Here is a 144,179-nt window from a genome sequence, read left to right as displayed (position 1 = left end):
CAATCTGCTTGTCAAGTAAATGTTTTGGTTTGTGCAGGGGAAAGGCTTGAAGAAGAAATGCTGCTACTGTAGTTAGTATAGGTGCATACAATCATATATGACTGGCTCTTTAATTGCAATGTGTTTGTTTAGGGTTGGATTCAGATGCACTGAAGCTGATTTTATATTTTCATATTTTGATTAGGAAAGTAACCTGAGCTTATATTTTCATGTGCTGTCAGTTCATTATTTTCTTTTTCTGATTAACTGGATTATTCAAAGCTCCGTTTGATTTCATATGAGTGTTAAAATAATCTATTGTATAAATTTAAATATTCGACTAGTGTTTTACTCATTTGTCTGTTCTTTTGCATTTCACACAGAATTCAAGTAGCATGGTAACTTTGTTTTTTCTGGGAATAATATTTCTAAAGGAGCTGTTGACATAGAATTGAAGCAGATTTTGGTGAAAACCCAAACAATACAAATATAAAAATAAAAGAAAACAAAATAGTCTGAAAAAAGTAGGTGTAATAACAGTAAAATGAAAGGAGGAGAAAGCGCTGAACTACTGAAATGTGTTTAATGCTTTATATAAAAGGCTTTATTGGTGCTGCAGCTTAAACACGCCTCTCATATGGAGAATGAATTCACCTGCATTGCTCAGATGTGATTTTCTCACAGACTTCAACGGAGTGTGGAAGTCTTGATGGTTCTGTGGGTCTCGTCTATCAAATCGGAGCTTTATTTTGTATTTTCTATTGGATTGGAGTCAGGTGATTGGTTGGGCCATTCTACAGCTTGATTTTCTTTCTCTGAAAGCATTTGAGACTTATCTGTGTTTTGGATCATTGCCTTGCTGAAATGTCCACCCTGGTGTCATCTTCATCCTCCTGCTAATGTAGATGCTCTACTAAAGTAGCTGATATTCATTTACACTGAGAAAGGGCCTTGCCAATAGCCGCATTTCCACTATCGGGCCAGTGCGAGCCAGGGCTTTAATCGGGCCAAGCCGGGCCAATAGCCCGGGAGGTTGAGAAATGAGGCCGAAATCATGTCGCGTTTCCACTGTCGGGCTAGTCGCTCGCAGCGCGTCACGCAAACACCGCCCCCAGAACGTCCCCCGAATCAAATGTCACACAACCTGTCACACAACCCGCCCACTTCAGCGGGAACAAAAAACTCAAATTATAACCACAAACACAACCTGGCATCACTACGAGAGCTGGAAGATGGAGAACACCGAAGCGATTGCTTTTTTACTGTTTGTGGTCTGTTGGTGTAAGGCCAGACAGCGATCCCTGGATAAGGACATTAGAGTTCGGCGCCATTTACTTCGAACACAGATTTTGGCTGCAAGGCGAGTGAGTTGATCAAGCGCAATAGCAAAACAAATGTAAGGGAAGAAAGCATCTTGTCTCCTCTTTACCTGACAGGAAAACTCCGCCTTTGTACGTAACCCCGCCCCGAAGCCCCAGTTGGCCCTCCTTGGCCCAAGGTATTCGGCGGGCCGAAAAAGGCCGGACGCTGGCCCCAAGGAAGCCCCGCTTTGGCCCGATTACGCCCCGGAAGTGATAGTGGAAACGCGACTGGCCTTGGCTCGCTCACTTTAGGCGCGATAGTGGAAACGCGGCTAATGACTTCAGTTTCATATCTCAGATGATTCTCAGTGAGATTAAATAAATCAAGTCTAGTGTTTATTAAGTTATTGATCCACTCAATAAAAAGCTGAGTAATGGATTGCTGTCCATTTTTAGGTCATTTATAAGGTTACTAATAATTTTCTTGTCTTAAAAGCGTCATATATTGCCAGGATGTAATACAAATAGTTCAAAATACTTTTGCTAATGAAATGGACTTCTCTTTTACAACAATTTATTTGGGAATTATTGCAGCCAACCTAATAGGAAAGGACAAGCATTTAATGAAAATACTTTCAGCAAACAGCAAGACTCGAAAATGGTTACGACTCGAACCCCCTTACAAAATCTGAAGGGTTGGATATTGTATCTAATGTTCAAAATATGGAGAGGATGACTGTCATTAAAACTACAAATGAAAAAATACATGCAATATTGGGAGTAATGGGTTCTACTTCTGCCTTTACACTGTGACATGTAAGGAAATATATGACCAGTCAACTGTTCATTTAAGTTCCAATGTTATTGTATTGTATTTGTTATTATTTTTCTTTCTTAAAAAGAAATAAAAATAAAGCATTATACCAAAAGTGCCATATGCTACATTGATTCAATAAATTAAATCGCTCTCTGATACACTCTCAGAAATAAAGGTACGAGAGCTGTCCCTGGGATGGAACCTTTTCAAAAGGTACACATTTGTACCTGAAGGGTCTATATTGGTACCTCAAAAGTATATATTTGTTCCTGAAAATTTGAAGAGGAACACCTTTTGTATTTTTTAGTTACCAATATGTACCCTTGATGTATTAATATGGACCTTTTAGGTACAAATTTGTACCTTTCGAAAAGCTACCACTTAGTGACAGGTCACGTACCTTTATTTCTGAGTGTGTATGAAAACCTTTATTCAGAAAGAATGCATTAAATTGATAAGAAATATTAGTATAAAACAGTGTTTGTTTCAAGTGTTAGTCCTTTGAGCTGTCCATTTATTAGATAATACAGCCTGATCTCACGAGAAAACGTAAGTATTTTACGTTTTGTCAGTTTAGTGGCTAATTCGTACAAATTCGGACAAGTTCAGTTGTACGGAATTGTACGATTTTAAAAAGGAGGCGTGGCACCTAACCCCGCCCCTAAACCCAACCGTCATTGGGGGATGAACAAATCGTAATAAATTGTACGAATTAAATCGGATGAAATCGTACGAATTAGCCACTAAATCAAAAAGTTACGAATTGCCGTGAGATTGCGTTGGATAATCCCAGAAAGTAAAATGTGTCCCGATTTCCATAAAAACGTGTACCGTTTGTCAAGTCTTCATATTAGAACTAGAATTAGAGGTTGATAAATTCAGCACTTCAATGCAGGAATAAATGATATTTCAAAATAAATTCACATAACAAATGATTATTTTCAATGGTAAAAACATTTCAGTTTTCCAGTTTTTACTGTGTTTTTAATTCAATATAAGCAGCCTTTATGAGCATGATTTGTGCAGCGTTCATATGCTTCTGAAAAACCTGGAGAAGTCATGCGATTTCAACAAGGAATTTTCCAGGCCTGAAAACAAACCCAAAATGTTTCAGAAAAGTCATGGAAATTACTTGAACAAGTGTCTGTGTTCTTGAATATATCTGAGATGATAATATTGGGGAAATTGTAAATACAATTGTGCACTCTATTCCTTTACGTGATGTTCTCTGTGTGTCTATAAAAACAACTCCCAGTTTCAGCTTCTCTTAATCACTCTTGCTGTAGTTCAGGAAACCTTTTTAGAGTCGTGTCCAGAAACAATCCCTAACTACAGAGGGAAGAGACTGGGCTAATTTGTACTACAATCCACAAGCCAACATTTATATAATTTTTACACTGACAGCAAGATACTTTCTAAAAATATTTTACAGATATAAGAATAAATGTAACTTACATAGATTATCATATTTTTTTATATGCTGTTATAACGTTGAAGGTGCATTTTTTTTTCTTACCACGTGTACTACGTGAAATATTAGGTCATGAATTTACCTGAAAGTTTTGGAAAAGTCCTGCAATTTTAGTAGTAAAAATATGTATGGGTTGGTGTATGACCCAAAGTCATCAGATCTGACACACAGGTCCTGGACTGATGTTTATCAGCAGATGTGAACATTTGAGCCAGACACCTTATCATTCATCTTTAATAAAGGCACTTAAACTGAAGGTCCTCTCTGCAAATGCTTGAGCAACCTTCCAGTAACCTTCTGAGCTCCTGCTGTTTACTGACTTGTGTTATTATCTCTGACCTGTAGGAGCCGCTATGAAAACTGCATGCTGGGAAGCTAAAGCTCCAAACACCAACATGAACTTAAGGAATAAAGAGGCTGACCTGAAATCAGATGGACTTCAGACAGAGAAAGCCATGCAGAATCTGACTCATTGAAGATCAGTGAGTGTCTCTTCATTGACGAGGTAAACATATTTATTACGCATCCCTGTTTAGACTAATCATAAAAGTGATTAGCTGTGAGAATGAGTCCAGCAACAGGGTAAATAATAAGGGAAAACAGAAGGATTTAAAATGCATTCAGTAGGTTTGTTTGTTGTTGCTCCTGGAGTATTTGAAGCACAAGCTGTAAAGCAGGGGTCTCGAACTCAATTTACCTGGGGGCCGGTGGAGGCGGAGTCTGCGTGACGCTGAGCCGCATCAGGTTTTCCACAATAAATCATTAATTATAAATTTTTTATTTGTTTATATTTTCATCTTATTTTGTGTTTAAAAAATAAAAATAAAGAGATTTGAGAAGATTGGAATTATTTTAACACAAAATAAGATGAAAAAATAACCAAATAAGAAAATAAATCAATCAGTATTAAATAATAATAATAATAATAATAATAATAATTAGATTCGCTGTTATCCGCCGTGCTGTTGTTACTGGAAAAAGTTTGAGTTTGAGACCCCTGCTGTAAAGTCTTCACTAGTGATGGGAGAAACTAAGCTTTTCAAATATTCATTCATTTTCCTCCAGCCACAGCAGAACGAACTGCCAACTATTCCAGCATATGTTTTAGAGAGCAAATGCCCTTCCAGCAATCCAGTTCTGGGAAATACCCATACACACTCATTCACACACACACTCATACACTACGGCCAATTAACTTTATTCAATTCACCTATAGCACATGTGTGGTTGAGGGTGGAACAATATTGGACAAATCTTACATCACGATATTTTGTTTTACTCAGATCTATATTGTGAAATGAATATAATTTCATATTTGGAAAGATTTCAATTATTTAGTTTGACTGTAATTCATTCCTTTTTATGCAGATCAACGAACAATCACATATAAATACAATGGAGCAAAACTAAAAGTGAAATAGGCAGTGCTTTATAGTCATTTCTGAGGAGTCTAACGGTATTTGAATACAAAAATCTAACAATCAAACAAAATAACACTGTCACCATTGTATAAATAATTTAAAACAATAATATAAAAATAATCTCTTTATATTTTAATCTTTAAAAAAAAATCAAATCCAGCAGTGTGACTGTTGCAGATACACACATTGCGATATGGATGCTCAGATGATATATTGTGCAGCCCAAGTTTGGACTGTGTGGGAAACCAGAGCACCCGGCGGAAACTCACGCCAACATGGGGAGAACATGCAAACTCCACACAGAAATGCCAACTGGCCCAGCCAGGACTCGAACCAGCGACCTTCTTGCTGTGAGGCCACAGTGCTAACCACTGAGCTACCATGCTGCCAACCTTCGCAACAGTTTAACCAATCGTTTTGCAAAACAATTCACTGTTTAAAAGCATCCAAAACACCACTCATAAGCCCATCTGACACATACAGACATTTGAGAGATCATGTGTGTACGTTGAAAATATTGATAAATTCATGTTGCATTTGAACCAACGACGAGATGATCCCAAGGTTTTAACCAGGCCGAATCCTGAGCAGCTACTGTGATGGTCATGGAAGAGTGGAGAACATGAGACTGATTCCTGTGACGCTCCAGAGAGAGATGAGTCTTCGCTGAGGCCAGCTTCCAGCCTTCGCCACTGAGACTGCAGCTCTGCACAAGACATTTGGCCAGCGGAGAAATTAAAATGGTCGTGCCCAACTGAGTCTGGTTTCTCTCAAGGTTTTTTTTTCTTCACTTCCGCCATTAGTGAAGTTTTTTTTCCCTCTCCGCTGTCGCCACTGGCTTGCATGGTTCGGGATCTATAGAGCTGCGCATCGTTGGATTTGCTCTTCAGTGTTTGGACTCTCAGTAGTGATTATTAAACCACACTGAACTGAGCTAAACTGAACTGAACTTAAACACTACAAACTGAACTACACTGTTCCTATTTACTGTGACCTTTTATGTGAAGCAGCTTTGACACAATCTACATTGTATAAGCGCTATACAAATAAAGGGGAATTGAATTTAATTGCATTTTTGAATCTACTGATGAAGTTGTACCTTTAGTTTTCTGGATATTTACTGGTATTACTGTGTGAAAGTGACTGTAGGAACACCTGCTGGTCAAATCCTAACACATACTCATGCTAAACATGCGTTAAAATAGTTTTTTAAACACACTTCATTCATTAAATTGAAAATATAAAACCTATCAAATACACAGTTTATCATTCAAAATCATTAAATATGAAGTGTCTGCATAATGTGTTCTTTATTAAATTTCAAGACTTATATTGTTTGTTCCATGCTAAAAAGAACAACAAGAGACTATTAAGGAATAATATTCCTTTTTCTTTTATAAATGTCTGATTAAAACCGCTACAAATTCGTAAAAATATTAAACCTGTTCATTGATTTGCTATGTGATTCATGTGGATGTTATGGTATCACCAGTTTATGGGTATTACACAGATCGCCCTCCAGTGGAGAATCATTGAACTTTCTGAATGCTTTGAAACCGTAATGATGTAACGAAGCACCGTTTACTGAAATCATGTGCCCTTGCCTCATGCCAATTTGATATGCAACCCAAACCGCTGATTTGAAATAAATATTAGTCAACTTTTCAAAGCTTCATGAAGCTTTGCCACTTCTGGACAGCTAATTTGCATTTAAAAAGACACATAAAACTGTATTTTTTGCTTTCTTTTTTAGCGTGCTGTAATGATTGATCTGTGGTATTTTAAGTTAAAACACATTTCTTTTTGGACATCTGAGACTCATCTTGTAAAAATAAAAAGCATAATATGACCACTTTAAAATGCACAGCACAAGCCATCTACTTTTATTGCGAAAAAGAGAGAAATGGACTATTTTGAGCTGTGATGTTAATGGCGTCAGACAAGGGAAAAATATAAATGGATTATATAATTGCATTTCAGTCATTTTAAGAGCCTCTAAAATTCTCTCCAAAGTGCACTGGTAAAACGATGACTGTGATAAACTTGAATATTTATGTCACTTACATGAAAAAAATCTAAATATTTTAAATGTGTGTGTGTGTGTGTGTGTGTGTGTGTGTGTGTGTGTGTGTGTGTGTATATATGTATGTATACATATATATATATATATATATATATATATATATATATATATATATATATATATATATATATATATATATATATATATATGTATATATGTATGTATATATGTATGTATATATGTATGTATATATATATATATATATATATATATATATATATATATATATATATGTATATATATATATGTATATGTGTGTATATATATGTGTGTATATATATATATATGTATGTATATATATATATATGTATATATATATATATGTATATATATATATGTATATATATATATGTATATATATATATATATATATATACATATATATATATATATATATATATATATATATATATATATATATATATATATATATATATATATATATATATATATATATATGTATATATATATATATATATATATATATATATATATATGTATATATATATATATATATATGTATATATGTATATATGTATATATATATATATATATATATATATATATATATATATATAATTTAAATAAAAATGTATTTATATTTAAATATTTAGTTGTTTTTATAGTAGGGTTAAGTGGCTTTTTTTTGCATATAGCTTAAATCATAGCAGAGGTGTTTCTCAGAGCTTCATATGTATGAGATAAACAAGTCTGCATGCCTTGGTCATCAAAACCAAAATGCACATTGATTTGATTTATTTTCAAGCAGAAATATACATAATTCTTTAACAAATATAAATTTCAACATGGTCGAAATGGAGCGGGATGACGCAATTGTGATTTACATTTTTATGTTTTGTGAAAACTATTAGACTGAGCATAAAACATTAATGTTTATGACACTCAAATTACCCTGCTTAGTTACTTCTAGTAGTGTTGGATTGTTAACTCTCAGTGTGATTAAACATTCATAAGTGTTAATTACAATGGACAGAGGTACTACTTAACACTAGCTGAGTAAAATAATCAACACTGAGGTAGAGTAAAACCCTGAACACTAATAGCAGTGTTCATTTAATGAGAATAGTGTTGAAATGAACTCTCACAGAGTTGAATTAACACTGAGTTTTACTGTGCTTCAGTTTTTATTAGGTGGCTTTAAAAATATCTTAAAGGGGATCATGTTTAAACAAAGTAGTGTGAGAACAACGTGTGAATGTAGCCAATCTCTAACAGGGCTCGAAATTAACCTTTTTTTCTCAGGAGCACCGGTGCTCCGAACGTAGAAAATGTAGGCGCACCAGACAAAATTTAGTCGCACCCACCAAAAATTATAAGCACCGTTGCTACAGGTTTTATATTAACATATTTATTGCATTTGAAATCATCACTATCAAATAATCAAAACTAGCAAATAAACAAAAATCTGCCTCCGCTCACCGGCCCTGCACGCACTGCTTGACAAGAAAGAGATAAACTGAATTAACAATAATAACTGTGCTGTTCTCACAGGTGCTGTCTGATATTGCACAGATGATATTGACATTTACCTTATTTGCATACGTCATCGTAATAGCAATACCGGTATTTTCATGAGCTGCAATATTAGTTTCATCTCAGTGAATGCAAGCTCTTTAGCGATGGTGAACGTGGTGTCAGTCGCAAGATTGACAGCATCTTGACGATCAAATGAAGGGTTAATTAGAATCTCTTGCTTAATGTGTAGATGTGGCGAACACTGTTACCTGAAGACTCTGTCCCACCGGCTTTACAGTGAATGCTTTTGTCATTTTCATAGCGGACTTTAACCACTGGAAGTCGTTTATCCACTCTTGGAAAAGTGTAAATGCTGGATTGACATTCAGCACATGATCACTAATCAGATGAGCCATTATTTGTAACTTTAAGTGGTTTCTAAAACTAAATCTGTCAGTGTTGTTTTCAGTCTCTTGTATCCAGACCTTTACGTTTTCGCGGCTGTAGCTCCCTGTCATCGGAGTGATTGATAGCTGATATTAACCAATCCATTGGCGTTCTGTTCTAGCACAGTGGGCCAATAAGTAGAGCTTGAAGGCGGGACAAGCATTGCGGGCTTTGGTTACTGCAGCAAGTTGACATGTCAACTGTTACCTGAGAGCTGCGTTTGGTATTTTTAGGTGCAAAGACGCATAATGCGTGAATGTCTTCTAAATCTGTGCATGCCGTGAAAATTTTGCTTTGAAAACCAGTCACACGGCATCAATTTTAATGAGTGGTGCGAAGAGCTGAAAACATTTACATACTTAAGCTTAAAGCCTTCTCAACGCCGCGTTTCTGTTGCACGGAACGAAACTGCTCCAGCTAAACAAAGTTATGCCACCTGTGCGCTAGTTTGAAGTTCCGAGCTTATACACCAAGGCTAATACGCATGTACGCTGGATTAACTATGCCTGTCACATATTGCATCTTTTCCGCACGCAAGTTCGTTGTTTCTAATGTAAGAATATATGCCAATATGCATGCGCAAGCGGAGCGATGCACTCGCACCTTCCAGACACACCGCGTTGAAAACATTTCACACCGTAAAGGTGATAGTAGTGCGTGACTTTCAGTGAAATGTAAACAAAAGATATGTTAGATGAATTATTACAAATGATTAAAATGATCATGTATGTATGAACGCAGATGATCACAACAGTTCATTTAAATACTTGCCTAATACAAAGCTTAAATTGACATTAGCTGTGATAACCGTGAAACCATGATTATTCTTTAGACTATATAATCGTATAACCAATCATATTAATGTGTCTGGATGTAGAAGAAGCCTACTTTAGCAATGTATTGCTTTTGTTGTGCTCTGAAACACAACATTGGAAAATTTGTAAAAAAAAAAAAAAAAAAAAAGCCACTGTTATGTAGTTTCAAAATACAATATATTAACAATTTAATGTAGAAAAAGCCAACGTGGGTGTCTTAAGGAGCAAAAATACGGAAATCAGCAGCTTCACCTAAAGCTTCAATGTGGATGTGTGATCTGATTTTATATTTGAAATTAGAGAAAATTAAGTATTTAATGAAGGGATCAGTCCAAAAATTTTATGAGACATGGCAACCTATGATTACATGTTTTAGGAAAAGGAAGACTCTCTCCTTTAACTGATTTATATAAATAAATCTGTGCAAACAGGTTTAACTATGATCACCAATATGGTTTAGTTTGATATTTATGTAAAAGACTACTATAAATGTAACAGAATATTGATTTGTATTATCATGTACTGTAGGTAATTAATAAGTTTATTTATTAATTTTTAATAATTTACTATTATTATTATTTTATTGTTTTATTATTTTTATTTATTTATTTACTATTATTAACAATATTTTCAATTTTGCTATACTTTTATTTATTCCTGTTGTATTTTAATTTTATTTGTTTGCTAATGTATTTTGGCGGCAATGTTCAAAAATGGGGGGAAAGTTACAACTTAAAATGTACAAAATGTTTTGTTAAAGCTTGAGAAAATCATCACAAATAAATGTTTAAAAAAAAAAAAAAAAGGAGCAAAAATACAACATATGGGCTCTTATATTGCTGTTGTGTCATCACTTATATAGCAAGTCATGTCTCTCCGGCCCCTCATTTGGGATGCTTTTCATGAACTGACCCCCAGGACAAACTAATTGAATAGCCCTGCTCTAAGGAACTCGGAGACTTATTTTACATCATGTAAAAAGTGGCATAATCAGTCCCCCTTAAACTTACCCTTATAAAATCTACGGAAACTCTGATGCAATTGAAATTAATGAAGTCCATGTGAGCTGACAAACTGCTCTAAATGCCAACTTCCTTGATTGCTCAGGGTCTTTAAAGTGATCTACAGGTGATTATGGAGGCTTTATGATGGTGTTAGATGGAAAATCCCGCTTCAATCTCCGCTTCTGAAGAGAGAAAGGAAAAGAACAAATCCTTGTTTACCCTCAGAATCCAGTCAGTCACTGACCATTGCAACCTCATTCCTGCCGAACAGCAGAGCTCACGTTAGAGGTCAAACGGTTCACACTGAATGACGTTACATCACTGTGGAATTTTCAATCTTCTCTGATAGAATGCAGATTCCGAAACAGAACACGGAACTCGCTTTGAAACCTGTTCTGGAGCTTTGTTTTCCATGATAATCGAAAACAAAAAGAGTCGTATAATGGAATGGCTTAATATATATTGATTTTATAACGTTGTGGAAAGGTTGTTTGCTAATAAGAACTGAATTGGTTTCTTTCTCGGCGTCTGACCTCCGCCAGGCAATCACAAACGGCCATGTGGATCTGTGGAGAAATTTACTGAGTTCCTTCACACACACACACAGTTTATCAGAGCAAATGCAAAAGCAGTGAGAGAGAAAATAATTTCATCTCAGCGGTTCCGAGACAAGGCGTTCTGTGAATTCATCAGGGGTAAAATATGATCAGTTTAACAGCGGCGGAAGAGATGATTCACTGTACGAGCACAGAACACACTTGAACAACAGATGGACCAAAAACAGAGAGAAAAGACTGAGTATATTTATATTCATACACTGTAAAAATGATCCTGGCTGCCTTTAAATTTAATCAGTTTAACCTTCATTTTAGCTTAAATTACATTAAATGGCATGCATAAAATTACTTAGAAACATGATTCATTTTGTTTAAAGGGATGGTTCAGCAAAATAGGGACGATCAGGTTTGTTTGCCCTCGAGTCTGAGTCGTTTGATATTAATTATCTGTTGATACCGAAACCCGATCCAATACTTCTATAATACATAAAAAAAGAATAAAGAAGAGTGAAGAAACAGATTCAAGATGTTCCTCATTTTTGTTTAATTCACCTTATTTTAACATTCAACAACTGTTCAGAAACAGAGCTCTTCTGTGAGGTAGCTTGTACAAATCAAGTAATGATCAACATCAGTTCTTTACTTTAGGACTTTGGTGCAACAGTAAATCGTATATATAAATATAAACAGCTCCTCAACTTAAAATACCCGACAGGCAATCCCAAGTTTACATAGCTCACAGTTTGCTCTATGGCGATGTTGTCGACATCAACTTTATAATAGAGTCCTGATCAGGAGGTAGTGTCTGATTCCGATCGAGTCTGAAACCGCGTGATTGGGCCTAATTTCTGATCACGTGATCAGATCTGGACATCCCTAGCAAAAAATAAAAAAAATTACCATTTGATGACCCTCACGTGGTTCCAAAATTTTATACGTTTCTTTATTCTGTTAAACAAAAATATATTTTTTACAGAATGGTACAAACTAATAATCATTGCCATCGATATTGTTTTTTCATAAAACAACAAAAAAACTCAAAGGTTTGAAACAAGTGTTTATTTATATATATATATATTTATGCATAGAATTTTTTTTATATTGTCATTACTGATCAATTTAATTTGTACAGTGTAAAAACATGACCTTAGTCATGAAAGAGTGTATTTGCACAAGTTTGCAGTATCTTCAGTATTATGTTGTAGAATATACACTCATCGGCCACTTTATTAGGTTTACCTGTTCAACTGCTCGTTAATGCAAATTTCTAATCAGCCAATCACATGGCTGCAACTCAATGCATTTAGGCATGTAGACATGGTCAAGACGATCTGCTGCAGTTCAAAGCGAGCATCAGAATGGGGAACGTGGCATGGTTGTTGGTGCTAGACAGGCTTGTCTGAGTATTTCAGAAACTGCTGATCTACTGGGATTTTTACGCACAACCATCTCTAGGGTTTACAGAGAATGGTCTGAAAAAGAGAGAATATCCAGTGAGCGGCAGTTCTGTGGGCGCAAATGCCTTGTTGTTGCCAGAGGTCAGAGGAGAATGGCCAGACTGGTTCCAGCTGATAGAAAGGCAACAGTAACTCAAATAAGCACTCGTTACAACCGAGGTCTGCAGAAGAGCATCTCTGAACGCACAACACGTCCAACCTTGAGGCAGATGGGCTACAGCAGCAGAAGACCACAGCTGGTGCCAGTCCTGTCAGGTAAGAACAGGAAACTGAGGCTACAATTCACACAGGCTCACCAAAACTGGACAATAGAAGATTGGAGAAACGTTGCCTGGTCTGATGAGTCTCCATTTCTGCTGCCATTCGGATGCTCGGGTCAGAATTTGGCCTCAACAACATGAAAGCGTGAATCCATCCTGCCTTGTATCAACGGTTCAGGCTGGTGGTGGTGATGTAATGGTGTGGGGGATATTTTCTTGGCACACTTTGGGTCCATTAGTACCAATTGAGCATAGTGTCAACACCACAGCCTACCTGAGTATTGTTGCTAACCATGTCCATCCCTTTATGACCACAGTGTCTCCATCTTCTGATGGCTACTTCCAGCAGGATAACGCACCATGTCATAAAGCGTGAATCATCTCAGACTGGTTTCCTGAACATGGCAATGAGTTCACTGTACTCAAATGGCCTCCACAGTCACCAGAGCTCAATCCAATAGAGCACCTTTAGGATGTGGTGGAACGGGAGATTGGCATCATGGATGTGCAACCGACAAATCTGCAGCAACTGTGTGATGCTATCATGTCAATATGGAGCAAAATCTCAGAGGAATATTTCCAGTACCTTGTATATGCAACAAAAGATTAAGGCAGTTCTGAAGACAAAATTAGGTACAACTGGTGTTAGTAAGGGGTGTACCTAATAAAGTGGCCAGTGAGTGCAGTTTAAAAAGTTCAACGATAAATTAAACAACATTTAGTAACAGAATCACATCATCTCCATTTAAGCCTTTTGCGTTTTCTGTGCTAAACCTTCATTTCACCTCATAATCCAGTATTAAACGTCCCTCCTTCATACGCTTTCTGATGTTCAGTTTTGTCCCGTAATTAAAGGTTTGTCCCCTCAGATGTGTAATTTGTGTTTGCTGTAATTAAGAGCATCTCTGACGAACACCTCCGATTTAATGTGTCGGCTCAAACGGGCCTTCAAAGCGCACTTCACACGCGCTCTCATTTACATATTAATGACATTTTCATGCTACGTTTCACTTGCCGCGGTGTCAGAGACGGCGAGCTGAAGAAAAGGCCGACGCATAATAACAAGCTGTAAAAATGGCGAACGGAGCTGTGAACAAAATCATAATTGCACGCGGGTGAATTGCGTCGCCCAAAGCGCCTGTTGAGCTGTGAACGAGCTGCAGATGTAGAGCAACAATACAAACAATAACAGAAAATAACGCAGATAAAACGCGCGCTACAGTCGACCGGTATACATATGAATGAGCGGCTGTCGGTGTGTTTCTGATAACAGTAATCCGCAAAACACAGAGTTTCCTGCTGTGTGATTAAACACTAATAGTGAGGGAAGGAGTAAAGAAATGAAAGAGCTGAATGCAAAGCAGAAAACAAATCACTCTACTGTATTTGTTGTGCATTGTTTTAAATAAACCTTCTAAATGCGTGAGTTAGACCTATTTTAGGGAAATAGCTATTCAGACAGTTGCATGCAAAATTATTAGCTCTCCTGTGACATGTACATTATTTTTCTAATATCTCCCAAGTTATGTTTAAAAGAGCACGGAAATATTTAGCAGTATTTCTTATATATTTTTTTTTCAGGGGAAAGTCTTAATTCTTTTATTTTGGCCGTAATAGCTAAAAAAATGAATGTCAAATATTATTAGCCCCTATATATTTTTTTATGATTGTCTACAGAACAAACCACTATTGTCCAATAACTTAATTAAACAACCCAGGCTCATTCTGAGAACGTAGTTTAGAGGACATTTCTGGAGACTGCGAAATACGTCCCGGGAGGTACGTATTTTTGCAGTTTTTGTTTTCGCGAATCCGCGAGAGGCCGCTGTGCGCACTTTCTCCCGCGCCGTCCTCGCTTAAACCCGCTAGAGGCCGCTGTCGAACGACCTTCCGCCTGTCTGCCTGGATGACAGAATGATTGACCCTGCGACCGGCCAATCGGCTGACCCACCCTCCTCCGTCATTAAACCCAACCAACGACGATTCACAAAAGCTGTCCATAAAAAGAAAAGCCCTCGTCTGATTTTTACCACGTTTTCGGATTTTGACCACATTCTCACCCTGTGACGAACTGGTTCGCTTTATTTTTTGGATTTTGTTTTCTTACCTGATTTCTGGAACCGCTCTTCCCCGGACTCAAACCCGGTCATCGTCGTGGTCAGGGCCTTTCTGCGCCTCGAGTCCGCCAAAGTACACGAAGAGCTAACCGGACAAACTGGTTGCAGCGGGAAAGCCCTCCACACGGAGGCAAGCGGCCGGCCGGCAAGCGCCGAAAGGAACGGCGTCACACCGCCCCGCAGCGTTCGCTTAAAAAAATGAAATGCAGCCGGATGTACCCCCGGCTACGTATTACGCGGTCTCCAGAAATGTCCACGAGACTACGTTTTCAGAATGAGCCTGGGTTGTAATTAAAGATGCAGTAAGTTTGACACCCAGTGGTTGGACTAGGTATTGCATGCCTTGTTCAAAACACATATGCGCTTGTTGCCAGATTGACGATATCAACAGATGTGCCTTACTATCGAGCCCAAAGGCTGATTTAAGTCATGTTCTAAATAAAATGCAATGGCACATGATAGCAGGAATATTTTCCATAGAGTTTTTGTCCCAACCAACACCAGACATTTATAATTTACAAACGGCTTCTATATCTTGCAGCTGAACAACCAACACAATCTCACGGCAATTCCTAACTTTTTGATTTAGTGGCTAATTCGTATGAATTTGTATACGATCTAATTCGTACATTTTCGTACGATTTGCTCATCCCCAATGACGGTTGGGTTTAGGGGTGGGGTTAGGTGCCACGCCTACTTTTTAAAATTATATAATTTCGTATGAATAAACTCGTACGAATTAGCCACTAAACTGACAAAATGTAAAATACTTACGTTTTCTCGTGAGATCAGGCTGGAACAACAGGATAAACTGACAATGATCACCTCAGGTACACCTCATGTGCTTTATTCAGTGCTAAATGCTAATAATGTGAGTTTGAACGCCATTTTACATGACATTTATTGCCATATACTGAAAGCAGCAGCAGCAGATAGTTCACCTCAGATCTAAAATTGAACTTCAGAACTGAGACTCAGTGCAAACCAACACTTATCAGTGATTCAGCATCTACATTTAATAATGTTAAAGTGGTTTAATATGTATTAATTAGATTATAAACATTATCATGTCGCCGAAGTGCAGTGAGTGCACTATTCTGTGCTTCTGAATTTCTGTATTTAAATTTCTGTCATGTTTCGTCTGGTGTAAACAGCCAAATTGCTCATCACTGCGTATCTCGTCATGTAGCGTGTTGTTAAACATGGTTACAATGTAACCTGCTCACGTAATGTTTACATTCGTAATATATTTATATTATTTTCTAATTAATAACCTCATGTGGAACTCTGAATCTGCGTCTCATTTCGAAGTCTGCTACTGTCCACCGGAGGTTGTATTTCAGTCGCATGCTTTCAGAGCCTTCCTGACTGAATGAATGAAATGCTGTTTTCCACCAAGGCAACCCGGGATGCTGAAATATAATTGGCTAATCTGGCATTGGGCGGGTTATAAAAACAAAACAAGGACAGACGCTCTGGCACGTAACACACATTATCAAAGCAGAATATCTGACTTCAGCATTGTTTTCCATATAAACAATGTTCACTGAGCATGTTTCTGAAATATTTGCAAACATATTATAGTATTTTTATGCTTTAGAAGAGTCAAAAATTCATACAACACCTTCAACATAACTTGCTTAGTTAACATTATTAACCTTCACTAAAGTTTTCTGTATTTTGTAATTTATATTTTAATTTTTGCCCATTTATTTATGTCTTTGAATTGCATTATGGGATCTTTCTTCCAACAATCTTTAACCTTCAAAGTGAAAGTGACTTTTATGAACATTTTAAAGTGCTATATTGTCTGGGTTGGTGTTGAATATTATCACGTCACAAAACCCTTGTAATAAACTGCAGTACATGTTATTTTACAGACTTGTTGCTCTATATATTATTTCTTATAGATTATATTAGTTCAAACTACTAATGTCAATAAAAGTCACTTTGTTAAACTTGAGTTGAATTTTCAACATTAAAAGTCGACAGAGCTGAGATCAACATCCCATAATGCAATTCACAACCACAAATAAACAGGTGAATACTTGTAAATCACAAAATACAGAAACTGTTCATTACAGATATTATTTACAGTCTACAATATGGTATTGAAGTATGCAATTTCAGATGCAGCCTCTGTTTTTCAATTTACTTCTGAAAAAAGCAACAAGATTTTTCTCACTATGTTCTCAGATGCGGCGATATCATTGATGACAACAGAAAACAAATGCTCAGCTTGAGCACAAAAGCGCTTTGGTGGATGCGCAGCCTAAAAGCTATTGTAAACTGCTTTAATTCCAGCTAAACTAAAAGAAATCGAGACTTTCACCAGAAGAAAGCAATAATATAAATACTGTGAAAATTCACTTGCTCTGGTAAACATTGCTTGGGAAATAGATTTATTCATTCATCTACCTTTGGCTTAGTCCCTGATTTATCAGGGGTCACCACAGTGGAATGAACCACCAACTATTCCAGTATATGTCTTACACAACAGATGCCATTCCAGCCGCAACCCAATAATTGGAAACACACCCATATCACCTTGCAGCCCATGACCGGTTACTCGATGAAGCTAAGCAGGGCTGAGCTTGGTCAGTACATGGATGAGAGACCACATGGGAAAACTAGGTTGCTGTTGGAAGTGGTGTTAGTGAGACCAGCAGGGGGCGCTCAACCTGGAGTCTGTGTGAGTTCTAACGCCCCAGTATATTGATGGGGACACTATACTGTCAGTGAGTGCAGTCTTTTGGATGAGACGTTAAACCGAGGTCCTGACTTATTAAAAATCCCATGGCAACACTGGTGTCCTGGCCAAATTCCCTCAGTTGGCCCTTATTGATCATGGCCTCCCAATCATCGTCATCCACCAAATTACCTTATAACTGTCTCTCCACTCCCCCTATAGCTGGTGTATGGTGAGCGCACTGGCGTCGTTGTCCTGTGGCTGCTGTCACTTCATCCAAGTGGATGCTGCACACTGGTGGTGGTGTGGAGAGACCCCCTTCATGATTGTGAAGCGCTTTGGATGTATGGCCATACACGATAAATGCACTATATACATACACATAACACATTACCTACATTACTCCAGCCAGGGGCGCCGCTGGCCACCACAGGCCCTCTGACCATCTCTGACTAGAGCAGAAGGTAGTGTGTTGGTAGACTAAATTGAAGAGCCAGGGGATGGGGGATGTGTTGGTAGCCGAAATTGAAGAGCCAGGTGGGGGTTGGAAGTTGTGGTCGTGGGCCCCTAATAATATCTCAAAGTGCATGGGCCCTTAGAATCATCCTAAGACCCCCGTCCCCTCCTAACGGTGCTCCTGCTTCCAGCCACAACCCAGCACTGGGAAACCCCCATACACTCTCACAGTCACTCACATACACTACGGCCAATTTAGTTCATCAATTCACCTATAGTACGAGTGACTGTGACTGAAACCAGAGCAAGGAAACCCACGCCAACACTGGGAGAACATGCAAACTCCACACAGAAACGCCAACTGACCCAGCCGGGACTCAAACCAGCAACATTTTACTGAGGCCACATTGCTAAACACTGAGCCACCGTGCCACCCATACAAATTTCACAGCAGCGCTAATAATTTTGCCTTGTATGTCTGTTTTGCATTGCAACTCACTGACTGAAACAAACCTGTAATCTTTTTTTTTTCACCATTTTCTTCTGTGAAAGTAAAAAGATCGAGTTTTCCTGATGACTTTTGTTTTTGCAGCGGTTAATCAGTCTCTGGTTCTCGGCCCTCATGCGGATTCTCCCGATCTGCCAATCTCTCCAACCTGTTTATCAATACTTAACCGAGAAGAGACGCCGCCGTCATTTCACAGGTCAATTCACTCTAATTATGGCGCGGCGATTTAATCTGCTTTTAAACAGCCAGACGGACACTTTAGAAAAATTTCATTAACCTCCCAATTTTCAATCTCCTCTCTTTATTAGACAGGGCATCCTGCTAGAGAGACTTAGAGCAGACGGACAGAAAGAAAACAAGACAGCAAGAGCATCTCACAATCTACTCTGTGAATTACAGCATTATACACCAAATATATGTAAAATAATGAGTAAATCAGGGCCAGATTTACTAACAGTAAACCCTCTTGCTCACACCTTATTTTAATTGCAAACTATGAATCATTTATTAAGAAATAGCAAATAGCTCGTCATTTAAAGGAGAACTATTATGCTAAAATCACTTTTATAAGGGGTTTAAACACAGTTGTGCGGCAGCAGTGTGTAAATATAAGCAGTATCTAATAGTACTAATGTTTTAATTGTATTTTTCTGCAGAAACACTTTGATTGACATTCTCCCTTTGTACGTGTCATCAGAGGGTGAAAGCCCCGCCTACTAGTTACCATCACCTACTAGTTATACATATATACATATACATATATATATATATATATATATATATATATATATATATATATATATATATATATATATATATATATAAGACAACAGATCCTGCCACTCCCGTATTGGACTGTTTAGCCACAGCAGGCACTGCAACTCCACCACAGGCTGACCCGGGTGCAACTCCATTGTCTCTAGAGACAGAAGGGTGCCTATGATCATTCTTGTTTTATATCAGCTGAAATAAATGCAGTTTTTAATGTGAAATACTTAATCAATATTGTTAATTAATATTATTAGCGCCCTTAAGCAATATTTTTTATTGTCTACAGAACAGACTATCGTTAATGATTTACCTAGTTACACTAACTTGCCAAATTAACCTAAGTCTTTAAATATCACTTTAAGCTGAATACTTGTATCTTCAAAAATATGTAGTAAAATAATATTTACTGTCATCATGGCAAAGAGCTGTGTTGTTGATTAAAATCTTCTTTGTTAAACAGAAATTGGGGAAAAATTTTAGAGGGGGGCTAATAATTCTGACTTCATATATATTCATATATTCATTCATATAACAGCAGTTTCTTTAGTTATCAATCAATTTAGTTATCCATTAATTTAGTTACAATTAATAAGGGTCAAATTGGGATAATTTTCACACCACTACGGGTTTTTTCCAGTTGGAGCTGTCATTCATATGTTGTCAGTTCGGTGTACAGCATGCATTGCATTATCAAACTATTCTTGTTGACATCTTGGAGTGAAAACAGCAGGCTGCGGGTGACCGGGTCCGATAAACTCACTGCACAGACAGCCATCCTCTCGAAACTGCAGATGACCATGGCGTGACCGCAGTATAAACTCGCACGTTTTCCTCCACTTCAGCCATTATTCCAACATAGGCGCGCGCGCTTCAACCCAAATGAAAGCAGGAGACATGTCTCTATAGCAACCTCTCGCGACACAACCTCTCCAATGCGGCGCCTCGTGATATTTGCAAACAAGTCATATGAATCATATTTATTATCATTAGACAGTAACGGAGGAACGCCGCCAAATGTAGCGAAGAGTACTGATTTTTCTCGAATAATTGACTTGAGTAAAAGTACACAATTTTAAATGTACTCAAAAAGTACACGTTACCCAATAATTGTACTCAAGTAAATGTAACGAAGTAAATGTAATCCGTGACCCACCTCTGGCCATGATGATGTGAATAAGGTTATAAAGTACTCTGTTCCCTTTGAAGATTCACCCGACGTGTCCTCGGAAGTTTGTTTTCCATATCAAACTTGAGAAGTCTGAACTTAGAAGGAGAGGATGCAGGACTGAACTTTAAACTCCAGGGCTATTTTGGGATTTCTGCCTTGACTTTGCCTGCCCAAATTTAAAAGCTTCCCAAATCCACAGGCAGAGGTGTAAATGCAAAAATTTGGTATCATTTTAAAGAATAAAACACCATTGGAAGTGTTTAAAATAACTGTATATGTTGTCTGTGTTATAATAAACACAAAAAAAGAGGCGCTTTTTTTTGTATTTTTGTTTTACCTGGATGATGGAGGCTTTCAGCAGTGCTTCAGACTGAGCCAAGCCCAGTTTGATGAACTATTATCCAGTGTCGACAGGATAATTTCCCCTCGGGACACCATCAACAGGCGCTACGTCATAATCATGCTCCTAGAGAGCAAGCTTCTGATTGGTTCACGCAGTGCGAATGTCCACTAAAGTTCAGATTTTCCAACTTGTGCCGCTTCATTCGCACGAATCGCTCCGCAGGATGTCTGGTGTGAACGGGGCATTAGGGTTAGGGTTTAAATCTGCTTTTAATTTAAAGCAAGTCACCAAAATGGCACAATTAGAAGTGTTAGAGGTCTGTGAGTGCGTGAATGTTGATGTCTGTGTGTGAGACTGTGTGTGTGTGTGTGTGAGTGGGTTTGAGAATGTGTTCGAGTCTGTGAATCAAGTTTTAGTGGTCAGTGTGTTTGTGTTTGAATGTGTGTGTGTGAGAATCAGGTGTTACAGGTCAGTGTGTGTATCTGTGTGAGAACATGTATGAGTGTGTGTCTCTGCACAGTGGGCTCAGGTTCAAGGTGATGCTTTAATTGAATCAGGTGTTAGAGATCAGGGTGTGTGTCTTTCTGAGTGTCCAAATGTGTGTGTGTGTGTGTGTCTGCGCAGTGGGCTCAGGTTCGAGGTGGTGGTTTAATTGAATCAGGTGTTAGAGGTCAGAGGGGGTGTGGTGTTAACATCTGCTCAGGGGGTGGAGTCAATTAACCTGCACGCCGCATGAAAACACAGACCTCAGATCAGCCCAGACAGACTGCACTGCAGTCAGAGTTCACTGCTGTCAAACACTCAACTAAACACTGGTGCTTGAAAATATAAAGCCAAAGCTTAAAAATAACACTTATCAAGAGAAATATAAGCAGGAAATTGTTTATTTTGCCTCGCCAACAATCTAAAGTAAAACATGCTAAATAAGTGCTAAAAATAGATAAGAAAACTGCAATAATCAGACACTTAAAAGATAAAAGTGCCTACTAAATTAATAAATGTCAAACTAACTCATATATTCAAAGACAGCATTTGAAGTTCACTGATATTACATTAGGATGTCAGCCAATCAGAATCAAGTATTCATCAGCCCTATAGTATAATGGAGCATAACTGCTAGGATAAATAGGATTAAATGTTATAACGATCAGGAAAAAAAAAAAAATATATATATATATATAAAATATATAATTACACGCATTGTGTATAAACAAATCACTCAAAATGATTAAGAAATTAAATAATTAATGAAAATATATTTTGAATCATAAAATGTTTATCAGCCAATCAGAATCAAGCATTCCAGTTCCGACCTGTCCTACAGGCAATATAGGCGGTCGCCTAGGGCCCTGCCCACAAGCGCTGCTCTTATATGAACGTAAGCACAAGGATGAGCGCGAACGTATGAACATCAAGCATTGCGCAATGCACAAACCCTATGAAACATGATACAATTCACAACGACGGTGAGAAAAAAAAATAACCCTCACATTTCATTAAAAAAAAAAAGCTCAGTATAATTCAGACATGACAAATAGCTTAAAGCTTAAAACTAAAATAGACTTGTAGCTTCATTTGCGCTCTTCAGAAACCTATGTGATATTACGAATACTACGTCCATATTATATTCTATGGTGTTAAACATATGCTGGATAAGTTGGCAGTTCATTCTGCTGTGGCAACCCCTGATAAATAAAGGGACTAAGCTGAAGAAAAATGAATGAATGAGTGAATTTAAAATGATTTTCTTTTAAAAAAATAATTAATTATTATTAATAGTAGTTATTATTATTTACAACATTTTGAAGAATAAAATAATAAAGTACACAGACACACACTCCTACACCATGCAAACTGTGTATAAACCAAGTCGTTGATAAAATCTTTCCAATACAGTAGGTAATAAAACTAGTTTGGTGACCTCCTGAAATGAAGATTCATGGTTAAAGAACATTCAATCATTGAGAAAACACTCTTTAAAATGAGTTTTATATTGATGAAATGCAAGAAAAACGATCAGGAAAAAAATAAAATATATATAAAATATATAATGACACACATTGTGTATAAACAAATCACTCAATAAAATGATTAAGAAGAAATTAAATAATTAATGAAAATTTATTTTGAATCTTGAAAAATGTTTATCAGCCAATCAGAATCAAGCATTCCAGTGCCGACCTGTCCTACAGGCAATATAGGCGGTCGCCTAGGGCCCTGGCCACAAACGCTGCTCCTGAAATGAAGATTCATGGTTAAAGAACATTCAATCTTTGAGAAAACACCCTTTAAAATTAGTTTTATATTGATGAAATGCAAGAAAAAGAAGCGCTTAAGTGTATTTTGGAGGTTTTCTTTTCATTATACTCACAAATTCTTAAAACCGATTATTTTTTAGATTCTTAAAACTAAAAGAAGCATGCATAAATGCTGGTTTTTCCCCCCATAAGATATTCACATGCTGCGTCCTTGACCAGATCTTCTTTAGTGTATGCAAACGATGCTAGGGAGTGAAAATAACACAATTTTTAACATTAAGCGGGCTACAAATCACCATATGGTAATGTCTTGGCCTACAAGGACACTCCTTGTGCTTTCTTCAGTAATGAACAGACACGTCATACAGGAGAACATCTGGATGAAGCCCACAGATGTGTGGAGGTTTGAGGCACAGCAACTCAGAGAGAAGAAAACAAGCAGAGAGAGGGCAGAGAAATCACTGACTTTGCTTTTATTTTCTAGTACACTCACACTATGCTATCCGAACCCTGCCCAGCCACGTTTCGCGGTTCGTTTGACAAGTGTGAGCACTCCGAATCTGAACGGTGCCTGGGTCCGGTTGGAAGAGGTCAGCCAGAGCATTGTTCGGTTGGTGCGGTATGCTTGTAGTGCAAAGCGTGCCTGAACATGAAACTGAAGACGCAACGTCACTTTTAAAGGACTCTTTGATATGGATTTATGAATCATTCTTACTTTTTTAATGAATGCAATCTGTCGTAGTTTATTAAAGAGACAAATCTCTCGCTGCACATCAGCTGCGCCTTCAGCAAACCTCCTAATACATGCAGCACGAGGACTTTCATGATAATTTATGAGTGTCAAACGTGGCTGATCTGTTCAGCAGAAGATTTGACCGTGTGTCACTGCAACCCAAACGACTAAATAATACAAAAATGATATAACAAAATCTCCACTGTGCTGAGCGAGAGCGCTTCTCTTCTTCCTCGATGACGTAAGTGTGCTCCGGCTCGGAAGGTAAAATGCAGTGTGAGTGCAGGCCATCAAGAGAGAGGGACGGAAGGACAATCCTGCTTTGGCTCGGTTCAAAGGCAACTATACCTAGTGTAAGTACACCCTCAGAATCAGTCCTGGTGTTGGAATCACTGTGGCATCACCTTGTGACTCACTTGCATCATACTGCTGCACATTTTTAGTTTCATTTCTAGTGGAAGTTTGTTCATATACCTGATTACCAGTGTGGCCCTTGGAGCCCAACAGCTAATTCACTCTGGCCCTGTTTACACCTTAGCTTTAAAACGCAAACGTTTTGCTACGGTTACGCCATTTGTACACACAACATCGGAGTTTGAGCGCAAAAAACAGAGCTTTTTGAAAAAGCTGGAGAGGCTGTTTTCGTTTTAAAACGCTGCTGCTCCCTGTGAGTGTGTATGGGGGAAAACGAAACATCTGAAAACGGAGGCGTGGCTGCAGACAATCTGATTGGGGCTTTTCCCTCAATATCAAGTGCACAAAGGTCAGTCCTGCATCCTCTCCTTGTAAGTTCAGACTTCGCAAGTTTGATATGTAAAACCAACTCCCGAGGACACGTCGGATGAATCTTCACTTTCTTAACAAAATGAAAACATGATTTAAGGAACTGCCTATTTTCATTTTGATATTAGCAACTTAACAGACACCAAAAATGTTGAGGTGTCGTGTAGCTGCATATTTATGAGCGTCATCTTCACTGTATGCATATTTATAACAAAAGAGCCTATTAACATTACTGCCTCTCATTTTCATTGAAAATACGAAACACACCCTCTCTTTTGCTGAATATCAGTTTTAATAATCAATAATGGCCATTATAAAAGTGTAACGTACAATACGTTTATACATTATAGGGAATAAAGGCAAGCAATCAGTCAAACGGGCAGAATCAGTGTATGTGGTTACAATAATTAATATATTAACTTATCTTTGCGCTCAGCCAAAACACGTTACCTGAGAACAAGTAATATATTCGAAAGAAATGTCGTTAGATACAGACAACAAGATGAATTAAATATCTTCCAGCCAAAACCCAGTACTGGGAAACACCCATATAGTCATGTCATAGGACTGTGGGTGAAACCAGAGGACCCGGAGGAAACCCACATCAACATGGGGAGAACATGCAAACTCCACACAGAAATGCCCACTGACCCAGCCAGGGCTCAAAGCAGTGACCTTCTTGCTGTGAGGCAACAGCGCTAATCAGTGAAATTATTGTAATAATTTTCTTTATTAATAATTTCAGTTTTCAAAGAGGGATTTGTTCATAATTTGCCTGATTATATATTTCATTTAATTTTTAAAAATATTTCTGATTATATATTATAACATTTTATTTAAAATTTTGAAAAGAAAAATGATCTGTTTGTAGTGTTATCTGAATTATAGAGTTATTATAGGAGATCCTCAGAACCACCTCTGTAAAAACTCTAGATTGTCAAAAAACTAAAAAAATGTGTGTGTATATATATATTTATTCATTCATTTATTCATTTTCTTTTCGGCCTAGTCCCTTTATTAATCCGGGGTCGCCACAGATGAACCGCCAACTTATCCAGCACCTATTTTACACAGCGGATGCCCTTCCAGCCGCAATCCATCTCTGGGAAACATCCACACACACTCATTCACACACATACACTACGAACAATTTAGCCTTCCCAATTCACCTGTACCGCATGTCTTTGGACTGTGGGGGAAACCGGAGCACCCGGAGGAAACCCACGCGAACGCAGGGAGAACATGCAAACTCCACACAGAAACGCCAACTGACCCATCCGAGGCTCGAACCAGCGACCTTCTTGCTGTGAGGCGACAAATATATAATAAAATCTTTTTCCCAACATCCATTATATTTTAGGGCTATTGAATGCTTGATTCTGATTGGCTGATGAGCATTTAAAAATTCTAATGTTCTCAAATTTTCATATTTTTATATATGAAGAGTTCAGATGCAAAAACCTCTAAATGCCGTCTGAAATTTTCCTCTAAAATAACATAAACACAGGAGGCTGACAAAAATGTCCAGTAATATCACTTTTATGGCAAAGAACAAGTCCTTTTCCTGGTCTTTATAGTAAAATATCTCAACATAAACAAAGGAGGCTGAGAAAAATGTTCATTTTCGATGGAAATTTCAGACAGCACGTGTAGATTTGTGCATCTGAACTCTTCATATATATTTGAACAGATTTTCTATTTTTATATTATAACATTTTATTCAGAGAAAATTAGTCAGTTTTGTGTCATTGATCAGTCATTGTGCAGTTGATCACATACATTTACTGATGCAACGGTATATGGTATAATGAGGGTATTTCTGTTGTGGAAAACTGAACAAAGTTAGTAATTAACCACAGAGGTCAGTGTATCTTTTGGTCATTGGATTTTCATTTTAGAAACAGATATTGAAAAATGAAAAACGAGTCGTTTTTTGATTTTTGTTTTAAAATTAAAAAACGAAAATAGAAATTCAAAGCATTTTTTGATTTTCGGTTTTGAATTTTAACATGAAAAATCAAAAAACGACTCATTTTTCGTTTTCATGATGAAAAACTGAAAAACTAAATTCAAAAATTATTTAATTTTCATTTTTTATTGTGAATAACAAAAACTAAAATCACCAGAAAACAAAAACGAATAAAGACTTGTTTTTTTATATTCCGAAACCAGATAGGCAGACGCATTTACAATTCTGTCACACACAGGCTAGCCTACTATAGGCTATTATTTTTTTCCACTTAATAATGTTATAAGGTATATTCTTGTTATAACTGTGTTTTGTTAAGACATATTTTCCTCATTAAGACAACATATTTCTCATATAAGGGCTGGTTATTGGCTACATATTTATTTTTAGTTAGCATGTTTTAAATGAAACAACCTTTATTTTGACATTACCTGCAAGCATTAGGTTAATTTACTGAACACTTTTCTGAAAAGAAACTTTTAATATTAAAACCTTAATACTTCCACTTCCCAAAGTTTTACCACGAATCATTTCAAGTGAGGGAGGCATTAACACAGTTGTTTGTTACGCAGCTTTCAATAAATCATAATATTTAAAAATAAAAATTAACAATTCATTTTATCTGAAAGGAAGCATGCTGCACAAACACCCTGATAACCATCCCATGTCTTCTAAAAACTGACTATCACTAAGCTTGCAGATGAGTTGTGTGTGGATCTATGCATGATTTCATATAGCCATGTGCAAATATAGCAGCAAATTTATAATACATAAATTATATATATATATATATATATATATATATATATATATATATATATATATATATATATATATATATATATATATATATATAAAAAACAGAGAGAGATGAGCAATGATTCCAAACGAATGTCCAATGTTACTGTCACTCCTGAAGTGGAAGTAATTTTAACAATAAACTTTATTTTCAGAAAACTGTTCAGCAATGCAAATAATGCATATGTCGTCAATTATGTTGTTTTGTATATCCGGCTTCAATGAGGAAAATATGTATTAACAAAATCCTGTTATAACAAGAATATACCTTTTATAACATTATTAAGAAAAAGATAATAGCCTATAGTAGGCTAGCCTGTGTGTGACAGTATTGCGTCATCGTAAATGCGTCTGCCTATCTGGTTTCGGAATATAAAAAAACAAGTCTTTATTCGTTTTTGTTTTCTGGTGATTTTAGTTTTTGTTATTCACAATAAAAATCAAATCATTTTTGAATTTAGTTTTTGATCATGAAACTGAAAAACGAGCCATTTTTTTATTTATTTTTCGTTTTAAAATTCAAAAAAGAAAATCAAAAAACGGCTCGTTTTTCATTTTTCAATATCTGTTTCTAAAATGAAAATTCAATGACCAAAAGAAACACTGACCCACAGAGCATAGTAAATAATGCAGAATCATCTGGAACTGCATGAGCTGACGAGTCTTCGCTGAGGCCAGCTTCCAGCCTCCGCCACTGAGACTGCAGCTCTGCACAAGACGTTTGGCCAGCGGAGAAATTAAAATGATCGTGCCCAACTGAGCCTGGTTTCTCTCAAGGTTTTTTTTCTTCACTTCCGCCATTAGTGAAGTTTTTTTCCCTCTCCGCTGTGGCCTCTGGCTTGCATGGTTCAGGATCTGTAGAGCTGCACATCGTTGGATTTGCTCTTCAGTATTTGGACTCTCAGTAGTGATTATTAAACCACACTGAACTGAGCTAAACTGAACTGAACTTAAACACTACAAACTGAACTACACTGTTCCTATTTACTGTGACCTTTTATGTGAAGCTGCTTTCACACAATCTACATTGTATAAGCGCTATACAAATAAAGGGGAATTGAATTGAATTGACTCCTCTCACGTCTTTCTTATTTTTTTTAACTGAATAGATCATTTGGCGTGACAATTTCATTAAATTTTAAATTTCATTTGTGCTAAAAATGATATGCATATTTCATTTAATAATGCCTCATTTGCATATTTAAGGATCAGATTTTAGATAACCTGTAATACGAAAATTGTGCAGTTCTTCAAAGTTAATCAACTGGGGAGTTATGCTGATAACTTTAATTTACTACCATATTCATATTCAATCAATGTTTTCTCAGCTTCAGACACGCGTTTAATTTGTCATGATATAATGTCATTCATTTGAACATGCAGATCTAGTTCTCTTCTCTCCGTATGAATGAAAGCTGAAGGTATAAATAATGTTGTTTGAGAGCTCTGTGTGTGTGTGTGTGTGTGTGTGATGTACAGGTCTCTGGTCTCGTTCTTCACTGCGCATGTATTCATTATGCATGATATAATTCACAGCTTCTCAAATATAGATGCTTTTTACACCATGCTGGAGATTTTATGGGGATGTGGATTTTGAAGCAGTGAAGGCATGAAACGAATTTCAGTCACTGTTAAAGCACGCCATCTCGCCATTTTTTACGTTCCTCACACATCAAATCAATCATACACAGCAGAAAAAGATCTTTCCAGGTTGGAAATAAGCACTTTTTTTACAAAAAAATACTTAGCTCTGTTTTATCCACTGATTTTAATGTGCTTATTACTTTAAAAACATTGGTGTGGAAACAGAAAGTTGCCCGTAAAATCTTAAAACGTGCATTAAACAACTCAATTACCACATATATTATTTATATGACAGGACATGGGAATAACCTGAAAGGTGGAAATAAATAGCTTTTTTTTTTTAAACCAGATGTCAGCTTTTCATCTCAGTGTTGGGTCACAAATCCAAAGTTTGGTTAATTTTTTTTCAGTAAAATTTACTGTAAACGACACTTTTTTTGACCCAATGGTTGGGTTTGTCTATAAGTGATCCAGCTTAGGGTTAAAACAACAGAACATTTTATGAGTGAAGATTCTGTTTGAACCAATTGGACATTAGAAAACATGACACAGTTGCTAATGTGTGCGTCTCCTTTATTATGGAGGAGAATTTGAGCTACAGCGGTTTCCCTGGTTGCAGAAATTTCCATTATGATAGATTTGATGATCTTGATGATCTGTATGGTTATGATTTTGCAAGTTTTCTAAAAAGTTCTTTTGAACACATGATGTGGGAAGGAATCGATACTTCATTTGCTAATTATTTATGCATTTATTTATTGTTTTTCATAAAGGTCTACATTAAAAAAAGGATAAAATTAATAGTGCTGGCTGGAAATTAAGAAATGTAGGTCATTTAAAAAGTACCTATGCTTTTAAGTAAAAAAAATACCTTTGAACTTTTAAAAATGAACTTTTTACCAGTGTATATTCACAATTTTCGGTGAAAAATTTAAATACATGTTCTCCCTGTGTTAGTAAGGGTTTCCTCCGGGTGCTCCAGTTTCCCCCACAGTCCAAACACATGCGGTACAGGTGAATTTGGTAACTTAAATTGTCCGTAGTGTATGTGAGTGTGTGGGTGTTTCCCAGTGTCAGGTTGCAGCTGGAAAGGCATCTGCTGCCTAAAACTGGATAAGTGGGCGGTTCATTCCGCTGTGGCGTCCACAGATTAATAAAGGGACTAAGCCGAAAAGAAAATGAAGGAATGAATGAATAAATATACTTTGACTGATAACTCTTTATATTAGGAAGCTGAAATCCCATTGTTGCTGATAAAAAATCTTGATATAATTTTTTTGAGCCTGACTAAAACAAAAGCTGATTGTAGGCATAAAAAAACTCAATTAAATGTAAAAAATTGGCAAAACTTAGCAAGAAAATGGGTCAAAAACTAATTCAAACTTAAAATCTACAACATTTTTATGAAAATACAGAGTATGTAAACAATGAATTATAATATAAATTTGTATGCAAATTGAATTATAAATGTAAATCATGTTAATTTGTAAATAAACCAAAACGCATACAAACACAAAAAAGGAGGGGGCTGTTACCAATATCACATCCGTTATTATTACCAAAATTACCTCAAGTACTTAGCAACAACTCATCCTAGAGGTCACAAAAAGACCCTACAACAACTTGCAAAGAGCTGCAGGCCTCACTACCCTTAGTTAAGGTGAGTGTTCATGACTCCACTATAAGAAAATTTGTTTGCATAGCAGAGTTCCAAGATGAAATTGTGGGAATATCAATTTATATAATCTAGTTCCAAATTAGCAATAATCTATATATAACTGAAAAGTTGTATTCTTTGTTGTTTTTAATTAGCCCATTTCATTCAAACTCTAGCTAGGGTGTGACAGACCTTGAAACTCTTGGTTTCCTGAGCACTGACTGTGCCAAAGTGATGCAAATGCTAAAGGCATCGTCTCAACGACTCTTCCTTTGTCTTTGGGTGATACTTTCAAGCTGGTCAACTGGCTGGACGGGTTCTGATTCCAGTACACCCTTTGCACACTTTGTTTTCATGCTAAGAGGTATCGTGAATGGGTACTTATATGCTGATGAGATCGGGCTGGATAGACAATTTACCCTGCTGACAACAAATCATTTGCATGCTTTGTTTAGGTTTGTCCCCACCTCTCTGTAAAATTAAGAAAAACTTAGTGTCTGCTGTACTAGTTGAGAGTTCTTTCGATGATGCCACAGTGACGCTGAGTTCTTCTTATTAAAGGATTCTGCTTTGAAGATACCCGAAAGGTCTCCCTGGTTTTTGGCTCGTCTTAAAATTTCATAACAGTTTGGTGCCGTGAGCCAAATAGAGAGATTCACAACAAAATCCACTGTTGAGCAAAAACAACAAAAACAGAAACAAAAACAAAAACACAGGCTCATCTCGGTTTTGCCAGAAAACACCAACAGTAATATGTGGTAGTGTGATGGTATGGGGCTGAAGAAAAACAAAATGAAGACTTTTGAGTGGCCTAGTCAAAGTCCTGACCTAAATCCAATTGAGATGGTATGGCATGACCTTAAAAAAGAAATTCATGCTTGAAAACCTTCCAGTGTGGCTGAATATCAGCAATTCTGCAAAAATGAGTGGGCAAAATTCCTCCACAGCACTGTAACAGACTCATAGCAAATTATCGAAAATATTTGACTGCAATTGTTGCTGCTGACAGTTATTTAGTTTAGGGGGCAAACACTTTTTCACACAGGGCGATGTAGTTTTGTATTTAATAAAAACCTTCATTTAAAAAAACTGTTTACTTGTGTTATCCTTGACTAATATTTAAATTTGTGATGTCTCATTTAGTCTCATTACATCTTACGATAACATTGTAAAAGCTACAACTTTAAAATAATGAGGGTTTCTAATCTAATAAAAACACGCAGTGTATTCTCAGATGATCTGATTTTCTTGATTTAAGTCCGTCTGTGTGTTCAGCACATCCGCCAGTTTACTCCAGTATAAATATCATTCATCAGAATCACAGAGGGTTTGATGGCGACATATATTAGAGCCGCAGTTATCCTCTGAGTGAAACGCGCCTGCAGAAAATGTGTGTTAATGTGCTGAAAGGCGTCCTGATCCTCCTCCAGTCTGCACTGATGATGGGATGGATGTTGATGAATATTCCTCTCAGGTCTGCTGTGCGGCAGGCGGAAAATCAGCTGTTCATGCAGCATCGTGCTGGATTTATGAGTGTTGTCTGGATCGCGCCTCTGTCTTGTCAAGCCTCGCAAGAGCCAGTCAACTGTGACAGAGAGAGAGAGAAATATATATAGAGAGAGAGTTACAGATACAGACACACACAAGGCCTTTCCATCACCGCTGCAGCTCTGCATTATTTACACATCCACAAAATATTCATCTGCCTTTTAGACACAAAGACCACTAACATATACTGTATAGTTGAAGTCAGAATTAAGTTGAACTCAGAATTATTCGCCCTCCTCTATATTTATTTCAGAAATTTCTTAAAGGAATTTTCTAAACATAATAGTTTTAATAACTCATTTCTAAAACTGCTTTATTTTATCTTTGCCATGATGACAGTAAATAACATTTGACTAGATATTCTTCATAACACTAGTAGTCAGCTTAAGTGACATTTAAAGGCTTATTTAGGTCAATTAGGGTAAAGTCAGGGTAGTTGGTCTAGTTATTGCCGTGCCCTCATTGGCCTTTCCCCCACTTAGCGTGATTTCCACGACTGTCACAACCCCCTCCCCCCCAAGTTAGCGTGATTCCCGCGATCGTCATAATCCCCCTCCAGTTAGCGTGATTTCCACGACCGTCACAACCTCCCCCCACTTAGCATGATTTCCGCGACCGTCACCCCCTTCCAACCATTTAGCGTGATTCCCACGACCGTCACCCTTTCACACTTAGCATGATTTCCACAACCGTCATAACCCCCCCAGTTAGCATGATTCCCGCGATCGTCCTAATCCCCCTCCAGTTAGTGTGATTTCCACGACCGTCACAACCCCCCCCCCCCCCCCCCCCACTTAGCATGATTCCTGCGACCGTCACCCCTTCACACTTAGCATGATTTCCACAACCGTCACAACCCCCCCCCCACTAGCGTGATTCCCACGACCGTCACAAACGCCCCCCCAACTTAGCGTCACCCCCCTTTCACCCATTTAGCGTGATTCCCACGACCGTCACCCCTTCACACTTAGCATGATTTCCACAACCATCACAACCCCCCCCCAATAGCGTGATTCCCACGACCATCACAAACACCCCCCCCCCCCCCAACTTAGCGTGATTTCTGCGACTGTCACAGCCCTTCACCCACTTAGCATGATTTCCACGACCGTCCAATCCACTTTTCCCCACTTAGCGTGAATTCCACGACCGTCACAACCCCCCCCAGTTAGATTCCCGCGATCGTCATAACCCCCCCAACTTAGCGTGATTTCCGCGACTTTCACAACCCCTCCCCCACTTAGCATGATTTCCACGACCGTATAGCACCACACACTTTCTTACAGTCACTCTATATCTAAAAAAAAAAACGCATTTCTGAGTGTGCCTCCCACAGGTGAGTGGGGTTACCTGTGGGCCAAGCCAGCTGTAGAAACACTAGTCTCTCTATGAAACTAAATATACTCTCCCCTCTTTACTCTAGCTTCTAATTCTCTGAGCACTAACAGTTGCTTTGTATAATTAACACTTATTGTGTGTATTGTCTCTTGTTGAATCGCTGAATAATGCCTCAATTGTAAGTCACTTTGAACAAAAACGTCTGCTAAATTACTAAATGTAAATGCATTCGCATAACCTGCATACTTGTGGCTGCAAACAATACTTTCAATTCTTCTTTCTTCAGTTGTTTAAGGATAAATGCTTTAATTATTGTTTTCAATTTTTCTCGATAAAATGCATAATTAGTTCAGTAAATGTAAACAAATTTTGTATTGGCAATTAAATGCATATCTAAAAATAAAGTAATAATTAGAGCTGAAATAAATATAGAGCTAATTATTATGTCCTATTTTGCATATGTATTTTTATTAACATCACTCATTAAAATTTGAGCATATATGAGCATCTTTTGAGTTTATGGCCACATGTATAGTAAATAATGTTTTTGAACCTTACTTGTATTGGGTTGTATTATACACTACACTTATACACCGGCCACTTTATTAGGTACACCCTACTTGTACCCGGTTGGACCCCCTTTTGCCCTCAGAACAGCTTAACCCTTCGTGGCTTAGATTCAACAAGGTAATGTTCCTCAGAGATTATGCTCCATATTGGCATGATAGCATCTCGCAGTTCCTCCAGAAGAGGGGTACACTGTGGTCATAAAAGGATGGACATGGTCAGCAACAATACTCAGGTAGGGTGTGGCGTTGACATGATGCTCAATTGATACTAATGGGCTCAAAGTGTGCCAAGAAAATATCCCCCACACCATTACACCACCAACACCAGCCTGAACCGTTTATTCAAGGCAGGATGGATCCATGCTTTCATGTTGTTGATGCCGAATTCTGACCCGACCATCTGAATGTGGCAGCAGAAATGGAGACTCATCAGACCAGGCAACGTTTCTCCAATCTTCTATTGTCCAGTTTTGGTGAGCCTGTGTGAATTGTAGCCTCAGTTTCTTGTTCTTAGCTGACTGGAGTGACACCCAGTGTGGTTTTCTGCTGCTATAGCCCATCCGCTTCAATGTTTGACATGTTGTGCGTTCTGAGATGCTCTTCTGCATCAACAAGGTTATTTGCGCCCATAGAACTGCCACTCACTGGATATTTCCTCTTTTTCGGATCATTCTCTGTAAACCCTAGAGATGGTTGTGCGTGAAAATCCCAGTAGATCAGCAGTTTCTGAAATACTCAGACCAGCCCGTCTGGCATCAACAACCATGCCACATTCAAAGTCACTTAAATCACCTTTCTTTCCCATTCTGATGCTCGCTTTGAACTGCAGCAGATCGTCTTGACCATGTCTACATGCCTAAATGCATTGAGTTGCTGCCATGTGATTGGCTGATAAGAAATTTGTGTTACCGAGCAGTTGGACAGGTGTACCTAATAAAGTGGCCGGTGAGTGTATATTATATCAATATTTTGTCATATACAGCATCTAATTTATTATTTAGTATTTTTTTTATTAAATAGTAAATCAGTAATGAGGTTAAATTAAAGCAAGTCAAACTATTTAAAACATTTATTATAATTTTATAATGAGAAGGTCGCAGGTTCGAGCCTCAGCTGGGTCACTTGGCATTTCTGTGTGGAGTTTGCATGTTCTCCCCGTGTTGGTGTGGGTTTCCTCTGGGTGCCTCTGTTTCCCCCACAATCCAAACACATGCTCCATAGGTGAATTGGGTAAGCTAAAATTGTCCATAGTGGATGTGTGCGAATGAGACCGTATATATGTGTTTCCTAGTACAGGGTTGCAGCTGGAAGGCCATCCGCTACGTAAAACATATGCTGGAAAAGTTGGCGGTTCATTCCGCTGTGGCAACCCCAGATTAATAAAGGGACTAAGCTGAAAAGAAAATGAATGAATGAATGAAAACTATCTTATAACATACACCTTTGCATTGCACTGCAGTATAAAAGTGTGCTAGTATTCCAGTCTTGTGTGAATGAAGGGAAATGCAGCTGTTTCTGTAATCTCTGACGGTGTGAATAATTAAAGCTCTGCTCGCTTATCTTACAGAGAAACAGATAAAAACCTGCAGCACCGTTTGCTTAAGCCAGACAAGTACAGCACAAAACCACAGAGATATGACTGTAGATGAGCCTAAGAGTGACAGAGGATTAAAAACACTGTGTTTGCTGACAATAAACACACTATAGTAATTTATTGTAAGTACTACTGTGTTTTTGAACCATACTAAAGTAAAACATTTGAATTAGGAGTCTTGTTTTTGAATACCACTATGCTGACACAGGCATTCGTAGCTCCGCCCTCTTTTGAATTTGTTGTGGTGACTGTAGTTGCTACAAAATGACTACAGTAATATAAGCAAATCACCCAAGTTATGAGGTATATTATACTACAATCCACTACAGTTTACTATAGTAAGAAATAAAACATACTATGGTATTTATTACAGTTTATCAGTTAACTATAGTTAATACTACAGTATGCTAGAGAAATGTACAGAGTTGTAGATACTATAATATACAGTATAATGCACTTTACTATAGTATGGTTCAAAAACACTGTAGTATTTACTATAAATGAATTACTATAGTATTTTTCACATGGGAATGTAGCATAGCTAAATAAGTTTTATACATCTTCATGTGTGTATGCTGGAGCATTCATGAACTTTAACCAATTTGTAGGTACTATAATATATACAGTATAATACACTTTACTATAGTATGTTTAAAAACACTAGTATTTATTGTAAATTATTTACTATAGTATTTTTCACATGGGAATGTAGCGTAGCTAAAGTTTTATATCAGAAGGCATTTATGCTGGAACAACTTTAACTAGTTTGTAGATACTATAACATATACAGTATAATACACTTTACTATAGTATAGTTCAAAAACACTATAGTATTTACTATGAATTGATTATAGTATTTTCATGTGTGAATGTATAGTAGAATAAGTTTTATACATCTGAATGCGTGAATACTGGAGCATTCATCAACTTTAACGAGTTGTACATACTATAATATACACAGTATAATGCACTTTACTATAGTATAGTTAACACCAGTATTTAGAAATTAATTACTATAGTACTTTTCACATGGGAATTTAGCGTAGCTAAAGTTTTATATCAGAAGGCATTTATGCTGGAGCATTCATTAACTTTAACTAGTTTGTAGATACTATAATATATACAGTATAATGCACTTTACTATAGTATAGTTCAAAAACACTATAGGATTTACTATGAATTTATTATAGTATTTTCATGTGGGAATGTATAGTAGAATGAGTTTTATACATCTGAATGCGTGAATACTGGAGCATTCATTAACTTTAACGAGTTATACTATAATATATACAGTATAACGCACTTTACTATAGTATAGTTCAAAAACACTAGTTTTTAGAAATTAATTACTATAGTACTTTTCATGTGGGAATGTAGCATAGCTAAATAAGTTTTATATCAGAAGGCATTTAAGATGCAGCATTCATGAACTTTAATGAATTGTAGATAGATACTAATATAATATATATAGTATTATACACTTTACTATAGTATACTTCAAAAACACTATAGTATTTACTATAAATTACTATAGCATTTTTTTATGTGGGAGTGTAGCATAGCTATATAAGTTTTATGTCAGACGACATTTATGTTGGAGCATTCATGAACTTTAACCAGTTGTAGATACTATAATATACAGTATAATGCACTTTATTATAGTATAGTTCAAAAACACTTGTATTTACTATAATTACTATAGTATTTTTTTACATGGTAATGTAGCATAGCTAAATAAGTGTTATATCAGAAGACATGTATGCTGGAGCATTTATGAACTTTAACTAGTTTGTAGATACTATAATATATACAGTTTAATACACTTTACTATAGTATAGTTCAAAAACACTTGTATTTACTATAATTACTATAGTAATTTTCACATGGGTATGTAGCATAGCTAAATAAGTGTTATATCAGAAGACATGTATGCTGGAGCATTTATGAACTTTAACTAGTTTGTAGATACTATAATATATACAGTTTAAAACACTTTACTATAGTATAGTTCAAAAACACTTGTATTTACTATAATTACTATAGTAATTTTCACATGGGAATGTAGCATAGCTAAATAAGTGTTATATCAGAAGACATGTATGCTGGAGCATTTATGAACTTTAACTAGTTTGTAGATACTATAATATATACAGTTTAATACACTTTACTACAGTATGGTTCAAAAACACTATAGTAATTACTATAATTACTAGTATTTTTCATGTGGGAATGTAGCAAAGCAGAAAAACTTTGTTTACATATGAAGGCGTTTAGCTGACGTTTAGGCTACTTTCTAAATGGACTTTGTTTACTTTCTTAATACACGTTTCTGCTGTCGTAAACTGTATAAAACGATAAATTCATTACAGAAAACTTCATCTTTGTGTAGTGTGCGCTATGTAGTGTGTACTGTGTAGTGTTCGTCTCCTCGTCTGCGGGTGTCGCTGTTTTATTTCGTCACTCCCGCGTCACTCGCCGGTTTATCGCGCGAAGAACTGAAAACAACTTTTGTCCACGAGCGTGTGTTTCTCACACACTTTCGCTGAAAAATAAACATTTCTCAGGATTAAAGCAGACAGGAATCGTCATGGATGTTGGAGAGCTGCTGAATTATCAGGTACTTGTGCTTGTACTGTTTCTCCGTCAGCTTTATTGGGATAAACCTCTCACTGTTGGTAGCTGGTGGCTATATTATGATAAACGTCAGTCATGAATGCATAAATAAACCGCTTTTTGAATTGTTTTACGCACTATACATGTGTTTAATATGGTTTAGGAAGATTAAAACTTTCCATAATGTCTTTTTGACTAGCACAGATGTGTGTTTGAGTTCAATACTTATCATTTCATTAATATTTGTCTTTATAAAGCTGTTTGATTCAAGGATGAGTCCCTAATATAAAGTAACATGTTTGTACAAGATATACGAGACGTTTTTTGACGTTTTTTCATGAAGAAAATAACGTTACAATAGTAATTTGTAGTATATACTACAGTGTTTTTGATCCACCCCGTAGTAAATTGTATTAGAAGTATTCAGTGAGGTAAAGTTGGTTTAATATTGGCACACCCAAAACAAATTTTAAAAGTAGGCAAAGAAACAACGAATGTCAACATTTCTTTGATTCATTAGCTATATATAAATATATGTGTGTGTATATATATATATATATATGTATGTATGTATGTATGTATGTATGTATGTACTAAACATCTGTTACCTGTAACTATTGACTTCCAAAAAAAAAGTCAATGGTTACAGGTTTCCAGCTTTCTTCAAAATATCTTCTTTTGTGTTCAACAGAATAATAAAGGCAAACCGGTTTGGAACAAGTAAAAATTCAGTAAATTATGACAATTTTCATTTTTTTGGGTGAACTATTCATTTAAAAAGGACAAATATTTAAACAAATTTATTCATTTTAATCCCAATTTAATGATTTATGCTTAGGTAATAGCGACCCCAGCAGACCCGGAGATTGGCTGAGTATATTGAGCTGTATTTAAATGTACTTGAGTATAGGCTAGTATGTGTATATATATATATATATATATATATATATATATATATATATATATATATATATATATATATATATATATATATATATATATATATATACTAGCCTATTCTCAAGTACATTTTTATCCAGATACTAAATAAAACTTCCACTTTTTTAAAAAAATTCATAATAGCATAAATATAAACATATTAAAAGCTTAAAGGCTAATTTACATATTTCACTATCATAATATAAGTTGTAATAGGAAAATTTTTTTAATACGCAATGGAGCAAGTTAAACAAAAATGCACCAAGTGCAACAAATTAAGATGCGAGGTTAAAAAACATTTGGTATACCATTAAAGGAGATGCGAATACGCATAAATTAGGGACGTTTAATTACCAAAACAAGTGAGTATACCGAGGGTATGATCATCAGAAGTCGTAATACTCAAACAGCTCGTGGAAAAAAGTAGGCATACTGAGTATACGTGAGTATAGCAGGGACTACACCACTGATTTCAAAACAACATTAGCTCTATTTATTTGTCTGAATACGAGTACAGTTTTAGTAAGCAATACCTTTTCTGAAATTATATTATTAAGGAGAACGTCTGAATGTGTGAATATAAAACCAATTTTACCTCAATGAAGTGTTCACAATCCAATGTTAATGAATGCTTCAGCATACTATTATAATATAGTATTAACAGTATAAACTGTAATAAATACTGTAGTATACTTTAGATTTTATAGTATATAGTATAAACTCTAGTTGGTTGTTTTGTTAATACCACTACATTTGATTGGGCTGAAGACGCTTTTATATTCAGACTTTCTCCTTAATATAATTGGAGAAAATTGTTCTGTGCAAATCTTAAATAGGTCATATTATCAGCCAACGGCTCTCAAAATACAGTATTGTTCACAGTCAATCACAGTAAAATAGGGCTTCTAATGTTTTGAGTCACTTTCCATGCGATTTCAGACCAAATATTCAAAGTAGTGTGGTAAATACTATAGGGAACATGTCACAAGTTGTTTGTTCAAAAACGACCCTGGCAACTATTGAATTGCCACAACAGATTAATTCACGTACTTCAGCTCAAAATCACTAAAGAATTATATAGAAGATTATTACTTAATTATATATAAGTATTCATAGTATTTTCTTAGTAATTATTACATTATATTCTTGACAAAAAAACTTTAAATATACTTTAAATCACACAAAAACATTGGTTATACTGTGTATTTTGCTTTAGTTTGCAAGTAAATATACAACTAAACAATATTTTCTTGAATTAGGTGTTGTCTACATTTATTTAGGTGACAACACAGCATAAATTGTTATAAACTTAAATTAAAAAAATACAGTAATTATAATTATATTACATTTGCAACAATGATAATATTCTGTATTTTGTAAGGTCGTTGGGATATTCAGTCAAAAAACAATAAAAACAAATAATGTCTTTTATAAATTGTCTTAAAAATGTAAAAAAAAAACACCATATTAGTTTGTCATTTGTAGACTGCTGCATATGAATGTATAAGAGCTTTTTGTGTAGACGTTTGTGTTTTTGTAACTAGTTATTGTAACCTAGTTTGTTTGTTCTAAAGCAGAGTTCACCAATCTCATTCCTGGAGGGCCGGTGTCCCTGCAGAGTTTAGCTCCAACTTGCCTCAACACACCTGCCTGGGTGTTTCATGTATACCTATTAAGACCTTGATTAGCTCATTCAGGTGTGTTTGATTAGGGTTGGAGCTAAAATCTGCAGGACACCGGCCCTCCAGGAACAAGTTTGGTGACCCCTGTTCTAAAGAGTCAAAAGCAATACAAAAGATCCCAGATTTCCATTCCCAGAAATCATTGATGAAGTGTCTGTTTTTAGCCTGACCGTGGAGCAAAGAGACCCAGAGATGAGGACAGTCATGAGGAGTCCAGAAGCAAGCAGAAGGCTGCGGGTCGAGATGCGGGACGGGTCCTGCTGCGGTCAGAGGACGACACTGAAGAGCCCACAGCTGGAGACGGAGACAGGGTTCTGGAGAGACTGATGGATCAGGATGGCGAAGATCCAGAGGTCAGAACACACTCGCATAGTTTCATTTGCAATAAAGAGATTAACGGCAACAGATGTGTTTATTATGAATGCAGCAATTCTTTTTATTTCATAAATATGTTTTATTTATTATTGTATGTGTGTTTGTATATATATATATATATATATATATATATATATATATATATATATATATATATATATATATATATATATATATATATATATATATATATATATATATATACACACACACAAACATACACACAGTTGAAGTCAGAATTATTCGCCCCCTTTGCATTTTTTTTTTTTTTTTTCTTTTTTTTATATTTCCCAAATGATGTTTAACAGAGCAAGGAAATTTTCAAGGTATTTCTGCTAATATTTTTTCTTCTGGAGAAAGTCTTATTTGTTTTATTTCGGCTAGAATTAAAGCAGTTTTTAGTTAAAGCACCATTTTAAGGTCAATATTATTAGCCCCTTTAAGCTAATTTTTTTTCGATAGTCTACAGAACAAACCATCGTTATACAATAACTGTCCTAATTACCCTAACCTGCCTAGTTAACCTAATTAATCTAGTTAACCTAGCCTTTAAATGTCACTTTAAGCTGTATAGAAGTGTCTTGAAGAATATCTAGTCTAATATTATTTACTGTCATCATGACAAAGAGAAAATAAATCAATTATTAGAGATGAATTATTAAAACTATTATGATTAGAAATGTGTTGAAAAAAAAATCTTCTCTTTCTGTTAAACAGAAATTGGGGAAAAAAAATAAACAAGGGGTCTAATAATTCAGGGGGGTTAATAATTCTGACTTCAACTAGTTCTAGTAGATTGAAACACAGTCCAGTTTTCAGAGTTGAAGTTTAGTTTCGTTCAGTTCAGTGTGGTTTAATTTTCACTGCTGAAAATCCAAACACTGAAGAGCAAATCCATCGATGCGCAGCTCCACAAGTCCCAAACCAAGCAAGCCAGCGGCGACAGCAGCGAGGAACAAAACTTCACCAATTGATGAAAGTGAAGGAAAAAAACCTGGAGAGAAACCAGACTCTGTTGGCCACGACCATTTCCCGTCTGGCCAAACTTGTGCAGAGCTGCAGTCTATGTTTTATTATAAACCTTAATAAAAAAATACATTAATTACAATTATTGTTATTATATTATAATGCTATAACAATGTTCTGTATTTTGTAAAGTCTAAGCATTTCAGTCAAAAGAAAATTATGTCTTAATAAATTAGCCTCTGCCGTGAAACTGCTATACCTTGGTTGTATGTTGAAAAGTTGGCAGCAAAAGGCCTGACTCTTGACAGCTTTTTATATTCAGCAACCTTTAAAGTACTAAAACAAAAGACAGATAATCCATTTGTAAAAAACACTACTGTAATTTGGTACGAAGCCCATAGATATCTTAAAGACCTCCCAGTGCTTTCTTGCTTTTCCCCTATTTGGGACAATAACAATTTCAATCCTGCTAAAAACAATATGGGGTTTAAACTATGGATGAATAAGGGCATAATAAGATTAAAAGATTTGTACGAAGACAATATATTAATGTCATTTAAAAATCTTGTAGAAAAATTTAATATACCACAAAAACACTTTTTAAAATATTTACAACTGCAAACTTTTATTTTTATACAATTTAAAAATTCAACACAGCTCCTCCCAAGGTCATTATTGGAAACTCTAGCAGTACAAGATCGTTCCATCAAAGGACGAATTACACAATTATATAACATATTAAGAGAAAATCATAAAGAAAACTCTGAAAACAAAAGACTGGCATGGATCCAAGATACAGAAATAGATATCCCAGTAGAGGACTGGAATATATTTAGTTTGAATGCACAAACAAATACATTAAACTCCCGTTTGAGATTGCTACAATATAATTGGGTAATGAGAACCTATATTACTCCTGATTAAATAAATTCAACCCTAATATCCCTAATCTTTGTTTTAAATGCAAGAAGATACAAGGTACATTTTTTTCATTGTGTGTGGGAGTGTGAGGGGGTACAAAAACATTGGGTGGAGGTGACTCAATATATTTCACAATTTATTTCCATTCCAATTACTTTATGTCCTGGTTTATGTATATTGAATATGTATGAAGGCAGTTGTGCTTTGTCTACTAAAGAAAGAAAATTGATTGATTTATGTTTAATACAAGCAAGGTGTTGTTGCTTTATGTTGGAAAAATGTTAATCGCCCCTCCATTGGACTTTGGTTGAGACACCTTATAACTTGCTTGGCTCTTGAAAAGCTCACATGTATAATAAGGAAAAAATCCTTTGAATTTTGTGATATCTGGGAGGTGTTTTTGGACTTTGTAAGAAATGAAGATATTGAAGAAGCTTTGGATCTCTGAAGTTGTGGAATGTGAATTGATGCTTGATTAGAATTTTATTTTATTATTATTTATTTATTTTAATAAAAAAAAAAATCATTAACTTTAATATTATTTGTAATTATTTTTTAATAAGGATTATTATTTATTTAATTTTGTTTCTCCTAAACCTGTCTGGGGTAAGTTTGGGGTATGGGGGTTTGAATTATTGTAAAATATTGAAAAAACTCAATAAAAACATGTTGTACAAATCAGCCTCTGCCAAACTCAAATTGCATTTCTAACCAATAAATATGTTTATATAATTATTAATGATTCATTAGATATATTAGAATATAAATACTATTATATTTGATTTTGATGTCAATAATGATGACTAATAATAATAATAATAATAATAATAATAATAAGGATGCTGGCAATTTTAATAATAACAGCTGTAGTTAGAAATTGTAATAGTTTTACTTGATAATTTTTAATAAGTACTACTACTGAAATAATTACTTGACAATTTCATTCATTCATTTTCTTTCAGCTTAGTCTCTTATTCATCAGGAGTCGCAGACAGTGGAATGAACCGCTAACTTATCCAGGATATGTTTTACATAGAAGATGTCCTTCCAGCTGCAACCCAGTACTGGGAAACACCCATACACACTCATTCACACACACTCGTACACTACGGCCAATTTAGTTAATCAAAATACCTATAGCACTAGTGTTTGGACTGTGGGGGAAACCGGAGGAAACCCTTGCCAACACGTAGAGAACATGCAAACACCACACAGAAATGCCAACTGACCTAGCCGGGACTCGAACCAGCGACCTTGTGAGGCAACAGTGCTAACTACTGAGCCACCGTGCCACTCACTTATTGCCAATTACATTTAAAATAACGAAAGGAAAAGGTTAAAAAACGCAAACTTTGTCAAGCAGAAGAGGATTTTGAACAGGAATAAAGCCAGTCTTGTGTGTAACTCGTGGACTCGCTGAGGTCTATAGATGATAACCGTGACCTTTGACTTTGCATCCTACTGTGTGTTGGTGTTCACAGGCAGAGCTGGTGGATGAGAGCACAGTGAAGAAGATGATCCTGACCTTCGAGAAGAGATCCTACAAAAACCAGGAGCTCAGGATCAAGTTCCCAGACAACCCGGAGAAGTGAGACAACATTTTAATGTCATCGTTTGCTTTATATAAATGAAACATGATGCATGGGGATGTAACAAATACCTAAAAAGACAGTCCATACAGTGTGTAACAATGTATATGAAGAGTTCAGATGCAAAGACCGCTGAATGGCACTTCCGCCAAAAATGAGCTAATGACATTGAGCGAGAGCTTTAGGCAGGTAGTACATGTTCAACAAATATTTTTGCTTCTAATCATCCGAATCACAGCATCAGCCCATTCAGAAATAACAGTTTGTTGGCAAAACCCGCTAAACGCCACTTGCCTTTGACAGCAAAAGCTGCTATATCCTGAGAACCAATCAGAAGGCACGAATCGAATCATATGTTTTCAATGTAGCAGCGAGCTGGTAAGCCGGCTTTTATAAGAAGACTGTTTTACTCTGCTTTCGGTTTAGATTTTAAAAAACAGAGTTTGATGAACTGGATGAGCCTGTCTGACTGTCAGTGAATGGCAAGTAATATTTTCTGTCTTTTAGTAGAGATATTATATGAGACACTTGCTTTGTTTACCAAATAAAGTGAACCTAATTGGATTTGTATTTTCAACATTAAATAAAAAGACATAATGTTTTTATTTCACATATTAAGGTTTAAGTTATGATCCTCCCAAAATCATTCTGCAGAAAACCACAGATTTTTACCAAAATTCTCCGCAGAAATAGCAAAAAATGTCTGCAGATTCCGTCTGGCCCTAGGTGTCACCCAAAAATGTAATTTCTGTCTTCATGTAATGGTGTATTCACGGTCGCGAAATCACAAGTGAGCTGACCACAAGCTGTTTGTTTACTGGCGAGGACGCGTGTGTGCACGCAAATGACGCCTACTTTAGTGAACAGAAGCTGCATAGGATGTAAATAACCGGTAATAAAGTTGTAAATGACGTTCAGTTTGTTGCACAGAGCGATCGTTTGAGGGCCGTGCGGGAGGTTTGATTTGCATGTGTGTGTTTTTCTCACAGTGACAGCAGCCATGAGCCGCACTCAGAAGTGAAAGTGAAACCTGTGCGAACATCATTTAAATGATCATATCACATTTTACAGTTATGATTACGACAAACATTTGATATGATTTTTACTTTCATAGTGAACACAAAGGGTTGTGCATGAAAATAAATGTTTACTTGGCCAGTATAACTACCCTAGCCTATATATAATGTTGAATATAATGGTCTAATAATGTTGTCAATGACAGATGACAAGCACATGTCTTAAACATAATAAATCAACTTCAGAATTATGAATAGCTATATTCTGATGTCATCATTTTACTGTGATTTAATAAACAGGACAAGTCCACCATAATGACTGTACAAAATTTAGCATTTTAAGCAATAGTAGACCTACACACAGGCCTAATATTATTATTGTTGTTTTACCATATGTTTGAGAATTAACAATAATAATAATAGGCTAATCATATTAACCCTTATTTTACATTTACAGAAGCGTGATCTTGATTTTAAGCAAAAAAATCGTGATTCACATTTTTGCCTGAATTGTGCAGCCCTAATTATAAGACAATGAAAGTGTTTTTTGACCTTGCACGCATATCAGCCTGTTGTTGGAGACCCCCAAACCAAAATATGACCTTTTTAATGGGAAATAGGGGCTCTTTAATATAAAATGAGATTGAATACATTAAACAGCTGTGGCAATTAGGATCCAAATCCATACCACCTGGAGGAAATTGATGAAAGGTTAAATAAGGGCTGGACGAATACAAAAAGTGTGGAAAAAAGAGCGGAAAGCAGAAGTGTGGAGAACTGTACGGGGAAGAGCACCGCTAACAGAGAGTGGTCTAATGAGTTGGTTCTGGTTGAAAGCGACGAGTTGTAAATGCCAAAAAGCAAGTGGCTGCACAAGTGTGCCGGCGGTGACCGAATCCAGCGAAGAGTGACTGCTGCTAAGAGCGTTTGGAGAGACGTTTGGCTGAGGGTGGTGGGTTTAGCAGTTGCCCGAGACCATGTGCGGTTTCCACAACAAAGGGAGCTGAGGAACGTCGCTGTACATAGGCGCGGGCCATAAGGTGATATCCTTCTAGTTCACCAGCTTCAGGTACTATACATTTATGCAGGGGTGGGCAAACTCGGTCCTGGAGGGCCGGTGTCCTACATAGTTTAGCTTCAACTCTACTCAAACACACCTGAACATGCTAATCAGTGTCTTCAAGATCACTAACTATCTATAAGCAGGTGTGTTTCATCAGAGTTGGAGCTAAACTGTGTAGGACACCGGCCCTCCAGGACCGAGTTTGCCCACCCCTGCATTTATGCTAGCATACCAGCATCATTGATGGGTTGAATGCCAAAACAATGTGTTTCCAGCTGTTGACCTTATCCTCGTTGAGTGCGCACATACATTCATTGCACAGAGACTGTTGGACACACACACATACATTGCACGAACTGTTTAGCACCCATATCCCAGCAGTAGGGCTGCACGATTCTGGCAAAAATGTGAATCACTATTTTTTTTTTGCTTAATCAAGATCACGATTTTTCTCACGATTCTGTAAATGTAAAATAAAGGTTAATATGATTAGCCTATTATTATTATTATTGTTAATTCTCAAACAAATGGTAAAACAACAATAATAATAATATTAGGCCTATGTGTAGGTATACTGTTGCTTAAAATGCTAAATTTTGTACATTTGCAACTTTTGTACAGTCATTATGGTGGACTTGAACAGACTTTCAATATGTCCTGTTTGTTAATTCACAGTAAAATGATGACACCAGAATATATCAGATGATATCAGAATTATAAAGTTGATTTATTATGTTTAAGACATGTGCTTGTCATCTGTTATTTGTCATTATTAGATTCCTTCTTGCATTATATTCAACATTATATATAGGCTAGGGTTGTTATACTGACCCAGTAAACATTTATTTTCATGCACAACACTTTGTGTTCACTATGAAAGAAGAAAACATATCAAATGCTTGTCGTAATCATGACTGTAAAATGTGATATGATCATTTAAATGATGTGCGCACAGCTTTCACTTCCGAGTGCAGCTCATGGCTGCTGTCACTTGAGGAAAAAAAACACATACATTCAAATCAAACCTCCCGCACGGCCCTCAAACGATCGCTCTGTGCAACAAACTGAACGTCATTTACAACTTCATTACCTGTTATTCACAGCCTATGCAGCTTCTGTTCATTAAAGTAGGCGTCATAGACATGCATGCGTTCTCAGCAATGTTGCCAGATTGGGCGGTTTTGAATTTATTTGTGCGGGTAAAAGATGACGTGGGTGGGACGTGTAGAATTGGGCGGTTTTGTAACTGTGTGCCCGCCATCCCCGGTCTTCACTTATAAACCTGTTATGATCCCCCAAAGAGGTGTCATAGCCCCCGTTCTCCACATTCAAACGCTTACAACAGTTGTGATCTCCCAACGAGAGATTGTTAGGTGGTGCCTTTTAGTTTTCAGCGGGGCTTAGATTGGAAACAGTCAGCTACATCTGGCAACACTGATTCTTGGAAGTAAACAAACAGCTGGCAGTTAGCTCGTGTGTGTGATTTCGCGGCCGCGAATACATTACATTAAGACAGAAATTGCAATTTTTTTGTGAATTATACCTTATAAATACAGTATGTGACACTTTTAACACCATTTGAAGGTGTCAATGTTGCTGTGAAGACTTGTGCGACTGCCTAGCTTCTCTCCTGACCTTGAAAATATAATTGGCTAAATCGTAGAAAAGCTGAATTAAGATCGTGTGTAGGGTCGAATCGAGATCTTTTTTCGATTAATCGTGCAGCCCTACCCAGCAGTGTTGTTTATTGAGGGAAAACTGAACTCTGATGCGAACTGTGTTTACTTGAATTAATTCCTTACATGTTGTTTACCTTTGTATAGCCAGAGAGCCAATGACTGTGAGGGGTGTAGCTTTCTTTGGGTTTGTTTTTTGTATACCGATGAAATGCTCTGAGACCCCGGGTTTTCCTTCATGTAGTAGATACTGATTATTATATTTCAGTTTTCACTTTTGGTTGTGTGCGATTTGTTGGTGGTGATATTTCAGTGAGGAAAATATAAATATTTCAAAACGTACCCATTTGGTGTATTTTATGTTATTTTTAGTATAGTTGTTGTAGTCGGTGGTTTGTAGCTATCTGGGCTAAAGTAAAATTTTTAATATTGACGGATTTATTCCATCTGGCACCCAAACAAAAAGTAAAATATTACCCAACTCGGGGTTCAGGGTAGGTCCACCGTTACACAGCGAATGAAAAAGGGTCATTTTATTGCTGGATGATTCATTAGAAAATGTAAACAATACAAAACCAAACTGCATTTTTTTAACAAACCTTATATCACAGATAATTGACACAAATATAAGAACTCTCTTCATATGACATTGCAAGATCTAACCAAAAAGAAAATGATCAAAAATGATTTATTATTATGGTAATGTAGAGTTCCTCATTGGCACACAGTGACCCCTTCCTGTTGTTTGCAGGTTCATGGAGGCGGAGCTTGATCTGAATGACATCATCCAGGAGATGCACGTCATCGCCACCATTCCAGAGCTTTATCATCTGCTGGTGGAGCTGAATGCGGTGCAGTCTCTGCTCGGCCTTCTCAGCCATGACAACACTGATATCCTGACTATAACCTGACCAGCCAATCACAGCTCTTTGCCATGATGACAGCACATAATATTTGACTAGATATTCTTCAAGACACTAGTATTCAGCTTAAAGTGGCATTTATAGGCTTAACTAGGCTAATTAGGGTAATTAGGCACGTCATTGAATAACAGTGGTTTGTTCTGGTGACAATCTAAAACTAATATTGCTTAAGGGGGCTAATAATATTGACCTTAAAATGTTTTAAATCTATTAAAAATTGCTTTTATTCTAGCCGAAATAAAACAAATAAGATTTTCTCCAGAAGAAAAAATATTATAGGAAATACTGTGAAAAATTCCTGAATCTGTTCAACATCATTTGGGAAATATCTGAAAAAGAAAAACAATTCACATGCTTTTTAAATGCTCATGAGAAAAGTCTGTCCATTTCTGTGTTTTATTTAGTCTTTTGGTCAATATTATATGCTCTTAACCTGATTCACATATCAGCATCGCGGTGGTGGATCTGCTACAGGAGCTGACAGACATCGACACGCTTCACGAGAGCGAGGAGGGAGCAGAGGTGCTCATCGACGCACTGGTAAGAAAACATTCGTTCCTGTCATCATCAGAGAAAAACAGCATTACACAAGATTACCGGCTGATTCACCAGCGTCCAGCAGCACAGTGACGTTATCATGAGAGAAGTTATGAGGAATGCAGAATTATAAGAGAACAACATAAATGTGTCAAAGAGATGGAACAGTTTATGGAAATTTACTCCCGATATAAAGTTTGGAAGCGGCGACCATTTGTTTTCGTATTTTGACGCAGTTCCTAGAGAAACAGAATATTAAATAGGAAAATGGTGGGTGTGGCTTGTTTTTCTTTCTACTGCAAGCTGATTGGATGTAGTAAAATAGGCGTTTCATTCAGAAACATGGACAAAAGGGTTTGGGGAGAGTTGTTACTGACTGTGAAGCGGGTTTATTTCATATAAACAAGATTAGATCGGCTCATTTCAAGCAAAGGTAATACTGAAAGTATGTACTGAATGCTGAGATTTTCTTACAGTAGTAACCTATAGATGATATACACTTGGGGAAATAGTAAAATAGTTTATATATGCACATTTATAATAATTAATAATATTTAATATTAAATAATTAATAATATTTGTGTTTATATGCATATAAGTAAAAAAAATAAATAAATATATATATATATATATATATATATATATATATATATATATATATATATATATATATATATATATATAAATAAAGCTTAGTAAATAAAAGTACAAAAACGGAGTGGTTCTCCCCAAGGGGATCAAAGAGGACGTATGTTAATATGGATTTTTAGATACAAAGGTGTACCATTTAAATCCAGATTTAGTACAGTTTCTGAAAGATTATAGACATAAACGATAATCAACTGTTTGTTTGTTTGTTTTTATAAAAGAATAATACATTCATGCAGTCATGCACATGTTTTGAGCGCTAATATGACGGTGATTTGATGCTTTGCAAAAGTTGCAGACGCCTTTAGCGATACCAAAATTTATTTAAATTCCTTACGCTGATTAAGAAATTCAAACAGGCCTTTACTATAGTAAAGAGAATCTCCTCTAACTGTAAAACTAAATAAACTGCTAAATACTCTTGACACATGAAAGTGTAAACCCTGCAGTCTACAACAAAGGTGGAAAGTTATTGCGTATCATATTTAACAAACCGTTTACTATGAATTTTATGTAATTTTGGTCAAATGGAAAATTGAATATTATAATTGATAATTTAATATTATTAATCAGATGATGTCATTACGCTGCTGTGCCGTCAGCCAATCATTGCATTGCTGATCATGATTTCGAGGATCGATAGATCTGTCCTTCACAACACACGCAGCGATCTCAGATCAGTTTATCCAGACATTTTAATCTGATTGGCGAACTTGTTTGAAGAACCAAATTAGCCAGAGATCAGTTATCAGGATTAATAAATCCAGGATCTGCCAAATCATCTTAGATTGTTTAAGTGAGGTATGAAGAACGGATTCCTGCTCACCATTTCTGTTTGTTGTCAAAACTGACAGCCTGAGGGGGTGGGTTAATACCACACCCAATACCTCAGACAGACCTAATCTGAGAATTGAACTGAAAACAAACAGGAAGTGCATTTTCAGGTTTTACCACAAAACTAGCAATGTGAGCTAACAAAATCAGTATGGTTAGTTTGGATTTCATGTGGACTTTAAAGGCCCGAAATGATGTCATTTCAGACTAAATCAGACCAAAACTAAGTTGATTTTGAGTTTGCTTCGGCAGTTCAGAACAGCTCACCAAAGCAAACTTTTTGGGCAAGTTTGTTTTGGTCCTAAATCATTGGTCTGTGATGATTACTCAATCAGTGAGTGGTTTCTGAAGCTCTGCCTTATCCACAGAGTTCAGAATCAGACAAAAAAAATGTCCAGCACAACTCCACCAAGATAGCAAGATGAAAACACTGGAGAATCAGAGCTGGTACAGATGTATCCACACCTGTACTATTGCTCAGGGAAAGTCTCCTAAGGTTTCACACACCAGTTGAAAAGCACAACCGCATTGCGCCTCATCTGATAAAGTTCTAAACCTGCTTCCATTTGGTGTCTGTCCATGGTAAAAATAAAGCAATGTGACATGCAGCAGTGGTGCTTCGCCGTGGAGAATGCTGTTTGTCAAATATTTATGAAACTTTTTAGCAGTACACTCAAGTAGACAGGAGTCTTACTGTTTGAAAACACTATACCATCACTCAGCCTTTTCCAAATTCTTTTAGCCGTCAAATAAAGAATGAACAAAAAATAGTTTTAAGTAAACTGTAGACTTTGCTCTCCCTCAAGTGATTGCAAACCGTTCTTTCTTCTGTTGAACACAAATAAGGTACTTTAAAGAATGCTGAAAACCTGTAACCATTGACTTCCATAGTAGGACAAACAAATACTATGGAACTTAATGGGTAGCATTCTTCAAAACGTCTTCCTATGTGTCCTACACAAGAAAGAAACAAGTAAATGATGACAGTAGTTTCATTTTTGGGTGAACTATCCCTTTAATAATATCAAGACTGATGTTGTGGATGTGCAATCAGACACTGAGTCACAGGAAACAGGAACAATCAGAGGTTGATTGAGTCGTGCGGGTTTGATTGAGTTGTGCTTTCAAGCAAACACTTTTACACCTCTGAATGACTATTTATACTGCAGCTCCACAAACAGGATGCTAAATAGGGCTGGAAATGTTGTATTTATTTATTTGATCAGGCTCTCGATTTAAGATTTTCATGCATTTATGAAATGCATTTATTTATTTAGCCATTTATTAATGAATTTTTGCTATTAAGATTCAGTTTATTTAGGCATTAATAAAGTATTTTAATTTATCTTAAAATTTTAGTTGTTAACTTTATTTAAGTGAGGGGTGCCCAAACTTTTTCTTATGAAGGGCCAAAATCCAAACTTGGTTAAGACTAGTGGGCTGTATTTAAATATATAGTCGCCCAGCCTAATTTCCTAAAATGTAAAACTAACTATAAAACATTGCTTTATATTAACTAATACAGTAATATTTAGATTTATTTATACAGTGTGCCCTACTTTAGGCATATCTGATTTAAGCAATTTTCCATCATAGTTTAAAATCATTAGAACTAGTGCTGTGCAGTAATCATGGTTAATCACATCTAAAATAATAGTCTGTGTTTATGTAATGTGTGTGCATATTTATTATCAAATACAGTGGTGTGAAAAACTGATGTCTTGTTTGTTTTTTTGCATGTTTGTCACACTTTATTGTTTTCGATCATCAGACACATTTAAATATTAGTCAGAAATAACACAAGTAAACACATCATGCAGTTTTCGTTATTAAGTGAAAGCAAAATGCAAAGTTACATAGCCCTGTGGAATAAAGTAACTCCTCCTCCCTCAAAACATAACTTAACTCTGGTTTATCACACCTGTTAAATTTCTCTAGCCACACAAATGCATGCATATTTCAGACCCAGACTCATAATTCTGACTTCAACTGCATATTGCAATACTAATATAATGTCACCAGATGAATTGAATAGCTTTAATTGGAAAGATTTGATTCATTTAGATAGATTTGGGATGATCAAGTCTTTTTCTTTGCATTGTGTTTGCATAAATTATAATAAATTACTAGCACATATGAATACAACAGAGCAGAGATAAAAGTGAACAGTGCTTTGTTTTCTGCGCGGTCTAACAGCATTCAGGTCAAACATAACATACCATACCAAAAAATTATAATAAAGTGTAACTATCTTTGTTTTAATATTAAATAAATAATATAATCCTGCAAAGTGACTATTGCAGATACACACATAGCAATATCGATGCTCAAACAATATATTGTGCAGCCCTACTCTGAGCTATTTTTATTATTAAACTATGAACTCTTATGTTTTTTATGGGTGATGTTCTTGGGATGTATTTACTTCATTAGAATGAATGAATAAATAGTGTGTGTGTGTGTGTGTGTGTGTGTGTGTGTGTGTGTGTGTGTGTGTGTGTGTGTGTGTGTGTGTGTTCAGCTGGAGGGTCAGGTCGTGGCTCTCATGGTGCAGAATATGGAGCGTTTGGACGAGACGGTGAAGGAGGAAGCTGACGGAGTTTACAACAGTTTAGGTAAGCCAGAAAGACACTCCAGCCAGCTAATTAATGCACTAGTCAGTCTGATTGGCTGATGGAGGGTTTGTGCGAGTCCGCTGAGAAACAAAGAGCTGTTTATAAGTTTAAAGTGCAGTTCTGTGCTGCTTAGTTTTCTTTTAGTAGGTTTTGTTGCTTTTGTTGGGTTTAGCGGAAAAAACCCTGGAAAACAAATGCAAATATTATTTAAAAATAGTTAAAATTAATAGTTATCATTAATAATAAATAATGGAGAATACTTGAGTGTTTTACTATAACTGGCATTATCTCAAGTGCACGTCATGCCACTGAAACCATTATTCTTTCTTTGTAGTTAATTGACCAACAAAAAATATAATAAAATTAAGATAAAAATTACATATTAATACATATTAATTATATATTAGAAATTATAATTATTTCCAAATATTATCAATTGTCTTTTCGTGGATCCCAGTTGTATGAGCTACAAATAATAACTTGACTTCTAGTTGATCATTTGGAAAAGTGGTAGAGGGTTGATTCTTCAGATGAATCATCTGTTGAGCTGTATCCCAGTCATCACTAATACTGCAGAAGACCTACTGGAAGCCACATGGACCCAAGATTCTCAGAGAAATCAGTCAAGTTTGGTGAAGGAAAAAATCATGGTTTGGGGTTACATTCAGTATGGGGGCGTGTGAGAGATCTGCAGAGTGGATGGCAACACCAACAGCCTGAGATATCAAGACATTTGTGCTGCCCATTACATTACAAACCACAGGAGAGGGCAAATTCTTCAGCGGGATAGCGCTCCTCATACTTCAGCCTCCACATCAAAGTTCCTGAAAGCAAAGAAGGTCAAGGCGCTGCAGGATTGGCCAGCCCAGTCACCAGAGATGAACATTGAGCATATCTGGGGTAAGATGGAGTTGAAGATGAATCCAAAGAATCTTGATGAACTCTGGGAGTCCTGCAAGAATGCTTTCTTTGCCATTCCAGATGGCTTCATTAATAAGTGTTATAGGTAATAAGACTTTATAGTCTGGCCTGGACATTATTTCTGTTAAGCGACAAAAGTCAGACCTTACTGTCCTAAATAAATAATTAAAAATCAAGGCATGATCATATTTTATTGTGGTTAAATAAGCGTAATCTAGAGGCCTTTTCCTTTCATATAAGCCACTTTTGATAGCAAATGATCAACTAGAGTTGATCATTGAACTCAAGTTATTATTTGCTGCTCCTAAAACTTTTTCAGGTAGTGTATGTTAATCAAACATGTCTTATTTTTTATTTTGTTTAAAACTTTATCTATTGATATTGATATTGATATTTATCTGCCAAAGTCAGACCATTGACATAAAAACAGAACAGCAAAAAACTAAAATAAAACGAAATAAAAAGTAAATGGATAAAAATATTAATGAATTCAAACATTGAGAAATAATGCTAACATAACAAAAACAATAATAATTCAATTCAATTCACCTTTATTTGTATAGCGCTTATACAATGTAGATTGTGTCAAAGCAGCTTCACATAAAAGGTAACAGTAAATAGGAACAGTGTAGTTCAGTTTGTAGTGTTTAAGTTCAGTTCAGTTGAGCTCAGTTCAGTGTGGTTTAATAATCACTACTGAGAGTCCAAATATTGAAGGGCAAATCCAACGATGCGCAGCTCTACAGATCCCGAAACATGCAAGCCAGTGGCCACAGCGGAGAGGGAAAAAAAACTTCACTAATGGCGGAAGTGAAGAAAAAAAACCTTGAGAGAAACCAGGCTCAGTTGGGCTCGACCATTTTAATTTCTCCGTTGGCCAAACGTCTTGTGCAGAGCTGCAGTCTCAGCGGCAGAGGCTGGAAGCTGGCCTCAGCGAAGACTCGTCTGTCTCTGGAGCGTCACAGGAATCAGTCTCATGTTCTCCACTCTTCCATGACCATCACAGTAGCTGCTTAGGATACGGCCTGGTCCAGGATATGGAAACCTTGGGATCATCTCGTCGTTGGTCTTGGATCGAATCAGTGACTCTGCATAGTCTGAGGGAAGAGTATCCCCAGGTAAGAGTATCCCCAGGTGGAAATGGAGAATAAAAAAAAAAAATTAGCGTAGCTGCTGTTCATAGTGTATATCAACTAGATGCAGAACCTGTGTGGAAGCCCGCTAAGTGGTGCACTAAGTGTATGCTTTACTGAACAGATAGGTCTTTAATCTAGTTTTGAATTGGGAGAGTGTGTCTGAGCCTCGGACGTTATCAGGAAGGCTATTCCAGAGTTTAGGAGCTATAAATGAGACGGCTCGACCTCCTTTACTCGACTTTGCTATTCTAGGTACTACCAGAAGCCCTGAGTTTTGAGACCTTAAAGAGCGAGTTGGATTGTAGCGAGACAGAAGATTGGTTAGAGATAATAATAATCTTATAAAAAATAACATGTTTAAAAACACACAATTGACATAATATTCATGTATGATTCCCAAAGATGGTCCTTCTGCTTGCCACGGATGATGTAAGTAAGTTATCTGTGTGCTTCTGAAAAACATTTCACTTTTTATGATGGGTAAAAGCAGCGCTGTTCTGCTCTGGAGCTATTTTGTGTGTCGTAAATGCTGTGAATGTCTGGCATCCTCAGGTTTGCTTCTGGAAGGGAAGCTTTTAGCTGCAGAGGGAGATAAATGCTCTGACTCAATGGATTTAAACACCACTTTTCCTCCATGTCTTCCTCTTTCCCATCCTCCTCTCCTGTTCCAGTTTTTGTGTAATGTCTCTCTCTCTCCGTCTCTTCTCCCTCTCTCTCCTCCCACTCATCATCCGCTGTGAGGTTTTTCTCCCATCATGCCTCTGATTGAGTTATCAGGTGTCTTCAGAGTCTTTTATAATACAGATGAGGCTCAAACTCCCCTGTGATGTGTCATATAGAGCTGTTCTCTCTCTGCTCGCTCTTTTCCTCTTATTGTGTGTCCCGGGTTCGACAAAAAGGATTTTTTTTATTCTTTCAATGGTCTGGGCTCAAGTTCAGATTTGTACTCGTACTGGTGACATTTTCTCAGGCCTTGAGGCAAAGAAATATATATATTTTAGTGTTTTTAGTAACTTGTTTTTAAATGAAGTGGTAAAAGCAAATAATTAAGATCAGAACGTCGTTATTATAGCCCAACATGCTTTCATTCATTCATTCATTCATTCAATCATTCATTCATTCATTTGTTTTCCTTCGGCTTAGTCCCTTTATTCATCAGGGGTCACCACAGCGGAATGAACTGCAAACTTATCCAGCATATGTTTTACACAGCAGATGCCCTTCCAGCTGCAACCCCGTACTGGGAAACACCCATACATTCTTACATTCACGCACGCACTCATACACTACGGCCAATTTTGTTCACCAACTCCTCTATAGCGCATGTGTTTGGACTGTATGGGAAACCGGAGCACCAGGAGGAAACCCTCGGCAACACGGGGAGAACATGCAAACTCCACACAGAAACACCAACTGGCCCAGCTGAGGCTCGAACCAATGACTTTCTTGCTGTAAGGCGACAGTGCTAACTACCGAGCCACCGTGCTGCCCCCAAAATATTCAATTCACAATAACAGTTCCCAGATGTTTAAAAACCTTCACCGTTTCCACAGGTTGGTAACATGACATAACATAAATAATATATTTATCAGTAAAGAACCTGTATTGCACCGTTTCTCCAAGTTAATGGGGTAGTTCACCCCAAAAAAGAAATGTAGTCACTGTTTACTGTTACTAAGTCCAGTTCTTTGGTTTCTTTCTTGAACACAGATGAAGATATTTTGAAGAATGTTGATAACTTGTAACCATTGACTTCCATTGAAGGAATACAAGTACTGCAGAAGGAATGCACATACTTTGGTTTCTCCAAAATATTTTTTTAACTCTTATATAACCTCCATGTTACCTAATAATGTCAGTTCACAATCACAGTTGTTAAATATAAAAAAAAACACATTTTCACCTCATAACATAATAGAAATAATATGTTTATCAGTAAAGATCCTGCTTTGCACCATTTCTCTAAATTAAAGGAGTAGTTCATTCTGCAAAAAAGGAAATTTAGTCACTGTTTACTGCTACTAATTCCAAGGCCAAGCCCAATTCTACCTCTTAGCCCTTATTGGCTTTTTGGCATAAGAGGAGGACAGAAACTAGCCAGACAGTAATGCGTGAATTGTGGAGCGGGCTAAATCTAAAAAAGCATCTGTATTTTTTAGGAAGTGTGCTTTTTTTTGCTTTAATTTTTGCTTTAGTAAGTTATTTTTTTTGGTAGAGCAACTCATGTTCTCCTGTCATTAATATTTTAATAAACTAATGGGTAGAACCGTCCGAGATGAGAACAAAAGCAAGTGATGCATCAAAGTTTGAATAAAATAAAATCTTGAATGGTTATAAAAATCCTTATAATCATTAAAATAATTTAATTTATTTTTAATTTTTAATATTTTTATATTATTATATAATATAAATTAATTTAAAAAAATAATTAGTTTAAAAATCTTGAGTGATATTATTGATGTGACGTAGTTCGGGAAACTTCCTACTTCGCTGTTTATCCATCTGACTTTCTTTTTCTGTTTCTTTTAACCCCGCCCCCTGTCATTTTAAAGAATATCACAACGGCGAACGCGGCAAGTATAAAAGCTGTTCTCACGTCTGTTTCGTGAGGTGCACGTACAGTCAGTGGAGGTCTGCGAAGCTGCGCCAGGCGAAAGTATAAATCCAGCTTAGGAACTGGCCAAGTATGGCTGCTTGTAAAGCAAACAGCACCATCTGGTGGTAAAAATAGCTCCTGAATGAGGAGAGAATCTTGATGCTTAGTGAAAATTTCAGAATTGATGATCTTGGAGCCATTTGTTCTATTTAAATTTTTGATATTTTGTTTGTTTGTTTTGTCTAAAAAGGGCTAAAATTTAGACACTTTTCCTCAATAAAAGTTTAGTTGTTTAGTTTTTTTGTGCAGCATTTTTACTATTATTGCTTGTCAAAGCAGCTCTAAACCAAGCAAACTATTTTGAAGACCGCAACATCGTTATTTGATGTGCAGTGCATCCATTTATTGTCCCAGTCCTAAAGTCTTATATTCATCTGCATGAACTTGTGGTCAAAGCCAGAGTTATCAGAGAAAGTTGATGATCAAAATCATGTGCTGGTTTGGTCAGCTCAACTAATCCTGTAACCCTTGAGTTTGTTGAAACATCATCATGATCCAGGCTCAATATATAATAATTCCTAGGATTTTTCTGCATTGATCAGTGTGTAAGAAATGTAGACAACACTTTACAATGAAGTTCCATTAATTCAAGTTAATGCATTCACTAATATGATCAATACATTTATTACAGCATTTCTTCATGTTAGTTAAAGGTAGTTAATGAAAATAGTCGTTCATTGTTAGTTCTTGTTAACTCATGGTGCATTAACAAGCAAGAATTTAGATGTTAATGCATTAGTAAATGTCAAGCTATGATTAATAAATGCTCTTCAAGTATAATTAGTTGATGTTAGGAGATAGATTAACTAATGAAACCTCATTGTAAAGTGTGAAAGAAGTGTTGAGAATGTGCTCATATCTCACTGCAGTGTCTCCATCAGTTATCATGGCAACGAGGTGAAGCAGACGCTGCAAAAACTAGGTCATTGACTGAAGTGTGTGTGTGTTTGTACAGTAACAGCATGTTTTTCTGTGTGTGTGTGCAGCTGTGATCGAGAACATGGCCGAGTTTCGTCCTGGTCTGTGCACAGAAGCGGCGCAGCAGGGTTTGATGCAGTGGCTGCTGAAGAGAATCAAGGTAAGGCGAGAGCTTTAGTCCTAATGGAGGAGAACAGCGCATGAGCCGCTCATTAGAGCTCACTGATGGATGAGTTTATCAATAATACACAGTCTCTAACAACAAACTACACACACTGAACTAAGCGCAGAGTTTAGTTGGTTGGGTTGTTTTTTAATGCATTGATATTCCTGCATTAAATTCATCATGAAACAAAAGTTAAGTTTGTTCTATTTTCCTATATTGTTTCGTAAATCCAATTAAAATGGTTCTGAAACCATTTCATCCTTTAACTGATTAGATCGTTGGAAAACGTGCATTGCTAACAAAATTAAAGAATATTGATGCATCACTGAAAAAGAGGCAGAAACGAGGCGCACTGATGGTCTCTATAGCCCCGCCCTTAAGGACTATAGCCCTGCCCTAAATAACTGATAGCACCGCCCTAAAACACTAATAACTGTGCTCTAAATGACTGATAGCTCCGCCCTAAAGGACTGCTAGCTCCTCCCTACAGGACTGATAGTCCCTCCCAAAAAGACTGATAGCTCCTGCCTACAGGACTGATAGCCCCATCCTAAATGACTGATAGCCCCTCCCTAAAGGACTGATAGCCCCTGCCTACAGGACTGATAGCCCCATCCTAAAGGACTGATAGCCCCATCCTAAGGACTGATAGCCCCTCCCTAAAGGACTGATAGCTCCTGCCTACAGGACTGATAGCCCCATCCTAAAGGACTGATAGCTCCACCCTAAAGGACTGATAGCTCCACCCTAAAGGACTGATAGTCCCTCTCTAAAGGACGTATAGCTCCACCCTAAAGGACGGATAGCTCCACCCTGAAGGACTGATAGAACTGATAGCTCCACCCTGAAGGACTGTTAGCGCCTCCCTAAAAGACTGATAGCGCCTTCCTCCCCAAAGAATTGAGGCCCTAAAGGACTGATAGTCCCGCTCTAAAGTACTGATGTCTCCGACCTAAATGATTGATAGCACCGCCCTACATGACTAATAGCCCTGCTCTTGAGGACTGATAGCCCCTCCCTAAAGAACTAATAGCACCGCCCTAAGTTCCTAATAGCCCCGCCCTTGAGGACTGATAGGCCCTCCCCAAAGAATTGATACCCCCACACTTAAGGCCTGATAGCTCCACCCTAAAGGACTGATAGCCCCACAATTAAGGCCTGATAGCTCCACCCTAAAGGACTGATAACCCCACACTTAAGGCCTGAAAGCTCCACCCTAATTGTCAGATAGCCCCATCTTAAAAGACTGATAGCCCCATCTTAAAAGACTGATAGCTCCATCATAAATGACTGGTAGCTCCTCCCTAATGGACTGATAGCTTCTTCCTAAAGGACTGCTAGCTACTTTCTCCCTATAGGACTGCTAGCCTCACCCTGATGGACTGATAGCGCTGCCCTTAAGGGCTGATAGCTGATATAATTAAAATGTAATGCTGGTTAATAATATTAACCAATCATTTCTACACAACTTTAAAGGTGATTTTTCAATGTTTTATTTTTGTTTCAACCCTCAGATTCAGATAATTATATAGTTGTATGTCGACCAAATGTTGTCCAATCCTAACAAGCCGTATTTCAATGGAAAACTCATGTATTCAGCCTTAAGATATTGTAAAAATTGCCATTTCCAAAAATTTTTTTTTTGGTCAGGGGTTATTTTTATTAATTTAGCAGATATTTTTATCCAAAGCAAACTTACAAACAATGGCAATTGAAGCAAGGCAAATCACCAGAAACATGCCTCAGTTACTTTAAAGGGCACCTATGGTAAAAAATCTACTTTTCAAGCTGTTTGGACAGACATATGTGCATGTATGGTGTATAGACCGTCATATTGGGGTGATATAAACACACCCAGTGCTTTTTTTAAATTTAACAACATAAAAACGGTGGACCAATTGGAGCGGTTTTCAAATCGACCGCAACTTTAGGAGAGCGGTCCCCCCACCCACCAATATTGATTGACAGGCGCGTCATCATATCCTCAGTTTGTTGATTCACGTCCGCCATTTTCAGCGTGAGTCGAAGCGATATCACTAAAGGAACACGCTAGCTCTATTTTTAGATGTAAGGCTCATTGTGCTCAACACAAGATCAATATTCTCCACATGATCGCTCTAATCGGAATTATTGGTTGTATCTTTAGGTAGGTTTGCAAACATGTGTACTTCTCATTGAGTCTACCTTATACTTCAGCCGTTTGCATTTCTCGCGATCCCAGAAGCTCCCTGTGATCTTAACTAGCATGCGTTTTAGAATTCTAAACATCGGTTTCTATCAGGGTACGCTCAAGTCGACGGCTGGGCGCCGCGGACCACTGCAGACTTGGAGCGCCGTTGTGTGTACCCTGATAGAAACCTATGTTTAGAATTCAAAAATGCGTGGCGCGACGATTCGGGACACTTGATGCTTTTACAGTACAAACCGTAAAGTAATTTCTCATTTTTACAGTAAACTACCGTATTTCATTAATTTATAGAGGTAATATGTCTGTGTTTTAAATTACCAACATCTTCACATCTTTTCCTACACAGATAGACACGTTAAAACAGCCACATGCAGGTAGTTATGAGAAAGTTATATGCTGAACCAAAGCTCATCACAAACAACTTTTCCCTCAAACAGAAAAGTCTATCAGTGTATAGAAGGTGCTCAGTGTCCTTCACACAGCTACTAAACACCAGTATGGTAACATGCATAAAATTAAAGTCATGAAATAAACATTGTTTATCAACATTAGATGTAGCATAAACCTCTAATGTACATCACTGATGGGGAAACAATTAAAAAGATCCATAGTAATGTCAACAAAAAGCATGAAAAGTGATGTGCCATGTAGGGAATTCTGGGAAAATCAATTTACGGTTATTCGCCGTGTATATTAAGGAAACATACTGTTAACCAGGTTATGGATTTTTACTGTAGCATTTTTACATTTTTTTACCGTTGAAATGACGGCCATTTTATACAGTGTGTGTTGTTGATATGATTAAACGCATTACTACGGCGACATGTTAATACACAGCTGTCAATCAATTCGGTGGGCGGGGAAAACGCACTCCTACATCAAGTCGGTCAAATGCGGTCGGTCTCAAAACTGCTCCAATTAGTCCACCGTTTTTGTTATTAAATTGAAAAAAATAAAAGAAGTGTGTGTGTGTTTATATCAGCCCAATATAACGGTCTATACACTATACCTACACACATGTCTGTCCAAACAGCTTGAAAAGTAGATTTTTCTCCATAGGTGCCCTTTAAGCATTTGTAGATTTATTGAATTTTTGCGGTTGTTTGTATATATGCATTTATTTAATTAGACACTAGGTTTGAGATTTTCATGCATTAATTAAATGCATTATTTGCTTTTTTTATTTAGCCATGAATGTTTTACGTTCACATTTGTGCATGTATTTTTAAGCATTTTAGCTTTATAGAATTGTTGTCGATGCATGCATCTGTGCATTTAATTAGCCATTTCTGCTGATTTGCCTTTATTTAATTAGCCATTAGATTTGAGATTTTCCTACGTTTATGTATTTAGGCATTTAATGAATTTGTGCAATAATATATTACTGCAAAAACCAGTTGTGCATTTATTTAAATAATTTGAATAAATTTTGTATTTAGTTTTAGCATTTATGCATTTTGTCACTTATTAATTAAATTTAATTAATTAATGCATTATTATTATTATTTAGTTAGTTAGTCATGTAGCCATTAGGCATGGGATGATAACCATTTTCAAGGTATACCGCGGTTTGGAAAAGTCAAGGTTTTAAAACCGCCTAAATGTTTCTGCTAAGCTGCTTCTAAAGTATGTGTAAGATTTTTTTATTTTATTTACTTTTTTAGTTTTTTTTGCTTTTTTTTTAGGACAACAGTATCTCCAGCAGAAAAGATATCCAAAAATACAATTTTAAATATTAAAGAGATCTGGGTTTTTAAAACTGATGAAGACAGAAGTCAGTGATTTTACTTGAATTATTTAGCCTGACATGTTTACTGTCAAAATATTTTGCAAATGTTTTTTTCAATATAAAATGTATTGTGTTCAAAAGTTTTAGTTTTTTACCCAGACTTTTAAAAATGAATATATTTTACAGCACAATAACGTGAAACCGGGATATTTTTATCCAAGGTTATCATCTTATACCGGCCCATGCCTAGTAGCCATATTCACATTTATTTATTTATTTATTTATTTATTTATTTAACCATTTATCAATTAATTTCTGCACACATGTAGTTATGAAGTTCATCTTTTTTGCATTTGTTTTGTAGTTGACTGTGTTATGGTGAGTTTAACTCAATCATTTATTTGTTTTTGCGCTGGATTTGCATTTATTTAATTAGCCATTTATGCATATTTGCATTTATTTAATTAGCCATTACATTTAAAATTTTCATGTATTATTTATATTATTTATTATAATAATTAATTAACTTGTGTATTTAGTCAAACAAACAGCTGTGAATTTATATAATGAATTGTAATCAATTATTTATGAATTTAGTTTTAGCATTTTGTAATTTATTCATTATTTTTAATTAACAAGTTTATTTATGAATTCATGTAGCATATGCACATTTATTTATTTATTTTAGAATTTTTGCATGCATGTACTTATGGAGTTTAGCATTTGTGCATTTACTTTGTTGTTGGCTGTGTGTTATGGTGAGTTTAACTCGATCATTTATTTGTTTTTGAGCTGAATTTGTAGTTTTTTCAAATCCGTTTTTGCATATTTGCATTTATTTAATTAGCCATTATTTTTGACATTGTCATACTTTTATTTATTTAGGTATTAAAGGAATTTGTGCAATAATATTTTCATGCAAACAAGCAGTTGTGCATTTATTTAAAGAATTGTAATCCTTTAGTTTTAGCATTTATGCAATTTGTAATTTAGGAATTTAACACATTTATGAGTTCATCTAGCCATATTTACATTTAATTATTTATTTAGCCATTTATTTTTCACATTTTTTCATACATGTATTTATGGAGTTTATTAATTGGGCATTTATTTTGTTGTTGGCTGTGTGTTATGGTGAGTTTAACTTGGTCATTTATTTGTTTTTGAGCTGGATCTGCATTTATTTAGCTATTTATGCATATTTGCAATGATTTAATTGTCAATTGCATTTGAGATTTTCATGCATATTATGCATTTAGGCATTTAAAGCATTTGCATTAATATATTTATGCAAATAAGCAGTTGTGCATTTATTTCAAGAATTTGAATAAGTAATTAATTTAGTTATCTTTTGTCAATTTTGTCTTTTATGAATTAAATTTAATTAATTAATTTATTTAATTTAGTTTATTTAGTCATATTTAGTTATTTTAATATTTTTTAGTTATTTAGTTATTTAGTCATGTAGCCATATGCACGTCATTTAATAGTCAATTTTTGGCGCTCCATAAATATGAAGTCAACATTTTTGCATTTGTTTTGTAGTTCTCAAATCATTCTCAATCATTTATTCATTTTTGATCTGAAGCTTTTGCTAGGAGCTGCAGGCCTGCTGCCACTGTTCTCCCTGTTTTCCTCCACGTGAGGTGAAATCCTCCTCAGATTTAGCGCTGGCTGCTGAATAAGAGCGTCATGCTGCTCGAGTCTTAATGCTCCCTGAAGACTTCCACCAATCCAGAGCAGCGCAATTACACTGACAATAGAGAACAGATCGAATGGGACGCCGCTGCCAAAGCCATTCAAATTGTGTGTTTGTTGTGTTCCCGAACAGGCCAAGATGCCGTTTGACGCCAATAAGCTGTACTGCAGTGAAATACTGGCCATCCTGCTGCAAAACAATGACAGTAAGTCTGAATAAGAGACGGAGCGCTCTGTCTGAATCATCGCTTTATTAAAGACTCACGCCATCAATAATTACAGACTCGAATGCTTTTAAAGCCTTTTTGCTTTAATACAAATGTGCAGCATGCAAATCAGGCCATTTATGTAGACCTCCAATGACAAGTTTCTTGCTTCATTTTGATGCATGCAGCTTTTAGCTTGACATATTCTGACTGTAAGCGTGGCACTTTTTAAAATGAAAATATTCATGTATTTATATTTTTGTATGCATAACTCTCAGCTCTGTTAGAAATGATGGTGTGATTTATAAATGCACAAATGTTCTTTCTGATTCTGAATGCTCAAATCTAAAAAGCAGAGATGCTCTGTATTTATTGTAAATGCATTTAAAGAAATTAGTGCTGTCAAATGATTAATTGGGATTAATCATATTCAAAATGAATGTTTCTATTTACATCTATTTACACTCACTGGCCAGTTTATTAGGTACACCTTACTAGTACCGGGTTGGGCCCACTTTTGCCATCATAACTGGTTTAATCCTTCAACAAGGTACTGGAAATATTCCTCAGAGATTTTGCTCCATCTTGACGTGATGGCATCACACAGTTGCTGTAGATTTGTCGGCTGCACATCCATGATGTGAATCTCCCCTTCCACCATATCCCAAAGGTGCTCTATTGGATTGAGATCTGGTGACTGTGGAGGCCATTTGAGTTCAGTGAACTCATTGTCATGTTCAGGAAACCAGTCTGAGATGATTCACGCTTTATGACGGAGCGTTATCCTGCTGGAAGTAGCCATCAGAAGATGGAGACACTGTGGTCATAAAGGGATGGACATGGTCAGCAACAATACTCAGGTAGGCTGTGGCGTTGACACAATGCTCTATTAGAATTAATGAGCTCAAAGTGTGCCAAGAAAATATCCCCCACACCATTACACCACCAACACCAGCCTGAACCATTGATACAAGACAGGATGGATCTATACTTTCATGTTGTTGAGGCCAAATTCTGACCCGACCATCTGAATGTGGCAGCAGAAATGGAGACTCATCAGACCAGGCAACGTTTCTCCAATCTTCTTCTGTCCAGTTTTGGTGAGCCTGTGTGAATTGTAGCCTCAGTTTCCTGTTCTTAGCTGACAGGAGTGGCACCCGGTGTGGTCTTCTGCTGCTGTAGCCCATCCGCCTCAAGGTTGGAAGTGTTGTGTGTTTAGAGATGCTCTTCTGCAGACCTCGGTTGTAACGAGTGCTTATTTGAGTTACTGTTGCCTTTCTATCAGCTGGAACCAGTCTGGCCCGTCTCCTCTAACCTCTGGCATTAACAAGGCATTTGCGCCCACAGAACTGCCGCTCACTGGATATTTCCTCTTTTTCAGACCATTCTCTGTAAACCCTAGAGATGGTTGTGTGTGAAAATCCCAGTAGATCAGCAGTTTCTGAAATACTCAGACCAGCCCGTCTGGCACCAACAACCATGCCACTTTCAAAGCCCCTTAAATCTCCTTTCTTCCCCATTCTGATGCTCGCTTTGAACTGCAGCAGATCGTCTTGCCCATGTCTACATGCCTAAATGCATTGAGATGCTGCCATGTGATTGGCTGATTAGATTTGCGTGATTTGCGTTAACAAGCAGTTGGACAGGTTTACCTAATAAAGTGGTCAGTGATTGTATATATGTGTGTGTACTGTGTATATATATATATGTCTAAGTGTGTATATATATAGGTTTGTTTCTGTTGCTTTGTTTTATGTTTGTGGATTTTAAGGATATTTTTTTCTAAGGTAAGTTTAATTTTTGGTTTCAAGTTAGCAAAAACGAGAAAAAAAGAGCAAATTTTAAATTGTCTTGGAGAAGTCAAATTGGCGATTTTACATGACAAGAAAAGAAAGAATAAAGGGTGAAGTTTGTCGAGCTGTGGTGCAAGTTTTAAAGAGTTTAATTAAAGTAGCAATTCATTTTGATTTCGTATTTTATAAGATTTCTGAAGATGTGTTGTGCTCTGTTAATGATGGAGAACTAAAATTTTCTGAATTCAATTCAATTCATCTTTATTTCTCTAGCGCTTTCACAATGTAGATTGCGTCCAAGCAGCTTCACATGGGAGTTCTAGTACACTGAAACAGTGTCAGTCCAGTTTTCAGAGTTGAAGTTTAGCTCAGTTCAGTGTGGTTTAATTTTTCACTGCTGAAAGTCTAAACACTGAAGAGCAGTGGCTGGAGTAAAAGGATTTTAAATAATGTTTTTTAAAAATGGTATGAAATAGAATAAAAAAAAAATTATATATATATCTTTCTGTCTCTCTTTCTTTCTCACTCAGAAACGAGGGAGCTGTTGGGAGAAATGGATGGTATTGATGTCCTGCTGCAGCAGCTCTCAGTAAGAAGCTTCTGTGTGTTTTTCCTGAATCACAGAGAGTTTTCAGAGATCACGCTGACCCAGAACACACCACTGACATCCACACACACACTTGCATTATAGTGTCATGATGCACCCAGTGGGCAGACGATGTTTAATAGATGATTTATGATTCAAGCCGATTATTATTTTTGCCAAAACAAAATATGTTTTACATTTTATTTATTCTGACTATTTTGCATAAAGAGAGTCCTCAGCAGGAAGAAAATCAAACTTATTCTTCTAACTTAAGACATGATGAGGTTATTTGCACAAGATGTCATTTTAGACACTCTAGAGTCACTCATGAAGATATTCTTAAAGGCGGTCTATCCGCTTGTTAAGTCGTGATGTATTGGTGACGTATTGAATACTGTATCCGGGTTCAAGCCGCTACTCATTTGAATTGAGAAAAGATTAGTTTATGAACTCTTTTTAGTTCTACTGTACCACACATTATAGTGAATTTTATATAAATATATATATATATATATATAAATGTTCTTTCTTTCTTTCTTTCTTTCTTTCTTTCTTTCTTTTTTGTCTTCTCTTTTTTTACTCTTTTTGCCTTCCTTCGTTGCTTCCTTCCTTCTTTCTTTCTTTCTTTCTTTCTTTCTTTCTTTCTTTCTTTCTTCTTTTCCTTTTTCTTTCATACTTTTTATTGCCTTCCTTTCCTCCCTCGCTTCCTTTTCTTTCTTACTCTATTACCTTTTGTTCCTTTCTTTTTTGCCTGCCTTTTTCTTACTCTTTCTTTCTTTCTTTCTTTCTTTCTTTCTTTCTTTCTTTTCCTTTTTCTTTCATACTTTTTATTGCCTTCCTTTCCTCCCTCACTTCCTTTTCTTTCGTACTCTATTACTTTTTGTTCCTTTCTTTTTTGTCTGCCTTTTTCTTACTCTTTCTTTCTTTCTTTCTTTCTTTCTTTCCTTCTTTCTTTCTTTCCTTCTTTCCTTTTTTGTCTTCACTCTTTTTTTTTAACTCTTTTTGCCTTCGCTCTTTTTACTCATTGTTTTGCCTTCCTTCCTTCGTTGCTTCCTTCATTCCTTTCTTCTTTCTTTCTTTCTTTCTTTCTTTCTTTCTTTCTTTCTTTCTTTCTTTCTTTCTTTCTTTCTTTCTTTCTTTCTTTCTTTCTTTCTTTCTTTCTTTCTTCTTTCTTTCTTTCTGCTTTCTTCTTTCTTTCTTTCTTCTTTCTTTCTTTCTTTCTTTCTTTCTTTCTTTCTTTCTTTCTTTCTTTCTTTCTTTCTTTCTTTCTTTTAAGATTGATTGATTGCTCCAGACTCATCCATCATCTGTTTCTCCTGCAGGTGTTTAAACGGCATAATCCTTCCACAGCAGAGGAACAGGAAATGATGGAGAACCTGTTTGATGCTCTGTGTTCCTGCCTGATGCTTCCAGCCAATCGAGACCGTTTCCTCAGGGGGGAGGGGCTTCAACTCATGAACCTCATGCTCAGGTAAAACTGATTTTCTTACTTGCTGAAATACAGGATATATATATGTGTGTGTGTGTGTGTGTGTGTGTGTGTTTATTTGTTTAATAATAAAAATAATTATTATATTATGATTTATATTCCCCGGCCATTCCCCTTCTCTCTCTCTCTCTCTGCTGCTCCATTTTTCTTTTTTCTCCTCTTGACAACTGCAGTATTTTCCTGCGGTGTAGATAAACTGTAGTTTGTCATTGGCAGATGAAGGAAGTGGCAGTGTGATGGACAGCTACATTTCCCTTGAGCGAGGCCATGATAGTCAGTTTGCATCTGTACAGTCCGCTCTTGCCAGACTGTTTCCAGCATCCAGCATGCTGTTTCCTGTCTTATATACATATGAAGCACATATGTGAACATGAATGTGTTTCCAAAAGTAGACTCCAGTGAAAAGGCTTTGTAAATAACATTAATGTTCTCTTTTTGAAACATGTAGAAATATGTAGTGTTAAATTTTTCTCTGCCAATGTTAAGATGACTTCAAGAATAAGTTAAGTTTATTATTTATTGCTTATTCTTTGGTCATTTCAAATAGTTTGCTGAAAAAGACATGGAATTATATTACAAAAGAAGAATTTAAAGTCATTTTGACTAGGTGATTAAAGTTAGGTAAATAAAAGCAGATCACTTTACTGTTTGTTTAATATAAAAAGAGTGAAATTCAATTTTTCTCACTTTTTATTAAATATTTTTGTATGCAATAAAATTAATAAATACTAAAATATGAATTATTTTAGAATATAAAGTGATTTATTTAAAATGTGTGTGTGTGTGTGTATGTATGTATATATATATATGTTATATATATATATGTATATATATATATATATATGTGTATATGTATCAAATTTGTAAATGTATTGAATTGTGTGTGTGTGTGTATATGTATGTATGTAAATATGTGTATATATATATGTATATGTGTGTATATGTATGTATGTATGTATGTGTATATGTATATATATATATATATATATATATATATATATATATATATATAGATATAGATATAGATATATAGATATATATAGATATAGATATAGATATATAGATATGTATGTCATGTTTTGTTACATATGTTGTGTAGTATTTTGTTGTTAAACATTTTATAAACTAACATTATAATTGCAAATGCTGTTATTGATCAAATAAGTACATCTATTTTGTTTGCAAACGCTCATTCATTTGATTTGTCCAAATATTTAAACAATTAAAAAATATATTATTGAAGTGTATGAAGTGTAGATTGTATATTTATATAAATATTAACATTTACTGTGTATATAAATGTAATTCTTAATTGTTATTGTGTTTGTGTCTATGTATGTATGTATGAATGTATGTATGTATGTATGAATGTATGTATGTATGTATGTATGAATGTATGTATGTATGTATGAATGTATGTATGTATGTATGTATGAATGTATGTATGTATGCATGTTGTATGTATGTATGTATGCATTTATTTTTTTATTAATTTATTTATTTTTGCCGTGCCGTGGGTCAAGCTGATCACTTGACGCATAAGTATAAATCAGTCCTTGTAGGTGATAGTAGTGTTTTTTTCAGTGTGTAATGTGTGTTAATTTGTGTGTCCAGAGAGAAGAAGATGTCTCGCGTCAGCGCTCTGAAGGTTCTGGACTACGGGATGATCGGTCCAGAGGGATCCGACAACTGCCACAAATTTGTGGACATCCTGGGCCTGCGCACCATCTTCCCCCTGTTCATGAAGACGCCCAAGAAGATGAAGAAAGTGGGAATATCAGACAAACAGCATGAAGGTCTGTGCCGTTCCCTCACCACAGCTCTGCTTTTTGTTTCTCTTCCAGTTAATATTTCGCTCTCGTCGGTTTTATTCTTTTAAAATGGATTTGTTTTGGTGGAGTTGCACAATTAGTGGCGCATACACACACACACAGGCGTCGTAATATGACTGCGAGTTCACAGTAATATCTGTTTCTGTGCTATTATTTACAGTTCAGCCGGTGGTTTATTCCTCAGGGAGTGAAACTCTGCGGCGGCTGCTCTTATTGTTTTGCCACAGCGATACAAATAAGCTCCTCAGACTCTTCTTAATGCTTATTAGAGACCTGCAATGAAAGAGGGAGAGAGCGGATGATTCACACTTATACTATACTGTGCTGGAATTTTGAGTGTTTGCACGTTGGAGCAGGGGATTGTGTGCATCATTTACTGTTTACAGCAGTGTTGTGTATCTCCCTTTAAAAAAGTTATTAATTACTAGTTACATCATTTAAATTATTTTCCTAATTACTTTGTCTGAGAAAAAACTTAGTGTCTCAATTAGTAATTAAATTTTAATAGAATAAATAAATAGTCCTGCCCTAGATATTTTCACTTAAATGACAAATTTAGATTACAAAATGAAAACACTGACTGAATCCTTTTTAAGAACCGGCGTTTTTTTTTTATCCATCATTCATTCATTCATTTTCTTTTTCGGCTTAGTCCCTTTATTAATCCGGTGTTGCCACAGCGGAATGAACCGCCAACTTATACATGTTTTACGCAGCGGATGCCCTTCCAGCTGCAACCCATCACTGGGACCCATCCATACACACTCATTCACACTCATACACTGTGGATAAGATAGCTCACTCAATTTATCTATACCACATGTTTTTTGGACTTGTGGGGGAAACCGGAGCACCCCGAGGAAACCCACGCCAACACGGAGAGAACATGCCTTTCTGTTCCAAAAACACGAGGCATGTTTTCTTGTCCTTTTTGATGACAAGAAAAAAGTAGCGCAGTGCTTTTTTTTATATCACTAAGAAACGACTAAATCAGCTGGTCTATTGTGCGCGAGTGTTGCTGTCAGTGTTATAATTGTAAAATTTAATAACATTGAGATATACAGCTCTGGATAACTTGAAACAGCGACCACTAGTCTCTCCTCCATCTTTAAAAGTTCTCCATAGTCGCCGTGCTGTCACCTCAACGGAAACCCCGCCTCTCCTTTCATTTGATTGAAGAAAGAAAAAGACGCGACTGACGTAACTCGCTTTTTTAGCGTGTAAAACACTCGCAGTCGTTGGTAAAACATTCAAAAGATGCCCCTCTCAATGCAAAAAGTGCATTCGCTGTGATCTGTCCCTTATGCAGCCAAACTTTAAAAATTTTTAAAATGATATTTATTTGGTCATAAAACTGATAATATGAATCGTTTAAAAACGCACCCTGTCCATTAAAGGTTTATCGATTATTTTGAGCATGCCTAGTTCACACCGCCACCGGCGAAAGCATCAAAATAGCCAGAAGTCATTCATTTTCAACAGGAGCCAGTGGCGAGTTTCGGCAAAAGCAGCCATTTGCATTTTAGACGGTGTGAGCGTCAAGGAGAGTTGAAATGAGGTCAAATTTATGCTAATGAGCTATGATTTGGTTTGGTGGCAACCTATGAGAATTTACAATTCCACCGCTTGAGAGAGTTCCATTAAATGCAGTCAAATCAACATTCTGACCACATTAGTTGCCAAGTAAAACGAAAGCAGAGGTTGATTATTGCTGTGGCGGGTTGCCAAGTTTGTAATGTAAGATGCGCACAAATTAATTTCAATGTAAGACCAAGAATATTAAACATCTTGCATGTTGAAATTAGACTAGCACTTAAACATGAACACACAACCTCACTACACCAACAGCTTTTAATTGGTTTATTTCATTAGAAAACATGTAAACCAATTGGACCGTGTGCCAATATCACTACGCTGAATGATTTGAGTGATTTCAAAGCTACAACAGTCAAAAATCCTATCAAAACACAACTGAAGGCTTTGATTGAGATGTGTGAGGAACTAGTGCTACACACAGGAGCAGGTTGGTGCTTAAAACCTATTTTTATCTAATATTTGTCATCTAGTCACCAGCTCTTAACATGCTCTGTTTGTTTTAATCCTGTGTATTATTTAGTCTGCACTGAGAGTTTGTGTGTTGATCTGTTCAGACTCTGCTCTTTAACTCTCAGATGCAGTTCAGTCGAGCATGAAGAGTTTGACATGACATCTGTACACTCATCTGTACAGCGAGACACAGTAAATGAACCCGTGTCCTCTGCTGTCTCCTGTAATAGATGCACAATATAAGCAGCTTCTTGCAATTACACAGTGTTTTAAAGCCAAGCATCCCACAGTGGCGTTTCCATTAGAAAGTTTGTTAAAGCTGCGTGTTCTGCTCCATCAAGTGCAGATTTGGTGCAGTAAATGTTTTCCCTTTTTTTTTGTCAATTGATTTTTGGTGTGTGATGAAAATGAACTTTATTTTTAGTGTTTGCTCTGAGAGGGAAACTAAATATAACTGAAAATAAGGTAAGTCTATTTATATAGCGCATTTCATACACAATGGTAAAATAAAGTGCTTTACATAAACAGGAATAAAAGAAACAAGAAAATAAAAATGATTTGCAATGATTAAAAATTATGAAAAACAGATTAAAATGTGTTAAAACAGGTTATAAAAGAATGAAAAAAAAGAAAGACATAATAGTGCGATCTGTCGGACGTAGCACAGTGCATATTCAGTAAAGGCACAGCTAAACAGATGTGTTTTCAGTCTTGATTTAAATGTGCCTTATGTTGGAGCACATCTGATCATTTCTGGAAGCTGATTCCAGCAGTAGGGGGCGCTGCTAGTAGCTGAAGGCCAATTCACCCTGCTTTGACTGAACTCTTGGAGTTTCTAGTTTATTTGATCCTAAAGATCTGAGTGATCTGTTAGGTTTGTATTCAGTGAGCATATCTGTAATGTATTGAGCTCCTAGTCCATTTAGTGATTTATAGACCAGTAATAATACTTTAAAATCTATTCTAAATGTGACTGGGAGCCAGTGTAAGGACCTGAGGACAGGTGTGATGTGCTCTGATTTCCTGGTTCTGGTCAGAATTCTGGCCGCAGCGTTCTGGATGAGCTGCAACTGTCTGACTGTGTTTTTGAGAAGGCCAGTGAGGAGGCCATTACAGTAATCCACCCTGCTGCTGATAAAAGCATGAACAAGTTTCTCTAAGTCTTCACTGGAAACAAAGCATCTAATTCTTGCAATGTTTTTGAGATGATAGTATGCTGATTTACTAACTGCTTTAATATGACTATTAAAACTCAGATCTGACTCCAGAGTCACACCAAGATTCTTGACCTTATTTTTTGTTGTTTGACCTTAGGGCCAAGGTACGCATTCACCTTGAGAACCTCATCTCTGTTCCCAAATGCAATCACTTCAGTTTTTTCTTTGTTTAACTGAAGAAAGTTTTGGCACATCCAATTGTTAATTTCATCAATGCACTGGCAGTGGGTGTCAATGGGGCTGTAGTCATTAGACAGTAAGGCTAGGTAGATCTGAGTGTCATCAGCATAGCTGTAGTAGGAGATTTGGTTCTTTCTCATTATTTGGCTCAGAGGGAGCATATAAAGGTTGAATAGGAAAAGTGCCAGAATTGAACCTCGTGGGACTCCACATGTCCTGGGTGTCCACCTCGACCTATGGTCACCTACGCTGACATAGTAACCTCTCCTCTACATTTAAGGACCGTTCTAGAAAGCCCAACTCAGTTTTCCAGTCTTTCAAGAAGTTTGCTGTGATTGACAGTAGGGCTGCAGGATTAATGGAAAAACGATCTCCACATGAACTTAATTCAGCTTTTCTATGATTCAGCCAAATATAATTTCAAGGTCTGGAAAGAATCTTAAAGGCGGTCGCACAAGTCTTCACATTGTTTTATATACGTTGTTTAGCAATGTAGACGTGTCCAAATAGAGGTAAACGTGTCACACACTGTATTTATAAGGTATAATTCACCCAAAAATGTCATTTCTGTGTTAATGTAAGGATGTATTTGCGGTCGTGAAATCATGCATGAGCTGATAGGAGACGTGTGTGCTCGTCAGTAACAGAACCTGCATAGCCTGCATAAAACCTGCAGAAATAACGTTCAGTTTGCTGCACAGAGAGATCGTTTAGAAGCCGTGCGTGAGATATGATTTGCCTCGAGATATGAAGTGACTGCAGCCATGACATGAGCGCACTCAGCAGTGAAAGTGAAACCGAAAGCACACACACAACAGTTAAACGATCATATCGCATTTTAGAGTTAGACTTACGACAAGCATTTGATATGTTTTTTCTTTCATAGTGAACACAAAGTGTTGTGCATGAAAATAAGTGTTTAACAGTGTCAGTATAACTCCTCTAGCAAATATAATGTTGAATATAACGCATGAGGAAATCTGATAATGACATGTCTGATTTTACCAGTGAAAAAAATTGGTCTGATAAAGTTGTCAATGACAAATGGCACCTCTAATCGACAGTGTCAAATGTAGCACTGAGATCAAGCAATACCAGCACTGTTAGTTTGCCTGAATCCTGAATTTGTTGAAAGTGTATCTTGGAAATTCTCACCATAGAAAATGTCACAACAGTTTTAATAGTTTTAAAAACAGACTTTTTTTTGGAAACTTTTCTTGGCAATTGTCATGACACACAATGATAAATATGGCTCTGAATTACTTCTTTTCCTTTTGATTTTGTGGAGGGGTCCAAATAAATAAATGTGTAGAGAAGTATTTTCCAGTTCAGTTTTTAAGTGTTTATTATGGTACTTTTTGTTGCCGTTACGCTGCAATACATTTATTTAAATGATAAATGTGCTCTCTATATGCTGATGCATTGCTATATTAGATCAAATTTAACTTGCATGTCATGGAAAGTGTTTATAAATGAAATATGAATGTTTTAGGATGTAGGCTTTGCTGATATTAAATATATTTTTTGATTGTGTGGAAATTCTGATTAACTAGATTTACAGACAAAAAAAATACAAATTTCCTTACGTTTACAAAATTAGACATGGTTTATATGTGCAAAAAATTATAAGGTGATTTGAACTTGGGAAACGCAATATATAAAAGTAAGTAGTTGTTATTATTATTATTATTATTATTATTGTTGTAGTTATTATTATTATTACCATTATTACTATTATTGCTATTATTATTGTTATCGTGGTTGTTGTTACTTTTATTTATTTTTTAATTTGTTATTATTATTATTATTATTATTATTATTATTATTTAGATGTGTAAACTTAAACTGGTCTCACGGTTCGGTTACGATTATCATGCCATCGATTTGGTTCAATTCGATATTTCGGTGCATTGACGATGCTTTCCAGACACAGGGTTGCATTTTGGGGGGTGGCTATAACAAGCTGTCTGTATAAACATACACACACACACACACACACACACACGGACACACACACGGACACACAGCACCACACTGTCTCTCATTCACACACATACACAAACATAGACAGCACCAAACAAACACACACACATGCACGCACGCCATGCGTGCTTGCTTGCTCGCTCGCTCGGGAGCGATATTGTGAGACCGCCCACTGCTGTTAAAATTACACCCGAGTTACAGACCACTCCCGCACTTTATTAGGAACTTTATTCCCGCGCCGCATGAAATCTCGTCGGGTCCTGCGATAATGCACAGGTACAGCTGCGGGAATGCAGACAGCAGAGAGGAAAAGAGAGGGGAGGAAGAGTCACGCCAGCAGCCGAGAGGAAAAGTCACGCCAGCAGGTGGAATTGGCCACAGAGAGAGAGAGAAATGGAGTACCTTCATTCCCTCAATCGCAGAGAAATAGGGGCTTCTGCTGTAAGTGCCAGTGAAAGACTGTCCAGAAACACACACACAGTGAATTTTTTAAGTAGTGGGCGCCTGTAGTGTTGTAAATACCCACGCTCGCCTCCCTCGCGACAGAGCGCATATAATAAATGACATCAGTACATAATAACCGGTTATGATTATTACTGAACCGATACCGAATTGTTCGTGTCTGCGTCGCGGTGCACCGAAGAAACAATTAATTTTGACACCCCTAATATTATTATCTTTATCCTTGTTTTATTATAATTTTTTTATTATCATTATTAATGTTGTTATTGTTACTTTATATTGTATATATTTAGTTATTTAATTTGTTTGTGTTGTTGTTATTTTTATGATCATTATAGATGTTGATGTTGTTTGTTTTTATTTTATTGTAGTTGTTGTTGTTATTATTATTATTATTTTTTATTATTATAATTAATAATGTTTTTATTGGTTTATTACATAATTATCATCCTTGATATTATTATTATTATTGCTTTTATTTTATTTGTTATTATTATTATTATTATTATTATTATTATTATTATTATTATTATTGCTTTTATTTTATTTGTTATTATTATTATTATTATTATCATCATCATTAATTTAATTTAATTTTATCTTGGAGCAGGGGTGATAATATTCTATCAGTAAATAGTATCGTCAGTGGTAATGGAAGCATGTGTGTACATTTTACTTTTCATGAATTGCTCTGTTTGGCATCTCATTAGCCACAGTATTATTATTATTATTGCGTGTTCATGTGAAATATGGTTGGTGTGAGATTACTCCATTAGCGTCTTAATTCTCGCCATTCATGCCGAAGACAAAAGTATTAAGGAACGACGCAGCGGCATCAACCCGATTAATGAACGATCAGCTTTGAGTAATTAAGCAGCTGAGCTCCTCCAGAAAGTTCAGACTGATCCCTGTAAAACCCCCAAACTGCATTCGTCATTAGCCGATTACAAAAACAGAGAAAAAAAGAGAAGGAAGATCTGCCAAGGAGAAAAGGCGTCGAGCTGCAAGTCTTTTATTGACGGATAAATGTGGAAAACAACAAGAAAGTTTTACTGACTTCAGCGCCGTTAATCACCTCACAAAGTTTGGCTGTCTTTCTTTTGTGTGCCAGACTTTAATGGAGCGTCCGCAGGTAAACAATCCTGACAGCACAAAGGAGGACGACCACGTTAATCTTTCAGTGTGTTTTCAGCTTGAGCGCAGCCCGTTTCACTTTAGAGGAGCTCTTTCTGCAGAATAATTAGACGTTTTGGAGAAATTGTCAGGATGTGTTTCAGCTAATGATGTGTTAGCACTGAACGTCAGTCTCCATGAACTCTGAACTCATCAGATGGTTTAAAGTGCAACTAGTAAAATGAACAATTCTTCCATCATTTAGTTTTCAAAGCATAGCATATGTGAGTTTCTTTCTTGTGATGAAGGCAAAAACAGATGAAAAAATGCTGGTAGCACCCAATGACTTCCATAGTAATTATTTTTTTTCTGCTATTTAAAGTCGATAGCGACCAGCATTTTTCTAAATATCTACTTTTCTGTTCAACAGAAGAAAGAAACTTATAAAGGTTTACAATCACGGAGGAATAATAAATAATGCCTTTTTAATTTCTGCGCTGTAAAACTGTATCCTTTTACATAACGCATTAAAGTCCTACATGAGGGTAATAGTTTGATGGCATTGTTTTACATGTCTGTACTGCACTTCAATAAGGCCACTGAAACAGGAGTACTCCACATGTCCTAATTCTATTTCTAGTTAGTTCGATTATGACTTTAATCTGATTAAGGTCATCATAAATCACTGTTTACATGGTCGTTGTCTTAATCATATCAAGTTTTCATCTCCATGTAAATGTACTGAATGAAGGGTCCTTATAAACCACTCATACAAGTGTGTGTGTGTAAAGTGCAGCCACAGGGTTGAATCTCCATCAGTTTTAGCTCTGGTTTTGAGAGCCGCTTCAGGCTCATGAAGATGAACATCCTCCGGTCAGAGCTGAGACTCGCCAACAGCAGTGTTTCTGTCTGACCTGCGCTAGTTTACTAGCATTAGCACACCGTTAGATGGATATATACATTTAAATTAACCTTAAAATAAAAATGTGTGTGTGTGTGTGTATATATATATATATATATATATATGTATGTATGTATATATATATGTGTGTGTATATATATATGTGTGTGTATATATATATGTGTGTATATATATATGTGTGTATATATATATATATATGTGTGTATATATATATGTGTATATATATATATATATGTGTGTATATATATATATATATATATATATATATATATATATATATATATATATATATATATATATACATATTATCATATATATATATATATATATATATATATATATATATATGTGTGTATATATATGTATATATATATATATGTATATATATGTATATATGTATATGTATATGAGTTGCAAGAGCTTACAAGAGCTTGAACAATGAGTTAAGCTGCATGTTCAGATAGGAAGGGTCGGACCTTTCTGATGTTATAGAGTGCGAATCTGCAAGATCGAGCAGTTCTAGAAATGTGGTCAGAGAAGTTTAGTTGGTCATCAATTGTTACTCCAAGGCTTTTTACCATTTTGGATGCAGTAATGGTTGCCCCATCCATCTGGATTGAAAAGTTATGGTGTAGAGTCAGGTTGGCAGAAACTTCAAGCATTTCCGTTTTCGCGAGGTTAAGCTAAGGATGATGATCTTTCATCCAGTGTGAAATGTCTGACAGGCAGGCTGAGATGCGAGCTGGAACCGAGGGATCATCAGGGTGAAAAAAGAGAGATATAGCTGGGTATCATCAGCATAGCAGTGGTAGGAAAATCCATGTTTCTGGATGACTGGTCCTAAAGATGTCGTGTAGATGGAGAAGAGAAGTGGCCCAAGAACAGAGCCCTGAGGTACCCCAGTGTTTAGATGCTGTAGGTTGGACACCTCTCCCCTCCAAGACACCTTGAATGACCTGTCAGAGAGGTAAGATCTGAACCATTGAATAACAGTGCCTGCGACGCCCAGTGACTCAATCGTAGATAGCAGGATCTGGTGGTTTATAGTGTCAAAAGCAGCTGATAAATCCAGCAAGATGAGGACAGATGATTTAGAGTCTGCTTTAGCCAGTCTGAGATCCTCCACGACCGAGAGCAGGGCAGTCTCAGTTGAGTGGCCTTTCTTAAAGCCAGATTGCTTGTTGTCCATGAGGTTGTTTTGAGTAAGAAAGTCCAGGACTTGATTGAACACTACTTTCTCCAAAATCTTGGCCATGAATGGAAGCAGGGATACCGGTCGGTAGTTTTCAAGTAGCGTTTGATCCAGGTTGGGTTTCTTTAGCAGTGGGGTTACCCTAGCCTGCTTAAATGAAGTAGGGAATAAACCAGTCAAGAGATGTATTAATTATGTGAGTCAGTGTTGGTATGACTGCAGGAGAAATGGCTTGCAAGAGATCAAGAGGACAGGTGGTTGCATAGCTCGATAGCACGAGATTGGACACCTCAGACTCAGAGAGCTGGGAAAAAGAGGTGAGTGTGTGTGGTGTTGGTGGTGTATCTTGCGTGTTTGTTGTAGGTGCAGCAAATTGAGCACTGATTTTTGCAGTTTTGGTGCAAAATAATGTAGCAAAGTCATCAGTAGTGAGTGTGGAGGATGCGGGTGGAGGAGGAGGATAGAGGAGGGAGGAAAATGTTTTAAAAAGTAAGTGAGGATTGGTGGCACTGTTGACTTTCTGACGAAAGTATGTCGGCTTTGCAGAAGTAACCTCAGTCGAGAAAGAAGACAGAAGAGTTTGGTATGTTATGAGCTGTTCAGGATTTTTAGTTTTTTGCCAAATTCTCTCAGCAGCCCGAAGTTTTGAGCGATGCTCACAGAGAACATCAGAGAGCCAGGGTGCAGGAGGACTGGCACGGGCTGGCCTGGATGTAAGAGGACATAGTCTGTCTAGACATGATGCTAGTGTGGAGCAAAGTGTATCAGTGACACTGTTCGTATCAAGTGCAGAGAGTTTGCAAGATGGAGGAAGAGAGTTAGAAACAATGGTGGATAGTCGATTGGGTGAGAGAGAGCGTAGGTTTCTGCGAAAGGCAACTAGAGTTGGAGTGTGTGGCGGCTCAGGAGTAATGTGGATGTTGAGAGAGAGAAGGAAATGATCCGATGTTTGTAGTGGAGTTACTAGTGTTTGATCAGCAAAGCAATGTTGAGTGTAAATAAGGTCTAGTTGATTACCTGATTTGTGAGTAGCAGAAGTAGGTGCTCTTTTGAGGTCAAAAGAGGCAAGCAGAGTCTGGAATTCAGCAGCTTGAGGTCTTTCAATGTGAATGTTGAAGTTACCTAGCACCAACAAGAGAGTGTCATAATCAGAAAAAGATGAGAGAAGAACATCCAGTTCATCTAAGAATTGACCTAATGTACCCGGTGGGCGGTAGATGACAACCACATTTATGTAGAAGGGTGGATAATGGTGACTGCATGGAATTCAAAGGAGCTGATTTTTTTTTCCAGAAAAATTCCGTAACGTCCTCGCCTGTGTGAACAGTGTTTTTTTTTTATTTACCGGTAAAGTCATTCCGGAAATTTTCCGGATATTTACTGGTATCACTGTGTGAAATAGGCTAATGAAAGACTGTCCAGCAAACACACACGCAGTGCAGCATTGTAAATACTCGCGCTCACCTCCCTTGCCATAGTAAGCTACGCGACAGAGCGCATATGAGATAAATGATGTCAGTACATAATAACTGGTTATGATTATTACTGAACTGATACCGAATTGTCCGCATCTGCATCATGGTGCACTGATGAAACAATTAATTTTGACACCCCTAGAAAGCATTTAAGTAGGTTCCACCACAATTTTTTTTTGTCATCACTATATTTTATAGGGAAGACAAAATGCTTTCATACATGTGATTTGAAAGAACGCAGAAGGTGATCCCTCAGAAGAGTTCAGATGCAAAACCCTCTAAATCCATCAGACCTCGTTTTTTGTAAATGAGCATGTTCTATCAGGCTCCTCTGATTAGGTTGAGAAGTTTCATTTTTATAGGTAATAAGGTTATTAGCTAGTAAATAAAATATATTTTTTTCAAAAAAAGTCACTTTGGACAATTCTTTGGTTTTAACCATGAAAGCATGAAGCTCTGCAAACTAAAGAGACATCAGAGCACCAGACACCCACAGACGGTTGGTAAACCCAAAGAATTTTTCCTAAGGAAAAAAGAACTTGCATCAAGTAGACCCGAGAACATAAGATAAGCTTTTACTAGAGCTGGAAGTGACAATAGACAGGCGACGTTTGTATCTTTTGAGTGCGCTCTCCTAATTGCACAATCAAAAAAGCCGCACACATCGGGGAAACTCTGCTCAAACCCGCGTGTGTTAAAATGGCTGAAATAATGTGCGGTCCACAGGTGGCTTCAAAACCAAAAACTGTACCACTGTCTAATAATACAATAAAAGACAGAATGGCAAACGATGTTGAGAACACGTTGGTTGAAAAGTTAAAGTTGAATAACTTTTCTATACAACTTGACGAAACCTCCACTGTGGCTGATGAAGCAATATTCATCGTATATGTGCAGTACATTGAAGACGCCGAAATGAAGCAAGACATACTTCTGTCTACTAATTTGTCTACAACAACACGAGGGGAAGATATTTTCCATGCGATTGACACGTACTTCACTAAACATCACATCACGTATAGTAATCTAGTTGCATGCTGCACAGATGGAGCTGCTTAAATGATGGGGAAAAACAAGGGCTTTAAAAATGTCAGTGTTAAAATAGGGGTCTCCTGGAAAAAAGGTTTGGAACCACTGTGTTACACCCCTAGTAGAAACCCTCAAAATAGCATTTTAAATCTACTGTAAACTACCATATTTGATTCAGTTTTACTGTGTTGTTGCACCAATACAGGCAGGGAATTCTGGTAAAGTCAGTAGACGGTTATTTACTGACGGTTATTTTTGCAGGGTTTTTTTAACCATTAAAATCACGGCCATTTTTACAGTCTGATTAAGTGTCTGTCGTTCTGTCTGACAGATTATTTATTCGTCTTCATAAAGCTCTGTGAGTGATTTTACTGTAAATGACTGGGGGTTTGTCCAAGCGTCGCGTGTTCAACAGAATAATCATCCTTCAGAGGAATGCTGGACAAACGTTACACACAAACTCATTTGCAAAACGTAAAGGGAACTAATGGCGGAGGAGAGACGCAGTGGTTCATTTATGCCAAGCGATTGTCTTTTAACTGGTTTTTAATCTCCGCTGGACTGGTAATAATGCAGGAATCGCGGCGCTGAATTGGATCAAAAGCGCTGCTGTAATTGCGCTGATCTCCAGAGCTCGCTTAATTCTCCCGGTTGAAATGAAACTTGGAGTCGGATCATTGTTCTGCCACTCTCTGAGGTTTCGCTAATGGCTTCATTATTGAAAATTAGCCGTCTTTTTTGCTGCAGATTCAGACGTTGATAATGTGATAATCCGCTTTGTTTGAGGGATTTTCTTGAACTGTAACAAAAACACCTCTGTGTCTGATGAAGAACGAGCTCATGCTTAATGATGCTTTCATTAGGGACATTTGATCACTTTTTTGTCATTAAATATTAAATATCTGCCTATATCTTAATTTTAGCTTTACATTAAAGTTACGGGGAAAAAATAATCCAAACTGTTTAAAACAAAACAATTGTAATTAGACTTGAAACTAGAGTTTACCGTCTGCTTCTCTTTACAGTGGTATTATTTTCCAATTAAATAAGCTGTTTATATTTATCTTTTATTATTTTATTTAAATGAAAATAAATATTTCTGGCCACTAGCTTGAAATAAAGTAAGTTTGCTTTTATTTATTTATTTATTTATATTTAATTTCATTGATCACATAGCTTAACATTTATTTCGAGAAGCATTTTTAAAAATTGTTTTAGCATTTAATTCATATAATTAGTAATAGATAGTAATATATTTGTAATTTACATACACACACACACACTATATATATATATATATATATATATATATATATATATATATATATATATATATATATATATATATATATATATATATATATATATATATATATATATATATATATATTAAGGATGCTCGATATGGATTTTTGCCGATATGCCACTATATTTCAACTACATTGCGCCAATATCTGATACCAATATTTAAGTCTATATAGTCAGTGTTAAGTATATACATATACACTCACCAGCCACTTTATTAGGTACTCCTTGCTAGTACCGTGTTGGACCCCATTTTGCCTTCAGAACTGCCTTAATCCATGATGCAAATCTCTCGTTCCACCACATCCCAAAGGTGCTCTATTGGATTGAGCTCTGATGACTGTGGAGGCCATTTGAGTACAGTGAACTCATTGTCATGTTCAGGAAACCAGTCTGAGATGATTCACGCTTTATGACATGTTGCGTTATCCTGCTGGAAGTAGCCATCAAAAGATGGAGACACTGTGGTCATAAAGGGATGGACATGGTCAGCAGCAATACTCAGGTAGGCTGTGGTGTTGACACGATGCTCAATTGATACTAATGGACCCAAAGTGACACCCGGTGTGGTCTTCTGCTGCTGTAGCACATCTGCCTCAAGGTTGGACGTGTTGTGTGTTCAGAGATGCTCTTCTGCAGACCTCGGTTGTAACGAGTGCTTATTTGAGTTACTGTTGCCTTTTCTATCAGCTGGAACCAGTCTGGCCATTCTCCTCTCACCTTAAAAAAAAGGAAGTTAATTAAATAAACTGAATATTAAATGTTTTTAAAGAGACAACAATATTCAAATTAACTTAATTGAAAAATCTAATACTGAATTTTAGGGTCAGATGAAGTTATAATCAAATTCTTTTATGTGTTATTAAACATTGTAAATGCTCCACTGCAACAGTGCCGTACACACGATACATTTATTAATTAATTAATTTTAAAAATTCACCAAAACTTATATTACTTAATTTACATTAGTTTTTAATTTATGTTAGCGTTTATTCACACATTACATTGAGTGATTCTCTCATGAAGTCGTCTATGTTCACTGAAGTTCACACGCACACTAAATTTGTGATCATCTCTGTCTAAATAATTAGGCCAATGTTGAATTGCTTTGCTTGGTAAGATAATGTTAACCTCTTGAGGCAAGAAAAACTTAATTGGATATTCGTATATCTTAAACCTCTGGTTATCAATCACATCCATGCAGAAGTTAATATCAGATCATTTTAGAGAATATTTTGTGAGATGCACTGAATATTCTTTCATTTTATGTATGTGCCTTATGGCCAAAAAATACTGCAATGTTCTGTTGTTTAAATGTCAGACATTTTTAGTCTTCAAACTGCTCCTGTGTGTAGCACTAGTTTCCTTCACATCTCTTCCAAAGCCTTCTGTTGTGTTTTGATTTGATTTGTGACTGTTGTAGCTATGAAATCATTTAGCGCAGTGATCTGAAACTCTAACGCACTCAAAACCTGCCGGAACTACTTTAGCTGTGTGTTTATCTGCACATAACAGCACACCTTTGAATTCTCATTAGCCAATCATATCATTTTTTTGTGCTTGTCCCGCCCCCTGCTGAATGTTCCGTCCAACGGCTTCTCTTCCTGTTGCCAGGGCGACCAGTAGTGATGTCGTTGTGTAACCGAGTCTCCTTTTTCTGTGTGTAATGATGACAAAAGCTTTCCTGAGGCAGTGCGGCCTGATAACACACTTATCTCAGACCCAGAGCTGCACCTCACGGCTCTATTTCTCACCTCGGACACTTTATTCCACCGCTAATAACACACACGCACACTCCCGCCGGACACAGAGTCGCCTGCAACTCACGATTCATTTCTTTCAAAAAATTAGAACCTGACAGATGATGCATCAAGTGGGGGGAAAAAGGGTCTCGCGTAATAAAACCCAGCTTTTTTGCTTCCTCACAGCTTTTAAGAAAGAAAAAGCATGCAGCCATCTCTTAATTATTTTCTTTTCTGAATTCTGAGTTTTTCTAAAAAATTGAGCTTGCATCTATAAAAAAACCTTCTTGAAATTTGGTTTTACATCTCAATTACGTTTTATTAAGATTTTTTTTTTAATTTGGGAGTTAAAATGTCTACATTCTGATATTTTGTTTCCTCTAACTTTCAAGTTTTGATCCCTAAATTTAGTTTTATTTTCCTCTGAATTCTGTTTAAACTTCTCAATTCTGATTTTCCTTCTTTAATTTTCCTCCTTTCCTTTTTTAAGAAATATTGCGCTTCTCAATCATCTACAAAACTGATGGTATTACTTGATTTTGATGGTCCCTTTAAAGCATTTTGTTGAGTTTAAGTTCCAACTAATTCTCATTAGATTATAAGTAGACTGTTAGGTTGGGGTTAGTGTAAGTTGACTGAAGTTTCTTCTAGTCAGTTAAATGTCTGTTGAAGGAGCAGTATCAACAGATATTAAGCAGACAGTCTACTAATAGTCAAAAGAGGAGTAATTGGCAAATTTTTCACCCTGCGCTTTAGACTTTGTGCTTAGATCATTAAAATAGAGCCCTATGTTTCTTAATTCCAATATGTCTTTTTTTGTTGAAGTCTGAGTAAATATTTAAAAATTCCGGTGTATTTTCCCTAAATTCAGATTTTTTTTCCCTAAATTCTGTTTTATTTTCCCTAAATTTTCATTTATTTTTTCTAAATTCTGAGTTTAAAGCTTTAAATTTAGTTTTCTTTCCTCTAAACTTCTGAATTCTGAGTTTTTGTAAGAAATATTGAGCTTACATCTCAAATAATTGACTCTTGAAATTCAGATTTTACATATGAATGAGATTTTAATAAAAGATAAGTAAAAAAATTGTAATTCAGAGTTAAAATTTTTACATTCAGATTGTTTTCCCTCTAAATAAATAAATTAATTGATGAGTGAATAAATACATTATTAAATGAGTAAATAATGAATGAATGTATAAATACATAAAAATGAATAAATTAATAACTGAGTGGATGAATAACTGAATAAATTGATAAATTATTAACTGAATTAATGAATGAAATGGAGAAATAACTAACCAAATTACGAAAAATGAATGAATAAACTAATAATAAGTAAATGAATCAATCAATTAATTAATAACCAATTGAACAAATTAATAAATGAATATCTGAATGAATGGATGAATAAGTGGAAAAAATGAATGAATAAACAATATAATAAGTTAATGAATAAATAAATTAATGAAATATAATAAATTAATGAATAAATGAATGATTATGTTTCAGTTTTCAATTGCTTGTTAGTTTAAAAATAAGTAACAAATAATAAATTTATCATTGGACAAAAATAAAATATTGTTTATATTATAGTTTAAATCTCTTTATTTTGTTTCCCCCCTCTGAGTTCAAGTTTTAATTTCTGATTTCTGATTTATTTTTTACTCTAAATAATTAAATTAAAAAAAGAATAAATAAATTAATTAATGAATGGATAAAAAAAAAAAAATGAATGAATAAATTAATAACTTACTGGACGAATAACTGAATGAATGAATGAATAAATAAATAACTGAATAAGTTAATGAATGTTTAAATTAATTATCAAATTGATAAAAAAATGAATAAATGATTAAATAAGTGAATGAGTCAATGAATAAATAAATACCTAATTGAACCAATTAATAAATTAATATCTGAATGAATGGATGAATAAATAAATAAATGAATGAATGAATGAATGGAGTGAATGAATTAATTAAATGAAAACTAAATAAATCAATAGATAAAATTCAGCATGCATGTCAATTGCTTGTCAGTTAAAAAATAAGTGTAAATATAACTGATGTAGCATTGCACAAAAATAATTTTTTATATTATAGTTTAAATCTCTTCGTTTTGTGTTTTTCCCCCTCTTAAATTTGTGAATTCTGATTTTCCCGTGTGAATTCTGGATAAATCTTTTCATTTAGTTTTTTTAGTTTACATCAATTATTAACAATAACTGAGTTTATATCTCTCTATTCAGACATTTGGTCTAGAAGCTGACTGCAGTTACCTTATAAATCTTTTTAACACACAAATGCACTGTCACTTTAATGTAATGCATCCATCTGGAATAAAACTCTTCAATTATTTCTTTCCATAAAACCTGACAGAAAATGTATTAACTGAAAAAACGCTGTGTAATAACATGCATCAAATGTTCCCTTCCTGCTTTTAAGAGTGAAAAAAGTGCAGCATCACAGAGTTAAAGGTTATAATTGACTTAAAGACATAAAAGCAGAAACGGCAGTGAAATGTTGAGGATGGAGTCTTTAAAGCGCTGCTGCTGCTGATGGTGGAAAGACTGAAAGCTCTAATCCACATAGAGAGAAGTGTGGGAAAGTCTGATGAAGAAAACTGAGCAAAACACATGCAGCAACATCAAATCTGATCTGACCACTCGTTTCTTCACAAACACAAATAAACCAGAATGAGTAATGTACAGTAGATATAGCTAGATTTCAAAATATGCTGCAAAACCATCGTTTAGTTATGACCTTCTGGACTCGTTGATATGAAATAACACGCTGATATGATAACACAGATACAGCAGGGAAAATAAGTATTGAACACGTCATCATTTTTCTCAGAAAACATATTTTTAAAGGTGTCGTTGACTGGATGTTGTTAACTACCAAACTACCAAAAAAATCCATATATGCAAAGAAAACAAATTTAATTAGTTTACAAATGAAGTTGTGTGTAATAAAATAAAATGACGCAGAGAAAAATATTGAACACATGAAGAAAGGGAGGTAGATTTCGGCAGTGAAAGCCCAGACAGCAGCTGAAATCTCTTAGTAGTTGTTCAGCCCTTCCTCAATGTAAATGAATATCAGCTGCTTCAGTCCAGCATTTACATTAGCAGGAGGATGAAGATGAAACCAGGGTGGATGTTTCAGAAAGATAATGATCCAAAACACAGCCAAGGAGACTCTCAAATGCTTTCAGAGAAAGAAAATCAAGCTGTAGAATGGCCCAACCAATCACCTGACTCCAATCCAATAGAAAATACAAAATAAAGCTCAGATTTGATAGACGAGACCCACAGAACCATCAAGATTTTGACACTCTGTTGAATTAATGAAGAAATAAGGTAAAAAAAATGACAAAAGGAGTAAATCAACGCGAGTTTGTCTTTAAATAGTGAGATTTGAGCCAATTCATTAATGCAAGTGGCCAAATACCATAGTTTTTCATTTTTCCAAAGTGAGATTTTTTTTACAACACACTTTTAAACATAACAGATGCGAAATGTCTAAAGTGATGACAAAACAGCTGATTTTGCTCACATATTAAGATTATAAGGCTGAACTGCATGAAATCTCATCAGTATACAGATTTCCCAGTATTATTGCCAGAACTATCCCAGTATCTCAGCTAAAAAAAGCCTCATAAGTGCATTATTTTGTCCAACAGCTGCGATATTTGTCAAACGGTAGTGAGTTTATTGATCTGCTGACACCCTATGTGGGTGGAGTAATACACAAAGGGAGGCTATACGAGTTGTGATATCGCACTGCTAATCAGCCAATCAGATTTGAGAACCAGACAGAACTGTTGTGTGTGTGTGTGTGTGTGTATATATATGTATATGTATATTTGTGTGTGTATATATATATATATATATATATATATATATATATATATATATATATATATATATATATATGTATAAACACACAACAGAACTGTGTAATAAAATGACATGAGGCAGTGAAAAAGTATTGAACACAAGAAGAAGGTAGAGAAAGACATGGAAAGCCTAGACAGCAGCTGAAATCTCTCAGTAGTTCTTCAGCAACCAACATCAGTCCAACATCTACATTAGCAGGAGGATGAAGATGACATTTCAGCAAGACAATGATGCAAAACACAGCCAAGGAGACTCTCAAATGCTTTCAGAGAAAGAAAATCAAGCTGTAGAATGGCCCAGCCAGTCCCCTGACTTCAATACAGCAGAAAATACAAAATAAAGCTCCGATTTGATAGACGAGACCCACAGAACCATCAAGATTTTGACACTGTGTTGAATTAATGAAGAAATAAGGTAAAAAAAATCACAAAAGGAGTAAATCAACGCGAGTTTGTCTTTAAATAGTGAGATTTGAGCCAATTCACTAATGCAAGTGGTCAAATACCATAGTTTTTCATTTTTCCAGAGTGAGATTTTTTTTTCCAACACACTTTTAAACATAACAGATTCAATAACTAATTTCTTTTACCATGATTGCAGTACTGAATGTTTTGGTTATTCTGCAGGACACTAGTATTCAGCTTAAAGTGACAGAGTGGCCTAACTAGGTTTATTAGGTTAAAGTTTAGCCAACCAAAAAATGCAGGTGCTAATAAAGGGGGTTAATATTATTGAACTTAAAATATTTAAGCCAAAACTAAAAGAAACAAGAATTTCTCCTGAAGACAAATAGAAAATACGATGAAAAAGATTTGAACTATTTAATAAAGAGTGAAAACTTCACACGAGAGTTAATAATTGTGTCTTCATCTGTATCACAAATCTGACTCTTTTATCAGTGTTTTGCTTTGTTTATTTAGTTCATTATTTAACTTAAACTGTTGGAAGAGTGTTTGAGTCGAGTTATAGCTGACCAAAAATCCTTCAACGTCTTGTATAACGGCAGACGCAGCAGAGTCGTTCTTCATCAGGCTAGAAATCAATATTTAAACGTTATCTCACACGAGCACTCACGACCTATAATCAGACGGCCTTGATAAAGCTATTTAATTTGGCCTGGGCCTGAAACTGCCGCTGAATACAAATGAGACTACATGAGCTGAAACATCAGTCGCGCATCTCTAAACGCAAGCTAATGGCGGATGGACGAGATGCATTAATCAGCAGAAAAACTCACACACGCACATACACACTCACACACAGGAAAACATGGACATTATTAGTACATCAGGGGTGGGAATCTTTAGGGATTGCATTTATTCTGATTGTGATTCGGGAGTCACGATTTGATTTCAAAACAATTCCTCATCTAAATCTTGTTTCTTTGACTTAAAAGTTTATATTGTAATCAGAGTTGGAGTTTTAGAAATGCAAGAAAATTCAATTTAGAGATTTAAACTAAAAAAATTATAGGAAAAAAAGATAAATTGGGAGATTAAACTCAGAATTCATAGAGGAAAATAAAATTGTGAGATTTAAACTTAGAATTCTGAGAAAAAATGTGGATGTATGTATGTATGTATGTATGTGTGTGTGTGTGTGTGTGTATATATATATATATATATGTATATATGTGTATATATATGTATGTATATATATGTATATATATATGTGTACTCAGATAAAAAAAAAAAACTCTAAATTGGGAAATTTAAGCTCAAAATTCTAAGAAAACATCAAAATGGTGAGACAAACGGAAGTCAGAAGAAAAAAAATGTAAACTGGGAGATTTAAACCTTAGATTTAAGAAAAACAAAAACAAAATTAGTAGATCTTGACCCAAAATTTAGAGAAAAAAATCTAAATTTGGAGATTTAAACTAAGAATTCTGAGGAAAAAAAGAATATATATATATATAAAGTTGAAGTCAGAATTATTAGCCCCCCTTTGACTTTTTTCTTTTTTAAATATTTCCTGAATGATGATTAACAGAGCAAGGAAATTTTCACAGTATTTCTGACAAGGTTTTTTCCTCTAAAAAAAGTCTTATTTGTGTTATTTCGGCTGGTATAAAAGCAGTTTTTAATTTTTTTAAATCAATTTAAGGTCAATATTATTAGCCCCTTTAAGCAATTTTTTTTTCCGACTGTCTACAGAACAAACCATCATTATACAATAACTTGCCTAATTACCCTAACCTGCCTAGTTAACCTAATTAACCTAGTTAAGCCTTTAAATGTCACTTTAAGCTGTATTGAAGTGTCTTGAAGAATATCTAGTCTAATATTATTTACTGTCATCATGGCAAAGAGAAAATAAATCAGTTATTAGAGATGAGTTATTAACACTATTATGATGAGAAATGTGCTGAAAAAAAATCTTCTCTCCATTAAACAGAAATTGGTAAAAAAAAAAATAATAAAATAAACAGGGGGGCTAATAATTCTGTCTTCAACTGAATATGGCAATAAAAATGGCAGATTTAAACACTGAATTAAAAGGGGCAAAAATCTGAATTAAGATTCAGCTCAGAATTCAGAAAAGGGAATATTACTGTAGAGATTTAAAATGAGTTTATGGTGAAAAATCATAATTGAAATGTAAACTAAACTTAAAAAATCATCAGCATTCCGCTTGTTTTTAATCTGCAGGTGATTTTTTTTGTGTGTGTGTTGAGGATTGTCTTAATGCTTTGTTGGTTTTGTGTCTGGTCGTTCTTCTCAGTGGTTTACTGTGGTTAATAAGCACATTTAAAGTGTGCCGTTGTGTTTTTCTGCAGAACACGTGTGCTCCATCATCGCCTCCATGCTGAGGAACCTGAAAGGGCAGCAGAGAAGTCGACTGCTCAGCAAATTCACAGAGAACGACTGCGAGAAGGTAAAAATAAGACAGCTGACGCTTGGCCTTTATTATCATCTTCTGCTGCTGCTAAAAACGGCAAACGAGTGACGACAAAACGGCTTTAATGTAGAGCTAATGCTGCCATCAGGAGAATGCACTGCTGACTTCTGCTCTACAGCCTGCTTTCTGGCTTTACCACTTATACATTTGATTTGATTTATTTATTTTCCAACAAAATATATAAAGTATCATACATAAAATATCATTAACAAAAATACATTTCAACACGGTCGACAATGGAGTGGGATGAAGCACAAGCTTATTATTTTCTCACCCCATTTATTTATATATTTTATATATTTCTTCTTTTACTTATCTCTTCTTTTTACATGAACTATATTTTATCCTTTTGGTATCTTTGACAAATTATATGTTTGGTTCCATTTGTACCTTTATATTTTGTAACATAAACCCAGAGAAAAAACAAAACAAAACATAATACAAATATCTTAGAGGACAAATGTGGCTGTTTTAGTTGTAGATGTCAGTTATGTGTATTGCTAGGTATTATTATTTACATCTGAACAAATAATAATTTGCTTATATGAATTTTTTAAATAAATTCTGATACATTATAATATACTTAACATTCATTTTTGTTTACATTATGTTAAAATATAATCAAAAATGAGGCAACACCAAAGCTCTAAAAAATACCAATTTAGTAAATTAAAAAAGGCTAACACTTCATTTCAATTCAATTCATCTTTATTTGTATAGCGCTTTTAAATTGTAGATTGTGTCAAAGCAGCTTCACATAGAAGATTAAAGTGAATTGAAACCGGTGGTTCAGTTTAGCTCAGTTCAGTGTGGTTTAATAGTCACTACTGAGAGTCCAAAAACTGAAGAGCAAATCCATCGATGCGCAGTTCTTCAGCTCCCGAACCATGCAGGCCAGTGGTGACAGCGGTGAGGAAAAAACTTCACCAATTGGCGAAAGTGAAGGCTAAACCTCGAGAGAAACCAGGCTCAGTTAGGCACGACCATTTCTCCTATGGCGAAACGTCTTGTGCAGAGCTGCAGTCTAGGCGCCGGAGGCTGGACAGCACTGGACGTCCATCGTGGATAATCTGCAGGTGGGAGGGGTCACCGGCTGGTGTACAGGCTGGCCCTTCAGGTTCAATGCTAGTCATGCTCTCCAATCCTCCATAACCACCACAGCAGCTGCTCAGGATACGGCCTGGTCCAGGATTATGGAAATCTTGGGAATAATAAAAACAGACTAACATAAGTTCAGATGCCGTTCACAGTATAATGTCTTTAGGGAAGTGTTCCTGGCTCCGGTTGCCTTAAATAATGCAGACTAACAATGCTTTAGAGCAGTGGTTCTCAACTGGATTGGCCATGGGACCCACATTTTTACATGGTCATCAAGCCGCGACCCAAATTTTTAGAAACTAAAATATAATTTTAGGAATTATGATTACTTTGTCTTTATTTGTTAACATACACAAGCAGTGATGGATAAATCATAGGAAAATCTTATAAATAAACAATATTTTATTGCTTTAAATGTATCAAATTATTATTATTATTATTATTATTATTATTATTATTATTTTTATACATATGTAACTTAATTTATCTATTTTTATTATGGAGAATTCTGCTGTGACATGTGAATTTCCCTTTGGAGATTATTCAAGTCAAACAAACAAACAAATTATAGAAATATTACAAAGTAAAAATGTCAAATACTGTAAACAGAGGTTAGGGTAAGGAAAGGTTCAGTTCCATGAACTAAACTGAACTGTTAATAAAGCATTAGCACTGATCCTGTTGAACAGAACAAACCGTGACAATGACATTAAAATAATCACAACCAGTTATAATAATCACCAGTTATTTGCTCTTCTGCTATTGTGTAGGCTTTCTTGGCCTTTGCTGCACGGTGAGCTTCACAGTAAGATGCGCGGAGTGCCTGTACTTGTTTTAAACATGAAGATGTTAGGCACTTTTGTGATGCCCTCAGCTATTGGAGTCGTCTTTGAATGGTCCACAGTTGTGTCCTTGCAACAGGGATGTTTGGTTTCTAAATGTCGTTTTAATTTGGAAGGTTTCATGTTCTCTTGTGAGAGCACCTCACTACATATGACACACTGAGGGTTTAAGCCTTTTTGTCGCAATAAATGTAAATCCATACTTTACTCGGGGCTGTACTTGTGCTTTGACATATGTTACTATAATTAAATGAAATTTCACATGTCAAACTGTACGGTTGTTGCGCGCGTTTTTCAAAATAAAAGTCTGGTATGAGCAAAATAGGTTAAAAATTAAACTTTCGTTGTTTTCTTTGACCACACACTCCCCGACCCACTGAAAATGTTACCGCGACCCACTTTTGGATCGCAACCCACCAGTTGAGAAACACTGCTTTAGAGGATTTGGATTTCAACTGCGTTTGTGTTTTGTGTATGCTAATGCAAATTGATGATCATGCTGGAGTTTACTCGTTTTCCATCATAGTTTATGTGCATTATATCCTAATAGATAAAAAGTAGAGATGTGACGAGATCTCAGGCTACGAGATCTCATGAGACGAAATTGCGGAAAGATTTCTTGTCGAGGTGAATAGTTGTCTCGTAAATTGTGATCTGATGTTATGATGGAGCGTGAGAGTGAATTTAGCACTGAAGATTGGAGGCAGGATTGGATTTAAACTGCACATGTAGTGCTTTGCACACACCTAGCAACCCGGGCTGCCTCGGTGTTACGCGTCACTCCTTTGCTTTGGCAGTTGTGACGTAACCGCTACACAAATTAACCACGGCTTGTAACCATGTGATGGAATATCACTTTAGGTATGCTGAAAGTCATAATCGTTGTAAACGCACATGGAATTAAGACATGTGGAGTATTTCTATTTTAGTCGAATTATTGAAGTCAAGTGCAGTACAAACATGTAAATGCCGTAATCAAACTCTTACTGTCTTATAGGACTTTTAGCCACCAGCACTTTGCGAAAAGGCATACACACAGCTGTTTGACACTACTCTCTGCATCTATCGAGTCAGTAAAGGACCACAGACGCACACATCTCCTCTGAGTGTGCACCACACACAAAGTGAACCCCTGGAGACACACACACCCGTCGCCATCATCACCGAACACACGTTCAAAAGTTGAATTTGTGGAAAAGAATTCGATTTTGAGGTGAAATTGTACAGGGGAGAAGCCAGTCAGTAGAGTTTATAGCTAAATATTTTACTGTGTTTGCATGTCCTTTACCAGTGGCAGTTCTAGGGGGGGCCGGTGCCCCCGTGTCAAGCTTGGTCTCCCTCTGGCCCCCCTAAATTTGGATGCGTATTTTTGTGTCAAAACGCCACAGAGAAGCGAGATCAACCATCGGCGGCAAACTGCAGAGACATGACTGAGGCCTCTCTTGCGCACTCTCTGTGTCGCTCGCTCTCACGCACACTCGCTCTCTCTGCTTTCGCGTGCACTCGCTCTCTCTGTCACGGTGACAGTCAATTTCTCACAATCGTCAAAATTTAACCCCCAAATTGACAGAGGTAATAAAAAGATTCAACTTCAGTCATGTTCATGTTGTGAAACACTATCAAAATGTCCACTGTTAGACTATTAGACTTCTGTTTTCAATAGCGATTTCAAAACTTTTAATATAGGAAGTCCTCGGCTATGCAGAGACCATTATTAATCTGAAATCTAGTGTACATAGTTTTATGTTAGGAAATGCAGTCGTGAATTTACAAACAGTCAGCAAGTACCGGAGAACAGATGTGACACATTGAACCAGTTTAGTTTTCAGTCACGCTCATGTAAAAGTCATATTCAACTCGTTTAGTTTTGCCTTCATTCGTACTTGATTTCAGTCGTGACATAAAGCACGAGTCTTCAACACAGGATTTATTACAACCCATTTTTAAACATAATAGTTTAACTAACTCATTTCTAAAACCTATTGTATTACCTTCCCCATGGTGACAGTCGGTGGATAATATTTTACTAATTTTTTGTTATTTTGCAAGACAGTTGTATACAGACAAAGTCCCTTTAAGTATTCTACAGACTTTGATTCAGATTAAAGTGTAATTTAAAGACTTCACTAGGTTATGTTAACTAGGAAAGTTAGAATAATTGGTCATGTTATTGTATAACTGATTGTGTAGACAATAAAAAATATACATTAAACATTTCTTAAGGAGGCCAATAATACTGACCTTAAAATTATATATATATATATTTATTAAAAACTGCTTTTATTCAAGAAATAAACTACAAAAAATAAGACGTATTATGACTCCAAAAGAATAATTTTTTTTACAGAAAATACTGTGGAAATCTCCTTGGTTTGATTTAGATCACTGGGGAAACATTATTTTAAATTAACAGGAGGGCAAAATAAATTGACTTCAACTGAAGGCCTGCCTGTTAAAGTTTACAGGTGCAAAAATGTGCCCTGATGTGCTTTAATGTTAGAAGTGTGGAATCCTGCTACAATACAAAGTTACTTGTACAATTAACAGGAAAGATTATTTTGAGTTGAAGTTATTTAATTAGCTTGTTTATGAAGACTGCAGAGTGATGCATGAAACAAATGACTCAGTAGTTTGTGATGTATGTTAAAGTGTGCCCCCTAAAAGTACAAGTGGACCCTGCCCGGCCCCCCAGTTACTCCGGTCTAGAACTGCCACTGTCCTTTACTGCATAGACCTAAAATTCATTAAAATAGAAGTAAAATAACATTCATTACAAGTTGATTTAAACAAAAAAGCACCTAATAGTTTTGTATTTTGTGATTTTATTTATTTATTTATTTTTAATATATTATTTTCAGTTGAATAAAAGACTATTTTCCATTCAATTTGATCATTAAAGATTTCTTAAAAATAGGATCAAAATCCTGTCTTGTTTTCATGAACCCAGTCTCGTGGAGTAAGCGTCTCGTCACACCCCTAATGAAAAGTTTATCATACTTAGTTTTTATGCACATTTTCAACATTTATGCACATCTTGGAGCTTTTTTATAATGAGATATTTAAAAATGTGCATAAAATTAGTTGTATGGAAGCACAGCTACTGTGTCCTGCATCTTGTTCGTCCTGGTTTGTGCATCTCTATCAGCCTCTCTATCAGGGGACTTCATTCATCAGCTGGATGGACGTGTGTGTGTGTGTGTGTGTGTGTGCGTGTGCGTGTGCGTGTGCGTGTGTGTGTGTGTGTGTGTGTGTGTCTGTGTGTGTGTGTGTCTGTGTGTGTGTGTGTCTGTGTGTCTGTGTCTGTGCGCGTATGTGTGTGTGTCTGTGCGCGTATGTGTGTGTGTGTCTGTGCGCGTATGTGTGTGTGTTAGCTTTTGCTTCTCTTAAAATAACCCTCACACTCCTGCCGGCGCCTGTTTCATCACTCTGACAGACAGCACCGCTGCATTATTGCCAGTTTCACCAGCGCAGAGAGTTCCCTGTATGGGTGTCGTATCTCACTCCTATTTGTCTGTCTTTAGAAAACACAAAGTCTCCGTTTGTCTTTAAAGTCTGCATTAGGGCTACACGATATTGCAAAAAAACTGACATGGAGATTTTTTCTTTCTATAATATACAGTTAAAGTCAATATAATTCACCCTTCTGTGATTTAATTTGTTTTTTCTTCAATAAATTACCAAATGATGTTGAACAGATTCAGGAATTTTTCACAGTATTTCCTATAATATTTTTTCTTCTAGAGAAAGTCTTATTTGTTTCATTTCAGCTAGAATAAAAGCAGTTTTTAATTGTTTTAAAGCCATTTTAAGCTTAATATTAATAGCCCCTTAAGCAATATTAGTTTTGGATCGTCTTCAGAACAAACCACTGTTATACAATGACTTGCCTAATTACCCTAACTTTACCCTAATTAACCTAGTTAAGCCTTTAAATGTCACTTTAAGCTGTATAGAAGTGTCTTGAAGAATATCTAGTCTAATATTATTCATTGTCATCATGACAAAGATAAAATAAATCAGTTATTAGAGATGAGTTATTAAAACTATTATGATTAGAAATGTGTTGAAGAAATCTTAGTGAGTATAATTTCACCAGATGAAATGAATAGGTCTTTTTGGAAAGAATTGATCATTTTTGATACATTGGTGTGATTTTATAAGGGAGAGGAGCATTTACATAAAATATAATAAACCAATCACAAACATTGCAAATGACAAAGCAAATGACACTGTACAAATAAAATGCACAGTGCTTTATTTAGTATTTTTTTTGTTTTGTAGTGGTTTATTTGCGATTTAATTGCATCCAGAATTTTTTTACATTTATTTATTTATTTTTACATAAGATGTGTTTTATGTCTATTTATTAGATATATGTTCACACAAAACGTCTTATTTAATAAATGTCAAAACATTTAATTTGCTATTAATCACAAAAACTTTTGGCTAGCATGTGTGTGTATATATATGTGTGTATATACAGCCATATCCCTCTGCTACGAGTGTGATATTGCATTTATACAACAGTTTGACGTCATAATCATGTATATAAAGAAGAGAATCAAACATGGAGTCTAAAAACCCTTTTGTACGAGGAACTACTTTCTTTCACCATTCATCCACTGCAGCTGACGTCAGAACAGCTGAAACCGCTGCTCATTCACCAACATCACTTTAGAGCTTGTATGAATGATTCTCTAGCGTAATGTCTAAAGTGATGACAAAACAGCTGATTTTGCTCACATTTTAAGATTATAAGGCTGAACTGCATGAAATCTCATCAGTATACAGATTTCCCAGTATTATTGCCAGAACTATCCCAGTATCTCAGCTAAACAAAAGCCTCATAAGTGCATTATTTTGTCCAACAGCTGCAATATTTGTCAAACTGTAGTGAGTTTATTGATCTGCTGACACTATATGTGGGTGGAGTAATACACAATGGGAGGCTATATGAGTTGTGATATCGCACTGCTATCAGCCAATCAGATTTGAGAACCAGACAGAACTGTTGTGTGTGTGTGTGTGTGTGTGTATGTATATGTATATTTGTGTGTGTATATATGTATATGTATATTTGTGTGTATGTATGTATGTATGTATGTATGTATGTATGTGTGTGTATATAAATTCATATACATGCATACATACATACATACATACATACATACATACATATATACATATATATATACTGTACACGTGTAAATGCATGCAGTATATGTAAATACAAACTTTTATCTTGGATGTGATTAATTGTTTGACAGCACTATATACAAGCTTAAATATACTATAAAGTACAACTTTATAACTTGGTCGTATATATTTCAATGGAATCTCTCTCTCCTCTCTCTCTCTCACCTCCTCCTCTCCCTCTCTCTCCGTCTCTCCTCATCTCTCTCTCTCTCAGTCTCTCTCTCTCGGCTCTCTCCTCTATCATCCTCTCGATTCTTCTCTCTCTCTCTCTCTCTCTCTCTGCAGGTTGACAGACTCATGGAGCTGCATTTTAAGTACCTGGAAGCGGTTCAGCTCGCAGACAAGAGGATCGAAGGAGAGAAGCACGTAAGATTCACACACACACACACACACACACACACACACACACACACACACACACACACACACACACACACACGACTGGCAGAATCTCCTGGGCGAGGGCAGATCTGTGTGTGCAGATAAAGAGCAGACCTACCAGACTCGACATGGCTGTGAATCTGCAGGTCGGACACTCCACACACTGCTGTGTAAAAGCTCAGCGCTGGTCAACTCTTACAGCGACACACACACACTTTCATCAGCGCCGTCGCTGCTCTGCAAACACACACCTCATCAATGGGTTTGGTGTTTCTTCATGGTGCATCTCAGACGACTTACTGCATACTGATCCAAACAATTCAGCAAAGGCGCTCTCAGGAACTTCTTTGATTCATGTCTTGCGTCTTAATAATAAAACAGAATCAGTATTATAAAATATTATATGCAATATTTCATATGCAAAATGATGCTTTTGTAGAATTTTCAGTTCTGCATTGACTAAATTGGCATAAACATTTGGATGAAATTATATTATTGCATACACTCACTGGCCACTTTATTAGGTACACCTTACTAGTACCTGGATAGACCCACTTTTGACCCCAGAACTGTCTTAATCCACCGTGGCATAGATTCAACAAGGTACTGGAAATATTCCTCAGAGATTTTGCTCCATATTGACATGATAGCATCACGCAGTTGCTGCAGATTTGTCGGCTGCACATCCATGATGAGAATCTCCTGTTCAACCACATCCCAAAGGACTGTGGTGGCCATTTGAGTGCAGTGAACTCATTGTCATGTTCAGGAAACCAGTCTGAGATGATTCACGCTTTATGACATGGTGCGTTATCCTGCTGGAAGTAGCCATCAGAAGAGGAGTACACTGTGGTCATAAAGGGATGGACATGGTCAGCAACAATACTCAGGTAGGTTGGGGCGTTGACTTGATGCTCAATTGCTAATAATGGGCCTAAAGAGTGCCAAGAAAATGTCCCCCACACCATTACACCACCAGACCTCAGTCCAGTCTCAGACCAGCCCTTATGGCACCAACAACCATGCCACATTCAAAGTCACTTAAATCCCCTTTCTTCCCTATTCTGATGCTCAGTTGAACTGCAGCAGATCGTCTTGACCATGTCTACATGCCTAAATGCATTGAGTTGCAGCCATGTGATTGGCTGATTAGAAATTTGTTGATGCGCAGTTGGACAGGTGTACCTAATAATAAAATGGCTGGCGAGTGTATTTGTTAATGCAAAGCATTTGCATTATCATAACGAGATCATTTCTAGAGTTTAATTTATAATAATTGTTTTCTCATTATTTTCCTTATTGTTATTTTTTTCTAACAATATTAGTATAGTATAATACTATAGTGGCTTTGTGTGCATATGAAATATGATATTATTGCATATGTTTTTATTAATCTATTAATTAATATTCATAACAAATGATTCAGTACAGATGCTGTAATGCTGTATCTGTTAGCTTTTGTTGTTATTATTAATCATCATATTAGTAGTAGTCTTATTATTATTATTATTATTATCAATATTATTAGTACTAGTAGTTCAAATTATTTTTATTTCTATAGCGCTTTTACAATGTAGATTGTGTCAAAGCAGCTGAACACAGAAGTTCTAGTAAATTCAAACTGTCAGGCCAGTTTTCAGAGTTGATTTATTATTATTATTATTATTATTATTATTATTATTGTTATTATTGTTATTATTATTATTATTGTTATTATTGTTATTATTATTATTATTACTCAGCATATTATTATTATTAATAGGAGTAGTAATATATATATTTTTAATGTATTATAATTAATAATAATAATAGTAACTTTGATTGTATTTTGTATCACATTAAAAAAGTTATCACTAATATTATTTAAAAAGTATTTATTATTGTTCTTGAGGACGCTAACATGCATAATATGAAAATATGATTATATTGCAGTGATTAATCATTTGATATTATTATTGTTATTATTATTATTATTAATATTATTTACAAAATAATTTTATTCACAGCAGCTTTTTATTGAAGTATACAACAGGATTGTATAATAGTAAAGAGTGATAATTATTAAAAAAGACAGATATTACTGATACACTGAAAACATTTCAAACAATTTTTGTGTTGAATTTTAAACAAATTTTATTTAGTAATGTTCAACTTTAATTTGCTTGTTTAAAATCAGCCCAAATGAATTGTTTACAACCGCTTAACTTAAATTTTAGTAAATCCAAGGAATCATCTTTGAATCATTTTTTCTGTGTATTAATACTATTACCAACAGTATTGCTTTTATTCATATTTAATAATTCATTCATTTAATTTCTTCTGGCTTAGTCTCTTATTTATCAGGGGTTGCCACAGAGGAATGAACCGCCAACTATTTCGGCATATATTTTACACAGCGAACGCCGTTTCAGCTGCATCCCGGTACTGGGAAACACCTATACAATCTCTCACACACACACACACGCACACTCATACACTACATCCAATTTAGTTCATCAATTCCCCTGTAGCACATGAGTTTGGACTGTGGCGGAAACCGGAGCACCCGGAGAAAACCCACGCGAACATGGGGAGAACAGCTCCACACAGAAATGCCAACTGGCCCAGCTGGGACTCGAACCAGCGACCTTCTTGCTGTGAGGCCACAGTGCTAACCAGTGAGCCAACATATTTAACTATTATATCTATATATATATATATATATATATATATATATATTTTTTTTTTTTCAACATTATAACATTTAATCATAATAGTTTGTATTAATTTATTTAGCGTGCTCTCCCAGTATGCCTACTGCGTTAATTACTGCCTGTTAATTTGACTATATCTTCGTTATTCTATTGAGTGTGAATGCAGATGTTGGCGTGTTCATTATGTGAGGACTCATTAACACAGAACTGAACTCACAGGTGTGTGTTTCAAAGCTTTTTAGCGCCTCTCCCATCATGCCTCGTCCAATCAGAAGCGTAACTCTGTTATATAAGATGTGGGGTCTCAGCCAGCATTAATTAGCATGCGCATGATTAAAGGCAGATGTTAATTGATGATAATTGGCAGGTTGGGATGATTATTCCATATTGTGTAACTGTATTGCATTAGCCAACATTTATGAGTGTGTGTAAGTGTGAATGTGCGCCGTGTTCTGTGTGAGCACATATGTGATTAATGTGTGTGTGGGTGTATGTGTGCTTGTGTGAAGTGTGTGTGTGTGTCTGTGCCGGAGGGATATTGGTGTGTGTGAGTGTGTTGTGGATGTGATCTGGGCACTGATGTGGGCTCCTGCAGGCTGTCTCTCATCCATCCTAATGTGTGTGTGTGTGTGTTTAAGATGTTTTCAGGGATGTGTCAGGATTGACTGGCTGTGAAATATCTGTATACTGCGTCTGAACACATTTAATATGTTGTCGTTCAAAGGTTTGCATCTTTAAGATGATAAATCCTCCATTTTAGTTTCATTTTTACATATTATGTAGAGCATTTGTTTTTGTTTTTGTGTGCATATGTTGTGTGCGTGTATGAGTATGTGTGTGTTTTGTGTGTGTCAGTCTATATGTATGTGTTTTTTATTGTCTATATGTGTGGGTTTCTGTGTGTATGCATGCGTGTGTGTGTCTATCTACAGTTGAAGGCAGAATTATTAGCCCCTCTATTTATTTTTCCCCCAACTTCTGTTTTTAGGAGAGATTTCTTCATCACATTTCTAATCATAATAGTTTTAATAACTCATCTCTAATAACTGATTTATTTTCTCTTTGCCATGATGACAGTAAATAATATTAGACTAGATATTCTTCAAGACACTTCTATACAGCTTAAAGTGACATTTAAAGGCTTAACTAGGTTAATTAGGTTAACTAGGCAGGTTAGGGTAATTAGGCAAGTTATTGTATAATGATGGTTTGTTCTGTAGACTATCAAAAAAATATCTTAAAGGGGCTAATAATATTGACCTTAATGTTTTTTTAAAAATTCAAAACTGCTTTCATTCTAGCCGAAATAAAACAAATAAGATTTTCTCCAGAAGAAAAAATATTATCAGACATACTGTGAAAATTTCCTTGCTCTGTTAAAAATCAATTGGGAAATATAAAAAAACATTTTTAAATAAAATAAAGAATGGGCTAATAATTCTGACTTTAACTGTATATGTACTGTATGTGCGTGTGGCTATGCATGTGTGTGTTTGACTGTCTGTGTGTATTTGTTTCTCTGTGTGTGTATTTATATGTGCGTGTCTGTTTATGTCTCTGTGTATTTGAGTGTTTATTCCTTTATTTTTCTTTGTTTGTTGGCAACACAGTTGCGCAGTAGGGTAGTGCTGTCGCCTCACAACATGAAGGTCGCTGGTTCGAGCCTCGGCTGGGTCAGTTGGCATTTCTGTGTGGAGTTTGCATGTTCTCCCTGCGTTTGCGTGGGTTTCCTCCGGGTGCTCCAGTTTCCCCCACAGTCCAAAAGACATGTGGTACAGGTGAATTGGCAAGGCTAAATTGTCAATTGGCTAAATATGAGTGTGTATGGATGTTTCCCAGAGATGGGTTGCAGCTGGAAGGGCATCCGCTGTGTAAAACATGTGCTGGATAAGTTGGCGGTTCATTCCTCTGTGGCGACCCCAGATTAATAAAGGGACTAGGCCGAAAAGGAAATTAATAAAGGAGTGTTTGTTTATATGCATGTGTATACACTCACTGGCCACTTTATTAGGTACATCTTACTAGTACCAGGTTGGACCCCATTTTGTCTTCAGAACTGCCTTAATCCTTTGTGGCATAGATTCAACAAGGTACTAGAAATATTCCTCGGAGATTTTGCTCCATCTTGACATGATAGCATCACACAGTTGCTGCAGATTTGTCGGCCGCACATCCATGATGTGAATCTTATGTTTCACCACATCCCAAAGGTGCTCTATTGGATTGAGATCTGGTGACTGTGGAGGCCATTTGAGTACAGTGAATTCATTGTCATGTTCAGGAAACCAGTCTGAGATGATTCACGCTTTATGACATGGTGCGTTATCCTGCTAGAAGAAGCCATCAGAAGATGGGGACACTGTGGTCATAAAGGGATGGACATGGTTAGCAACAATACTCAGGTAGGCTGTGGTGTAGACCTGATGCTCAGTTGGTACTAATGGGCTCAAAGTGTGCCAAGAAAATATCCCCCACACCATTACAGCACCACCACCAGCCTAAACTGTCGATACAAAGCAGGATGGATTTACGCTTTCATGTTGTTGATGCCAAATTCTGACCCGACCATCCAAATGTAGCAGCAGAAATGGAGACTCATCAGACCAGGCAACGTTTCTCCAATCTTCTATTGTCCAGTTTTGGTGAGCCTGTGTGAATTGTAGCCTCAGTTTCCTGTTCCTAGCTGACAGGAGTGGCACCCGGTGTGGTCTTCTGCTGCTGTAGCCCATCCTCCTCACGGTTGGACGTGTTGTTTGTTCAGAGATGCTCTTCTGCAGACCTCGGTTGTAACGAGTGCTTATTTGAGTTACTGTTGCCTTTCTATCAGCTGGAACCAGTCTGGCCATTCTCCTCTGACCTCTGGCATCAACAAGGCATTTGCACCCACAGAACTGCAGCTCACTGTATATTTCCTCATTTTCAGACCATTCTCTGTAAACCCTAGAGATGGTTGTGCATGAAAATCCCAGTAGATCAGCAGTTTCTGAAATACTCAGACTAGCCAACAAGTACCAACAACCATGCCACGTTTAAAGTCACTTAAATCACCTTTCTTCCCCATTCTGATGCTCAGTTTGAACTGCAGCAGATCGTCTTGACCATGTCTACATGCCTAAATGCATTGAGTTGCTGCCATGTGATTGGCTGATTAGAAATTTGTGTTAACGAGCAGTTGGACAGGTGTACCTAATAAAGTCGCCAGTTTCCCACACGTTCCCTACTGTATGTGCATGTGTATGCTTGTGCATGTCTATATGAAAGTGTGTGTCCTAGTGTGACTATATACATGTGTGTGGGTGTGTGTTTGCCATCCACCTGATCTCTCTCTCTCCCTCCTCTGCATCATCTTCAGAGCTCAATAAATCGTCTTTCAGAAGCAGTGACAGGAATATGAGTGTGGAAATGTCTGCTCTTGTTTCCTCTCTCTCCCTCCAGATGGATCCGCGTTCTCTTCGCTTCCTCGGGCTGCTATAAAAGTATATCACCCGTAGCGGAGCCCTTGTTTAAAAACGCCTCGGAGTGCTGTCAGCGCATGTGAACCTGTCTCGCCTGCTTTTACTGCCTAATGACAGCTACAAATTCTCAGCGAATTGCATTTCCTAAACACGGACCCCCATAAAAAAATACCCCCCCCCCCCCTTCCTTAGATCTGCTTTTTTTTGTTTGCCGCAGAGTCAGGGAAATCTCAGAAGCATCGGCGGAGGAAGTGCAGGCAGGGTGTGCTGGGATTAATTTAGTCTGCGCGCGTCCCGTGAGACTCAATCACAGGTCCCGGCGCCGCTTTGTTCTGCCTGTCATATTAACACCTGTGCCAGCCTGCGGTTCTCCAACAGGAAGTGACTAAAAATCACTCGGTTCTTTCCCCCGAGGTGATGCCGCTTGTTATTTGCAGTGATGTAATTGAGTTGCCGATGGCTGTACCACTGTAACGAGCCTCCAATAACACATGCACAAGACTGAAATACAGCGCACAGCCATAATGAACGTCATGCTGGAGTGTCAATGTTCAAATCAATGTTGCATTCGTTATTAAAATATATGAAATAATTCAGTAATGCTGTATTATCAATTCTCACTGTTAATACCGGCTTTATTAAACCTTGTGTATTGTTCAGATCGACTCCCCGTTGGTTATGTTGGTGGCTGGTTTTGTCCCATTGACCTCTATTATAATGACGTATTTTGACTGGAAAGCCATGACAGCACATAATCATGCATTCTTTATTGTTGCTGGTTTTCCTTGTTGGGAAGAGGTGCTGGTCATCATTAGTTGGCAGCATTAACTATTTAGATAGGCATGTTTCTGTCTTTTGTATGGAGTTTAGTGGAGTAAAACAGCAGATTATAGTGTGTGTACAGAAATACACTCACTGTGTTTACTGTGTTCTGAGAGCTGAGGGGCTTATTTAGATTTTCTAAGACATATCAAGGTCGATGCGCTAAGGTATTCTAAGCTTTTTTTTGCACTGGAACTGATGATTAATAGTAAAAAAATGCAGATTTTACCTCCTCCCAACAGGGAAACCACTAAAATCAAAAGTGTTAGGGCTTTGCAATCAAAAATTGTGCTTATAATGGATGTCAATGGGGCAAAAACAGCCTCTAACATAATCAAAGCGGAGTCAGTTTGAACAATACAAAGGGGTTAAAGGGATAGTTCATCTAAAAGTGAAAATTCTCTCATCCTTCACTCATCCCTTACTCCAAATCTGTTTGAGTTTCCAAAATTTGTTCACATCTTTTTTCTTTCTTTCTGTTGAACACAAAAGAAGGTATTTTAAAGAATGTTAATAACTTGTAACCATCGACCTCCATAGTAGGAAAAACAAATACTGTGGATGTAGCCCCAATAACTTATGTCTGTCTGTCTATCTATCTATCTATCTATCTATCTATCTATCTATCTATCTATCTACCTATCTATCTATCTATCTATCTATCTATCTATCTATCTATCTATCTGTCTATCTGTCTATCTGTCTATCTGTCTATCTGTCTATCTATCTATCTATCTATCTATCTATCTATCTACCTACCTACCTACCTACCTACCTACCTCCCTCCCTCCCTCCCTCCCTCCCTCTCTATATTGTTCACAAGATAGCTTGAATAGCTAGCTTAAATACTAGCTAAATTTGGTATGTAAAACGTAACATTTCCTAAAATGACCTCAAAGCTTTCTTTTCCATCTATTTCATGCATGTGCTTTTATTTATTACTGCCTTTCGTGTACAGATCTTTTTTTAGTTTAATGTACATTTCACACAATTAACAAACCATGATCAACTACTAGTTAAGTTAGCATTTGGGTTTAGGTATTGGCTTGGATTAGGGTTGTGGAATAAGATCATACTTTAAGTATTAACAAGCAATACTAAAGGGATGGTTCACCCAAAAATTAAGCGGTAGATGAAGGGGGAGTCAATGGTTACATGTTTCCGGCTTTCTTCAAAATATAATTCATCCGGAAAGTGTTCATAGCGTTTCACTTTTTCCAATTTTTTTTTATGTAACAGCCTTATTCCAAAATGGATTCAATTGATTTATTTCCTCAACATTCTACACACAATCCCCCATAATGACAATGTGAAAAAAAAGAGTCTTTAAAATTGTTGCAAATTTACTAAAAACAAAAAGCTGAAAAATTGCATGTACATCAGTATTGACAACCTTTGGTGTGAAGCTCTACATTGAGCTCAGGTACATTCTGTTTCCACTGCTCATTCTTGAGATGTTTCAGCAGCTTCATTGGAGTTCACCTGTGGTCAATTCAGTCGATTCGACATGATTTGTAAAGGCATACACCTGTCTATATAAGGTCCCAGGGTTGACAGTGCATGTCAAAGCACAAACCAAGCATGAAGACAAAGGAATTGTCTGTAGACCTCAAAGACAGGATTGTCTCAAGGCACAAGGCTGGGGAAGGTTACAGAAACATTTCTGCTGCTCTGAAAGTTCCAATAAGCACAGCGGCCTCCATCATCCGTACGTGGAAGATGTTTAACCACCAGGACTCTTCCTAGAGCTGGCCGGCCATCTAAGCTGAGTGATCGGGGAAGAAGGGTCTTAGTCAGGTAGGTGATCAATAACCCAATGGCCATTCTGTTTGAGCTCCAGCATTCTTCTGTGAAGAGAGGAGAACCTTACAGAAGGACAACCATCTGTGCAGCAATCCACCAATCAGGCCTGTATGGTAGAGTGGCCAGACTGAAGCCACTCCCACCTGGAATTAGCCAAAAGGCATCTGAAGGACTCTCAGATCATAAGTTAAGCATGATGGTGGCAGCATCATGCTGTGGGGATGTTTTTCAGCAGCAGGAACTGGAAGACCTGTCAGGATAGAGGGAAAGATGAATGCAGCAATGTACAGAGACATCCTGAATGAAAACCTGCTTCAGAGTGCTCTTGACCTCAGACTGGGGCAACGGTTCATCTTCCAGCAGGACAATGACCCAAAGCACACCGCAAAAATATCAATGGAGCGGCTTCACAACAACTCTGTGAATGTCCTTTAGTGGCCCAGCCAAAGCCCAGATCTAAATCCTATTGAACATCTCTGGAGAGATCTGAAAATGGCTGTACACCGTCGCTTCTCATCCAACCTGATAGAGCTTGAGAGGTACTGCAAAGAGGAATGGGCAAAAGACGGGTGTGCCAATCTTGTGGCATCATATTCAAGAAGACTTGAGGCTGTAATTGCTGCCAAAGGTGCATCAACAAAGTATTGAGCAAAGGCTGTGAATACTGATGTACATGTGATTTTACAGCTTTTTATTTTTAATAAATTTGCAACAATTTCTACAAATCTTTTTTCACATTGTCATAATGGGGGATTGTGTGTAGAATGTTGAGGAAATAAATGAATTGAATCCATTTTGGAATAAGACTGTAACATAAGCAAATGTGAAAAAAATGAAGCGCTATGAATACCTTCCGGATGCACTGTATCTTTATATCACCAGAATTGGCATTTTGACCATAATTTGTCTCTTTAACAATACGCAGGAAATAAGCCTGTAGATAATGGTAGGAAGTGTTACTTAAACTAAAATGTTAATAATTTATATATATATATATATATATATATATATATATATATATATATATATATATATATATATATATATATATATATATATATATTATTGCTTAAAGTGCAAAATGCAGAATACGGTATAGAATATACATTTCTTGCTTAGCTTTATAATCAAAAATAGCATATTGAGCAAAACTGAAATGTTAAAAATAAAACTGCGGTATACCTGGAAAACAAAAAATTTTTGCTATTAATTTCACATAAGTTTAAGCTTCACATGCTTGTTAGACCGTTTCATCCAAAGCATTCATTCTTTCGTTCATTTTCTTTCGGTTTTGCCCCTTATTTATCAGAGGTCACCACTGCGGAATGAACCACCAACTATTCCCGCATGTGTTTTATGTACGGATGCCCTTCCAGCCGCAACCCAGCACTGGGAAACACTCAGATTCACACACCCATTCATACACTACAGCCAATTTAGTTAATTAATTCCCCTATTGTGCATGTCTTTGGACTGTGGGGGAAACCGGAGCACCCGTAGGAAACCTACACCAACTCAGGGAGAACATGCAAACTCCACACAGAAAAGCCAACTGACCCAGCTGGCACTCGAACCAGTGACCTTTTTGCTGTTAGGCCACAGTGCTAACCACTGAGCCACCGTCACCATCCAATTCATACTGCATAAAACACTTTCATCCAGTGCATTGATATTGCATTGAGTGCATGCATTATATTCAGGAGTCAAACCCGTGACCTTGCAGTCTCTGCACAGGAAAGCTTACAGCACTAATAGCAAAATGATGATCGGTTTAAAAAAGGAAACACCTTTGAGATGAAGGTCTGAAAGGTGAACTTGACCTTCATCCTGCTCCAAAAAAATCCCAAATCCCCTTTTAATGATGAAAGTCACCTCCTGTCCTCATTGCATGAAGTGTGGATGCAGATCATTAGTTTTGGTTTGGTTGCAGCACATCTGAATGCTTTTCTTGTCCAGATGTAAACGTGACCGTGCTGGCGATCTGAGCTAATGTTTCTTCAGCAAGCCGTGACCGCTCGCTGGCGTTTCTGCAGCTCTCTTTCTTTTGTGTTGGCCAGCCTTTTCACACACGCGCATGCCAGCGTTTTTATGCTCCGAAAGATTTCAATCCCCCGGAGAGCGGCCAGTGTCAATCGCTGCAATTATGCTGCTCAACAAATGCCACACGTCTTTGTCCCTTTAGATTTCGACTGCAGGTGCTGGGGGAAAATCTGTGGAAATTCAGACTTTTAAAAGCCATCTGAGAATCCAGTGTTATTATCCAGAGCCTGAACATGCTGGAGATGCTGAACTATTTACATCACTGCATGGGCTTTTATTCAGCATGCATTTATTTAGACATGCAGTTGAGGTCACAATTATTCGCCCTCCTGTGATATTGGAAATATTTTCCAAAGAGTATTTGCTATGATATTTTTTCTTCTGGAAAAAAGACTTTGTTTTATTTCGACTTGACTAAAAGCAGTTTTTAATTAAAAAAAAACAAACATTTTAAGGTCAATATTATTAGCCCCCTTTAAGCAATATTAGTTTGTGACTCTCTGCAAAACAAAGCACTGTTGTCCAATGACTTGCCTTATTACCCTAACTTTACCCTAATTAACCTAGTTAAGCCTATAAATGCCACTTTAAGCTGAATACTAGTGTCTTAAAAAATATCTAGTCAAATAGTATGCACTGTCATCATGGCAAAGAGAAAAAGTAAGTAGGATAACTTGAATAAATGCTGTTTAACATGAATTTCACTATCATTTGCTATATAGAGCAATGTAAGCTATCAGACTTTTTTGATTTTAAAGGGCACCTATGGTGAAAACTCTACTTTTCAAGCTGTTTGGACAGATATGTGTAGGTATAGTGTATAGACAGTCATATTGGGGTGATATAAACACACCCAGTCCTTTTTTTCAAATTTAACAACATAAAAATGGTGGACCGATTGGAGCGATTTTCAGACCGACCGCAACTTTACGTAGGAGAGCGGTCCCCCCGCCCACCAATATTGATTGACAGCTGCGCGCATTAACATGTCCGGTAGTCACGTGTATAATCATATCAACAAGAGAGGACGAGCGCAAAGCAGCCAGGAATAAAAGTTCTGTTCAGTTCGCTAGGTTCATCAATCATCATCAAATGTGATCAAGAGTGAGTTTCACAAGTTTAACATGTTTTAAAACAGAGCATGTGTGTAATGAAGTACAGCGATTTACTTCAACACAGCCGTGTGTCAGAACAATTATAAAGGAAGATGCTTCAATCGCGGTTTGTGGACGTTAAATCAGGTTTATTTTGTACATTAATATAACAGATATTCATACAGCAGTGGAGATTACCAGTATCATGACACATATGCATGAAAAACAAGTGCAAAACTTAACGCGCTGTCTCTCTCTCTCTCTCTCTCTCTCTCTCTCTCTCTCTCTCTCTCCCTCTCTCTCTCTCTCTCTCTCTCTCTCTCTCTCTCTCTCTCTCTCTGTGTGTGTGTGTCTTCGTGTCTGAGCTGTGTGTGTGTGTGTGTGTCAGCGTGTCTGAGCTAAGTGTGTGTGTGTGTGTGTGTGTGTGTGTGTGTGTATGTCTGCATGTCTGCGCTACGTTTGTGTGTGTTTGTGTCCTTGCTATGTGTGTGCGTGAACTTTAATGACATTGTGTGTGACTTATTGTTGCAAATCCACAAAAAAAGCATCAAATACTGATTGTTAAAGTTCTTACTGTAGTATTTCTCACACACGTTACGTGAGATCTGCTTACTGAGGCAGCCGAGGGCGGCGATTGCTGACAGGCACGTGGGAACGGTGGGCGGGGAGGCCTAACTTTAAAGGGCCAGTACAAAAAAACAGCAAAACCTTTTTTCCAGCTATAATATAGACACTTCAGACAGCTCTAATAAATAATCTGATGGGTGTTTTGAGCTGAAACTTTACAGACACATTCTGGGGACACAAAAGACTTATATTAAATCTGAAAAAAGGGGTAACCTATGTGCCCTTTAAGGTTAATGTCGGTGTCGGTGCAAAAAAAACATTGCCAGACACTTTGGAGACTCAAAAAAATCTTTAAATAATAAATAAATAAACAAATCTGATTCATAGCCCATGTTTTTGACCTATTAAGAGATGAGAGTTGAGATTTTTAATAAGGTTTAGTTTAAATTAGTTTAAATTCAAAGCTATTTACATCACTCCAAATGGTTTTATTTGTGAGTCAGCATGCATTTTTTTGTTATTTATTATTATCTGATAAATGTGAATGTGAATCATGTGATTACTTGTGTATTTAGTAGGGCTGCATGATAATGAGGAGAAAAAATATACAGTTTTTCTGTTTTCTATATTAGTAGATTTGCTAGTTGACTTGAATAAATCTTATTTATCATGTATTTTTTTTGTTTATCATTTAAAATGTAGAAGAGTGTAAGCCATCAGACTGATGGTAGATTCTTATAAAACTATTTTCTGCAAGTTTTTTTTAAGATAAATGTTGTTGTTGTTGTTGCATAAAACAGACCCTTATGCCCCATTCACACGGGACGTCAGTGTCAACGCTTCCCATTCACTTTGAATGGGTGATGTCAAGCATTGCCGAACTGGATTGTGGATCCGTCTGCTCTGCTTCAGCGGCGTTGCTCACAGCAGAAATTGAGGATTTCTCAACTTTTCAACCGCCAATGGATGCGTCAGCCAATCAGATTGCCTTAGGCCCCATCTCAGACAGTAGCTGATTGAAGACTAATTTCATTGGCTGACAATGCAATGACAATCGCGTCAGCCCCAATTTTAGACACTGCCTCTGTCCAGTGTTGACTGTGAAGCCCCATGTGAATCGGGCGTTAGAGACTCAACAAACAACAAATCTTAAAAAATAAACAAACAAATAAATAAATGTGTTTATCGTCTTCATTTTTGATTAATTAATGTGATTTTAATTTTTAAAAATTACAAAAATTATTTTAGGATTTTTAATATGTTTTATTGTGACTGAACCTCATATTTTAGGAAGAATGCATTTTAAAAACATTTTAACATGAGATAAAAATTTTTATGTTGAAGCCATTAGCGAGTAATTGTTTTTTTTTTTTTTTATTGCTGTGGCAAATTAAATCCTGAGTAAATATTTATTCCTCTTATTAACTGAATCTGCTATATTTCCAAGAAACGATGTTTAACACGATGTTTATATCCACGATTTCCTTTATGCAAGAACCAATCGATACTGGAATTTTTAAAATGTCCATTTCCCGCTAACATTTGAGCGATGTTGAACCCATTCCTAAACGGCACAGATTTGCCACAAGGTTTACATTCTCAACAGAAATGACTGTGATTTGGCTGTGAAGGTCATCAGTTCACCGAACTCACCACTGTTAACTGAGTGTAACAGGGATACTGTGTAACAGGTGCAGGGATACTGGAGCATTTTAGTCACGCTGATCAGCTGGTTTGTCTATAGGCTGACATACGAGCGATCCGCTGATGAATCGTGGCTTTAAAACGCTCCAGTGTCCCTGTATCTGTAGTTACACTCAGTAAACAGAGGTGAGTTCGGTGAACTGATGACCTTCATGGCCAATCATAGTCATTTCTGTTGAGCTCGTCAACGCGATGGCAAATCAGCGCTGTTTAAGAACGTGCTCAACATCGCTCAAATGTAAGCGGAAAATTGAGTTTTTAATATTTCAGTATCGACTGGTATCGAATTCCAGTATCGTGACAACACTACAAGAATACATTTCTGACCAGTTTATGGTTTGTTAAAAGCAAAAATTCTACCCTTAAACAAAGTGACCATAATAGTTATACAACAGCTTAAAGTAAAAAAAACTGCTTGAATCAATATTCTTAACTGCTAACACTCCCTATTTTTCCCGGGAGTCTCCCATATTTCAGATCCATCTCCCGCCACCCTCCCGTTTTGTCATTTCTCCCAGGAAAACTCCTGTAATTTTACCGCGAACTGCAGCTCCCCCAACTAGGGGCCTTAGCTTTTTGGTACAGTCTGTAACACCCGATCACAGCCGCTGCCCGGTGCATAGTCTGATGCTCAACTGTGTTAATCAGACACCTCATCCCCTTACACCCCCCGTCTCCCTGATTTTTAGAGACGAATGTTGGCAGGTATGTCAATAAATGCATATAATCAGTTATAAAATAAGCCTGCCATCATTTATTTCCTAAAGTCCACATGAACTGGAAGCTGTGACAGTTTTTTTTCGTATTGTGACACAGTTCATAGAGAAATGGAATATCAAATGAGAAAACAGTGGGCGTGGCTTGTTTTTTCTACTGTAAGCTGATTGAATGTAGTAAAGTAGGCATTTCATTCAGAATGACGGGGAAGGTTTTTAGAAGAGTTATTACAACCTAACAGACTCCTGCTGCTCTCCATTTCTGTTTGTTGTCAAAACTGACTGCTGGAGGGGGGCGTGGTTAAGTATGTTAGCTCCGCCCAATACCTCAGACTGAGAATTGAACTGAAATTATACAGGAAGTGCAATTTCCTATTTCAATTTTAGATTACAAGGTCAAACTCATTTTTTTTCTTACTGACATGCACCGATGAATTATTCACCTCAAAACTAGCAATGTGAGCTAACAAAATCAACATGGTTAGTTTTGATTTCATGTGGACTTTAAATATGCCCTCTGTGTCTCAGGATATGGTGCGTCGCGGTGAGATCCTAGATGATGCGATGGATGATGAGTTTTACCTGCGGCGTCTGGACGCTGGACTCTTCGTTCTTCAACTACTCTGTTATATTATGGTGGAGATCTGTGCCGCTGGCGTTCCTCAGGTAGAGTACTCGCCACCTGCTTCATTTCATTCAGCTGAAGACCAACACTTTAATACTGAACCATGTGTGTTTTACCTGCAGTTACAGCAGAGAGTCCATCAGATCCTCAATCTCAGAGGAGGATCCGTCAAAGTAGTCCGGCATATAATGAGAGGTGAGATTATACTTTGTAGTAGCTATATTTTTATCCAAAGATTCGAATTAGACTTGTGCGCAAGACTGGAATATTGTGCAAAAACAACTGCGAATAAAGCAGTGTTTACATCTATATAGTCAAAGGGAACATAATCATCACTTCCTGATTAACTGGAGCAAATATCAGTCAGAGAAATGTAGTTTAGTGGGTTGGGATTTGCCACTGATGTGTTTTTTCTTTAATATATGAGTTATGACTCAGAAGATGAAGACGAAATGCAATGAACGCGGTGGCTTTTATGTGTCAGACGCTTTTTGGGAGCACAGACAGATGCTCAACACAGTTCTGGAGGGATTAATAATAGAATAATAGTAATACAGGAGCACTGTGATGACGGACCGACGGCTGAGGCGTTTCAGAATTGACCAAAACAACATTTAGGATGTTTTACAGTGTGCAGGAAATGCTGGTTTATCCTGTCACACACATTTTTATCTGATCATCATCTGTGAAAAACTAAATCACATGACTTTTTGATGCTGGAATTTATTTGGTAAATGAGTTTCCATCATAGTTTGTGTTTTTTCTGATCAGATAAAAAGTTACTCGTATAGACCATTTCAATGTGGTGATGTCATTGGCCCATGAATATTTCCCGCTTGTAATCAAACTATTTCATAACTGTAACAAGAGGCATTTCAATCATAACTTAATGTTAAAACAGCTATCATAACATTATTTAATAATATGTGGGTCTTTTCCCGGGAGTCTCCCGTATTTCAGATCCGTCTCCCGCCACCCTCCCGTTTTGTTATTTCTCCCGGAAAACTATTTCATAACTGTAACAAGAGGCAATTAAATCATAACTTAATGTTAAAACATCTATCATAACATTATTTATTAATAATAATGTGGGTCTTTTTGGGTTCTTGGAAGCTATCCGCTTGTTAAGTGTGACGTCACGCAAAGCGGCTTCCAGGTCCAAGCGCTCCATCAAACTGTATGGGGAGACTCATGAAATGGTAATAATAAACATTTACAAAGCGCTGTAATACTTTTGACAGTCACGATCGCAATATGTATGCATGCCTAATTTCCGATGGGCAGAAAGTGATTCGTTTTTTTATAAATTGTTAAAAATTTGGCATTTGTGATGCAGCAAGTCCAGAGATTGTTGTGTACACCATGACTTTATATAAAATTCACTTTAATGTGTGATAGGACAAAGTGATCATAAACTAATATTTTGTCAATTGAAATGAGTAGTGTCTTGGACCCAGAAACAGTATTCAATACGTCACCAACACGTCACCACTTTAAAAAGGTGAGACAGGAATTGCTTTAGCACCATTGTTTTTGTTTACATCTTGCCACTTTCATTAAGCATTTTTTAGGTGGATATAGATTATTTTGAGGGATTTAAACAAAACAATGGTCCCAACGCATTTCCCATTTTACCTTTTTAATTTCGATAGCTTCTGTAATTTCTGTACTGTTGTCCTAATAAACACAATAAATCAGTCGTGAAGAATACAGTACATATACCATACGTTCGGTATAACAGAAAATTTAATTGGTTTTAAAACCTTGACTTTTCCAAACTGTGGTAAACCTTGAAACCGGTTATCGTCCCATGTCTAATCACAATAATATCATATCACAATAGTATCGTATTGTGGGAATACAATAGGATTTCCAACCCTGCAACCCAGTCTGAAAGCCTGTTTTTGACCTGAGTCTGGTGAGGTCAGTGTGAATAGGTGAATGGATGAAGACTTGCAGACGTTTATCAGTCTTTAGTGTTTTCGATAAGTTCACTCAGCAGTAAGTGCAGTATCAGGAGGATTGCCTTCTGCAGGCCAGAAGCTGATGAAGGGTTTCTCTTCACTCTTTCCCTCTTTCTTTTTCTTCCACCCGCTCTCTCTTTCTCTCTCTCTCTCTCTCTCTCTCTCTCTCTCTCTCTCTCTTGAGTGATGTTACTCATTGGCTTCGCCCACTCTTCAGCCCACAGCACCTTGATTAAGTCTTGACAGCTCTCTCTCTTTTCCTTCTCTTTTTGCTCTCACTTGTGCTCTCGCTCTTTTATTTTGCTCTCTATCTTTTTTTCTCTGTTTATCTTTTACTTTCCAATTGATTATTGTTATTATTAGATTCATTTATGATATTTTGTCTTTTAAAGCAACCTGATGTTTAAAAAGATTTTTGAAAATTGTTGAAAATACATAATATTTGATATGTAGATAGTTTAAAGTGACATTTGAAGGCTTAACTAGGTTGATTAAGTTAAAGTACAGAACATAACATCAGAGCATCTTCATGCACCTCCAGTGTTTCCAACAGCAAAGAAATAATGAATAAACTACATAAATAGAATAAATAAATAGCTCTGCTCTAGATATTTTTTACTTAAATGACAAATTTAGATTACAAAATGAAAACACTGACTAAACCCTTTTTAAGACCCGGCACAGGCTGTTTTTTTCCCATCATATGTTTTTTTTCTGTCAAATCAAAATATCAGGCTATCTCAAATTGATTGCTTCACGAAAAATATGCATTTAATTAATGCTCCGCTGTTATTATTATATCACAATCCTCTGTCAACATTTTTAATAGAAGTGATTAGTTTAAAGATTATGGCTTGAGCGTCTGATTTTACCTTAGAGCTTGTGTGCTTTCATTTCCTCTCTCACTGGCGGTTCATGCGAGCGTGCTGCGAGTGATGAAAGACAATGACGAGACTCGTATGTTGACTTTTAGTAAAGTATAGGCTACTATAGCATATAACAGTTTTGTTGTTTACATATGATATTGCATTCATTTGCATACATGTTTTATAAGCTGTGAAATTATCGTTAGTTATGCAAAAATCGTTATGCAAAAATCAAGAAAGTTTTTGGATTTCTTTGCCTCGGACATCATGTAGGCTATTTTAAAATGGATATTGTATGAGATATTTTAATTACTGTAATTTTCCAAATGGAAAAAAGTTTGGTTGTACTCTAAATCATCACAACTTTACGCTGTAATGGAGAAAAAGCCTGTATCTCCGAATTGTGTCTGGCTTGTTACCAAAGCAGAGCACACATCAGAAAGTTTTGTTTTGTGGCTTCTTTCTGTTTTTGTGTTTGTGGTGTTTGTGACGCAGATCCAGGCGATCAGCATCAGCACTGGTTTGGCATCAACTCATCTGTGTCAAACTGTGACCAGCAATATCCTTGTTTAATTTAGCTTTTTTGGTAAAATATGTCTGTAGGCACGTGTGGTTACACATGTTACCACCCCGCGAGTTAACAAATATGTGTTGCACATTTATGAATTCAATAGAAAAAACGTATAATAATCTTTTTAATATATTAACTGATACCATTAATCAGTAAAAAACACACCCTTTCGGTAATGGTGAATCTGGTATTAAATATTGGTTAAGGGGGCTAATAATGTTGACCTTAAAATGTTTTTTACTGCTTTTATTCAAGCTAAAATAAAACAAATAAGACTTTGAAAAAAGCCTCGCTCTGTTAAACCATTAATCCATAACCATTAAACCATAATCATCTGGGAAATATTTGAAATAGAAAAAAAATTCACAGGAGGGCAATGCAATGCGCCTTATGGCTCGTTTCCACTGAGTGTTACGGTTCGGTTCGGTATGCTTTTAAAAGGTTCCACTGTTAAAGGGTACTTAAAAGCGAACCGTACTATACCACTTTTGGTTACCCTTTGCAAAGGATACCTAGCTCGACAAAAGGGTACCAAAAGGCAAAGCTAGACATGCAGCTGAACCCTATTGGTTTACAGAGATACATCACTAGCTTGAGGACAAGCCAAGAGAATGAAAACAAAGCAAGCGCCGTTTTTAAAAAAACACAGCTGAGACATTACACTGTAATAATATATACAGTTTAAGTCTGAGTTCTTTTTTTCCCCAATTTCTGTTTAACAGAGAGCAGATTTCTTCAGCACATTTCTAATCATAATAGTTTTAATAATTCATTTCTAATAACTGATTTATTTTATCTTTGTCATGATGACAGTAAATAATATTAGACTAGATATTCTTCAACACACTTCTATACAGCTCAAAGTGACATTTAAAGGCTTAACAAGGTTAATTAGGTAATTAATCGAAAAAAATATAGGTTAAAGGGGCTAATAATGTTGTCCCTGAAGTGGTTTTTAAAAAATGTATAACTGCTTTTATTCTAGCTGAAATAAAATAAATAAGACTTTCTCCAGAAGAATAAAATATTATCAGACATACTGTGAAAATTTCCTTGCTCTGTTAAACAGCATTTGGGAAATATTTAATAAGAAAAAAAATCAGTGGGGGCTAATAATTCTGACTTCAACTGTACATATAATAATGAGCTATGGTCATCCCGAGCTCAAAGAGATCTTGCCGTTGTCGTTATGAAGAGCCACAAATCTAAGAAGAACAAAATCTGCTGTGTCCTGTTGTTTTATGAGCCCGTCTAAAAGTGCGAGAGGTTTCACTTTCTCCAGAGAGCTCGCCGAGCATCTAAATTTGAAATAATGAACTTCTTAAGCTCATATTAATAACATGCGCATGGATATTGAAGTGCTTCTGACATCTGATCCTTTCAGATACAGAGAAACACGAGAGTGAATCGCGAAAAAACAGAGAATCTGGAAAAAACAAAGGAGCAAATGATTCTTTCAGGAACCTAAAAGATAAACAGACTGCCATGTTTAACTATCATTACCACCTTTTGGACTATTATGAACTTGGGGATGATGGAATTGCTCTCTAACAGAGGCTACATGTGCTGTTGAAGATTACAGACACAGATGAGAGGTTTGCTCTGACTGTAGGCTATATTTCCTGTTGTTTTTAAACCTAAATATGGACGAAATGTCTGCTATATGTAGTTCTTCTGTAGTTGGTAACATATCGGAGACTGTAAGGGGCTGTATGTGTTTATATATGTTCATTTATTTAGTTATTTAATATAATTACAGATGTTACAGTAGGCTGTCATTGATCTGCAGTTATAATCAACTCATGTTCATAGTAAAGTTAGTAATAAACATTTCTACACAAGTATTTACGCGTATAAAGCCTCTGTTTTGTGGGAAGTGCTTCTCATATGATATGTGAACGACCCGTACAGCTTTACTTTGACATTTCCTCGAGTGAGAATGACGTAGACTGAAACTTTCTGTCATACACCACGCCCACAGTTTTTATACCATTAGCAGTGGAAACTCAAGCCTGATAAAGGTGACCCGAACTGTACTGCACCACTCGGTGGAAACAGGCCTTATCACACCTCCTTTTCAGACTAGCACGCCCATGAGTCCACAAAGTGGTCTCCATGATGTGAAAACCCAGAAAATGTGAAAAGGGTCCGTTGGTGTAATCCATTGGTGAATCTCTGGGCAGTGGTTTGGCAGGTTTGCCAGTGGTCAATGATGGTCTGCTGTGTGTTGGACCTCCTCATCTCTCTGAGCTGCTGAAGGAGTGTGATCTCTCTCTCTCTTCCCTCTCTCAGCAGCTGCTCTGTGCCGCTGCGACGGCTCTGAGAAATTGAAATTTTCACCTGCCCTCTGCAGCAGCTGTGCCCGTGTCAGACCCACGTCCGAGTGCCAGGCTCACTGCCCGCAGGTCTCACACTCCTGCAAATGTGCTTACACCGCATTAAACGCAATCACAGGGAAATGAAAACAAATGTTACACCACAAATTAGACAGGTTGTGTTTGTTCTGCAGTTTTACTGTCGGCGATGCTTGTTTACCTGATGGAAATGTTGCCCTCTGTATCTTTCGGCTAACTATCTATTGTTCTTTGTTTACTCTTTAGTTGTGTTTCTGTTCATTGTTCTATTGTCCTGCCATACTTCCACACATCCATCGTTCACTTGCTAACATTCTATCAATGTTCCATCACTCCATTTATCCATTCCACTTTCATTTCATCCATCATTATTTCATTTCATCATTCTTTCTATTGTTCCATCTGTATATCATCCATCCATCATTTGTTCTATTCTTCTGTCCTTCCATCCATTCATCATTGGATCTATTGTTGCATCCATTTATCCATCTATTGATTAATTTTGTTCTTCCATAGACCCATCTGTCCATCCATCATCCATCCTTCTTTGTCTATTGTTCTGTCCATCTTTCAGTTGTCATTCTATTCATCCATCCATCCATTGTTCATCGTTTAGCCATTCATTATTTAGAAATGTGTTTTGTTTTATTGTTATTTCATTTCATCCATCCATCCATATACTGGTCCATCCATATATTGCTCTATCCATCCGTCCATCCGTCCTTATATTGCTCTATTGGTCCATGTCTCTATATGTATTGCTCTATTGATCCATCCATCCATATATTGCTTTATTAGTCTGCCCATCCATTCATCCATCCATCCATATATTGCTCTATTGCTTCTTTCATCAATCCACATGGTGCTCTATTGGTCCATCTATTTATATATTGGTCTATTAGTTTATCCATCCATTCATCCATCTATATATTGCTCTATTGGTCCATTCATCCACATATTGCTCTATTTGTCCATCCATCCATATTTTGCTCTATTAGTCTATCCATCCATATATTGCTCTATTGGTCCATCCATCCATCCATCCATTCCATCCATAAATAGCTCTATTGGTCCATCCATCCATCCATCCATCCATCCATATATTGCTCTATTGGTCCATCCATCCATACATCCGTCCATATTGCTCTATTGGTCCATCCATCCATCCATCCGTCCATATTGCTCTATTGGTCCATCCATCCATCCGTCCATATTGCTCTATTGGTCCATCCATCCATATATTGCTCTATTGGTCCATCCATCCATATGTTGCTCTATTAGTCCATCATTCCATCTATTGGACCATCCATCTATATTTTGCTCTTAGTCTATTTATCCATCCTTCTATCCATCATCCATCCATCCATCAATTTTGCTCTGTTGGTCCATCCTTCCGTATATTGCTCTTAGTCTGCCCATCCATCTGTCCATTTATCCATCCATCCATAAATTGCTCTATTAGTCCATCAATTAATCCATTGCTCTGTTGGACCATCCATCCATATTTTGCTCTATTGCTCCTTCCATCCATCCATCCATCTATCAATCCATCCATATATTGCTCTATTGGTCCATCCATCCATAAATTGCTCTATTAGTCTGCCCATCCATCCATCCATATATTGCTCTATTGTTTGATCCATCCATCCATCCATTGGTCTGTTAGACCATCCATCCATATATTGCACTATTGCTCCATCCATCCATATATTGCACTATTGCTCCATCCATCCATATATTGCTCTATTGCTCCATCCATCCATCGGTCCATCCATCGCTCTATTGGTCCATCCATCTATATATCTATACATTGCTTTATTAGTCCATCCTTCCATCCATTGCTCTGTTGGACCATCCATCCATATATTGCTCTATTACTCCTTCCATTTATCCATCCATCCATATATTGCTCTATTACTCCTTCCATTTATCCATCCATCCATATATTGCTCTATTACTCCTTCCATTTATCCATCCATCCATATATTGCTCTATTGGTCCATCAATCTGTCGGTCCATCCAGTCAGTCCCTTATTCATTGCTCTCTGGGTTCATCCATCCCTTTCAACCAGTGTTGTTTTTGTCACAGCAGTCATTGGCTGGTTAGTTTTTTATATGATTTGTGTATGCTTTCATGCTATCTGATTATCATGTATTTATCATTCTATTATTAAATCTCGCTAGTTAATTTCATTCCTGTAGGTGTCTGTCACCTTGGTAGAAATCACTTTGTGCGGGGAGGTTTTCATTTGCCGTGTTTGCCGGCGACTGTGTTTTTACTGTGGAAATTGGGAAATGAAACCGCCTACAGATGCCTCTATGCTCTCCAAGGCCACATTTGAGTCATACGGAGTGTGTCATTCTGTTACGTGCGTGACCTTGAGCTGTGTGTACTGGTGTCAGTGGGAAGCTGAAGTTTCCAGCATCTCGGAGCTCATAATGGATAATCCTCCTCAAATCATCCAGCATGCAGACTCCCCCAATCCTCCCTCTGTGTTATTTCAGCCGCTTTCTCCAGCCCTCGGGCTTGTGTTTCACTCTGCCACTTTGTGCCATTTTTTTCCCCCTTAAAAACCTTATTGATTTATTTATTTATTTCTCATTGGGTTTGATCCTCTGTCCCTGGGCTTGAGCAGGGCTTAGAAACTAATCCGAGAGCATGTCTACCTTTCCACGCTTGCCGCTTGCTGTGTACTCTTCCAAAAACCTTCTGTTAAAGTCAGCATGAAATCAAAATGGACCCTTTTTACTTTTTTGTTAATACACATTGCTGGTCTCACTGTAAATGATTGGTACTTTAAAGGTGCATGTTTATTAGGACTGCGTGATATTGGGGTAAAAAAACTACGTTGTAATATTTAGTTTTACCTGTGTGATGTATATAGTGACATGAATATAATTTCACACAATGATTTATAACTCTGTTTGGAAAGAATTCATAAGTTTAGATTGATTGGGATTATTTTGTTGTGGAGTATCTGCATCAAATATAATAAACAAATTGCAAGAATAGATGAATAAAATTGGACAGATGCAAATGTTTTCTATGGAGTCTAACAGTATTGAGGTACAGAAATTGATTAATCGTTTGTAAAATAGCACTGTGTAGTCTTCATTGTATAAATTAATAATACAAATAATCTTTAAAGCGTCTAAGTTTATAACTTCTTTAAATTTTGCTTAGTCACATGTCTTAAAATGCATCCAATTGAAAATCTTTGACTCTGTTAGGGTTAAACTTTGGGACATACCTGTTAACATTGGGATGTGAAAAAAAGGGATATGCCCACCATAACAAGGGACTCCCCTAATTACTAAATCTGTTCTTCGGGAGCTGTTTCATTGTAAATAAACAGTTAAACGGTCAGTAATATGTTTTATTATTACTATTATTATTATCATTGTTATTATTATTATTATTATTTACAAAAGAAAAAAATAAATGGTGCAAATTAGCAGCAAATAAATTAGCAAAGAGTTCAGCTAATTAAAATTAATAGCTATTATAAAGAAATAGAATCAAGTTATCAAATCTCATTAGTCGTTTCTTCACTGTATAACTTACACATTCTGATTAAAGAGCAACGAATGAATCTCATTTATTTTAATTTTTCGTTTGATCACATTAACAGAGGTCTCACTTTAAAAATGCACACATCTAACGTCATAATGAAAGCTTTCAATTGCTTTCCTAATTGTTTATGCTCATTAGGACAATATTAGTTGTGTTTACAAAAAAAAAACCCACCAACATCGATATCTTTAGGTGTTATTATTATTATTATTATTATTATTATTATTATTATGTGTATATGTCCGTTCAAACACGCAAAACTCAGACTTTCACTCTGCTTTAAATCGCGTGTACAGAATCAGTTTGGGAAACAGCGTCTGTTTATCACTATGGAGCGCGTCAGCTGACAGTCACACACTGCTATATGATTCTTTTGAGGATTGCATAGGAGGGGCAGTGGCACCTATAATGAAAATGGAATTGCACTGTTTTTATATTTAAGTGTTTTCATGCCTAAATAAAACAAAAGCACCGAACAGACTCGCATTTAAGAGCAAGGGGTGGCCCCTGGTGGTTTGGCGGTATGGGTTCCGGATAGGGAGGATCGGCTCTTTAATGTTTGTTTGCCACCCTTCAGAGAAAGACAAAAAAAAAATGGTCCTGGAAAAAACGGTAGGGTTGACGGGTATGCTTTGGGATGACCCCACAAATCACATTTTTAATTGTGGCATCTGGATATTATATATTATAATCATTGTGATATTGATGCTGAAACAATACATAGTGCAGCCCATGTATTAGTCCTATTCATGAGCAGATATTTAAAGTCCAAGTGAGTTTTGGTGGATTTTTTCCACTAATGATCTTTTAAAAATATTGTATTTTTGATTGAAGGGCCGGGGTAATCAACTTACCAATCAAAGTTGATTTTCATGTGCATTTTGTCAGTAAAGCTGGTTCTAGAAAATCTCCAGCATGTGCTTTCAGATGGAGCAGTATTTACTACAAAGATTCGTAGTTGACCAGTAGTCATAGTTTACATTACGTTACATTTACGTTACATGAGCTAAACTGAACTGAACTTAAACACTACAAACTGAACTACACTGTTCCTATTTACTGTGACCTTTTATGTGAAGCTGCTTTGACACAATCTACATTGTATAAGCGCTATACAAATAAAGGGGAATTGAATTGAATTGAATTTACTTTACTAGTAAGACACACAAAAATGTGTTCTTTTTTTTTTTAAAGAGGTTTTTAAAATTTATTGAATTCATCAATTATAACAACGAGATAATGTTTCTGAAATAATGACAGCTGCACCTTCTCAATGAACTCTGGCTGTGTTTAGTAAATATAATAAGATGGTTTTACTCGATCCAAGTTATGAGGTGAGTTTGAAATAAATGTGTGGTGATTCTGTAGTTGTAAGCAGTTAGATCTTCTGTTTGTTTTTCTGATTTTCTGAATTTGGACTTTTTGTGAAAGCGCCCTCTAGCCTTCAAAGGAGAGTTGCTAAAGACCGATACCCTGCTTTTCTGACAAGATGTGCATGATTGTTGCAGCTTTGCTCAATCACATTTGCGATTTCAATTCGATTAGTTGCCTAAACCTAATTGAATGTTTTTGTGCTTGTGCATTGATTGTTTTAACCATAGATAAATAATTATAACACTAAAACCACAATAATTCAGCAAGTATTTTTCTTTTATTTGTTTAAACTATTTTTATTGGTTAAACAGAAAAAACAAACAGTATTCTGTCTAAAATATTAGTTATTATAACAGCAGACGACGCTCTAGGCTAGTGTTTAACAGCAGATGTGCTCTAGGCTAGTGTTTAACAGCAGATGGTGCTCTAGGCTAGTGTTTAACAGCAGACGGCGCTCTAGGCTAGTGTTTAACAGCAGATGGCGCTCTAGGCTAGTGTTTAACAGCAGACGACGCTCTAGGCTAGTGTTTAACAGCAGACGACGCTCTAGGCTAGTGTTTAACAGCAGACGACGCTCTAGGCTAGTGTTTAACAGCAGATGGCGCTCTAGGCTAGTTTTTAACAGCAGATGGTGCTCTAGGCTAGTGTTTAACAGCAGATGTGCTCTAGGCTAGTGTTTAACAGCAGATGGTGCTCTAGGCTAGTGTTTAACAGCAGATGGCGCTCTAGGCTAGTGTTTAACAGCAGATGGTGCTCTAGGCTAGTGTTTAACAGCAGATGTGCTATAGGCTAGTGTTTTACAGCAGATGTGCTCTAGGCTAGTGTTTAACAACAGATGGCGCTCTAGGCTAGTGTTTTACAGCAGATGGCGCTCTAGGCTAGTGTTTAACAACAGATGTGCTCTAGGCTAGTGTTTAACAGCAGATGGTGCTCTAGGCTAGTGTTTAACAGCAGATGGCGCTCTAGGCTAGTGTTTTACAGCAGATGGCGCTCTAGGCTAGTGTTTAACAACAGATGTGCTCTAGGCTAGTGTTTAACAGCAGATGGTGCTCTAGGCTAGTGTTTAACAGCAGACGGCGCTCTAGGCTAGTGTTTAACAGCAGATGGTGCTCTAGGCTAGTGTTTAACAGCAGATGGTGCTCTAGGCTAGTGTTTAACAGCAGATGTGCTATAGGCTAGTGTTTTACAGCAGATGTGCTCTAGGCTAGTGTTTAACAACAGATGGCGCTCTAGGCTAGTGTTTTACAGCAGATGGCGCTCTAGGCTAGTGTTTAACAACAGATGTGCTCTAGGCTAGTGTTTAACAGCAGACGGCGCTCTAGGCTAGTGTTTAACAGCAGATGGTGCTCTAGGCTAGTGTTTAACAGCAGATGGTGCTCTAGGCTAGTGTTTAACAGCAGATGTGCTATAGGCTAGTGTTTTACAGCAGATGTGCTCTAGGCTAGTGTTTTACAGCAGATGGCGCTCTAGGCTAGTGTTTAACAACAGATGTGCTATAGGCTAGTGTTTTACAGCAGATGTGCTCTAGGCTAGTGTTTTACAGCAGATGTGCTCTAGGCTAGTGTTTAACAACAGATGTGCTATAGGCTAGTGTTTTACAGCAGATGTGCTCTAGGCTAGTGTTTTACAGCAGATGTGCTCTAGGCTAGTGTTTAACAGCAGACGGCGCTCTAGGCTAGTGTTTAACAGCAGACGGCGCTCTAGGCTAGAGTTTAAAAGCAAATGGTGCTCTAGGCTAGTGTTTAACAGCAGACGACGCTCTAGGCTAGTGTTTAACAGCAGATGGCGCTCTAGGCTAGTGTTTAACAGGAGATGGTGCTCTAGGCTAGTGTTTAACAGCAGATGTGCTCTAGGCTAGTGTTTAACAGCAGATGGCGCTCTAGGCTAGTGTTTAACAGCAGACGGCGCTCTAGGCTAGAGTTTAAAAGCAAATGGTGCTCTAGGCTAGTGTTTAACAGCAGACGACGCTCTAGGCTAGTGTTTAACAGCAGATGGCGCTCTAGGCTAGTTTTTAACAGCAGATGGCGATCTAGGCTAGTGTTTAACAGCAGATTGCGCTCTAGGCTAGTGTTTAACAGCAGACGACGCTCTAGGCTAGTGTTTAACAGCAGACGGCGCTCTAGGCTAGTGTTTAACAGCAGATGGCGCTCTAGGCTAGTGTTTAACAGCAGATGTGCTCTAGGCTAGTGTTTAACAGCAGACGGCGCTCTAGGCTAGTGTTTAACAGCAGACGGCGCTCTAGGCTAGAGTTTAAAAGCAAATGGTGCTCTAGGCTAGTGTTTAACAGCAGACGACGCTCTAGGCTAGTGTTTAACAGCAGATGGTGCTCTAGGCTAGTTTTCAACAGCAGATGTGCTCCAGGCTAATGTTTAACAGCAGATGGCGCTCTAAGCTAGTGTTTAACAGCAGATGGCGCTCTAGGCTAGTGTTTAACAGCAGATGGTGCTCTAGGCTAGTGTTTAACAGCAGACGGCGCTCTAGGCTAGTGTTTAACAACAGATGGCGCTCTAGGCTAGTTTTCAACAGCAGATGTGCTCCAGGCTAATGTTTAACAGCAGATGGCGCTCTAAGCTAGTGTTTAACAGCAGATGGCGCTCTAGGCTAGTGTTTAACAGCAGATGGCGCTCTAGGCTAGTGTTTAACAGCAGATGGTGCTCTAGGCTAGTGTTTAACAGCAGACGGCGCTCTAGGCTAGTGTTTAACAGCAGATGGTGCTCTAGGCTAATTTTCAACAGCAGATGGCGCTCCAGGCTAGTGTTTAACAGCAGATGGCGCTCTAGGCTATTGTTTAACAGCAGATGTGCTCTAGGCTAGTGTTTAACAGCAGATGGCGCTCTAGGCTAGTGTTTAACAGCAGATGGCGCTCTAGGCTAGTGTTTAACAGCAGATGTGCTCTAGGCTAGTGTTTAACAGCAGACGGCGCTCTAGGCTAGTGTTTAACAGCAGATGTGCTCTAGGCTAGTGTTTAACAGCAGATGGTGCTCTAGGCTAGTGTTTAACAGCAGATGGTGCTCTAGGCTAGTGTTTAACAGCAGATGGCGCTCTAAGCTAGTGTTTAACAGCAGATGGCGCTCTAGGCTAGTGTTTAACAGCAGACGACGCTCTAGGCTAGTGTTTAACAGCAGATGTGCTCTAGGCTAGTGTTTAACACCAGATGGCGCTCTAGGCTAGTGTTTAACAGCAGATGGCGCTCTAGGCTAGTGTTTAACAGCAGATGGCGCTCTAAGCTAGTGTTTAACAGCAGATGGCGCTCTAGGCTAGTGTTTAACAGCAGATGGCGCTCTAGGCTAGTGTTTAACAGCAGATGGCGCTCTAGGCTAGTGTTTAACAGCAGATGGCGCTCTAGGCTAGTGTTTAACAGCAGATGGTGCTCTAGGCTAGTGTTTAACAGCAGACGGTGCTCAAGGCTAGTGTTTAACAGCAGATGGCGCTCTAGGCTAGTGTTTAACAGCAGATGGCGCTCTAGGCTAGTGTTTAACAGCAGATGGCGCTCTAGGCTAGTTTTTACCTGCAGATGGTGCTCTAGGCTTGTTTTTAACAGCAGATGGTGCTCTAGGCTAGTGTTTAACAGCAGATGGCGCTCTAGGCTAGTGTTTAACAGCAGATGGCACTCTAGGCTAGTGTTTAACAGCAGATGGTGCTCTAGGCTAGTGTTTAACAGCAGATGGTGCTCTAGGCTAGTGTTTAACAGCAGATGGCGCTCTAAGCTAGTGTTTAACAGCAGATGGCGCTCTAGGCTAGTGTTTAACAGCAGACGACGCTCTAGGCTAGTGTTTAACAGCAGATGTGCTCTAGGCTAGTGTTTAACACCAGATGGCGCTCTAGGCTAGTGTTTAACAGCAGATGGCGCTCTAGGCTATTGTTTAACAGCAGATGTGCTCTAGGCTAGTGTTTAACAGCAGACGGCGCTCTAGGCTAGTGTTTAACAGCAGATGTGCTCTAGGCTAGTGTTTAACAGCAGATGGCGCTCTAAGCTAGTGTTTAACAGCAGATGGTGCTCTAGGCTAGTGTTTAACAGCAGACGGTGCTCAAGGCTAGTGTTTAACAGCAGATGGCGCTCTAGGCTAGTGTTTAACAGCAGATGGCGCTCTAGGCTAGTGTTTAACAGCAGATGGCGCTCTAGGCTAGTTTTTAACAGCAGATGGTGCTCTAGGCTAGTGTTTAACAGCAGATGGTGCTCTAGGCTAGTGTTTAACAGCAGACGGTGCTCAAGGCTAGTGTTTAACAGCAGATGGCGCTCTAGGCTAGTGTTTAACAGCAGATGGCGCTCTAGGCTAGTGTTTAACTGCAGATGGCGCTCTAAGCTAGTGTTTAACAACAGATGGCGCTCTAGGCTAGTGTTTAACAGCAGATGGCGCTCTAGGCTAGTTTTTACCTGCAGATGGTGCTCTAGGCTTGTTTTTAACAGCAGATGGTGCTCTAGGCTAGTGTTTAACAGCAGATGGCGCTCTAGGCTAGTGTTTAACAGCAGATGGTGCTCTAGGCTAGTGTTTAACAGCAGATGGCGCTCTAGGCTAGTTTTCAACAGCAGATGGCGCTCTAGGCTAGTTTTCAACAGCAGATGGCGCTCTAGGCTAGTGTTTAACAGCAGATGGCGCTCTAGGCTAGTGTTTAACAGCAGATGGTGCTCTAGGCTAGTGTTTAACAGCAGATGTCGCTCTAGGCTAGTGTTTACAGCAGATGGCGCTCTAGGCTGGTTTTCAACAGCAGATGGGACTCTAGGCTAGTGTTTAACAGCAGATGGTGCTCTAGGCTAGTGTTTAACAGCAGATGGCGCTCTAGGCTGGTTTTCAACAGCAGATGGGACTCTAGGCTAGTGTTTAACAGCAGATGGCGCTCTAGGCTAGTGTTTAACAGCAGATGGCGCTCTAGGCTGGTTTTCAACAGCAGATAGGACTCTAGGCTAGTGTTTAACAGCAGATGGTGCTCTAGGCTAGTGTTTAACAGCAGATGGCGCTCTAGGCTGGTTTTCAACAGCAGATAGGACTCTAGGCTAGTGTTTAACAGCAGATGGTGCTCTAGGCTAGTGTTTACAGCAGATGGCGCTCTAGGCTGGTTTTCAACAGCAGATGGGACTCTAGGCTAGTGTTTAACAGCAGATGGCGCTCTAGGCTAGTGTTTAACAGCAGATGGCGCTCTAGGCTGGTTTTCAACAGCAGATAGGACTCTAGGCTAGTGTTTAACAGCAGATGGTGCTCTAGGCTAGTGTTTAACAGCAGATGGTGCACTAGGCTAGTGTTTAACAGCAGATGGCGCTCTAGGCTAGTGTTTAACAGCAGATGGCGCTCTAGGCTAGTGTTTAACAGCCGATGGCGCTCTAGGCTAGTGTTTAACAGTAGATGGTGCTCTAGGCTAGTGTTTAACAGCAGATGGCGCTCTAGGCTAGTGTTTAACAGCAGATGGCGCTCTAGGCTAGTGTTTAACAGCAGATGGCGCTCTAGGCTAGTGTTTAACAGCCGATGGCGCTCTAGGCTAGTGTTTAACAGTAGATGGTGCTCTAGGCTAGTGTTTAACAGCAGATGGCACTCTAGGCTAGTGTTTAACAGCAGATGGCGCTCTAGGCTAGTGTTTAACAGCAGATGGCGCTCTAGGCTAGTGTTTAACAGCAGATGGCGCTCTAGGCTAGTGTTTAACAGCAGATGGCGCTCTAGGCTAGTGTTTAACAGCAGATGGTGCTCTAGGCTAGTGTTTAACAGCAGACGGCGCTCTAGGCTAGTGTTTAACAGCAGATGGCGCTCTAGGCTAGTGTTTAACAGCAGATGGCGCTCTAGGCTAGTGTTTAACAGTAGATGGTGCTCTAGGCTAGTGTTTAACAGCAGACGGCGCTCTAGGCTAGTGTTTAACAGCAGATGGTGTTCTAGGCTAGTTTTCAACAGCAGATGTCCTCCAGGCTAGTTTTTAGCTGCAGGTGGTGCTCAGGGTGAGTTTTTCAATTGCAGATGGTGCTCTAGGCTAATATTTAATGGCAGAAGGCACTCTAGGCTAGTTTTTAACAGCAGATGGCGCTCTAGGTGAGTTTTTCAACTGCAGATAGTGCTTTAGGCTAATATTTCATAGCAGAAGGCGCTCTAGTTTAACAGTAGGATGGCGCTCTAAGAGAGAATAGTGATGCATTTTTATAATCCCCAAATCAACGCAGAATCGATTTCTCAAAAGATTTTTTGCCACCGCTCTAACAGGCCTGTAAGATGTGCATGCATAAATCTTTTGTAATAAATTCAGAAATATTCCAAAATGATGTTTGATTGATTGGTGTAATCTCATTCAGCGTTTTCAAAGTGGCCATGAAGCAGTGTTGTTCGCCAGCAGTGATGTAAAACTTGGCTCAAAATGTCCTCGAGCATTTTCCCCCATCTCAATGCAGATGCTAATGTCATTCCAGAGCTTTAGTGGAAGAGATTTTCAGGTAAATCAATAAGATCCTCTCAAGCTCAATCTGTGTAAATTGCAGAAGTGTTGTAAATGTCCTCGATCTCTTTGGTCCAGGGCAGTCATAAAAGTCTGGTTCTAAGCATATGTTGCCTTTATTGTAACGTCTGTGACCCTCTTGAGTTCTCGGGCAGCGTTCCAGCTCGCTGCAGGTTACAAGAAACTGGAGTGTCCCGAAATAGCCAGACCTCAATCACACAACGGCAGATTTGATCAGACTGAGGGACACGCTCTCAAAGCCACACATCAAACGGCTCTTAAGCTATTTGCCCGTTTAAAGATGGCGCTACTTAAATCCCTGCACCTCAAACCCTGAACTGCAGACTTCAGCTTTTCTAAAGCCTCCTTTTTCAGCTCATACGTGGAGGAGGAGGAGGAGGACTGAAAATAGACTCTGGTGGGCAGTCGAAGGATGTGTGACAAATTTTTTAAAAATACTTTCAGGGATACAAATTCTCCCTTTGATTTTTATTTTTTTTATATTTTTTTCCGGATTAAAGTATGCCGCCTTTCCTTTGAGACGGCATTAGGAAGGGTTTCTTGGCAGAGCTTCTTGGTGTTCATGAAATTCATCCAAATGACTAAACACCCTGTTTCTCATTTTTCAGAATATGCAGAAAACATTGGTGACGGCAAGAGCGAGGAGTTTAAGGAAAGCGAGCAGAAGAGGATTATGGAACTACTTGAAAACTTCTAAAAATCCAGTTGGAGCTGGACGTAGGTTTTTTCTGCATCACTGCTGACGACTAGATGTCTAAAAAAACCATCCAGTCTTCATCCTGAATGTAGGAAGGCATCACATGTAACATGGCTGATTCTGCAAGATTTCATCGCACACATTTTGTTTGTCGTTTTTTAATGATAGATATTTCGTGGCTGTACAACTTCAATTTTCTTGTAATTAAAGTTTGTGCGTTTCTTTACTCGCTGCCGTTTTGTTTACGAGAAACTGTAGGTTGCTCTACACTAGACTTAATGTCTCATTAGAGCAATTCAGGCGCTGAGCAACTCTTGTGCAGGAGCATAATTTAGGCAAATGTTGCGTTTACGACTCTCCAGCATTCCTGCAGACAGCTGATTAAGCAGAGGCTCGTGTCTTTTTTTTTATCTTCAGCCTTTTGTTTATCATCTCATCATTCTGGTCCCTTTATATGGATGCAGGATTCACTTTCTAAACCTGCTCGTTTTTTCCCCCCGCTTGCTACTGCTTTTTGGATTGTGTGTCAAAGACGCCATTGTGTCACTGACAGTGTCATATATATTAGCACAAGTCTAATTTGGTTTGTCTTATTTTAGTGTTAGTGAGAAATGTCACCACTGCCATTTCTGACTTAATTAAATACTTCTTAATAGACAAGCAGAAATTCTCAAGGTACATTCTCACGTTCCCACTTTTCAGCAGCTTTAGTTCCAGAAGTAGTTTCCTGTTCATTTTTCCCAAAGGGATTTGTTGGCTACAAGGATGGTCACAACATTACACACCTTGAATTGAAGCAAATTATGATAACCATATAAAAAGATAAAGAATCAAGACAGAAAACCCAACACCTGTAATAATGCAAAGAACAACATCCTATGAAGTATTGCGAATACTGCTAATGATTTCAAAACTATGGCTTATAAAACTACCTACAACGGCTACGTTTACATGGACATCAGTAATCAAATGATTTGCCTTAATCTGAATAAGACAATAATAAGTTTAAGGTGTTTACATGAGTTACTATTTAAATGTTCCTGCCATGATCCTGTTTTACATGTTGCAGCACACAGACTGATTAACGTCATCGCGTCTCCTCGCTATCCACATTTCTTCTGGAGTTTCATGTAATTTTGGGTGTTTCGTTTGTTGACTTAAACTGCAGTTTGACACTTTCACTTTCATTCAGGAACATTTCATGCAAGCCCCCTGTGACAAACTGAGATATTGGATGTGAGTATGAACTGCTGGAAGAGTGTAGTTTTAATGGTAGGGTTGGGCGATGTCGACCAGTTTGGCATCGTATTATGTCTAATGTGAAACATTGCGAAGGATGATGGCATCATCGTCATAGGCGGCGGTGAAATAATTATTTATGAATAATTAATTAATTCATAACAAATTAATAATTTGTAGCCTACCGTTTCAACTACCTGACCTGCATGGTCTTTATTTTACCCATAACCAAATCATAAATAAATAAAGAGAACTTACAGACTAATTACCACCTGTCAATCACTTTTTCAGCGGGACTCTGATCTATGTCCTTATAATGGCGTCGACACACTTGGTTTGTAAAAAAAGGTACCCAATCAACAGTATCTGAGGTATAAACTAAAATTACTAAGTACAAGCCTGAAAGCGAAAGATTGAAGCAGTGTTCTGACGCTGTGACACATTAAAATTTAACCCAATTTTTGGGTTAGTCCATATTTTACCCAATTGGGTTTAAATAACCCACCATTCACCATTTCCTAGAGCGTAGCTAATATATGGGTTCAACAAAAACCATCAATTAAAAACAAGCTCAAAACATGTTAGCCTGTAAATGTTTAGCAAATATTGTTTAAAATTACCCCAACCGTTGCACAATGTTTGATCACTAAATCTAATTATTTTGAGTGCACTTTAATAAATCATTCAAAACAATTTGTTGTTAGCTACATCCATTGTGCTAAGGTCTTTTATAACAAAATATTTACAGATTTTCCAGACATTATGCCCTAACTACATGTGACGAGAAGCTGTGACGTGATAAAAGCTGTCGTTTCCATGTTAAGTGGAGTTTTTGTCCATTCACGACATGCAAACAGTTTTTATTTCTGACATGGCTGAACAACAGCATAAACTATTATGACGTAGTGATCACCTCAGGTACTGATTGTGTGCTTTATTCTGTGTTAAATGTTACCAGCGTGAGTTTGAATAACATTTAACAATCCATTTATTTCCATACTGAAAGTGCCAGAAGATCTTTAAAAGAAAATACCTAGCAAACGTACAGCTTAACGTTGTAACTGTGACTCAACAACATGATCAGTCACTCAGCATTCACATTCACTAATGTTAAAGAGCTTTAATATGTATTAGTTAGATTCCATTTTGTTGGGAATGCAGTGCACTCTTCCGCATGTGGTATTTAAATGTTTCTGTCGTCTCACGTATGGTGCAGACAGACTAACCGCTTGCCGCTGGAATCTTGTTGAACCAATCTATCTGCACACACATATTGTTTTCTTGCAGTTGTGGTTAATTTCGCACTCTAGATGTGATGTTTCTCTTTCTTTTAGAGGATGTGTCTGCTGTGATTCTAATGGCCATTAATTAGATGTTTGTCCAGTGGCGATGAGCCAGAGATTCACAATCCCTCGCTAATCGCAGGCCTGCTGAGCTAGCGTGAAGATGCCACAACTCTCTCTCATTTTCTAACCTCTCTTGCATCCTCTTGTTAATTTACAATCTCATCCTCGCTCTCTCCCACAGGGTTAGCGCATGTGCCGCGGCGGCCAGGGAACTTTCTAGAGACAGTTTGCTTACTAAGCTCTCCTTCTCTATGGAAAGAGTGTTTAGCGGAAGGTTGAGAATGATTGTTAAAGCTCCACAGCCGAATTAAATCAAAAATTTGCTCAGTATTTGTTCTCCCTCAAGTGATTCCTAACCTTTGAGTTTCATTCTCCTGCTGAACACAAAAGAAGATATTTTGAAGAAAGCTGAAAACCTATAGCTATTGAAAACCTGTCTTCCCATAATGAGAAAAACCAAATACTCTAAGCCAAAAAACGTTTGGAACAAGTAAAGGGTGACTAAATGATGACAGTTTTGGGTGAACTATCCATTTAAGATGTTTAATTTTATATTAGCATCATAGTAGTGTTATTAACTAGCATTACTAGTCAGAAAAACCTTTTTTGGTTTAAGAATTATAGCAATACTTAGCAACAATTATCAATTTTCAGACGTATTACAGTGGTCCCTCGCTATAATGCAGTTCCCCTTTCGCGGCCTCGCAGTTTTGTGGATTTTGCTGTAGACCAGGGGTCACCAAACTTGTTCTTGGATTTTAGCTTCAACTCTAATCAAACACACCTGAACAAGCTAATCAAGGTCTTACTAGGTATACTTGAAACATCCAGGCAGGTGTGTTCATGCAAGTTGGAGCTAAACTCTGCAGGGACACTGGCCCTCCAGGACCGAGATTGGTGACCCCTGCTGTAGACCATTGTCAATCATCTCCTCCATGCTGTGTCTCCTACAGTACAGAATTTGCCAAATTTACATGAATCTTCCATCACTAGCAGTGTGACTCTGAAGTGCTGTACTGCATGTTTGCTAGTTGTCTCCCCAACAAACCCCGTAATGTTGACGAAATGTACCCTCAAAGGCACCTGGAGTAGCACCCAAGAGGCAGAGGAAGATGCTAACCATCGCACAAAACGTTGGACTACTGGACATAATAAAGGAAGGTAGAAGTTACATGGCTGTATGGCACCATTACGGAATGAATCTTAAGTTGATTACATTCAGTTTTACACCCTTAAAACATCTATAATAATTGAAAAAAATAAAGCAGACTACTTTCACCTATTGTGGGTTATTTTTAGAGCGTAACTCCTGCGATTAACGAGGGCTCACTGTATAGGCTAAAATATGTAATCTGATGCGTTGCACTGTGATCTTTTGATATGAGCAACTCATAAAGGCTGATTTATACTACTGCGTTAAGCGCACGCATAAGCTCCGGAGCAGCTTTCGTGTGGTCGCATAGCCCTTGCCGTAGCTGGCGCTGACACGCACCTCTCAAAATGTAACTACACGTCACAACGATGCATAGCACAAGCTCTGTTATTGGTCGGCTTGGTAGCCCTGACAAATGTGGGCAGTGCTGAGAGCTGCGAGAACCAGTTAGAGCGCATGGATCCTGTAAAGTAGCTCTAGATCAGGAGTGCCCAAACTTTTTCTTATGAAGGGCCAAAAACCAAATTTGATTGGTCATGGGCGAAAGGTAAACATATCCAACTGTATTATAATATGATCATTTCCTCATTCATTTCAAAATAAATAGAAAACAATCATATTAACTAATGCATTATATATTTTACATTTTAAAATGAAGCTGTTATAATGAAAATGGAGTTTAATGCCAAATACACTAGTCAAGCTGCACATAAACATAAAACATAAAAACCTCACCGCCAGCTAGGGCTGCACGATTCTGGCTAAAATGTGAATCATGATTTTTCTTGGCTTTCTCACGATTCTGTAAATGTAAAATAAAGGTTAATATGATTAGCCTATTGTTATTGTTAATTCTCAAACATATGGTAAAACAACTATAATAATATTAGGCCTATGTGCAGGTCTACTGTTGCTTACAATGCTAAATTTTGTATAGGAGCAATTCCAGCGTAATGGATGTGACGTTTGCAGTAAAAAGCCAAAATATAAATTCACAGAGAAAGTATATGCTAACATTATATTGAGACATCTGTTTATATTTTCAAAATCAACTGACCACGGAGGTATGGACCCAGAAAAATATCTGTAGACATGTTTTGTATAAAACTGAGGAAAAATGTTATGCATGGCGAGTTTACAGTAAACAACATGCTTTGTTGAAATTCTGTGAATTAAAAAAGAAATAATGATAATCGGCTCACTATAAAAAAAAACATGATTGATTTTATTTTATATTTTTGCATTTATGAGGAAATAGTGTCTTAATGTCGTTATGAATGTGACAGATGTGAAATTGCCATTCAAACAGTCTTTCAATATGTCTTGTTTGATAATTCACAGTAAAATGACATCAGAATATATACTATTCATAATTCTGAAGATGATTTATTATGTTTAAGACATGTGCTTGTTATCTGTCATTGATAACATTATTAGACCATTTGTTTTCACTGGTAAAGTTGTGAAATTAGAATTTTGTCATTGTCAGATTCCTTCTTGCATTATATTCAACATTATATATAGGCTAGGGTTGTTATACTGACCCAGTAAACATTTATTTTCATGCACAACACTTTGTGTTCACTATGAAAGTAAAAAACATATCAAATGTTTGTCGTAATTATAACTGTAAAATGTGATATGATCATTTAAATGATGTGCGCACAGGTTTCACTTTCACTTCCGAGTGCGGCTCATGGCTGCTGTCACTGTGAGAAAAACACATACATGCAAATCAAACCTCCCGCACGGCCCTCAAACGATCGCTCTGTGCAACAAACTGAACGTTATTTACAACTTTATTACCTGTTATTCACAGCCTATTCAGCTTCTGTTCCTTAAAGTAGGCGTCATTTGCGTGCACACATGCGTCCTCGCCAGTAAACAAACAGCTTGTGATCAGCTCACGTGTTATTTTGCAACCGTGAATACACCATTACATTAAGACAGAAATTGCTATTTTTTTGTGAATTATACCTTATAAATACAGTATGTGACACTTTTAACACCATTTGAAGGTGTCAATGTTGCTGTGAAGACTTGTGCGACTGCCCTGCTTCTCTCCTGACCTTGAAAATATAATTGGCTGAATCGTAGAAAAGCTGAATTAAGATCGTGTGTAGGGTCGAATCGAGATCGGGATCTTTTTTCGATTAATCAGTGTTTTTTCCACCAGCTAGTGTTTCGGAAGTGTTATTGCAGAGCAACACAAACAGCATGCAGAAGTATAAATATACGACTACACTCAAGGCAGGCGACGTGGGATATGCCGTAAAAAGCAGCCTTAAGGGTTTATTCTTCAGCTCGTTCAAGAAACATGTTCCCAAGTTTGCTTTATAAGTCTGTTGTATGTAAAAAGAAGTGTAACCTTATATAGTATGTACGAATGTATGTATGTATAGCTGCTACATTTTCTGAAGTGACCATCCATTGCCAAAATTGAAGTTCTTCACCCAGGATACAAATAAATATTCTGTGAGTATTACATCAGTAACGTTTAAACAGCTTTTATATCATTCGCTATGTTAATTTACTATCTCATCCTCTCTCTCTCTCCCGCAGGCTTGGTGTGTACCGCCATGGCCACAATCTACAGACAGTTTGCTTACTAAGCTCTCCTCTAGTACAGACAGAGTCTTTAGCTGAATGATTGTTAAAGCTCCACAGCCAAATTGAATCAATCCAGTGGAGTTCAGAGGAGGGGGGAACCATTTCACTGGATTTATGCTCACTGGAGGAAGAAACAGACATTATGTCGGGAAATTATTATTGTAGTAACAATAACATCTCGCTGTGGCTCCGGGCCTTGATGAATCGTCTTGAGGAGTGGAGAAAGGCGCGTTTGGCCAGCTAATTAAGTGCCGCAGTCTCATTACAGCATGCACTTTATCAGACGCGGACAGCTCGGGGCCCCGCGGTCACCATCCAGGCACCAAAAGGAAAGTCCCGACGTCCCACCTCCTTGTCGAAGAGCAATAACTTCCTGTCCTTTTAGCCTCGGGACAAGTGCACAAGAGTCATTATCTCGCTGACTCTTTCCCCGCACGTTCTCTTTTGTTTATCCATCGTCCTCAGAGGAGCTCCACTTTTTCCCGCTCCCGGCTGATGCTCCTGGCATATTAAATATTCTCTGGCTGTCCTTTCCGTGCCTCTGTTGCCGGAGCACGGCTTTATTTTGTGAGATCTCTGTATTTCGCTGCAATCTCCAGGGGTCAGCGATTGCTGCTAGTTGTCGTCGTTACCAAGGAGACACTGTGCGGAGAGAGCGAGGCGTAAATACTGTAGAGGAATGCTGACAATTGCAGGAGGCGATGTGCGACAGTTACCCATCTGTTGAATTGTGCATTATGATGAATTGTGTGTGTGTGTGTGTGTGCTGGGAGAGCATTATTGATGCCCCTCTGCCAGCACGTCAAACTTGAAATGCAAATGAGCGGTAACTACAGAACGGCTGGCGCGCTTCAAGGACACACACTCATTACCGTCGTGATGCTTGTCGGTAGCGAATGCCAATCACTCTTGTCTCGCTGGTTAGCCGTGACGGGGCGGAGGCCGCGGCGGCTCACACTGAGCAACATCTGCTTGCGGACCCCCTCCAGAAATCACCCCTGTAAAATCCGGATCGACATTTGCATTTTGAATTGACGGGAAGGGCAGGTATCCCAGCACGCATCTCTTATCAGTGATTATGACACCGGCGCGCTAACGGTGATTCAACAGCAATTTCACAGCCCAGAGAGCTCGGAATAATTGTCTTTTTCCGAGTGATTGAGTTGAGCTCTGCGAGCGCTGATTTTCAGCTTCTCGTATCGGCTAAATTGATACAAACCTGTGGCGGGAACAGTCTTTTATGTGCACTTTATAATGGCAGTATTGTGCAGGTCGCTGGGAAAGGTTGAAATGACTTGTTCGTTCTGTAGGTCAATTAGACGCTGGATAATAGCATTCACTGAGTGTTTATCACCCAGGAACATTGTTTAATCCTTACAAAAATATTGGGGTGGTGACAAGTGTGTTGATTTCAGATTGCTGGTTATCATATTCCTACTGCTTACCATGTTTATAGCTTATACGGATTTTCATTTTTACATCTATGGGTGCCTTCACATCTGTGGTTCGGTTCATTTGGTCCATACCAAGGGCAACAATTATACACTGTAGCATTTGCTGCCGTTTTTGGGTCCTTTTCACACCACACTGATTGCTTTGGTCCAAATCAGTTGAAAATAACCAAAATGCAGTCATGTGACAAAATCCACATCAGCCAATTATATTTTCAAGGTCAGGAGGGAAGAGTGAAGGCAGTCGCACAAGTTTTCACAGCAACACTTACACCTTCAAATGGTGTTAAAAGCATCACATACTGTATTTATAAGGTATAATTCACCCACAAATGTCATTTCTGTCTTCTTGTAAGGATGTATTCGACAAACTATACATTTCGACAATGAATCATGGCTGCGGTTGCAAAACAATGTATTAATGCAATGCAAACGGCGAAGGCGCATCACGAGTCACTTCAGAAGGAGGCGTGAATTAATTTAGCTAAACTGCGACATGGTCATCTTCCGGAAATGTTACCAACGATCCATCAGGTAATGTTTTTCCCTCTCTCTCTCTGTTTAAAATTGTTGGTATAGCGCTGTCAACAAATATTTTTCCTCCACATCCCATAAAATGGGACAGCGCATCGGACTATGGCAGCTGGATTAGTCCAAAAAGGAGCATTACTTTTTGTGCTTGGGTCTGTTTTAGTTCGGATCATGTTCTCACCACAAACGAACTGCTCCAGGGTTTGTTTGAAAGCGTACCAAGGCCACCTCTTCAAGAAGGTCTCTGTATGCTTTTTTTTGGTCTGCTTTTGGTGCGCACTCGAGTGTGATTGCTGCATTCACACCTGCCCAAATGAACCACAACTCAAAGCTCTAGTGCGATTCAACCGAACTAAATAAGGCAGGTGTGAAAACACCCTAAGGCATCTCAGAATATGTTTAATTATTTTATCTTAGCATCCTAATAGTATTCAATTCAATTCATCTTTATTTGTAGAGCGCTTTTACAGTGTAGATTGTGTCAAAGCAGCTTCACATAGAGGATTATAGTAAATTGAAACGATGTCCGTTCAGTTTAGCTCTCTTCAGTTAGGTTTAATAATCACTACTGAGAGTCCAAACACTGAAGAGCAAATCCATCGATGCGCAGCTCTACAGATCCTGAACCATGCAAGCCAGTGGCGAGGGCAGCGAGGATAATAATAATAATATGATAATAGTAATATGATGCTTTAACGGCTTACCATGTTGCTTACATTTAATTCTTGAAAACATACTGTATTGTTGAAGTGTCAAGTATGTTGATTTTAGTCTGCTGTTTACCATGTTGTATATACCATGTTTACCGTATTCATATCCTATGCAGTTGTTTTTCATTTTTACTTTAAAGGCATTTTATATTAGCATCATAACAGTAATATGAAGTTGTGGTACAAGGTGTCAAACTACTTTTTAGTGTTTAAATTCTAACAATACCTGGCAACACAGTATGGTTTATTCAATTTATCAACTTGCAAAGATGCCTTAAAGCATAGGATAAAATATCTGCCAAAAGTATAACAGTCACAGTGATTTTGGCTCCTCGTATTGGCTAAATCGATACAAACCTGTGGCTGGAACAGTCTTTTATATGCATTTTATAGTGCCAGTATTGTACATATATAGTAATATTAAGTCGTATTACTCACCGGTTGGCAAATTACTTTTTGGTGTGTGAATTCTAACAATACTTGGCAACACGGTATGGTTTATCAAATATCAGTTTGCAAAGATGCGCTATATTATGGGATCAAATTACTGCCAAAAGTATTACATTCACGGATTGGGAAATAAGTGTAAACCAAAAATTGAAAACCTGTGTAAAATTATTGCAAGATTATTAGCTTGGATCAAAAATAAAAATGTGTTTAAAATGACGGCACAAAACTGAAAACCTGAATTCAAAGTTTTCCAAATGCAAACAAAATCTGTTTTTCTGCTCATTGAGAAAAACACGTTTATCACTGTATGCTGTTTCTTGATATATTCATAGCCTTTACAGCTGTTTTAATTTTTTTGCATTTAAGGCACCTCAAAATGTTTATTTATATTAGCATCATAATAGCAATATGAAGTCGTTTTACTCACCAGTTGACATAACATTTTTAGTTTGATGTATGAACTCTAGCAATATCTGGCAACAGGGTATAATATATGCATATATAATATATAGCCACTGCATTTTCTGGTCACCAGTTATTGGCAAAATTGTAGTATTATGTCCTGGATACAAATAAATATTCTGTGAGTATTACATTGATATAGTTTAAAACAGTTTTTATAGAATTTTCTATCTTAAAGATGGCGATCTACTATAGTACTTTATGCAGC

General features: G+C 37.1%; 1 protein-coding gene across 1 annotated transcript; it reads left to right on the top strand.

The window, feature by feature from the left end:
• Positions 1-38,450: 38,450 nt before the first annotated feature.
• Positions 38,451-134,245, top strand: ctnnbl1 (catenin, beta like 1). The gene is made up of 16 exons (XM_056449275.1): positions 38,451-38,588; positions 41,370-41,558; positions 44,949-45,055; positions 49,563-49,707; positions 50,182-50,274; positions 54,275-54,368; positions 60,068-60,159; positions 65,914-65,986; positions 68,310-68,368; positions 69,688-69,836; positions 71,469-71,650; positions 93,033-93,130; positions 100,576-100,656; positions 116,094-116,231; positions 116,313-116,385; positions 133,931-134,245. The coding sequence occupies exons 1-16, from the start codon at positions 38,559-38,561 to the stop codon at positions 134,017-134,019; spliced, it is 1,692 nt and encodes a 563-aa protein (XP_056305250.1). The 5' UTR covers positions 38,451-38,558; the 3' UTR covers positions 134,020-134,245.
• The last annotated feature ends 9,934 nt before the right edge of the window (positions 134,246-144,179 follow it).

Source organism: Danio aesculapii, chromosome 23, assembly GCF_903798145.1.
Source record: "Danio aesculapii chromosome 23, fDanAes4.1, whole genome shotgun sequence".
In the NCBI taxonomy this organism is placed as follows: domain Eukaryota; kingdom Metazoa; phylum Chordata; class Actinopteri; order Cypriniformes; family Danionidae; genus Danio; species Danio aesculapii.
The sequence above is the reverse complement of the archived record's forward strand: the minus strand, read 5'-3'. Positions and strand labels throughout refer to the sequence as shown.

What these genes read in the sequence shown, in the direction of transcription:
- ctnnbl1 (XM_056449275.1), top strand. Translation starts at nt 38,559, where the DNA reads ATGGATGTTGGAGAGCTGCTGAATTATCAG. An exon ending in GCCATGACAACACTGATATC is followed by an intron (nt 49,708 to 50,181) that starts CTGACTATAACC and finishes GATTCACATATC; the next exon opens with AGCATCGCGGTGGTGGATCT. An exon ending in AGGTGCTCATCGACGCACTG is followed by an intron (nt 50,275 to 54,274) that starts GTAAGAAAACAT and finishes GTGTGTGTTCAG; the next exon opens with CTGGAGGGTCAGGTCGTGGC.